The sequence below is a fragment of the Eucalyptus grandis genome, chromosome 11 (assembly GCF_016545825.1).
Source record: "Eucalyptus grandis isolate ANBG69807.140 chromosome 11, ASM1654582v1, whole genome shotgun sequence".
Lineage (NCBI taxonomy): Eukaryota > Viridiplantae > Streptophyta > Magnoliopsida > Myrtales > Myrtaceae > Eucalyptus > Eucalyptus grandis.
The window spans coordinates 33,662,486-33,806,664 of record NC_052622.1 but is presented as its reverse complement, the minus strand read 5'-3'; the positions used below and the strand labels follow the sequence as shown (position 1 = coordinate 33,806,664).

The 144,179-nt window shown below is 40.3% G+C and overlaps 10 protein-coding genes, 2 long non-coding RNA genes and 5 pseudogenes across 18 annotated transcripts; 5 read left to right on the top strand and 12 right to left on the bottom strand.

Annotated features, from left to right (window-relative positions):
* LOC120289896 overlaps nucleotides 1-89 on the bottom strand; it is a 2,323-nt pseudogene extending 2,234 nt beyond the window's left edge.
* Nucleotides 90-2,051: 1,962 nt separating this feature from the next.
* Nucleotides 2,052-3,726, bottom strand: LOC104427803 (GRAS family protein RAD1). Its single transcript, XM_039305288.1, is given in 12 exon segments — nucleotides 2,052-2,089; nucleotides 2,092-2,152; nucleotides 2,154-2,249; nucleotides 2,252-2,350; nucleotides 2,352-2,422; nucleotides 2,425-2,461; nucleotides 2,463-2,588; nucleotides 2,590-2,681; nucleotides 2,684-2,797; nucleotides 2,800-3,290; nucleotides 3,292-3,366; nucleotides 3,422-3,726. Coding segments are annotated over 12 exon segments (1,605 nt in total).
* Nucleotides 3,727-26,994: 23,268 nt separating this feature from the next.
* On the top strand, nucleotides 26,995-30,316 carry LOC120289895. The gene is made up of 9 exons (XM_039305287.1): nucleotides 26,995-27,419; nucleotides 27,473-27,561; nucleotides 27,959-28,126; nucleotides 28,302-28,400; nucleotides 28,483-28,584; nucleotides 28,707-28,823; nucleotides 29,060-29,197; nucleotides 29,300-29,622; nucleotides 29,856-30,316. Exons 1-9 carry the CDS (start codon nucleotides 27,065-27,067, stop codon nucleotides 29,926-29,928), a joined length of 1,464 nt encoding a protein of 487 aa, XP_039161221.1. The 5' UTR covers nucleotides 26,995-27,064; the 3' UTR covers nucleotides 29,929-30,316.
* Nucleotides 30,317-32,806: 2,490 nt separating this feature from the next.
* Nucleotides 32,807-35,263, top strand: LOC120289341 (annotated as a pseudogene).
* Nucleotides 35,264-35,625: 362 nt separating this feature from the next.
* On the bottom strand, nucleotides 35,626-39,575 carry LOC120289894. The gene is made up of 3 exons (XM_039305286.1): nucleotides 39,558-39,575; nucleotides 38,618-38,924; nucleotides 35,626-36,351 (listed from the first exon to the last, which is right to left on the bottom strand). The coding sequence occupies exons 1-3, from the start codon at nucleotides 39,573-39,575 to the stop codon at nucleotides 36,155-36,157; spliced, it is 522 nt and encodes a 173-aa protein (XP_039161220.1). The 3' UTR covers nucleotides 35,626-36,154.
* Nucleotides 39,576-46,653: 7,078 nt separating this feature from the next.
* LOC120289513 (malate synthase, glyoxysomal-like) lies at nucleotides 46,654-49,102 on the bottom strand. Its single transcript, XM_039304545.1, is given in 5 exon segments — nucleotides 46,654-47,186; nucleotides 47,189-47,435; nucleotides 47,519-47,849; nucleotides 48,192-48,517; nucleotides 48,704-49,102. Coding segments are annotated over 5 exon segments (1,710 nt in total). The 3' UTR covers nucleotides 46,654-46,779.
* A 2,618-nt stretch (nucleotides 49,103-51,720) lies between these two features.
* LOC120289649 (cyclin-dependent kinase G-2-like) lies at nucleotides 51,721-54,461 on the top strand. Its single transcript, XM_039304907.1, is given in 7 exon segments — nucleotides 51,721-52,940; nucleotides 52,943-53,111; nucleotides 53,536-53,636; nucleotides 53,639-53,670; nucleotides 53,759-53,847; nucleotides 53,949-54,060; nucleotides 54,136-54,461. Coding segments are annotated over 7 exon segments (1,758 nt in total). The 5' UTR covers nucleotides 51,721-51,796; the 3' UTR covers nucleotides 54,247-54,461.
* A 76-nt stretch (nucleotides 54,462-54,537) lies between these two features.
* LOC120289648 lies at nucleotides 54,538-56,581 on the top strand. 3 transcript variants are annotated; one of them, XR_005547758.1, is made up of 3 exons: nucleotides 54,538-54,942; nucleotides 55,201-55,637; nucleotides 55,755-56,581. It is a non-coding gene; the product is annotated as an uncharacterized LOC120289648 (long non-coding RNA). The 3 variants fall into 3 exon arrangements; XR_005547757.1 differs by having other exon boundaries at nucleotides 55,201-55,657; XR_005547756.1 differs by having other exon boundaries at nucleotides 55,201-56,581.
* A 6,218-nt stretch (nucleotides 56,582-62,799) lies between these two features.
* On the bottom strand, nucleotides 62,800-65,664 carry LOC120290048. 2 transcript variants are annotated; one of them, XR_005547923.1, is made up of 4 exons: nucleotides 65,419-65,664; nucleotides 64,765-64,832; nucleotides 64,202-64,298; nucleotides 62,800-62,961 (listed from the first exon to the last, which is right to left on the bottom strand). It is a non-coding gene; the product is annotated as an uncharacterized LOC120290048 (long non-coding RNA). The 2 variants fall into 2 exon arrangements; XR_005547924.1 differs by lacking the exon at nucleotides 65,419-65,664 and having other exon boundaries at nucleotides 64,765-65,099.
* Nucleotides 65,665-68,947: 3,283 nt separating this feature from the next.
* Nucleotides 68,948-72,719, bottom strand: LOC120289416 (annotated as a pseudogene).
* An 11,452-nt stretch (nucleotides 72,720-84,171) lies between these two features.
* On the bottom strand, nucleotides 84,172-89,177 carry LOC120289415 (annotated as a pseudogene).
* A 3,439-nt stretch (nucleotides 89,178-92,616) lies between these two features.
* On the bottom strand, nucleotides 92,617-103,720 carry LOC104426180 (4-coumarate--CoA ligase-like 9). Its single transcript, XM_018864956.2, is given in 8 exon segments — nucleotides 92,617-92,875; nucleotides 93,456-93,558; nucleotides 93,949-94,016; nucleotides 94,115-94,260; nucleotides 94,577-94,763; nucleotides 102,703-102,988; nucleotides 102,990-103,086; nucleotides 103,089-103,720. Coding segments are annotated over 8 exon segments (1,644 nt in total). The 5' UTR covers nucleotide 103,720; the 3' UTR covers nucleotides 92,617-92,749.
* A 4,927-nt stretch (nucleotides 103,721-108,647) lies between these two features.
* Nucleotides 108,648-112,258, bottom strand: LOC104426177 (mitochondrial pyruvate carrier 1). 4 transcript variants are annotated; one of them, XM_010039132.3, is made up of 6 exons: nucleotides 112,051-112,255; nucleotides 111,876-111,931; nucleotides 109,515-109,626; nucleotides 109,340-109,394; nucleotides 109,117-109,252; nucleotides 108,648-108,932 (listed from the first exon to the last, which is right to left on the bottom strand). In XM_010039132.3, the coding sequence occupies exons 3-6, from the start codon at nucleotides 109,605-109,607 to the stop codon at nucleotides 108,893-108,895; spliced, it is 324 nt and encodes a 107-aa protein (XP_010037434.1). In that variant the 5' UTR covers nucleotides 109,608-109,626; nucleotides 111,876-111,931; nucleotides 112,051-112,255; the 3' UTR covers nucleotides 108,648-108,892. The 4 variants fall into 4 exon arrangements, with proteins under 4 accessions (XP_010037434.1, XP_010037436.1, XP_010037435.1 ...); XM_010039134.3 differs by having other exon boundaries at nucleotides 109,515-109,623; XM_010039133.3 differs by lacking the exon at nucleotides 111,876-111,931.
* Nucleotides 112,259-113,702: 1,444 nt separating this feature from the next.
* LOC104427801 lies at nucleotides 113,703-118,416 on the top strand (annotated as a pseudogene).
* Nucleotides 118,417-119,072: 656 nt separating this feature from the next.
* LOC104426173 (adenylate kinase 4) lies at nucleotides 119,073-122,198 on the bottom strand. The gene is given in 7 exon segments (XM_010039130.3): nucleotides 119,073-119,402; nucleotides 119,404-119,421; nucleotides 119,616-119,705; nucleotides 119,901-120,068; nucleotides 120,173-120,292; nucleotides 120,398-120,543; nucleotides 121,717-122,198. Coding segments are annotated over 7 exon segments (741 nt in total). The 5' UTR covers nucleotides 121,832-122,198; the 3' UTR covers nucleotides 119,073-119,318.
* A 134-nt stretch (nucleotides 122,199-122,332) lies between these two features.
* LOC104426176 (nucleolar protein 56) lies at nucleotides 122,333-125,654 on the bottom strand. The gene is given in 9 exon segments (XM_010039131.3): nucleotides 122,333-122,898; nucleotides 123,146-123,211; nucleotides 123,214-123,279; nucleotides 123,367-123,515; nucleotides 123,764-124,016; nucleotides 124,095-124,282; nucleotides 124,494-124,651; nucleotides 124,748-124,962; nucleotides 125,331-125,654. Coding segments are annotated over 9 exon segments (1,662 nt in total). The 5' UTR covers nucleotides 125,536-125,654; the 3' UTR covers nucleotides 122,333-122,536.
* Nucleotides 125,655-130,046: 4,392 nt separating this feature from the next.
* On the bottom strand, nucleotides 130,047-134,457 carry LOC104426172 (argininosuccinate synthase, chloroplastic). The gene is given in 11 exon segments (XM_010039129.3): nucleotides 130,047-130,780; nucleotides 130,870-130,958; nucleotides 131,104-131,289; nucleotides 131,377-131,390; nucleotides 131,393-131,450; nucleotides 132,306-132,488; nucleotides 132,633-132,681; nucleotides 133,073-133,193; nucleotides 133,495-133,579; nucleotides 133,722-133,780; nucleotides 134,101-134,457. Coding segments are annotated over 11 exon segments (1,464 nt in total). The 5' UTR covers nucleotides 134,168-134,457; the 3' UTR covers nucleotides 130,047-130,227.
* Between the last annotated feature and the right edge of the window lie 9,722 nt (nucleotides 134,458-144,179).

Sequence of the window (144,179 nt, the reverse complement as noted above, 5' to 3'; positions counted from 1 at the left end):
CTCTCCCCTCGCGGCAGCTGGGGAAGGCGACGAGACGCAGCGACCAGCGGCTCCAATCCTCGCGGCAGCGACTCTACCACGCCCTCCATTCTCTCCTCTCTCTCTCTCTTACTCAGCTGAGACCGGTCATAAATAAATAGGCTTGAGCCTCAATTTTGTGGCGACTTTGCAGTACACGTCCTTGCTTTTTCCTTTTTGCTGTTTACTCACCTACCTACTTCTTACGAATATAAAATAAACATCCACGGCCGGGTTCATGGACTTCACCATGTCTATGATAAGTCATGGGTTCCTATTTTTGATACATCGACTATTCTTTGTCATCAAAACAACTGGATTGCATTTGATTGTCCAAAATTTCTAATCAAAGATAAATTTGATAAAATATGATATGAATTTTATCATATATATTTTTTTGGATTTTGGCCCACTACAATGAAGAACTTTTAGTTATTGAATATGATTCATGAACTTTAATATAATGTTGTATTGTGATTCTTCCAACTTTTTAATTTGTTTAATATTATCTCTAAATTTATGGTACATCTTCAATTTAATCTTTGAATATATAAAAATATTTATTTTGTCCTTAATCTTATATTAGAAGGACTATTTGGACTTTATATGGTTGGGGATTATATCAAATACGTAACAAAAGAGTTAAATTGACAGCATTGAATAAATTAGTAGTTAACACCGATCACATTGAACATTGGATGAAATTTAAGGGATCATATTATTCACATTAGATTAAAGTTCATTATTATTTTTCTTTGTAAATGGACTAAAGTTCATTGTCTTTTGTGTCATAATGATATTAATTATTTAATTGGTGAACTTTTATTTTATTTTTCTTGATTAGAATTGAGGACTAATAAAACATAATAAATAGAGTAGGATCGGCAAGGTATTTCCGAGGCACAACTCCCAAAAAGCAACCCGATAAAGGGGTGGAAACAAAAGTTAAATTTAGATTCGATCCAGTTCTGCGCAAATTATGGGTGGGGGTTTGTCTTAAAAAGAGAAATATGATTATATGATAATTTTTTAATCTAATGAATATAATAATTTATTCAAACTATAAACAATTAAATAACAAATAGTTATAAATTTCTAGAGATCATTCCTTTAAGAATTTGTGGTTCACAATATCTCAAAAACTGTTATTCTTGATTCATTGTAATAGAATTGTTACAGTCATGGAAACTGCACACTTGGATTTTCTCAATAGTATCGTCGAAGCACATATCCCTGCTGCAACAGGACAAACCTTCTTTTCAATTCTTGTTTCTGTTGTCCTTTTCGAAGAAACCAGACAAACTCAGTCTCTCGTACTGAAGGCCGAGGAGGATTCCAGAACTTCTGCTTGCCAAGCAAACAGGGACTCCGTGCGATGCCTTTTCTTGTCTGTTCGGTTCCTATCGACAAAGATCCAATGCACAAATGTGCCTCGCAATGACGTGACAGTTGCTAGAGAGGAGGAGGAGACTTGCGTGCCAACTAGAGAGACGAACTGCTCGAATCTGCAATGTCATCGGAACATATTCGATTTTCCTTCTGTAGAGGCGATGCCTTTCAGCATCAGAATGAGATGATCGGTGCGTGTCCTGCACGATCTTGTGCTGGATAGAACCGTGGATAGATGGTCGACAAAATCGGGCCTCGAGGAAACGCATGTGTTATAGCAGTGTTTCTATCGTTGCAAAAGGTTAACGAGTGTTACACAACTTCAAATTGCCAAACAATCGTTCCACCCCATGCATGAATCTTTTTATTGCATCTACAAAGCACTGGAAAAGGTCGCGCCTCAGCTCTCATACGCGAGCGCAAGTTATTTATATCCATTTCCAGTGTTCGCATCCACCGAGTCTCGACACAGCTACAAACCATGTAACGAGTACGCATCGATTATTGTCGTTATTGGAAAAGAGAGAAGCCGTATTCATATTCCATCAGAAAGCAAACCCAGGTACTTTGGGAACTGTTGCTTGAACTTCACTAGAAATTGCCAACTTATAGCAAGTGCATGGTTCAAGCTGGGGTCCCTGTTCTTAGCATTTCCAGCAAGAAGCAGCAACAATGGGCTTGAGTTCCACCCCAGAACAAGGCACCCTTTCTCTTCAACAAATGTGTAACCCTCACAGACCTTGTTCTCTGCCGAGCCACTGCTTGGCCTGAGCCATCATCTTGATTGGCGCCAACTGGAACCCGGCCCTGCTCATCCTCCGCCGCCACTGGTCCACCCTCTCACGTGCCGCTCCACCCTCGCCGGCCCCTCGCAGCTCACTATATTCTTGATCTCCTCGGCGAAGTAGAACTGCTCCACCTTGGCCCTCCGGGTGTCGCAATTTCTTGGGCAGCATCACGTCCAGGGAGTCAAAGATCGCGGAGTAGTAGTGCAGAGCCTCCATGAACCTCCCAAGAAAGGCCCATTGTGGCTGGAATCTTGCTCCACCAGGGACCAGAACTTTGGGTGATAAGTTATGAATCATTTGAAGCACAAGAATTCAGGCACCTCTGCTCTCTTTGACAACACAGTGCAGCTGAAGAATGCTGTTCACAGCGAGCACTTCACCTTCACAGATTTTTGATGTCTTCAGCCTGCAGATTCTCAGATTTTCTCCACCACAAAGAACTCAGATTAATCCTGAAGTTGAGCGTATAGGCGCTGAGCTCGTCCCGATGGAGCAGAACCCAGCACTGAGGCCGATGGCAGTGATGCGGAGGCGGCGCGGTAACTGGCCATGGCGGGCGAGGCTCTGGATCAGCCGCCGCCACAGGTGCTCACCTGGAAGCCAGACATGCCCAGGTCCACCACGTGGACGAAATTTTCTCCCTCAAAGGCTTCAATATGGAAGTGTTGGCCACAAGTGCCCGAACTGATGTACGGGCAGATCTTGTAGGCCAGCCGCAAGGCCTCCTCCTTCTCGTCAGGGCGGCGGCCTGGACATGCTGCTACCACTGCCGGCGAGATGAAGCCCAAAGTGCCGCCGCTGGAGCAGGGACAATCGCCACAGGCCCTGGGCGAAGCGACGAGGCCACTCTGGAACGAGGTACCGAACACCAGCGCCCGAGACCAGAGCTCCGACAGCAGTGACGACGCCTGCAACTTGTCGCGGCAGGCCACAGCCTCGGCGCACGCGACAAGGAGCTGGAGGAGCCTCATCCCGTCAGCGGTCCCGTCCTCCTTCTTCACCACCGACAGAGACCGCCGCTGCCGCCTCCTCGACAGCCTCACTGCGACGTACCGCTGCGAGTACGTCCATAAGTGGTCACGGAAGTGGAGCCTCGAAGGTGTCGAGGCTGCTCATGCTGCTGGGACCGGCTGATCCCCCACTGCCGAAACCGCCGTGAAAGCCTCTGGGGCTGTTGCTCCCAATTGATTCGGCGAAACTGTATGTCCTCTTGGGCCTCTTCTTGCCTCTGGCCTCTTGCTTCCTCCTCCGGGTCACAGTACACGAGCATGTCCTCGCTGATCGATCGAGCTCGGGAGAGGTAGTGAGTCAAGGACGACGAAGATGAAGATGAAGAAGAAGAAGAAGAAGAAGCAAGCTTGAGACAGCTCACGGAGTCGATGCAGGCAGGACTAAGGTCGTCGTTAATGCTTTGCACAACCATTAAACCTGATAAGGACCCGAAGCCATCTATCCCTATTACCGCCGCGCCGCTTCTTCTTCCTCTTGGAAGATATTCGATGAAGCTCTGAAAGAGTGCAACACCAGCCATGGACAACTTATATAGTTTGCATTCGACGTTTCCCATGTATTTCCTTGTTTCTGTTGAAATTCCACACACGAAGATATACAAGAAGAATGCGGCAAAAAAAAAAAAATAGTAATTCCACAAACCCAAAATAATATGGGGAAAAAAAATTGGTTTTTATTAGTTGTCTCCTCGTAAGTCGGCATCGCTGTGGAAACGGGGAATGCTTCGATCAATCATATTCAATTCGAGATTCCTCTGGTGTTTTTGGGATCGCATCCCTGTTTTCCCCATCTTTGCGGTGCCTATAGATTTGTTTCGGCACTGCCTCTCTTCTTCGACTTCTCGTTCCGTATCCTAAAGCGAATTCTCTCTTTCTGAAGTTTTAGATTTCGCCTGCGAAGTATAATGATCAGCACTTATTCGGTCGATGTTTGTATCCGAGCATCTGGTTCCGCGCCCGTGCACTTGTGCTGTGCTGGGTCGGAAGACAACATCAAGAAAGTACAGAGCTCGTGGAAGGCCGGCAACGAAATCTCTAACTGCAATAGCGGGAACGAGGGGAATACATCATTGCGCTATTTGCTAAGAGCTTTGTTTTTCACACCCTATGCGGCATATTCATTGGCACGAGTATCCGACAAGAACAGAAGTTGTTAAAAATTTTGAACTTGCTCACGAACCAAGTCAAGGAGAATTCTTGGACGTTGATCGCATGCTCTTGTTGCAGCCTGATACAAGTGTTGGGGTTTATTCCACATCAGCGGTGAAATGAGCTAACTTTTGGGGTGAGAAAGACTCAAGACCACTCAACACGTCAAGGCCTAGGTTACTGATAAGTCTAAGCCCAACAGTCTGACTTAAGCTCGATGTGTGAGTGGAGATTGTGGGGTTTATCCCACATTGGGTCAAAGCCTAGGTTACTAGTAAGTCTGATTCAACGGTCCGATTTAAGTGCGATGTGTGAGGAGAAGATTGTTGGGGGAGATTATGGAAGGTAAAAGGGACTAATGGTCAGCATAAGCATAAGGAAAAGTTTCATTTGGGGAGTAAGAAAGTCCAAGACTACTTTTAACTATAAGAAAGAAAACTAGGAGACTATGCATATTGATCAAGAAAAAAATTTCAATAGATTTGATATTTCGGGAGGGAAAATGAAATTGCAAGCGAATTCGTTCTTGAATTTTTAAGAATTTGCAACTTTATTTCGCAGCTTCTCCTAATATTTGCCTTGAGAATCGCTTTTAATTCACTCTCACTCACGTTTTAGTCGTCAGGTGAAGTTAGTTTTTCAGTTCTATTATCTTCATTCCCGTGTTGCGCATGAGGATTCGGGAAGGCGATTCACATGCGAATTATTTTGATGGGAACTCAGGGTTTTTCAATTATTAACGAGGTAATTCTTCAGATTGAAGAACTCAAAGGCGAGAATTCGGTTGCAGACAGAAAGGGCTCTCAGTTGCCGAAGCAAATGCAAGCAGCTCTTGGTTTCTTTAAAAAAACGCATATCTTTTTCTTCCATGGTCACCCAAGCTTCGATTCCATCGCCGTATCTCGATTCAATCAGGACAACAACATTCTTGAAGATCAGCCCGGCGCTGCTCACCCAGACCGGCTTCCCCAACCGAAATCAGCTTCGTATAACTGGAATTTCCCTAGGCTGGTGAATCTGTATATGTCCACGTTCGCCGAAACCAACTCTACTATCTGTTTGAGAGACTCAAATATTAGGGAAAATCTGCTTTCGCCTTGCATTTTTCCGAACATGTTCCCTTGTCAAATTTCTTTATCGACTTCCTGATCTCGTTCACCAAGTCGTGCGATCCTGTCTGATCACTACCAGGTGCCATTGCTAGCCAAAGGAGATTGCCAGCACAAGATTCTGAGAGTGGCGGATCGATCCTGGGTCTCAAATTCACAGACTCTGTCAAAACAGAGGAAAAAAAGGAACCCGATCTTGCTCTAGACGCATCCATAGCACACTTCCAGGTAAGCGTCGAAATCACCTCATTGTGACTAGGATGGTCCCCGCAAAAGTGGCTCGCAATTTTCACTCTCAGCAAAGCGAACTGGAGCCACTGAACACGAATAGTTTTGCAATGCACTTATCTTTTTGTATGTCTAGCGAGGCAATAAACCCGACAAGTCTTTTTGCGGAACAACTGCGGCCCGACAAAGGTAGGAGACATGTGTCACCAGAACCTCTAGACTTATTAGCCCAATTATTTACTAGTGAAGTGAATATGACCCCATCAATAAGCTTGTGCAATGTGCACAAGCCGATGGCCAATCCTCCACAGGTAAAAACATTTTACCCGGGAGTGCTACTTGGAATTCCGTGGATGATCTCGCGACGTGGTTATCACGAGGAAGTAGTTGATCTAATTACTCTACATTTGGCAGCCTTAAGATCTCCAACAGGTGACAGTTCACTTCGGCCTCAATGAACTGGGCCCCAAGGTCATTGCACTCAACGAATCGGTTCTCTCTGACTTTCCCCGCAAGCGGGGAGAACTCGGCCTAGGCCTCCGATAAGGATTTCTTGAGGCGACCGATCTTGGCTCGAGCTCCAAGTCTGGTGCTATCATCAATGTCAGCATTGTAAAAGATCATCGGGACATATTCTGGAGGCGAGAGCTGATATAGGAGAGATAGTTTTGATTTGATCTCCACCCTTATCGCATCCGTCCCTCGTAGTTTCAGAGCTCGACGAGGAAGGGGAAGGGGAAGCTTTGAAGCTTCAATATGCAGAGCTAATATAGGCACTGAATTGTTGATTATGGGTCATGAGAGCATTGGATTACGTGATGAACTAGGTCTCCATTCTGGATTCGACGGCATCAACTATGTCTTTTGCTCTCTTTTTGGTGTGTGATTTTCTTGGACTTCCTTCGTAGTCTCCGTCGATGATCCAATGATCATTCCATTTTTCGCGCAAGAGTTATGTTTGAAACTCCCGAAATTACACAAGAACAAGTACTAGACCCTGGATTTAATGTCTTGCTCCTTGGATGTGGCTACGGGAACACACCAAAACCGAAGAAAAGAACTAGTCGAAGGAACGCGACAATTTACAGAAGTAAAGCCAAACCAGTGTAAAAATATTAACGGATAAGCATGAGGAAAATGCATATTCCATTCTCAGAATGATATTAAAGGAACATTCCAATTGCGTTGACCCAATCTTTTTTCTCTCCTCTATCCCATTTTTTTTTCCTGGGCCATTTCAAATATCAAATGCAATATATTACAACTTGGCTGTCTCGTTCGTGATGGAACTTGTCGATTCGCATCTTGATACAAAATATGAACTATTTAGATACAAACTATGCATTTATTTAGACTTATCATGAGATTTGGTAAAAGGGATTATTTATTAGAAAAATTAAGAGGATCGCTGGCAGAATGCTGATCAATGCGTTGTCGATTGCTATGCTAAGTCCGGCCTGAGCCTGCTCTTCTTCCTCAGCATTTTGGCAGTGTCATTGTCATGGCCAAGATATAATTTTATATTGATTTTGCTCTGATGTAATTTACAGTGTAAAATTGGATGAATACTTCATACACAAATGAGAACCTCTGCCTGAGCAAAGCATGTTATGATTTCCTTACTTATGCATTTACTTTGGCGGTGAAATGTTGGTATTGCATCATCAATTCGGTCTCTTGATTACGATGCCGTGGCATTCCATTTGGGTTTGCGTTAAAAATCTTAATAAAAACGAACACAAGTGTGAGCCCATTGCATGTGAAGATGATTACTTGCGATCTGCTTGTCTGCAATAATGGACTGTTGAGCAATGACCTTTCTCCAGGAAGAAGAGTATCAACTATCTGGTTTTGTACAATGAAGAGAAGTGATCCGAAGGAAGGTGACCATAAAAGAATCAGTATCGACAGATGGCATCTCTTATGCAGAATTAATCAGGGAAAGAATGATGCTAACGGTATAAGAGCAATGAAAATTACTAAGTGAAGGACAAATAGTTATTTCCCACACTGGCTAACATAACGTGTATCACGTACTTGTACTAACAACCACAACAACAGAAGCAGCAGCAGCAGCAACATCTCTATATACATGTTAATCAAAAGGGAGGAGTACAGGCGATGCAAGCAAGCAAGAGAATGGCGGAGGAAGCCCCATCTTCTTCGAGATTGGAAGAGCTCCTCTTGAACTTGGAGGCCTTCCCTTTGTTACACTGCATCAGCTGCTGGTGCTGGTGCTGCTGATGACTACCGTCTCTGCCCTTGTGCTGCTGCTGTTTGCCTTCCCTTCATGGCCTCCTCCACTCTAGAAACCATCTTCCCTCTCCTGTTCTCACCTGAAGAGTATTCAGAACTCGCTCAAATACAATATGCTTTGAACAACTACATGTCTCCCGCTATTTATAGGGACATCTAGAGAGAGAGAGAGAGAGAGAGAGAGAGAGAGAGAGTTCCTGTGCATGGGGAACAGCCCTACATACATGCACCCGTATTTGTTTAATGACATCTTTTACCACACTTCAAGGCTTCTTGGATCTCCACGACCATTTTCCAAGCAAAAGACTCTCATTTATCAAGCAAAGCATGGACGGCTTCATGAATCGAGGGCACTAATTCCTTGTTCATGCACCTGTTCTTTTCTAAATAAATTTATCTGGTATGAATCATATGCGACATGTAAAATTGTCTACTGTACGTGCAAGATTGGTAATCATTGGCAATGCTAAGTCTGTATTTGCACGGATGGTGTCCGTAAACTTATATTATAGAAGAAGAATACCCGGAGTGTCAAAACTTGGTACGACGACATTTCTAAATACTAGAAGTAATGGAAGTGATGTTTAACTATCAATTTTTTCATTTTTTTGAAAAATGAGACATCTGAGTGTCAAGTTCGACAAAAGTGGCCGGAAATTCTATATGACAATTTTTAAATAATATAACTCCTTACATGGCACGCTGGAGAGTTAAGTTAGCAACGAAAGTTACTAAAATGGCGTTGTTTTATCTTTTTTGTCTTTTTTTTAATATTTTAATTTAATTTTAAATTTTATTCAATTAATATTTATATTAATTATCTATTCATGTCAATAGTAAAATGACATCGTTTTTACACTTGTCCAGCTACGTCAACATTCAAAACGATGTCATTTTGCATTTATCTCGTGGGAAAATCGCTACATCAGTGTTTTGGCTGAATTTTCTTTTTCGTTGGCATTTAACTGATCAATTTTACTTTAATTTTGCCACTTAAGTTTCACTTTAAATTTTGGCACTTATATCTCTTCGTGCCAAGTTTTTGCACTTTAGATGTTCTTTTTCCTTGTATTCTACATCAACTTGTACTCGTTTTCTTCTTCTTCTTCTTCTTTTGGCGATGGTTGCTGAAATGGAACTTGTATTGATTTTTTTCCACGGTACATATATTTGGACTTGATAAGTATCCGAAGAGGACAGTCCGTTGTAACATGGCACTCCATTTTCTTAAATTGACACCAGCACAGCACATGAGTTTCTGGTCTCGAAAACGACAAAATCCAAAACTCTGCCATAGGAAATGCACATGCGTCGCTGTTTTCTACATCTACCTATTTAATTGCAAACATACGTGTATGAAGGTGGCTCTCTTGACCGTCCTACTCATGCACATGTAACTAATCTCAATAATAGAGAGCCTAGGCAAATTCTTGCTTTATTGACCTTGCAGTAAAGTAATTAAAAAAACAAAATCTTACAGGCGCATGCGAGCATTTAAGTTTTGGCAAAACGGATACCGATAAAATATGCTGCAGATACTATAGGTTTTATAAGATACTAGAATATCAGTTATAATTAATTAGAATCAATAAAGAATATGCATAATCTTGGAAAATAAATAAAAACAAGGCTGATATGCATCATAAAAGAATCTCCTCTATCTCTGACAAGTACTCATCCTTTCCGGCTCTACCTCACATGAAATTCAGTTCCTCAACATAATAATAAAGGTATAGTAGTTGCCCAAAAAGAAGTATTGTTAAGTTATGCTACTAATATATTAGGCAGAATTGTTGCCTAATTGGTCCTAAACCTTATTTTATGTATGTCAATTCAGTCATGAATTTTTTAGCTTTGTTAATTTACTTTTAAACCTTTGTAAAAATTTTAATGCTGTCCTTTTGGTCAATGACGTAGCAACCCAATTATTACTAGCTGTTTTATTGTGGCATACTACCACGTCAATGATTTCCAGCGAAATTTGATCAGAAGGATTACGTTGGAATTTTGCACAAATGTTTAAGATTTAATTGGAAATATTGAAAACCTTAGGATTAACCTGACATATGTATATCGAACAAGTGACAAAGAGCAAAGGACACATGTCTTAAATGTAATCGAAATTGTCTAGAACGTGCATGCTACTGTCTTTCGGCATACCACTAATATTGTATGCAAGCCAATTGTTGCAACTCTAATGACCTATTAATCATTGGGATCAGATGAAAACTCAATCCAGCTGGAAGCTTAGGAGTTCGGCGCATTGATTCTCCTGGAACTAAAATATAGTACCCAATAAGAGATTTGCATCAACTCCTAGTAGTCTCTAACTTTGTCTTCGTCCGTCTGGCTGCATGTCTTCGCACTCCCATTGGTGCATAAGCACGCAAATGTAGCTTAGATCACAGCTAGTATCTTATGCCATGTATAACAGCGGAGAGAATCAGAACCATGGCAAAACCCATGATTGTTCATGATTGGTTTTGCGTGGAATAACGAGGAATCGGCGCCGATGGCAACAACATATTCACACTAGGGGTGGGTATGGTTTCAAGGTAAAACATTAAACTTGAGAATCAAACCGATAGGAATTTATCTCGTTCTAGGTTCCAAGATATGCAAGGTAAGTTTCGATTCCAAAAATCAAAACTTATTTCAACATATAAGTTTCCTATTCTAAGTTGGTGGAACTTGGCACCTAGAACTTATAACCTGGAATATATAACTTATAACCTAGAATCCGGAACAAGTTTTTGTATTTTTCTTGGTCTATTCTTCGTGTGATCATGAGTATATAATATGGAATACTAGTATGGAATTTCATTTTATAATTAAAACTTTTACTTCGTTAATGTTTCATATTTTCGTATGTCTAAATATAAGTTATGGTCAATAAATTGTAGTAACAAATGATGATCATTAGTGATAATTCATTTCAATCGTTGAATTAATAATACAGATAAAACATGGATAGAAATTAAAAACCGACCTTGGAACTCGTGACGAGGTAAATTTCAAGTGGAATCTATACAAAACCCAAAATCTGAAAGCGTTCACTCACTAATTCACATGCGTGTATCTCATAGATATACCATCCTCAGTTTTCAAATACGTCTTAGCATGAAATTTTAGGAAATGGGCGAGAAGGAGATTCAACCTCTCCCTCTCTCCCTCTCTACAGTGTTTCTGCTAGTGATTCAAGTTAGGTCTTCATCATTGCGACTGTTGAAGGAGAGAGGGTCCTCATGTGCAAGGGCCATGTGACCATGTGTCGATGTTCTTGTCCTCTTCACCAAGCTGACCCCATCCATGGGGCCCAGAGCTCTACTTCCGAGTCCTTTATCGCTATTTTCAGTTGCCACAGTTCCTTTTCTGTATTGAATGGTCTTCTTTGGTTTCCGGACCGTCCTTGAGTCCATATGCATGAACTAACGACCGTCGATACCCAATATCTGCACCATTGTCCCCTAGCAAGGCGCCTGAATGTCAGTCCCTCTTTCAACATTTATAACGAGGCAAGGCGTGGAAGACGAGAAAATGGTACCTGAATTCGTTCTAATAGAGCGAACCTGCAAATTTTCGAAAACACAAAGGGACCATGCCTGACCCTAAAAGTAGACATTTCTCTTCATCATTGATTAAGTAAATTGGTCACCATATCATGTCAACCGTCCTCTATATTACACTAATGAATTAAAATCTTCATAAATTTATAAGTTAGTTAATTTATTGTTGACACCTAATTTTGGAAAAATAAAATTGCATTTTGAAAAAAAAAAAGAAGGGGAAAATTGATTTGATTGATTATGCATGGAAGTTTGAAATTCGATGAGTATTTAGATTTTGATAAATGTGAAAGAATTGAAAAATCAAGCGAACAAAGGGCAAGATTTTGACAATATGGAAAGAATGGACACTCACTCCAATATTGGGCGTTCATGCGCAAGTGAATGAATCTGGACACGTTCACGAAAATATAAGTGAATCAGAAAAGGAAAAGATTGCGAAAGAAGATGAGGGACGCATACTTGAGAGATTTACGGTGACAAATCAGGGTTAAGATTTGGCAATCCCCATGATCAAAGGAGCACTGATTTTGACTTTCCAATGTTAAGTGGAAGTCTTATGCTATAAAAGAGACATGTCGAGTCATGAAAAAAAAAAGGGGGGGAGACACACCCTCAAACATCTCATGTCCACTATCCCGAGAATTCGCCGAATTGGACTATGGCGTTGGCAGTCCTCTCGACGTGCCGCGTTCATCTCGCTTTGTGGATATTGACGACAAGCATAAAGCTAAGTCAAGCATTTTTTTTTAGTTTGATCACGTGAAATTCCGTTTCGCTATTTAAATCTTTTAACTCATTTATTTTCGTGCTTTCATTTACTGTCTAGGTTCAATTTCTCGGTCACCGTGGGCTTTCACGCCTAATCTACATCAACATCTCACTGCCATTCCTTTTTACTCTGCGAGAAGAAAATACATAGAGGCCACACAGATAAAAGACACCGGAAGGAGAGAGAGAGAGCTTCAAAGAATACACGGCAGCCATAATTGAGAGCATTGAAGAGCGAACTTCACCCCCCCTTGGAGGTCCACCACTTTGCAGAAGATGCCAAAAGGAGTCTTCACCGTATGGAGAGATTGACGTAAAAATCCATCAACCTCGCGGTGTCCAGTCCTCGCCCGACGATCGGCAACAGCAGCTTGTTGCACCTATACATGTTCCGCTAGTTGACTCACAATTTAGCTTTGGCAAGTTTTGTTTATTTGTTTCTTTTGCAGGTTACGTAACTTTCACAATCGCAATCGGCGCCTCCCGGCTATTCACAAGCCTGCGATTAAGATATCGCCGGCAACGCACGTCCTGGATGCCCAGGGAGGATATGATGAGGTCTTCAAGAAATTGAGTGGGGTTGAAGACTCAGTCAAATAGAAAGATACCAGATTGCGAGTGAAAAGAATAAGTGGGCGCAACACACGTGACCTTGCGAAAGGGGGGAAGAAGACGGTGGATGTTGCTATCTTTTGGTCTTCGTCCACACTCGACGAAAGAAGACAGCAAAAGTTGCGGTTTTTGTGGCCTCGCTTAATGCAAGCAAAAAGAAAAAAAAAATATAGAAAAAGCATATTGCGAAGCCTTGATGCCAATACCTGCAGATTGAACAAACAAGCTCGCAAGCCCCTTAGCAAAACCAGCAAATTATTTTTACTTTGTTTCTCAGCGTACTTCAATTCAGAGAGTTCGTTATCGCTCTTCTTTGTGCAGGTTTTCCAGTGATTGTCCATGCACCAAAGAGCCCCAATAATCCCAAAGGTCTTCTGCGTTCGTTGTCGCCCAAGTCTGCCCACTGTCGCTTGTCCTTGCTGGCATCACCCTCAACGGCCGTGTCGCGAGTTTTGCCGGCTACTGGCTAGCTCGAGCCGAGAAGTCCACACCAACATGAGCAACTGCTGCTGTGAGCCAATCACCCACCGCCATTGCCAATTGCGACCCCGATCGCGTTAGGCTCGAATTCGGAAATTATCTTCAAATTTAGGTAAGATACTCGTGCCTGATTTATTCGCCGCCTAATATACGTCTATTAGAATATAACATGCACATTTATAAGTGATAGACGTATTTCTTGGTTAAGGTTATTTGCCTAATTCGCAACCGCACGCGATTTTTTATTCCATCTATAAAGCGCTTTAGATGAAATAATTAATCAGTTTTAATAAAATTGATATCTTGATCTTTTGGAAGGCTTAAGATCAATTTATCTATTTTATTAGCGAGATATTATCCCTTGATCCGAACAATATATGATACCTTTGGTAATTGCGAATGATTTGGTGTTTTATCATTTAATTGCTTTATTGATCCCAAAATACAAAAAAAATTGCATTTGCATATCATGTAGATTAGAATTGGTTTCCTAGATAGGATTGCATGATAGAGTAGTTAGATTCTTTTCTAATTATATTAAAACGCATGTTTAGATGATATCTAGATTAGATAATATCTTTGAATTAAATTGCATGTCGAGATAAAAATTGAAGTTAAGATAGGATTCAATTAGTCTATTTCCTAATTTAAAATAGATAATATCTCACTTTAGTTAGATTTTTATTGTTAGTTATTTTTAATTACGAATTTTTATAAAAATAAAAATAAATACAAAAAATCATGCACATGTCATATAGAATTAGGTTCATGAAATGCATGTCATTTAGTGATTATTGCTAGGTCCATTGCCTACCATTAGCTTAGGTCATTTAATAAACGTTGCGTGACATATAATTCACATGTTAAGTTGCATGTTGCATGTCATTGTAGTTAAAATTTTTGTACGTCATTGCATTGCATATTACATGATTTTCATTAATTAAGTGAAAACAAAAAAGAAATTGCGTGTTAATTAGAAACTATATTTAGGGTTATTGATGTGGTTTTAAACTTAACATTGCGATGCTTTCATTGTTTTGAGGTAAGTTTTTTACGCAATTTATTTATTGTTTATCTCGGGTGTTAAATTGGTGGATTGCACCTGCACGTATGATCACTTCACATGTTATAAAATAGATTTAAAATCAATTTTAGCTATCTCGCAAAACATTTTTGAAAATAAAAAATGGTACCGAAAGGGTATTAGAGAAATCTAATATAACCAAGTCCCCGTACTCCATAGGCCTTCGTAGGAGTAAAGAAAGCCGAAACTCCCATTACTTTACTTGGGTTTCTAATCGACCCACCAAAAATAGATTAGTGGCGACTCCGATTAAAAAAAATCAATCAGCATGTTAGAACTTGAACTTAAGTCGCGATTTGGTATGGGCTTGGGAGCCCGAATTAAGTCTCAGCTGTAATAATCCATTAGCCAAATTCTAGGTGGTTCACACTTGGTCGCGACATTTATTCTTCCCTATCTTGAAACCTTGACACATGCTACTAGAAATTGGAAAGATTTGAACTTCCTTTTTGTTGTTACTTGCGTATCAATTGCATATTTCCAGTTTGAGTGAAGAGTCCTATGATCGTAGATTAAAATGACTCCCACAATAAAACCCGTTGTTGCTGATACCTTCTTCTCGGTTCCTTCTTCTCCTTCTTCCAGACACCACATCCTATAGTAGTAGAACTAGGACAACAATTGACACAAGATTACTAAAACAGAAAAGTGCATGATTTCGTTCCATTGGAATCAATTTTTGCCGGCATAGCCAATGCATAAGGTCCCGTGTTTATGTAGATAGGATTCGCAGCAGTCAATCCATGAGTTAATCCTATTAACTTTAAGAAAACTACGGCAGGAGTCGTCCTGTTAGGATACTAAGCCATCTAGAGAACACAGAGCCAATGGAGACAAAGCATTGACAGCTGCTGCCTGCTGGCATTGAAAGGCTCTCTATGCAATGCAGATAAGGCCATACAAGCATGGTCGGGATTAGAACTCAACACAATCAGAGTTGAGCTGAGAGTGACAGTAGCGAGGAAAGTAGATGCTTCTGTTGGGACAAGAACAGGCAAAGGACAAGCAGTAACGCGGTGAGAGACAAGGAGCCCATAATCCTCAACGTCAGGAGGGGCCATGCTTTGGAAGATGGGGTGTTTGCCATTCTGCCTACAAGCCATTTTCTCTTGGTTTCAAATGCCATTCACTTCAAGGAGGACTTTGTTGACTCTTCCTCCCTTTTTTTTTTGTCTTTTTGCTGGCTGTTGACACAGAAATTACATTAACAACATGACTACATGAGAAGTATCATAGTACCCTGTGCCCCCACACATAAGTAGTTTAGTCAATGTCGATTACGCAATCATGGAAGAGACGACACAATTCAGACTGTACTGAGCATAGGAAAACCTTCCAAGAATTTTATGATCCAGCTGCCTAGTAAAATGGGTCGGGATAAATTATTTAGGTGGCTACTAACTTGAATAAGGCTCCTCTGGGGTATTAAGCTTTTGATATTATCTGTCCAAGATAACATATCTTTTCGGAGGACACCTAGATCCAATGTGGCACAGCAAAGGAACCTTGTCCTGTTACTTGTACTAGGATGACTGCTACAGGAAAAACAACCAAACTTCTCCAGCTAAATTTGGGGTCAAGCTGTGTTGAGTTGGTACGTTTAATTTATCGTCCTCTACGGTCTCTTTTATACATGACATTCTCGGCAACAGGAAGACAAGGTTGTCCTATGCTAGACACTAATTCATTTATATACTCACGAATATTAGACAACACTCACCGGTAGGGACCTTTACTGTGTATATCTTATTCCATGGCTATGTGACCATTATCATCCAGCAGCACAACTTTTGCAGCTTACTACCCAAGTGTCTAGTTCTCAAGCTTAGAAAGTTGAAAGCTAAAATCCGAATACCAGTGGAAATATAAGATGGGCTGTTAGCAGTTCGGTTTGATTTAGGTTTTCAGGATTTCAAAACCGATAGGTTGCGAATCCGACTTGAACCGAATACAAACCAAACTCAACGCGGTTTGATTCGCCTTTTCAGTTTTTCTATATTTGCCTTACTTATTATAACCGAATTGAATAAAAGGTGAGGAAGAGAAATTTTAAGTTGGCTGTTTAATTCTTGTTGAGAATTAACGAGTCGGACCAAAAACCAAACTAAATCAGAAAAAAAAAAAACGATTATTTCTCGGTTATCCGAATCAAAACCCAATTGAATCGAAAATGTACAAAATTTCGATTCAATTCTATTCGATTTTGCCACCCATAGATAGAGCTGTTTCAGCTGACTAGCTATTGATTACGGAACTGGAACTATTGCCTTGAATTATTGTAAGATGAGGTGCACTTCAGATCGGGCATTCATCAACATTCAGCCATACCGAGATTCATAGCTCGGTAGATCCCATAGTCCGTTCCTCGAAGTGCTCATCAAATGAGAGCATGCCGAACGCAGTCTAGCACGTACTATGGATATTATCAAAAACCATCGTTGCTGATCACGAATATTGCATAAATCTCAGTGGAACTTGATCTCTTCATGTCAAGTAGCAGCAACTCAAACTACGCATGTACAATCACCGGTGCGCAAACACAATTGAGATAAGCATTGACAAAATTGACTAGCAAAGTTTTTTAAAACGTCCTTAATAGGAAGTAAATCATCGCGACAATTTAACCTTAAATCAGCGGCATACCTAGGGACTGCCCAGGCTCTTGTTTAGGAAGTAGGATCAAATTGACTACAAACGATCAGTAAACACCCTCCTCTGCTGTTCATGGTTTAAAGAATCCAACCATGTTATCTATGTTGACATCTAAGTTTTGGCATTCCATTTAGTTATTTATCACATAAAAAATTAGAGATTAATTTTTAACTCCTTAATAAAAACATTAGAATTAAATTGCATATCATAACATTTGTCATTTAGTTTATATTTTTCATTGATGGCATTAGCATTGGACCAGCGGTAGACGGTTTTGAGCTTAAAAATTGAGCAGATTGAGCCCGCAAAGAGGCCGAAATTCGGCCAGCACTAGGAGAGTAGGTGGCCGAAAATTGCATTGGAAGACGGGCTGAACTGAGCTTAATTCAATCCATTCTTAGCCTGCATGATTCAATTAATAATAGATCTTAAGCTTAATTTAGCCCATTATCTTAAAAAGGCCTAAATCAAGCGCATGTAATCAAGTTAGACCTGGGTTTTGCACTATATAAACATGTTTATGCCTCACAAGGTAGAGGCCCGTAATTAGAATCTCAGAGCTACACATATGCGGCTGAAAAGAGTTCTCCCCTCTCGTGGGGAGCTCGTCATGTTCTTGTAGCCACCCATCATAGCCGCCCACACCTCCAGCGCTCTGAGAGAGAGATATGGCCATTGAACAATAGCCATGGTCGAGTGCTAAGTTTTGTCCTTGATTGGTCCAAGATGAAAGAGACAAAAGAGAGGAGATATCCACGAAGACAAGAAAGGCTCTACCGAGATCTGCTTGGTGTCCACGACGTTTCACGACTTGCGGGTGCTGCTGTTGCTTTGCGGTTCGCTGGTCCAACTTCGCATTGCGGCTCGCTGGTCCAACTTCGCATTGCGGCCGTCGCCGTGCCGGTCTCTGTTCCTTGCAGCGGTCCTGATATCTAGTTCGTTGGTGATCGTCCCGTGCTTGGCCGCCCCTCCGCAACTCGAAGAATTTTTCCTTTTTTTGGCAAGTCTCTGGCCGCATCGCAAGCATCATCGTGCACCAGCGATGACGAAGCTGTTCTGTACCGCAAGTCGATAGCCCGGGCTGCCGCCTGAGTTGCTAGTCGCGTCCCTGCCACAACGCCATCTACCGCCACGAGGCTGCTGCTCCCAAGCTCGCCGGCCTCCGTTACTGCTACTCCCTTGCAACGTTTGATTCAAATTCAAAAAGTAAATTTTCAAACTAGGTAAGATCCTTATCTTTATTTGATTTGAAATATTTACTTTCCCATTTTGCTTGATTGATATATTTTGTTAGATAAATCTAAGGAATCCTAAAAAATACTCTAACCGTCCAATCTCTAATTATAAGATACGGTGCCTGAGAGCATGAAAAATCTTCCATCCTATCTAACTTTTGTCAGTTCGATCTACTTTGCTGATCTACTTTTATAAAATATAGAAGTATTCTGTATGCCTTTTCTTGTGAGTAAGAAGTTCATAACCTCGATCGGTCGTTGCATGAAATAGTGGTGCCATGAAGAACATCATGCCCCCATTAAAGATAGCAGCACATCGATGAATATATAAAATTAAAGATGAATTGTTGGCAAGTGAAATTGACCCATCACTTTTATACCCAATATATTTCACATCTCTCTCTGCTCTGTTCTGTACAAGTAGATATATTCTCCTTATACAAATGTGCATGCTTGGCGTTATTCTATACCATAAGCAATGCAATCACTGTGTTTATCTTCATATTCAGCTTGAGCAATTTCTCCACCCTTGAGATGTGGTTGTCGGGGTTGATTGATCTTCAGTTTTACTTGGCCTACAACTCAGAAGCCACCTTTCTTCTTCGTTTGTTATGTTAAGGATCAACTCTTTGAGTTCCTTCCTCTATTTGACATTGGATCTTATAATATTTAAAGATAATAAGCATCCTAAAAATGTCTATCTTCATTTGATGGCTAACCATTTTAAGTGTTGACAGTGCGTTGCTTGATTCAGGTGATTCATTAACATATCAATGGAAGTAGAGGAATCTTATGATGCAATAACGCCAATAGTGGAATAAACACTGATGATGGCTTGAGTTCGAAAAAGGAGCTTCAGCTTTTGTGAACTAAGCTGATTTATGAGGGCTTGAGTTTGAAAAAGGGGCTTCGGCTTTTGCGAACTAAGAATTAGGAGGGCTTGATTTATGTACCCAAGGAGCAGAATCCAATGTTCAGCTTTTGCAAACTAAGTTGCTGACCTTAGTAAGGACGTTGCTTTAGCTAGCTTGGGAATTGAGTTTTTCAGGGACTTATATGGCCACATGAGAGTTTTGATTGTCCTCGATGATATGGAAAATGTTTGTCATGTCAAGAAACTTATCGGAGATATCTTTGGTTGCTTTGGATATGGAAGTACAATCCTTGTAACCTTGTCTAATTTACTTTACTTGATGAGTTTATTTCACGTACTTAAATTTGGTTTTTCTTTCTTCGGCTTGCTTTGATGTCATGTAGTCGTTTTATGTTGATTATTTTGCGTCAATATCAATTCCATGGATCCACTCGGGAACCGGACCGAACCGGCGGTCCGGTTCTCGGTGGATCCATGCAACGAATGGGTGGATCCTGCCCAATTTTTGGAACCGGTCCTTAGCGGGCGGTTCCCGATTCTAGGTCGGAACCGCCCGCCCGACCATGCACACCCCTACTAGTGTCTACCACTATGCGCAACGCACCCTTCCACTCGGTGGGTCCAGTCAAACCTCATATCACATGTACAAATTGCCAAATAGACCCCTGCCACCATCAAAGTCTCCCTTAGCGTCCCCCTCTTCACGCATCCCTCGCGAGGCTTGTAGGGAAAGCAACGAGACATTTTTCGTGTGCGCGCCCAAAAGACTTCACCTTTCGCCAACACGAGAGGATCGTGAGGCACGCAGTTGGATCGAAACCCGATTCGTATCCCAAACCCAAGGCGAGGTCGGAGAGGAGGAGTTGAGGATGGAATCCGTAGGAATGTCCAAAGCTTTTCGATAAGTTGCACGAGATTTGTGACATCCCGATTTTTCTCAATTTTATTTTCAGTCAATTGATTCGGGCAATTCATCTGTGCATGTAGTTCGTCTCTCAGAGTTGGCCACTCATGAGAGAACTAGTTTATTGAGTGAAGTAATTAAGGAATTTTACCGCGTCAGACTTGGGGACTGATCACCCTCGGGTCGGATGCAAGAAAACTTCCCCAAAAGCTACTCAGTGAATTAGGCGCGCTGAAATCGCACCAGAGTGAAATTAACCGAGAAATCGAAATTGAATTCTGAAATTGGAAGTCATGGGGTGTCGCAAATCTTACTAGGAACATTGGATTAATTCATGGACTTTAATTTGGACTCAATTGGAAGAGAATTGATGGAAATTGAAGCAATTGGATGTGCAAGGATATGGACCCCGACGGAAAATGAAATTGAACCTATTGGACTAAGGTTGTGGAAGGTTTGGAGTTAGTGGATGATGACATCACCTATGATGTCATGGATGAGGCAAGATGGGCTAGGGTGGTGACAAGTGGAAGGTGGAGATGAGGTCTTGGAAAGGTGGGATGTCACTTCCCTCTTGTCCCCATCATCTTCAACCTTTGAATTTGGAGGAGAGAGAGAGAAGGTGTGTGTGAGAAGCCAGCGGAAGCCGAAGCCCCCGTCCACTCCTTCGCCGCCGCCTCGCCCGCCATTCGCCGGAGCTCGCGTCGTCGTCGCCGCTCGCCCGATAAGGCCGTGAAATACCACCTACTAGAGGTCGTGCCCGATGAGGCCGTGAAATACCACCTACTAGAGGTCGTGCCCGATGAGGCCGTGAATTACCACATGATTGCAGGTCGTGCCGAGTGGGGCCGTGATTGCCACTGGTTATTAAATCTTCCTATCAGGTCGAGATGGGTAGTAGTAATTGAATTGCTAGAGTGACATGTAATCGGCCGGGCCGATTGATCGCTGAGACGATCCAAGTGGTTGATTTGTTATGATGATGTGATTGTGCCTTTGTTGTTGAGTTACTAAAATTGCACGTGGTTGAATTATATAAACTGTGCTAACCTGCAGATAAAGGCTAAGGCGAGGTAAGTTTTCTGGATGTTATGGCTAAGCTACTTTGGGGTGTATTTGCTTTCTAATAGGGGTTTAGGAGGGGTGAACTTGCTTTGAGACAAAGTCTCATTCCGGTTTGGGGAAAAATATTACAGACCGTAGATGGCGGTATCCCGGAGATGAATGGCATGCCGACGGAGGTGGACCAGACGATAGAGAGTGCTCCTGACCCTTTTTGATGCACATAAACTTTGACCCATTTTGGTGCCTATAGTCTCTGGATCCTGTTGGTATATGTAAACCTTGGTTTGATGAGGATGTATGAAAGTATGTTGTTTGATTCTGAATTGTTTCTCGCTTTTCTATCCCGTATTTTATTGTCAGGGGTTTTATAATTTATTCCGCTTGCGCAATAATAAATCAATGGGGTCGACGACACTACTTGGGAATGTCGTATTTACATGACCATGGCGGGTTGTTCACGTGTCTCGGGGCTCCGGGCGTGACAAGATTTGTGCGAGATCTGCACGCAATTCATTTTGAAATGAAACAGGTTCCAATTTTGCCCTAAATCTATCAATTGGTCAAATTTAGTCTTAAACATTTTGATGATTTGCACGAGATTTGCATGCATTTCATTTTGAAATGAAACTGGTTTAGATTTAGTAGTAAAATTTTCAATTGCTCCATTGGATACTATCGCCTTCTCCATAAGGCGGCACTTAGAGCGCTCAAAGATGATTGCATCGGCTTCTTCTCTTCTTCCGATGATCACATCCCTTTCCAGCTCGCCGATAAAACTCAAAACTTTAGCATCAATCACGCACTGGAGCTAGAGAAGGAGGGGCTTACGGAGAGAAGAAAGAGCAGAGACGAAGAGGCATGGAGAGGAATGAAGAGGAGGAAAAAAATCGAAGTTGAGGAGAGAAAAGCCACGAGGACGAAGAAGAGGAGGTCTGGAGCATAAGTGGAAGTGGATATAAGTGATTCCTTTAGACTGCGTTTGGTAGTCCGGATTTGAGTCAGGATAGGATAATTTGTTATCCTATCCGATGTTTGGGAATATCCACCGAAGTGGACAAACCTGGATATATCCGGATAAAACGCCGGATAAAAAATCCGGGGAGGGGTGGGATAAGCCCGGATTGGATAAGATTTTTTTTTTTTTAAGGAAAGAAAGAACTTAACAAAAAGAGAAGATATCACTTACCGTTTTCAACGGTGGCCACTGCAGAGGTGGCCACAATTCCTAGATCTAGGTTTTTCCATGGCCTTTAATTAATTGAATTTTCTATTTTTTAATTTTATAATTTAAATGAATATCATATTTATTTTTCATCTTATCCCCGAAGTGCACCAAACACTTGATAAGATTAGATATGTCCGCCTTTATTATCCAAAGAATTTAATATCCTACTTTATCCTATCCTATCCCGATTATTATCCGGACGACCAAACGTAGCCTTAGGGTTTTCGCTGAGGAATGCCTTCAAAGTACACTAAAAAAAACCTCGAGTGCTTGCGACGAACTAAGCACCCCAACAAGATGTAGGCTGATGGCTGACGGAGCACAAGATTTGCACGCAGTCCATTTAGAAACAAAATGGGTTCCAATTTAGCCTGAAATCTATCAATTGTTTCAATTCAATCCCTATCTAAAAAAGAAAAAAATGCAATTAGTTAATGAATATCAAGGCAATCTAAGTCAGTACTAGCTTTAAGTGATCTTAAATATACCACACTAGATTCTCAAGTTGAATGTTACTTTAAAAGGAGGAGTAAATGATCATGAGGCAAGGGAAATTTGAAGATAATGAGGCCAAATGTCTATATTGTCATTGCTACTAACCGAAGTAGAAAGGGAAAGGATTAGTTGGCCTATGCCACTTGTGTTTCATTATTATTTGTCTACGTGTGGATGTAAACCATCACGAGTCTTTCACAATATCTATTTGGCATATAGCTTGGTGCTTTGTTGCTTATCGCTAGATTTAGAAGGGGTTTTTGGCTTTCAGGGTACAATTCTAACTCTATTACACTCCTTCACGGAGACACCAAAAATGAGAACATTATGCTCCTTATCTTTCATATATTATATCATCTAATCGAACTTTACACCTCAAGAGATTTTTAGCAGTTAAATTTTTTTTCAACAAGAGACATAGTGAGACAGCCAAGAAGGTTTTAGCACCAAATGTTAGAGATAATGTTAACAAAACACATATTACGTCGAGGCTTGGCTCTTCCATTTCTATGATTTCATCTTCTGTCAAATCGGCATATATTTTTCTGGTACTTTCCTCTTCGGCGACCAATAAAGTTGTTATACCGACCAAATGAATGTCCAAAGCTTTTCGATAAGTTGCACGAGATCTGCACGCAATCCATTTTGAAATGAAACAGGTCCCAATTTTGCCCTAAATCTATCAATTGTTCCAATTGAGTCATAAACCTTTTAATTGTGTTATTTTAGTCCTAAACATTTTCAAGTGTATTTATTTAGTTCTAAATCTTTTGAAAGTTTGTCGAGCTAGTTCTAAACCTATTAATTATATAATTAGCTAAAAGAACTATATGTGCAAATTGTTAAAAGGTTTATAACTAAATTAGCAAATTTTTATAAGGTTTGAACTGAATTGGTATAATTGAAAAGTTCATGATTTAATTGGCTAGATTTTAACGTTTTTTTAAACAATATTCCTCTTACGTCTCCAAGAAAAATTAGACCGATGACATCCATCCTGCAATGGGCTGGTTCGAGCGATTAGTGACAAGTGGCTTCACCTCAATCCATCAATGCCGGCTCTTGCTTTACGAACAGAGAGATCAGCTTCACGGAGGGGGGCTAAAAGCCAAACCATCTCTGCCGTGCACCACACGGTGGACTAGTATGCAAATGCCGTCATGTACATGTTACTTCCGTACCTTGGGTGAGCCACTGTCGATCATCCAAAAGGAGGTTCTTTCCCAACCACCGATCACAAGCAGTTCATGAAATTGCTCAATTTGGCCATTTTGCATCACAGTTAGCATCCCCCGCAGAAAAGCAATAACCTGCAACAACTTAGGGCCCCTTTTTTTTGCCAAAAAAATTAATGATTTGAAAAACATATTTCGAAAAATTGCTCGACATATTTAGTTTATGGATAATATTTTCATTATCAACGGCATTGTAGGTTGATTGTTTTCATAGGCCATGTAAATATTTTATATTTATTCATTTACGTGAGGATACAAGCGATCATTTTTCATTTTCTAGGAAACAAATGGAGTTAAAGAAAATCAACCTCATTTTTGTTCTCCTCAAACGGTTGTAGTAGTACTACCCAAGAATTAGAACATGCTCCTGACTAAGTAACCGGCTAATTGACGAGTATCACTTATAGAATTTAGAAATAGTTGGTCATTTTCCTTTGAAGTTCGAGTGTAGTAAAGTTATTGTATTGATAAATTACTAACTAATATTCGGGTCACTTGAAATTTTTAAATCAGTTTGTATCCTGCTATTTGATTTGAGATTCATAAAATCATAATTTTGTTGGCACGATACTCTATGATGGGCAGGTCCAATTGTAAATTGGAAGACACTTGGCTCGAAACTCACAATTGGATTTGAGTGGGGTAAAATGTAAAAGCAATTTGGTAATCAACGATTGAATTTTGAGTGGTAAAACTCTTATGGCGGTAAGAAACTTCTTAATGAAGGATCCTGAATAAAATTTTAGAATAAATATATTGCAAATCCTAAACTTTATCATGAAAGTGCAATTTGAACCCTAACAAATTTCAAAAGTATAATTAAGTTATAGAACTTGTCGAATTAATCTAATTAAATCATTCTGTTAAAATCATTTTAAAAAAATTTTAGGACTCGATTGTACTTTTATGACATGACAATGTTTAGGATTTGATTATATTTTTTTAAAAAATTTAGGATTCAATCGTCATTTCGTGATAAATTTTAAGACTTCTAATATATTTAATAAGCCCTGTTTGTTTCGCAGAAAATATAGCATTTTTGGAAAATGTTTTCTAGGAAGCCAGAGGCTCACACTTGTTCTTTGGTTCATTGATTTGGCAAGCATGAGGGCGAGTTAGGCAAGGCCTGAGGCCGACCATGGTGAGCCTTGAGCTCGAGGCTCACTTGTGGTGGTTGTTGGTCGTAGTCATGGTTGGCAAACGACCGAAGAAGGATGTGAAAAATAATAAATAGAGAAAAAAAGAAAAAGAAGAGGTGTGGGATAAGAGAGGTTTGAATCCCCACATTCTTAGGAGGGTTGGGGTGCGGACGATTTAGTTTAGGAGTGGGTTTCGACTCTCACACCCCGCAAGGAAGCGGGGTAAAAGTCAGAGTGAGTGTTCGAGTAAGAAATGCAGTAGGGCCATGACAAAAAAAAAAAGGTATAGGATAAGAGAAAGTAAGGAAAATATTTTCCTCAACTCGAGAAGTGGAAAATATTTTTCCTTTTTTTTTAAAAATACTTTTTTCCTTAATGAAAAACGTTTTTTACGACAGGTTCATTTTTCGAGAAATGAACACTGGAAAATGAAAAAAAAGAAGAAGAGGTTTTTCTGAATGTTCTTTTCATGAAACCAAGGAACCTTATTTCTAAAATTTAATAGCGGTTGGCAATCTATCATTAAGCATGGTAAAATCACTTTGGTCCCTTAACCTTTCTAAACAGTCAACAAAACCGATAAGTTGCCATTCAGTTTTCACTTACCAACAATGTTTGAAGTATTCAGATGATCGTTTAAATTTACCGCCCCGAAACTCTGCTCCATTTTCTTCTTTGTGCACGGAACTTTTTAGACTTCGGGAATGAAAAGTAGTCATTTTTATTTTCACGGGTTTTACTTGTGATTTTGCGGGCGAATGCAAACCGGTTATAAATAATGAAGGGCGAGTCTACATGATGTTCCTTGAATTCGAAATTGTAAGTTCTGTCCTTAGATCACGACTGGCCAACTTTATGACCAATATGGGTGTGGTTGAGATTGAAGGAGGAGTCAGGATACGGGCAATTCAAATAAAAATGGTGTCGTAACCTTTGTCTCTCTCTAAATTAATTGCAAAGCTAGCCATTCGCCTTACCTACTCCACCAAAATTTTCATTTTACCTAATGATGGAGTGTCGATTGGTACTAAACGGAAGAATTTGGCTAACGACTTTTTATTTCTCTTTTTGTCACACTTATCAAGATATATCAAGTCAGATCGATTAATTTTACAAAGTTCTTTGAATTACGATAGACTTAAGCATAATATTTAAGACTCAACGGTTGGCTCGATCTACCAATTGATCGAGATTACCTTGACATTGGTAATTAACGGATTACCTTATTTTCATGATCCACGAAAATAAGTAAATATATAGGAGGCGCAAGCCTAAAACTAGGAATTACTTTGAAATAGATTTACTAACTCGACAAATAAAAAAGGCAGAAGAAGGACTGTAATTAGGAAAGAAAATGGGGTGGCCGGATTACGATATCTACCTACCACGCTTAACCAGCAATGATAGCTATAAAATCAACAAAATTTGACCCGTCGATTTCGGTTTAAATTAAATAATCTAGGGTGAAAATACTAATAACTCAACGGTCAACACAATTAAAAGCGTGGGAAATTCAACCCCTCGAGACCAGTTTAATGACCTTTCCATCTTCTCCGCGTCGCCTTCCTCCGAAATTTCAAAATTGCTTTCCCAGTTTCGACCTCTCCGCCAAACGCCTCTCCTCCAATTTTCTTCATCATTCGAATCAATGCCGACATCAATGAGCGATCCTAAACCCTAACGTCCCCCTCTCGCCTCGCCGCTCCGTCGCCGGCCGGGCGTCTATATATACATGCCGCTCCACCGGTGAGCTCGCGGCCGCGCCTGGGGGGGAGAGGAAATGGCGACGTCGGCCTTCCGGTCCACGACGAAGAGGACGCCGATCGGGGCCTCGCCGGCCTCCGCCGACGGCTCCGCAACCTCCAGCCGGAGCTCGGCTCACCGCCGGTCGCGGAGCCTGAGCCGGTTCTCGCGCCGGCTGGCGGAGCCCGAGGACCCGTTCGCCGAGGACGCCGCGCCGGCGGCTCCCAGGGGGAGGTTCGTGAACACCCTGAGAGGATCGGGGCTCCCGGAGATCAGCCTCGACGATCTCGCTGTTGAGTTCTTCAGCTCCGGAGATCGGGGTCGGTCGAGCTCGCGGAACACTGACGTCAGCCCTAAGAAAGGGAAAGCGCTTCGCAGAGGCGGGGAGGTCGGTTTCAGGCAGAGCTCGAGAGTTGGTGGCGGTGGTAAGGGTAATGTGCTTGAGGGTTCCGGTGCGGGAGGGTGGTTCCTGAAAGTAATTCGCGGCGGAGGCGGTCGGTTTCGGTTGTTCGCTGCCAGATTAGCGATTCCGAGGTGAACTCGATGTTCTTACCTCCGCATGTCTTGAGAAATTTAGTCGCGTTTTTTACTGTAGATCACAAGTTTTTAGAGGGCAAAGAAGCTACTTGCTTCTGAGCTACTTAATCTGTGAGAATTTTGGGTTTTGTTTTGTTCCTGAATCTAAGAAATGTTTCTTTGTATTCTCTAAATTTGATAGTGGTGACGATTGAAATGGGTATGGATTTGCTACTGGCTTTCTAGACACATAACTTTATGCTAATTCCCAGAGTATGTCAAGTACAAACAGAAATTGACTGGCTGTCATTCCATGTTCTGTCCTCCTGATATAAGTTGAATTCGATAGTCTTTCTGTGATATAGAATCAAATGGCGCATTATACTTATGCCTTTGCTTGCTTTGCACATGCTAGAGTGATGTAGACAATTCTCGCAGTTCTTTTGGTTATGCTAATAACAAGACTGTGGGCAATGGGAACATCCAAAAGCTACCATCACAGAAACCCTCTGCTTCAAGCAACAGACAAGCACTGAGAAGGACTTCGAGCCAAAAGGATCTCAAGTCCTATGACGGTTATTCTGTAAGTTCTCTCATTTTACCTGTTCGTAGCGTTCAAATTTTAATGGTAAGGGTCTGAGATGGCATGACAGCGGCCAACTTCCAGTCTGGTCTCACCTGCTGGCCAATTTATGTGCTCCCTTAGGACACCTTTTTGTATATAAATGATATTTAACGCTCTGTCTTATACTTATCAGAGCCATTCATCTGCACTGACTGATGACGAAGCGAAGGATGCTTATTCTGGGAAAAATGGAAGTGAGAGAACAATACGAGCAGTTTATGCCCAGAAGACTGTAAGTGTTTTGAAATTAAAACTATTGCATGTGGTAGCACACTGCAGTCCTTTGCCCTTTGCTCACAACATTCTTCCTTTAGACTGACCACCCCACTGGAGGGGATGTTAACAGTGGGTTGTGCAAAGCAATGCGTCAAGAATTCAGACATGCTATGGAAGAGATCAAGATGGAAATTGAACAGGTCTTAAGCATTTCTGTCTTGATGGAACTGTTTGCTAACTGGATTCATCCCCAGTGAGTCCACCATTTGATTTTTGAGGAGTCTCTCATTGGTACTTCTCTGTACTTTGGCAATGCTTGCAGGCTATGTTAAGAAGGAAGCCCTCTGTTGGAGCACATGACAATTATTTAGCTTTGGAAAATTCTGATGCTTGTAAGGCTGTCTCCACTATAAGAAATTATGCAACAAAGCTAGAACAGGTATGACAGGTTACCTCAGCATCCTGCTGATGCTGATATTTATCTTATTTATTCTACCATGCACTCTCCTGCTGAGCAATTCCATAAGGTGACAATTTGTGAACACTTACTGCACTGAGACATTGATCCTATGACTCGAACGTCTCTGGATATTTGAGCGAAGACTTCTTTAGTACTCTCTTAGAAGAACACCAGTCAGTTGATCTCATTGAAGGGTTTATTTTACTAATTGACAGTCAGAGAAGCGCAAAAAAGATTTATTAGCTGAAATTATGTTGGAAGAGCAGCGTGGGAAAGAGCTCAGTCAGATTGTAAATGAATTTCATCCTGATACAAAATCCCCTGTACCAGAGAAACCATCGCGAAACAGAAGGGTAACATTCTTTCTTTCTCTTGATTTTTATCTTCTGTGAATATTTACTGTTAAATTCTCCCACTTGGTGACTTTAGCTCTCTTTTTTTGATAAAAACACCAGAAGAGTAATGACAAAGGCAGGATGTCTAATCATCTGGCTTTTGAGGCTGAGAAGTATATTCAGGATTTCATTTCAAGTGTAGAAGATACAGATATATCATCGTTAGATGGAGAAAGAAGCGATACAAGCTCAACTTTAGGTGGAACGACTAAGATAGATACTTCTCAAACTCCAGCAAAGTCCATGCCTCCTCCCATTGAAATGGATGGGGTTGTATTGCCATGGTTACAATGGGAAACCAGTAATGATGTTTCTCCGCCATCGAGCAAGAAAAGATGCAGTCACCAATGGCTTCAAGAGCTGAAATGTTGGATGCAGCTCAGGTAATGGATAAATGCTGCCTGTCTTTTGTTTCTTTGCTAAGGGAGGGGGTCGCTAATTTGTTTTATTTACATATATACTGACAGTTGATTTTTGCTGGGTAGTTGTACTTAAATTTGTTGTCCACCATCTTTTTCAATAATCAGTGGAACTAATGTTGTTGTAGTTATTCCTCTGCCCATCCTTGTTATCTCCGTTTCATCTGATTTCATACTGACTCATCTTTGTGAAATAGGAAGCTAGTACTGCACGGGACCCGAGCTATTTTTCCTCAAGCAGTCATGGTAGTTGGAGTCCAGGAATTGTAGATAGCCCTATAGTGGTGGTCAGAGAATCCATTGGCAGTCAATCCAGAGAATCTAGAAGATATAGTGATAAACATCACTCAGGCTGCCATTTTGACCTGGATAAGTATTTGAATTTTCCAAGTGACGAGGATTTTCTATTAGAAAGGTGGAGACAACAGCGGAGAATCAATTCAGGTGGTCTGCTTCTCTGTCACCAAACATTCTTTTGACCATCCACTTGTTAACTACTCTTCCCTTTTATCAATTTATGTGCTGCGTCTCTGTATAGACAATCTGGACGCATTAATTGTCAAGTATTGTCAGAATAAAACTTCACTTCCCTACTTATTCTTCCAAAAGATCCTGATGATTTTATGGCTTCCGCTAATGTTTTCAGTTCAAAACTTCACTTGAAACTTCATGTTTCTTTATCCTGACATGGCTATTATGCAGAGGATGAAGAGTTGAAAGTACAGCCTTGAGCAAGCCTAAGTTGTTCTTTCATGACCCGATAACTATGAAATCTCTCGAACTGATTGAACCTGCGCTCTTCCATCCTCTCTAGTTGCGTTGGTAGATCCCACTTTGCATCTAAATCTTGACACTTTGATTGGGATACTTCATACTTCTAAATTTCATCACTAAGAGGAACAGCATTGTTATCCTTTTCAAATAGCCTGATAGACAGACTGATCTTGTCTTGAAAATGGCTGTTGTTTGTTATCCCTTATTTATTTCTTAGGGATTTGTTTAACTTGCTTGCTCCTTTCGCCTCTTTTGTCTTTTACTGTCGCTCCTAGGTCGGGTCCAGGCAAGAAAGAACAACACAAGTCTCGGCTAATTGGCGAGCTATACTCTGTGTAGAGATTATTCTTAAGAAAGAAAAATATTGGACTCGACATTGATCACAATGTAGAACCGAATTGCAGGGAAAGATGAAGATGTAGACGGAACTTGCCAGTCGATGATAAGTCCGACCTCAAAATATATTTTTTAAAAGAGTTCAAATTCCATTTTATACCCTATTGCCTTGTTTTTAAATCCAAGTCCAGAGAGTAATTTCTAATTACTTCATTTTATTAAAACGAAAATCACATTGAGTCCGATCTCCAGTGGGCGAAATTTGTCCTGAAATGTCCTACAGTCTGTCTACTTTTAATTGAAGCTAGCATGGCACACGTGATGATTCACGTTGCGGAAAAGACGACACTTTTTCCTGATCGCATGTTGCAAACACTGATTCCCTCGTAGTTCCGTGGAGAGCATTGTCTTTCCGCCTGTTGGTTGTATCCGGGAGAGAAACTAGATATTGTGGTACCCCAGACATGGCAAGCATGCAGTTGAGAAAACGCTCGACTTGAATGAAGTAGTAGGATCGACGAATCACAGCTGACGAGAGAGTAATTTCTAACTACTTCATTCTCTTAAAATGAAAATCACATCGAGTCCGGTCTCGGGTGGGCTAAATTTGTCCTGAAATCTACAGTCTCTTTTCTTTTAATCGAAGCTGGTAATGCACGCGTGATGCACGCTGCGGAAAAGACGTGATCATTTTGTATAATGATTAGGATGGGATCATGTCTATCGCGTGGACACTAACGGGTTCAAATGAAAAGTAGGAATTTGTAAAAGAGAATTTGATTAGAGACAGTTGGAGATCATCGATTAGAAACCGAAGATTAAAGGGTATTTTATGGATAACTTTCGGTAAGTTTCATAATCGCCAAGGAGTCCTTAAGTTACATCCTTTTATGTCAGCAAATGAAAAGGCTGTACGATTCAGATACATAATTTGAGCGCTGTAACTCAAATGATTAGGATATATCTACTAATTTGTCATCGAATCAAAATTGAAGTTATAATGACTTATCAAGATCAGTCAAATTCAAAATCGATTGTCATGTACTCTTATCATTCGTCTAGGAGCTAAAATTGTGAGGGTCTCATCTCTGTACATGTCATATATAGTCCTGTTAAAATGACATTGATAGAAATATAGCTTAGCAGTTTTCTTTAAAAAGAACACAATAGATAGAGACAGGAATCGATCGCGTTCATATATTCATATTCCAAGGAGGATCTGCCAAAAATAACAAAAAACAAAAAATCCCTTGGCAGGAAAAAGAAAAGCAAACACCAAATCAAGTCGAAGGCTCCCCTGTTTCCGTACTTTTTTTTTCAAATGACGTGTTCGCTAGCAAGTAACAATCGATAAATGAATCTACGATAATGGGATCAAGGGGTGGAATATGATTCCGATATAACTTTGTTAGGTCAATTGATTCAGATGCTAATTTTGAGCAAAAGATGCGGGAATAAATTAGACAAACGCACAGAAAGAGCTGAACAAGGGTAGTTTTAATATTCTTGGACTTGGTCTCAATCTCATATCAATCTGGAAGCTACATCAATTCCATATTAGCCTCAATCCGAAGCGGATTTAAGCCCTCCTCAGAGAGCTCTAGAGGATAGGATAGAATAGAATGCGCCAATTCCCATTAACTCAATACATCACGATCGTTAGATCGTGTGAATCTGACGTTGCATCCAACAAAATCAAGGGCTTTGGCGCATTGACTCGCATGAACTCAAACATATTCTAAAAAAATTTCTTGGTTGTTGGTGACGCATATCATTTGTTGCTAACAGAATAAAAGATCCTGAGATATTTCGAAACATTTAACCATCTTTTCTATCTCAACACACCTTACCTGTTCTCTAGCTTTTTCCATAGAACTTCGGGATGTGAAAAGAAAAAAAAAGGAAAAAGAAAGCGAGAGAGACAGAGATGGAAATCGAGGATCAATCGCTCAGCAACAAGAAAATGTCAGAGAAAGATCTCAATGACTGGCTTCCAATCACCAAGTCCAGGAACGCAAAGTGGTGGTACTCTGCCTTTCACAATGTCACTGCCATGGTCGGAGCTGGGGTACTAGGGCTTCCTTATGCCATATCTCAACTTGGATGGTCAGTTTTTCCTTCCTTTTCATACATCAACACATCATTAATCTCCTCGTCTAGGTCTAGGTTTTTGTCGCCTGTGACTTTGGTTAATGTTTTTACTTGTTTTATTTCGATGATCTGATTACAAGTACATGCTATTCTAGGGGACCTGGGGCCACTGTCATGATCCTGTCATGGATCATCACGCTATACACCCTGTGGCAAATGGTGGAGATGCATGAGATGGTGCCGGGGAAGAGATTCGACCGATACCACGAGCTTGGACAGCATGCCTTCGGCGACAAGATGGGGCTCTGGGTGGTGGTGCCGCAGCAGCTGATGGTCGAGGTCGGGGTGGACATCGTGTACATGATCACAGGCGGGAAATCGCTCCAGAAGTTCCATGACACGGTGTGCCCCGACTGCAAGCCGATCAAGATGACCTACTTCATCATGATCTTCGCGGCGGTCCACTTCGTCCTCTCTCACCTCCCTAGCTTCAATTCCATCACGGGCGTCTCTCTTGCCGCAGCCGTCATGTCTTTGAGGTATTAAATTCTTCAGATTGCCGAATAATTCTTTTTTGTCTTTTTATTGTAACTATAGGAAATTATATTTTCTAACAATTGATAGTCTAATCACTATGTTTTGGTTCTTTCTTATTGACACGTCCTAAAGTATGAAATCATAAAATTTGCAAATTGCACGCTTAATTTACTTATTTCAACGTAGTATCAGATAATATTTCCTGTTTAAACCTCTTAAACTGTAAATCCATTAGCGAATGTACCCACAACATGTTCCGTATTTCATCTATTTTCCCTTTAGTGACCTTCCAATGTAGCTTATAATCATGTCAACCATCCAAAGTTTCCCCTTCTGTATTTTGATGTGGACCTTTTCTTTGTGGGGACTGAAAATTGCGTCATGATAGCCAAGGCACCTCATGTCAAGTTAATAAGAAATTTGATAATCCTGCACTTCTACTTGTTTGTAGGATAATCTTCTGATGCAGAAAGGATGCTTTTTGTTTCACTTCGGATACACTTAGAATTATTCTGGTAGTTCATGTCAAGGTATATTCTAGGTAATTCCGTCTAATTTTTGCAACTGATCGAGCGCTTTTGTTGTGGATCCGACACTGTGTGAAATCTTCATCATTCAGCATGCGATCTTTTCAAGGTAATGTTCTCAAAATAGCAATCATAACATGTGACTCCGCAGTTACTCGACGATCGCATGGATAGCATCAGCGGACAGAGGGGTTCAACCAGACGTCCAATATGGAAGTAGGGCCTCGACAACCACGGGCCGAGTGTTCGGATTCTTCAGCGCACTGGGCGATATCGCGTTCGCATTTGCCGGTCATAATGTCGTGCTGGAAATTCAGGCCACGATCCCTTCGACGCCTGAAAAGCCGTCAAAGAAACCGATGTGGAAGGGCGTGGCTTTTGCTTATGTGATCGTCGCCTTATGTTACTTTCCAGTCGCATTCATTGGCTACTGGGTGTTCGGAAACTCGGTCCAGGATAACGTCCTCATATCCTCGAGAAGCCCCGGTGGCTAATCGCCGCGGCTAATATGTTTGTCGTGATTCATGTGATCGGGAGCTATCAGGTATAGATAGATAATTCAATCTCCTCTTCATTCGATTACCTATGTTTGTACGCCTTTCTTCCTTTTTCTTCGGTCGACGAGATGTCGTGTGGATGTCAGGTGTTCGCAATACCGGTATTTGATATGATAGAATCGTGCCTGGTGAAGAAAATGAAGTTCAAGCCGACTAGGATGCTCCGATTCATGACACGCAACTTATATGTTGGTGAGTTATCTAAACTTTTTCTGACCCTAAATCTTGTCTTATCATTTTATTGCATAGTTTTCTAAAGTTTATCTTTCATTACTTAATTAATGGGATACGATTTGTGCTTCACGATCAGCTTTGACAATGTTCCTGGCCATCACGTTCCCATTTTTCGGAGGGCTTCTCAGCTTCTTCGGAGGATTTGCTTTTGCTCCTACAACATATTATGTAAGCAATTTGTACTATATTCATTAACTTGTACAAAGTATATCATAATTTATGTGCTGACTATTTTATTTTATTTTTTTAACTTTTGTATGATATGATAAAACAGCTGCCTTGCATCATGTGGCTTGCTATCTACAAGCCGAAGAAATTCAGCTTATCTTGGTTCGCTAACTGGGTATGTTGGTAACACAATTTCTTTAATGCTGTGATATTTCACAAGTGATATTGATTTGGCACTTTATGCAGCTAAACCTAACACTTCTTGATGAAAATGCTTTTTCAGATCTGCATCATACTTGGCGTTTTGCTAATGGTATTAGCCCCATTGGTGCGTTGAGGGAGATAATAATTCAAGCCAAGGACTTCAAGTTTTATTCTTGATATATAGTTCTATTTGATGGATGACAAAAATGAAAACAAATCGTGTCTTAGGTCGATAGATTTTTATTTTATTCTTATAATCGATTAGGTATCGTATACTATTATGTCCCTATATTTTTTGCTTTGGAGATAGATGTATGGATTATTAATATTTTTCAAATTACGTACTGCATCGATCCATTGTTTTCCTTAGCTTACATTTCCTCTGCTCTTATCATCACATCTTCTCCCTCAAGAGTTGTCGAACAAAATTGACTTCTCAGGCGTACTTCAATTTGTTAATCATCAGAATCCAAAAAGACTTCAAAATTGGACAAGATGGAAGCACGAAGTTAGAAAGATGTGAGCAATATCTTGCTTTGAATTCATAGAAGAAAAAAAAAAAAAAAACCAACATTTCTATAGAGGGATAAGAACAACCACAATACAAAGATCTCGCGAAACAGCAGATATTATCACGTATTCACCACTTTTGGTGCGCCCGACAGTTTCTTGTTTTTCCATTATGTAATTATAGTCCCAAGCCGAGAGTTAGAGCGGCGTCGACGTCGAGCCTCCATGCAAAACCGCCGCCGTCCATCCTCCACACGTCGCACGGCAGCGTGAGCGAGCAGCTCCTCCCGTCGCCGCTGCCGGCGTACTCCACCCTCACCCGGCATGTGAACGCCGCCGCCGCCGCCTCGGGCGCTCCCTCCTTCGCCACCAGCCACACCTCGAGCCTGCTCCGGTCCTCCGCCGCCGCCGCCCCCACCATCCTCCTGAACGCCCCGTTCGTCCACGTGACCCTCCCCCACCCGTCGGACGTGAACCCCGGGCACGTGTCCCTCTCCAGATTGTTTTTCCTCTCGGCGTCCGTGCGCCCCAGGGCATCCGGGGCCACCCATGTGTCGGTCACCCACTGACGCTGACCGTTGACGCCACCACCGGGCCCCGTGGCGCCGCCTGGTCCTGGACCGCTGACGTCCGTTGCGCGGGGCCCGGCACACGTGGCGTCATCGACGGCTTCTCGGCGGTGCGGCGGAGGGCGTCGTCTCGATTGCTGAAGCAGAGCCACCTGAGGGTTTCAGGTCCTGGAGTCTCCCCTAAATCTGCACGAAGCCATCGAAATCGAAAGTGAAAAATTGCACTTGGGTCCTTGTTCGTATGCTAGGTATTTGCATTGTTTGGAAAAGAAAAAATGAAGGTGTGTTGAGGAATAAAAATAGCAGAATTTGAGAATTTTCCCCAATGGTAATTCTCATGGAAATTTGAATAATTTTCTCAATTTTCGACCACCACTTCCATTCCCTCCTTCTTCCTTGGTGTCTCCAACACAACATAAGGAGACATGGCATATATTCAAGCAATAGACTTTGATTTTTTCTTACACACTTGTCGAGTGTCGACCGTATGACAAAACCTAAGATTTCCACGAGCAGAAAGTAAATAAGATCGTCTGACAATGTTAATGAAACTAGCCTCAAAGGACTGCATCCCATCAGCAACTTCGACGATATATTAATCAGAAAGAAACTGGAAGAGAAAATGGAGTTGTACACTAATTGGCGAAAACGTCTTTTTGGTTTAAACATGCTTTTATATAGGACCTTTTCTTAGATTTTTGGCTATATTTTTTTCATGAAATTTTCCCTTTTTTATATCGCGTTAACACGTGAAAGACAGTGCGCATAATTAAAAGGGTTTTGTTAAAGAAACTCTCTAAGCACTTGTCAACTACCCAAAGGAAAATTTGTTGTTTCCAATGCACTAAATATCACACTTTATGTGCAATTAATTAATTATTTCTTATCAAACATGCTTTAACAAAAGGCGTAAGAAAGCTCATTTAACTATAATATACGAACCTCCCTTTCTCTCTCTCTCTCTCTCTCTCTTTTTACTTGGTATAATTATATACATGTTAACTATAATACACACGTATTGAAAACAGAACACATAACAGATCAAAGGAAATTCATTACTTACTATTCGGCTTCATTTTTATATAAAAATAACCAAAAAAGTCATAAACTTATTACACGCATTCCAATTCAATTCTAAACCTTTCAATTATGTCAATTGAATTATAAATATTTTCTATATTTTACTAATGCAATTCATCTGGTCATCATGTGGCACGGTCTACAATGTCATGAAATTTTTTTATATTTTATTTGATTTGCTTTTTCTTTTCTTTTCTTTTTATTTTTTCTTCTTCCTCCGTCGGTTGCCATCGTCAAGACCATAGGCTACAGCCGGCTAGACCGGCAAAGGTCGCCCTTGCTAGTCGGCCGTAGGTGAGGTCGCCCTCCCAGCCGCCGAGTGAGATCACCCTTGCCGCCGCCCCCTCACCAAAAGGAAAATATATGTGGAAGAATTTCTACCTAAGCCTGCTCCTCCCCTTGAAGAAGAAATTTTTGGAATAAATTCTTTAGATATAATTAAATTTTAGATATTGACCGTCTTATATGGTATGGCCAAATGGTATGAACAAACTTTATTAATGTTTTAAATTTTTTTGAATTTTTTTTTTTATATTTTCATTTCTTTGCTTTGCTTTTTCTTTTTTTCTTTTTTTTTTCCTTCTTTCTCCGCCATCGCCAAGACCATAGGCTACAACCGGCAAAGGTTGCCCTTGTTGGCTGGCAGTAGGCGAGGTCGCCCTCCCAGGCTAGTCACAAGTGAAATCACCCTTCCCGGCCGCTCGCTTTGCCAGAAGAAAAATATGTGCGGAAGAATTTCTACCTAACTCTGCTCCTCCCCTTGAAGAAGAATATTTGTGGAGGAAATTCTTTTACATATAATTAAATTGTGAAATGAAGCTATGGTCATCGTTAATTTTTAAAGTAAATTAATTATGCATCCTTGAAAGTATCTTGTTGAATAAGAGTAACAAAAGGCAAAGGACTTCTTTAACTAGTATTCTTAATTATTCATCATAACTTCATATATTAGGATAAAATTTATGCATCATCCTCATATATGTTTCTGATCTAGATGAATCGGTAAACTCTGTTCTTATTAATCATGAGATCGATCTTTGCATCAATATTGTTGGACAGAAACAAAATTCTTTGCATCAACTGTTGGCCAAAAAAAAATTACACAGAACCACGAGAAAGAGCAATTCATCAAAAGAACATGTATGTCTTAAAACATGAACCTATTTCATTGGATTATTAATTGGCGTGCTTTAAAAAAATAAAAATTAATGAACTCTAAAGCATAATCAGATAATTCAAGAAAACAAATTGCATAGAATTTAGAATAACTAGCACGTGCTGGATAATTGCACTCATAACGATCTGGGAAAAGAAAAGAAAATAAAGATTACCAAGATAATCCATTTCATTAAGCCAAGAGAATCTCTCTCACCTGGTGATCCATACACCATCTTTTCCTCACGACACGGCTTTCGTTTTCTGTGGCGCCGTGCGGCGGGCCTCTTGATGCTATTGTTCCCCCGCTTGCTGGATCTTCTTCTCTTTCTGATCACCGGCATGACGTCGTAGAGCCCGCTGCTCTCCAGCGAGGAACAAGATCCCCGGAACCCGACCCGCTGGCCGCCGGCTGGGCGATCGGCCGGAATCTGAGCAAGATCCGGTCCATCTCCAACGAGGACAGAGAATAATAATAGCCACTTCTCTTGGCTGCCATTTTCAACACCCCCTCCTCGCTCCTTCTACAGAGCAAGCACAAATAAAACTATTCTGCGTTGAACTCGCGCTCTTACGTATATTCCTTTAAGCTAGTTTGTGTTTGCTCGAGGTTTGAGTGGTCATCGGGAAAGAACAGAGAGGCTTTATTTGCATGGAGCTTTGGGGAGAAGACGGGGATGGCATGTGCCAATTTATATAGAAAGTGAGGGCACGACGACCACCGTGATTGCGGACGCGTGTCGTCTCAGTGTAGCGAGTGAACCATCCGATTGGGAAAGAGGGTTCAAAGTGGGACCGGCTTGGAGAGACGTGTCTCATTGGTAGAGGTAGACACCAAAATGGTATCATTGAAAATTATTGCCGGCACAGGTGAAGGGCTTTGTTCATTCTCTTTAATTTTGGATTTGAATTCCTGTAAGAAATGTTTAACGAGCGGAATGCTATAAGATGTAAGCATGATCCGCATGGGTGGTCCCAACCTAAAATCGGGAGTCACCCACTAAAGATTTTTTGGAATCGAAAATTGTTTCTTTGGATTCATGGATCCATTGAGGACATGATAACCAATCTAGTTTAGTTCTCCTGAGTTGGCTTGGTCTCCAATTCTTGCAAAATTCATGAGGGCCTCTGACGGTGAACATTATGATAGAACCTACCACGTCCACTAGCGTCATCATTGCCCCCCGTGCAAGAAGTTGCCCACATTTTGTGACCTGAACGATCATGAAAGATATTCCCAAGAACCCTAGATGAAGTACCAATGGGAAACTCCCATATACTTAGATAAGCAACAAAAGCAGAGGGGAGAGAGGGTACCAGCAAATGTTGGGGGGGTACATACATGGATACAATTCGACCAGGCTCAACGAGGTCAAGAGTCTCGAACTAAACTTCAACATGGTTAGAAGCACCCTAGGTTGAAAATCGAATTTGCCAATAACAGCGAAAAGCATGAGTACGCTTAAGTATAAAATTTCACTCGGTTGCAAGTCTGCGAAGCAGCGACAGAGTGGAATTCGTGGTTGCGTGAGACTCTCACGGTGAGAGTGAGATGAGGCTAGGGTTTCTTCCTTTTGTTTCTATATTGAGGACCGTGACGCATGAGTAGGACTGCAAGGTAAATGGCAAAAGGCATGCGAGAAGGACTCATTTTCACTAAAAAGGGGCTGGAATTATATATATATGTATATAGGTCTAGTCTAGGTAAGCAGTTCCATGCCTAGAATAAGAAATTAGACTGGTACTCACCAATTTCAATAAATTAGAATCGAGAACTAAACCGGTTTCCATGGGAACCATCAATTCTAGACCGGTCCGATTTCGAGCCATCCAAGCAGTTTTTGATTCATTTGCATACCCCTATCCTATATGCATCAAGCTAATGTAGCAAGTCCACCCTTAAGATCATTTGTCAAGGTGAACTAGTTAAGGTTCTTGGAAAATGAATCCAAATTCCATCTGAATTCTAAACAAGCCATACTAATACTAATAATAATAGTGGGGCGAGTAAGGGACTGGCCTCGGCCAAGATATTATACAATTCTTGGGAAGTTAGGCCTTGTGCGAGATATTATTTAATTTTCGAGAATTTATCTTATGAGGATTTATATCACAATCGAATATCACAAAACATAGCTCATTTTATGTATTTCATTTAGTACTATTTAGTTTGCAACAACACCATATTATTCAGATAATGAGTTTTCTCGACCTTTTATTGATGAAAAAATTTATAGCATTAGTGCGTGTTTTATATAAATGCCTATGTACTGGACTTTTTTTTCTTTTGTGCATTAATAATTTAAGAAATCCGTGCTTCACCAGTCTTTTCATAAAGTTGCCAGTATAAAAATAGAAAAGAAAAGAGAAAAAGAAGAAAAGAAATTAACACGAAATTACTAAGTTTTGTTGGTTTCCCGAAAATTAAATGATTTCAAAATATTTTTTAAAAATTGATTGCTTATATCGTTTACAAAAATGAATAAATAAATAAAAATTAGATGTTTTTCATTGAGTATTTATATTCAGCAATATAAACGGTCATATTTAGGAGAATATTTTCTTTAAATAATTCATTTTCTGTGAAATAAATAGTCCTAATTTATGTTAATGACAATACATCTGTCCAATGAAAGAGGACGAAGCAATGTAGCAACAAGTTGATTCATTTGCAGCGAAAACCAGTAAATAAGTGCCAGTATTGCTGGTGAATACACGTACACCTCTATCGTATCATGATTAGCGCATTATTCTTTTGCAACCCTTATTGCTTTTTGTTGAATTATTCCGTCATCTTGAAGCTGCTCCAAAGTTAGGTTTACTCTGTCAAAGAAAGAAGAAGAAGACACTCGATAAATCTCATCGGTTCTTAACGCGCTCTGCTTAAATCACAAGGGCAAGAGGCCTCTTGGACTGGTCTCGAGAAAGTTACTTTGGCACTATTCGGCTGCCAACCTGATGTCGCGTCTTAAATTAATCGGCTGAACTTTCGAGGATATATCGGCCGATCGTGTCATTGGAGAATCACAGATCTAAATTTGGGATTCACTCATTTCTTCTGGTTCGTGCACCAATTAAACAATAACTGAAGTGCTTCTGCTGAAGCACCAGGCAAGACATTTCATTGAATTCTCCTACAACGCACGGATCGAAATCGTTTTCGCTTGTGAGTTCTTTGAGTAGGTAAATAACTCTACGCTTCGAAGCAGTTAGCTTCGCAACGTAATAGCAAAGTCATAGCCAATGACTCTAGCACGCCATTATTTTTGCACCAATCTAATCGTGAATCATGAAAATATCTCAGGAAAGGATAGATAGGACCAAGATGGATGCATCTTCTCAAGATGGATGCGTCTCCTTTTTTTCCTTTTCAATGCCATCGATCCTCGAGAGACTTTTTGACGCGTTCTGAGCCATCACATCTCTTGTCATGGAATCATCAACTGCTCTCTCCAATGCTTTCAGGCCAAGTTTTTCGGCTCGATTCAACGTTTATCTAGAAGTTGAGATAGGCTTCTATTCCTGCGCCATGTGCCCCGAGTCAATTATTGTGAAATGGGCTACGATGACAAGGACGTAAACCTTCCTTCGTTCACACTCTAGGTAATAGTCAGTGGCTAGATAATAAATAAATAAAAAGAACAAATGGCCTGCAAAAATCTTCATGGTTCCATACATCCTTAGCCTGTCTTGTCGGGCGGTGATATGATAACGTGGCCGTTTACCAGAACAGGACCGAAATGGTTGGTATCAATCTAGAATGTTTTCCAAATGGAGAGGCAGAAATCAGTGGAGGCATGCTACAAGGCAGATCCTCTTATTTTGTTAAAAAAAAAAAAAAAAAAAAGTTTTTTGCCTGCTGATTTGAGTTAATCAGGCAGCTTCCTGCATAAATAAAAGTTTTAACTTTAAAATAGACCTCTTGTCATCCTCATTACGATTTAATCAATTCGATAATCGCGCCTCATCTTGTAAATGGTATGATAATGATCTGTATACATATGTTATCATACACTAATTTAGTATGGATAAGTCAAGGATGAAGTGACAAAGAAGGAAACTTCTGTTGTGTATGTCCCAGTCGGTGTAGATTATCACCTATGACATAAATTTTATGTTGTGTATGGAGTTTTTCTCATTAGTATCATGCTCATTACATTTCACACCAGAAGAGAAAACCATGCTTTGACTCTCGGGTTTCTTGTTTGAGTGAAAGAAACTACATCCTTTCCAAGAATGGCAGCTCCTGGATTTTGGTTGGTCCAACACGACCCAATTACGTGACCGAACATCTCTTGGAAAGAGATAAGTATGTCATGTTTTGTCTGATGTCGCGTACCTCTCAAACATATAATATCCTAAGAGATACATCATGCACGAAACTCGCAAAACCCAAGCCGAGCATTATTTGCTTCCTCACCTCCAATTACAAGAGCATTATATGTGCGTGATAGATATATATTATATTCATACCTATTTCTCACCACACTTCTCAAGGTCTTTTGAAGTCTAAGCGTAAGCATACTTTATTAGTGTTAATCATAAAATCGAGAGAGACATGCGATGTGAACGGTATACCTACATTTAACTGTAATAAGTCAAAAAAGAGAGGGTAAAGATAGCTCTAATTGGGGAAGTTAGGACCTATTCATTTGATATCACTAAAAATGCTTTGCCAAGATCATATGTCTGGCCAAAAGTTGCAGATGCTGCGGGACCTTTGATCTAGAGCCCTTGATTATTAAATTGCCCTAGAAGAACAAAAGTCACCAAGGTAACAGACTTCCCGCACATCTTGTAGATTTTGTTGTCGCTGTCTTTGGAAGGAAATCAGATCTGCCACCATGATTTGAGCCATGCCAACCAATGGTTCCAGAGCACATCAAACAAAGGAATCGCGAGTCATAAAGTAAATGACATCGATAATTTTGACATTTTACTAAGTAGGCAGATATACTCGGAGCACCGCCACGTGTCCGCGTGGGTACCAACTACACAACACTGAATATATATATACAGGGATTAGGTTTGTTTGGCTTTGGGACCATGATATTTTCCCATGAAGCGGCTAGAAGGATCGTCTCTCTAGGACGAAGAAAAAGAGGCATTCCCACCGGTTCAAATCAATCCTTATTGTTCCAAGATACTGATTACTGTGCGGGATTGTACTATGTTGAGTAAGACCTCGTGTTTTGGAATATACCATGGATCCTCCAAGGGCAAACCCTAAAAGGTAAGCCCACGGATGCCACATCGTAAGAATTCGTTTTTTTTATTCGAGTACGAAGATTCGAGAAGATAAAAAATGCTTACCTTCACTAAGAATGACTCTAAGAACGTCCAGTAATCACTTACAATCTTATGTGAATCGGAGAGAATTTTAGATATGCTCTTAAAGTACCAATATTCTTGTCTATCAAAATAAATTAGAGTGTAAGTTGAATTAAATGTAGAAGGAAAAAAAATCATGATGCTTACCATGTTTTGATTCACTTGGACAGAAAGGGATGGCATAGTTCATAAGCACCTTCCTATGGCCGACCGTCAGCTTTCGTCAAGGCCGAGGCCTAGATCCTGGCAAGGTTGGTCCTCTCTTGTGGCCAGTTGCCAAGGCCCAATGCAGCAAAAGAAGAAAGAAATAAAATAAAAATTAAAAATAAAATAAGAAAATTAAAAATAAAAATATTTAATTATCTATGTCAACATCGACCAACATCTGTGTCAACATTTCCGGGCCTAATGTCTCGAGTCTAGCCTTGATGGACTTGAGCACAATTCTTGAGGTCTCGGGTGTTGCTTAGATGGAGTCGGGCCGACCTCGATGGACTCAGCTTGAACCATTCGGGAATGCCTTACAGCCAAAGGCTTTAAAACAAGTTTTGGAGTTCTCATACCCAAACATAGAGTTTCTAATCCAAACATTGATTCCAAGTCCTATTTTATAAAATGATTTTCGATTTTCGAAAGAGAAAATTATTTTTCTAAATTTACGTTTCGGTAGAAAAATCACTTTCATTATCACAATGCCAGAAAATATTTTTGCAAAACAAATTAAACCTTAAGATAGACTGAGTTCGGTTGGTCTGCCAACATACATCTCTCAAAGAGTCTTCATTCCAAATGATATGGAATCATCTTCCCTCTTTGTTAAGCAAAAGCGACGGCAAATACAGAAGAAAAAAATGAGATAAAAGTACGAAATAGGAAGTTAACGTGGCTCAGCCATTGGACTCCATCCATGAGCGAAGGAGGAAGAGCAATTCACTAAGGCTCCATTTATTTCATAAAACATATTTTTTGAGCAAACATTTTTTAGTATTTGAATCACTTAAGAAAGTGAGTCAATAAATAATGTTTTTCTAGTCAATAAAAAATTTATACTTAAATTTGGAAAGATGATTTTCCTGTCTAAAGATTGAAAGCTATTTTCAAGAATATGACTCGATTTCAACGCTTAGACAAAAAATCCTTCACTTGAGTAAGAGAACCCCAATTGTAGTTCTTGGGCCCTTGGTAGCAGTTCTTGAGTCAACCGAGGGCAAGCTCAAGTCCAAAGAGACTAAGCATAGAACCCTGATGCTTGAGCTAGGTCAACAGAGGTTGGGTTTAGGACATTGGTGTCTATGATCGGATCCCAACGCCCAGGTTTGAGTCCATAGAGGCCAAACTTAGGACCCCGGCACCTTTGCCAAGCTCTATAGCACCCCACCTCTAGTAAACTGAGGCCGGGCCTGAGAAACTGGTGCTTGTGTTCAAGTCCTCAATGCTCGGGCTCAATCCATTGAGGTCAAACCCGAATCTACTAAAGCTAGGCTTGAGACCCCGATGACCTTGTCTTGGGTCCTCAATGCTCGCCCAGGTCCCTAGTGCTTGGGCCTTAGTGCATAGAGGTTAGGCTTTGTACCCCAAAAGCCTATGCTAGGGCATTAAGTTCAAGTCCAAGTCTATTGAGGCTGGACTCGAGACCCTAAAGCTTGGTTAGGGTCCTCGCACTTGGGCCGGAGACTTGAGTGCTCCTATGGCAAGGCCCTCCACTTCCACCACAGGCTTTTTGGGTCACAAAAGAATTCATGGAACCGGATCTAATCAAAGCTAAAAAGCTAGCAACACAAGTAACCTAACAATAGCATTCATTACTAATCGGGTATGTAGTATGGACATAAAATAAGAAAAACCAAGACATAATCATCATCTTGACGGGGGGAAACGACATCAATGTCTCGCTCAAAGTGTCATGTTACTATTATAGTCAAGTGATCGTGTTTGCAAATAATTTTTCAACGTGCACCAAAAACGAAAGTCAGTTGATTATTAGCGATACTTCGTCGACTTTCCTTCTTTCCCATAAAGACCACCTGTTTGACAACACTTTATTAAGTTGTTAAGATTGGACCTGAGCAGGTCCTTAAACTGCTCCTGGGTTTAAATAGGGAGGCAGAGAGAACCTGTTTATTCCCTTAGGTTCATTTCCCAGTAAAAAAAATAAAGGTAAACCCCACTGGGTTACCCCGGCCACTCCCGAAAGGGAAAGGGGGCCCAACTGTGATCCCCGCGATGATGCCGCCAGGTGAAACATCCTGGACGCATTACAAGATGGTCCACCTTGGGCCTATAGCTGACTTACGAGCACTCAAAGCGGGTCGAACCCATCAAGGATCTGTGGCATATCATGCGACTGTGTGGCTTTCCATGTCCGACTTCCAAATGGATCTTTCGTGACCCTCCCTCCCTCCCTCTCTCTCTCTCTCTCTCTCTCTCTCACACACACACACACACACACACAACACATAAACAAACAAAAGGGAATGACAGAGTAGAGTCCAACCATTTCGATATCAAAATGAAAAATGATTGGGCCTAGATGAAATGAAAGCATCTTTAAGAGTTACCCTCTGAGCCTTTGCTCAAATTAGGTCCACGGTTCAACGCTTTACCCAAGAACGTAGTATCATGACATGCTATCTTTATTTTATCGCCAAAGACTATACAAATTCTCACTATAGACGCCCATTCACTGTGATTGCACCCACTGAACTACGACTAGCCTTTGACACTCTTGACCTTACGATTTTCCAAAATCATATTCACTCTTTCAGCTACATGTTTCTTCTCTGCTTTCTAATCCACTAGGCTGAGTATAAACCCATTGATGCAAATTCCTTGTATGGTAAGGAAGAATATTGCTTAGTTTCAAGCGAACCACTGGTCTGTATTGTTCAATTACTCTACTATCTAATGGAAAAATCATCCTCAACTTGCAGAAACGGAACAACTGGTAATAGTCATAGAAACACAATTTATTCATCCATAGCAGCAGTGGAAATTGGTAAAGGCAAAGCAATACGTCCCTTAAGCCATTCATAGAAGACAAACAGGCTTTCAGAGCTTGGAAGACCCCCTAGGATGATGCACGACGATGTGATTGTAGGCATCGAGCGTCAGGAAATCGTCCAACACTGGCGCCGTGCATTGCCTCGTGAACATCTTGCCAGCCTCCTTGTACATCCCCTTCTTGAACTTGTCCTTCCCAACCTCTCTCTCAATCCTGGCCACCTCTTCCTCCACCACCCTCGCGAATAGATCCAAGCTCACTCTCACTCCAACCCCATCACCGTCCGGCTCCACACCATACTTCAGCCACTGCCAGTTCTGGACTCGGCTGATCTCGGCAGTTGCCGCATCCTCCATGAGATTGTAGAGTGGGACCGACCCTGTCCCTGTGAGCCAGGCTGCCAGGTATTGGATCCCAACCCGAGTGTTGAGCCGGAGGCCTTCCAAAGTTCGGGCCCTCTCGGCCTCTGGAGGAGGTCTTCCTCGGTTATGTTGGCTGCGTCCTCTCTCTTGACTGATTGGATCTGGTGTGGCGCATTGCCCATGTGATTCGTGAAGACTTCCATACAAACCGGGATTAACCCCGGGTGAGCAGCCCATGTCCCGTCATGCCCGGCCCTGACTTCTCTGATCTTGTCTTTCCTTACTAGTTCCAGCGCCGCCTCATTGGCCGCCGGATCATCTCTGATCGGGATTTGAGCCGCCTGTCAGAAAATTAGGACAACAGATATTGTTAGACCGCTGACAAAAGGCTCGACTCTACTTCAGTACTCAAAAAATTCCATACCATGCCTCCCATGGCATGAACCCCGCGCCGATGGCAAGTCCGGATGAGGAGATCAGAGTAAGACCTCATGAAGTGCTGGGTCATCCCGACCTGAAACCTGTCAGGCAGTAGGCGATCGGGATGAGCCTGGAAGGTCTTGACATAGCTGAAGATGTAGTCCCATCTTCCGCAGTTCAATCCGACCGAGTGATCCCTCAGCTCGTACAGTATCTCATCCATCTGGAACACTGCAGGTAGTGTCTCTATCAATACCGTTGCCCTTATGCTCCCTCTCTCGATGCCCGCCATTTTCTCTGCCCTCTCAAAGACGCTGTTCCATATCTTCGCTTCCCTGCCGATCCCAACGCAACAACCCTTTAGCTAATATTCGTGGAAAAGTTCACGGCGCACTCTGGCCTATTACATTACGATAAAATCTAGACGTCCTTTGTCAGTTGCTGATCTCTTAACTACAGTAAATATACTAACACAAGAAGGATATGGACCCTGCATTGATTATTGTAATGCTAATAGCATCCTAATGGACACAAGCCAGGACGTTTCATAGTCCACCAAGCGATCACAAACAAACTCATTCCAAACTCACTGACTGGAAATATCATCTAGCCGATGGATATATCACATAGTCGATATGTAAGAATGATCTGTCTGGTAAAGATTCCTAGTTGCGTACCTGGAATGCTCCATCTTAGGGAGATAGAAGAAGGGCCCGAACCCCTCACCCTGCATTTTCCTGAATGAAGCGTAGTTGTGGAAGAAGTAGAGGCCAAAGTCGACGAGGCAACCGGTTGCAGGCTCGCCGTCGATGAGGATGTGAGACTCGGGCAAGTGCCAACCTCGGGGCCGGACAAAGAGCTTGGCAATCTGGTCATTGAGCTTGTAGACCCTGTTTCGGGCCTTGTCGTGGAAGGTTATGGTCCCATCCACCGCATCCTTCAGGTTCACTTGCCCTCTCATCAGGTTCTCCCAGCTCGGGGATAGCGCATCTTCGAAGTCTGCCTATTTATACCAACGAAATATGTCATTATCATAATCATAATCATAATCGACTTCACACTCAAAGCATCAGTAAGTTCATGAAGATTCTCCTAAATAAGTTGGACATGTCAGACGTGCGTGGCAAGTTAGACACTAACAGAACTCAGTGTTTGTTCTCATGGACATAAAGATATAGAATTCGCTCACCATGAAAACTTTGGCGCCAGAGTTGAGCGCGTTGATGATCATCTTGCGCTCGACAGGGCCAGTGATCTCCACCCTCCGGTCGGCCACGGCTGGTGGGACCAGCGAGCACGTCCAGTCGCCTTCCCTCACGTACCTCGTAGCGGGGTCGAACCCGGGCAGCGCGCCAGCGTTGTAGCGCTGCTTGGCGTTGCGGCGACACTCCATGGCGTACTTGATGTGGCCCCTGAACTCCCTCTGCAGATCGGCGACGAACTGCAAGGCGTCCCGGGTGAGGATCCTGGCGAACTGGGCATCGTAACGCCCTCTGATGTCCACTCCCTCGGGGACGTCGTAGCCGGACGCGGGGTTGGCCTTGTTGGTTGCTGGTGCTTGATACGTGAACGACCCGAGATCCATCATCTTCTTCCTGGAGCGATGGTGCTACCTGGCAAGTTTTGAATGTTGGTGTAAGGAACTACTGGAGGTGATAGGGGGTGGTGGAATTATATAGCAACAAAACTGGGAGGCAAGTGGATAGGCACATCCTGCGTTATCGTTATGGTCTATCTTTGGAGTTTAATTGGCTTTATGTCAGTTTTCTCTCTCTCCTTTTTCCACGGAAAATACCAAAATCATATGTTCATTTTTGACTCAATTACCAATTCCGTTCACATGCCTACAGAGGAGCTCTTGAAAAAGAAAAAAAAGACAAATTACTCTCTTTGCAAATTCATTTCAGTATCTTGCTTAGAGTCTGAGTGGTTTGATTTTTAGTTGGTTCTGAATGTTTGGATGCCCGTAAGAATTATAAGAATAGGGAATCCTGAAAAAAATAAAACACAATGGCAATTTTTTAGGGTGAGGTTTAGCCGCAACCATGACTTTTCGCACTTGTCATTCATACAGTCATGTTCACCCAGAGCTCAGATTAACCTAAAAACTTAACGTCTTCACGTACCACCACAGCAGGAAATTGTAGGTTTGGGTACGTTCCTTTTTTCACTTTCATACAAAGAGACGGACCTTAAATCGAGTCAGGCAAGGCGCAAATAAAATTAGATTGACCTCGTTATTTACTTGGGATTGCGTAATTGGAAGTGGGGAGATGAGATGATAAGGGCTGATGCCTTGGAGTTTGTGCATGCCTTGGGAGGTGCACCTTGTTTGGATATGGTGGAAGTATGGGACATCTGACACGTGGCACGCATCAGGCCGTTTGATGTCCATCACGGTTCCAGGATATCGCCCTAGTTTCCGCACCCACCGATTTGATTCCGCGAGATAATAAAAACATTCACATCTTTTGGGTAGTGACCTATGTTCGTAGTCCCCACAGCAAGAAGACCACGGTCGAACTTCGAATACAATGGTTTTGATTTTGCAAACTTTCAGAATTTAGTTCGATTAGGATTAATTTGACCTATAATAACCTAATAGGGACGAGAATTGTTATGCAATAGAATTTGGAATTGAAGAATTAAATCGATGGAAACCTATCCAATTTTAAGTTTCAAGGTATACACGATAAATTTTATGTTTCAAAAATTGGGAAATTTACTTCGACGGACGGATTTTCAAGTTTTATGTAGGTGGAACTTTGAACCTAAAATTTGAAACTAATTTTGTATTTTTTATTTTTTGGTATCTATACTATCTAATGACGAATATATAATTTAGAATTACCAATCTAAGCTTCTATTTTATGATTGAGACTTTTATATTATTGATATTTTATATTTTCCGTATATCTAAAAATAAGTTGAATCAATAAATAGTGATGATCATTAAGATCATTCAATTAATAATACAAGTGAAATTCGGGTAAAACCTAAAATTGATCTTGAGATCTATGATAAGATAGATTTCAAATTTTAGGGTATGCAGAATAGATTCATGTTCCAAAAAATAAGAAACCTTTTTAGTTAGTAGGTTTCAAGTTTAAAAAATAATGGACCTATTTTATTGGGTAGATTTTAGGTTTCAAGTGAATTCTAAATGAAACCTAAAACTATTCACCCCTAGCTTAAACCAAAAACTAAAAAAAAAAAAGTTGTCCTAGTGAAACCACCACTGAAGGAGCACAATCCGCGAAGGGAAGTGACACTGGGCCTACCGTGCTGGGCCTACCGTGCTGCGATCTTGTTCATTTGGCCCATCTATCCGAGGAACAGCACAATTCATAGTCTGGCCCGTCATGCCAGTTGAGGCCCTGAAGCCCAGGGACGACCGAAAAGAAGGCCCCAGCCCATGTCCTCACGTCGGCCGAGGGGCTAAAAACATAAATATCACATTATCTAGGGACCAAAACGAAAGACGACAAAGTAGGAGCCGCCGGCCTTGACTTGACGCGTAGCGATAAGAAAGCAGTGCCGTCCATCGAAGGAAAGCAAATCATCAAACGCGCTGAGTCGACGAAGATTCGCTAGGGTTTCGTCCTCCTCTCGAAGCATCCTCCTCGCGATCTGCCGATTCCTCCATCGTCGCGACGCCTCCCCACGCGTCTCTCTCTCTCTCTTCATCCTCCGGTAAGGCTTTCAGTACCTGCGGATTTCGAAGGAGCGACGTCCGAAAGCCCCTCTCGTTTCGTCGCGTCTAGGGTTTTCAGATTTCCTTCCCGGTTCCGTTCGCGATCCGTCTGAGTCGGGTTCTCCGGTGTCTGTCGTCGCCGATTGACGTCCGATCTGCAACTTTCATTTCGTGTTCTCTCTCTCATTTACTTTAGGGTTGCGACTAGGTTCCTAGACGATCTGCTGTTGACCGGAAAGTGATCGTGGTCGGGCTGTTGGTTAGGTTTCCTGTCGTAGGATTGCGTGATTTTTCTGGTTCTGATTCGATTGGGTTTTGAAAGGGTGATCCGTTCGATTGCTTCGTTCCTACTGTCGTTTTGGGGATCGCGGGGGTTGTTTTTTTTGTGTATTGAGACGTCAGCTGTGGGTTTTTGATAAAGGGAGTTGTGGTTGCAAACAATATGGCAACAGGGAAATATCGTGTTTCTAGGAGATTGATTGTAACTCTTCCTCCAGAAGGGATGGTCGCGACGAGATTCGCTCTACTTGTTGCGGCGAATTTAGCCAGTATCGTGGCCATGCGGATAAGCGGAGTGATGGGCGCAAGATGGAGTCCAAGAATCGAGATAAGGAGCATCAGCTTGTTGAGGTGCAGAGGGGTGCCAAGTTGTACCAAGATGGTGTGCAGCATCCCCCTGAGAAGAAGAGGAAGTTCTCCCCGATGTTATGGGATGTGGAGGACAGGGAAATCAGGATATCATCCAAGAACCGAGTGGTTTCAGCCACCACTATTTTAAGTCCTCCTGTGGCTCCATCTACAATGTCATCGAATGATGAGTCGGGTGGCTGTGTTTTGAACTCCTCTATCTCGTTGGAGCTGGTACATGGATCTGATCTTCCTATGGCTGATCAATCTATATCTCTCAGTGCATCTGGATGCAAGGCCCAGGCATTGCATCAGGAGCAAAGCGAGGCTGGTGATCAAGATGACAGTATGGTCGAGGATGGAGAATTTGTTCATGAGAGGACCATCTCTATGTCACGATGGGCATTTGATAGTGATTCACCAAGTCTTATCTGTGCATCCGATGATGAAGAAATCATACTGGAGAATAGAGCATTGGTCACAAAGAGGTCAAGTCCAGAGAGTGGGGAGTTTCTTCCAGGAGGCTCAGGTCATCGAACAAGGTCTTCTGGATCTGATGAGATTGGGCTGGCTGGTGGAGCGAGTGTAGGGGAATCTGAAGATGGTGACCAAGCTGTCGTCATGGATGGGGATCGCACTTATCTTAGCGATGCAGACAACAACCATGATGACACGCATGTTGAGAACAATAGAGAACATCAAGAGTTTGAAGTGTCCTCATTGCCTGCAAGACAAAGTATAAACATGCTTCATTCTTGCAGAAGCGTCTTTGAATATGAAAGACTGAACAAGATTAATGAAGGCACTTATGGTGTTGTCTACCGTGCAAGGGATACGAAAACAGGGGAAATAGTGGCTTTGAAGAAGGTGAAGATGAACAAACAGGACTCTGATGGTGGTTTTCCCCTAACATCTTTGAGGGAGATAAACATTTTACTGTCCTTAAATCACACTTCTGTTGTAGGTGTTAAAGAAGTCGTTATGGATGATGATAATAGTATATTTATGGTCATGGAGTACATGGAACACGATCTCAAGGGGCTGATGGAAGCAAGGAAGCGTCCTTTCAGTACAAGTGAAGTCAAATGCCTGATGCTTCAGCTATTGAGGGCGTCAAGTATCTTCATGATAATTGGATACTTCATCGTGATTTGAAGACATCGAATCTTCTTTTTAACAACAAGGGTGAGCTAAAAATATGCGACTTTGGGTTGTCAAGGCAGTATGGGAGCCCATTGAAGCCGTATACTCCTCTCGTTGTTACCCTGTGGTACAGGTGAGCTGCATACTTTTTCTAATGATAAAAACATGCGACATGTATGGGAAATTGGGCCATTCTTACTTTGAGGATGACGAGAAGCCAAGTATGTTACAAATTAGCTGTTAATAATGCTTTGGAATTCGTGAGCATCTATTATTCCACATCACTTAATTTAGTCTTCTTTTTGGGAATTTCTATATGCTTTAAAGATTGTATTTTCCAAAGTACCAGCCCAGAGAATCCTGCACTCTTTTATTTTACGCTCTATCTTCTTGGGACTCTACTTGGGCACATAAAGATGGCTCAGTCATGTTATGTTTCCTTTTATGTACAGTGTGGTTGCCTTTTCTTTTCCTTTTTCATGCAGTGCACATTGGTATTTCCGAACTTTGCAGTATATAATTGTGGTTGAGCCTTGACAGTATAATCTGATGTGCAGAGCACCTGAACTTTTATTGGGAGCAAAACAGTACTCAACAGCAATTGATATGTGGTCAATAGGGTGTATTATGGCTGAAATGTTGGCCAATGAACCGCTTTTCAGGGAAATAGTGAAGTCAATCAGCTTGACAAGGTAGGAACTTTGACATAATAGGTCCTTTGTCTTGTTTTTTCATACTCTTCATTCAGTGATTTTCTTATTTGAAAACTGTGCTGTGCAGATTTTCAGGACTCTTGGCACACCCAGTGAGAAAATATGGCATGGATTCTCTGAATTGCCTGGTTCAAAAGCGAACTTTGTTAAACAACCGTAAGTGTTCTGTAGTGACGGTATTCTATCTTAGTTCTGGGTGCAGCTTTTTTCAAGACATTATGTTTTCTCATTGTTTGAGTATAATTTTTTTTCTTCAGGTATAATTTGTTGCGAAAGAAGTTTCCTGCTGTATCTTTTACTGGAACTACTGTTCTTTCTGAATTGGGGTTTGACTTGCTGAACAGGCTTCTGACATATGACCCAGAGATGGTAATTCTCACGAAGCTTGTGCTTTACAAATACGTCCTTGTTGTCCGTATTTATCAATGTCTTTTCCACGTGCAGAGAATAACAGCAGATGAAGCCCTTGAACATGATTGGTTTCGTGAAGTTCCACTGCCTACTTCTAAGGATTTCATGCCAACATTTCCCCCTCTGCATACTGTTGTCAGATGATTGCCTGCAGCCAGATTGGATTTTTGGACAAAGAATTTAACCTGCAGTTCTCCCTGGAACAATTTGATTTGTTTGAGATGGATGTCTTTCTAAACCTCCTGCTTTGATTTCTAGGCATCTGGAAGATTGTCTTGCTGGAGGAAGAGTAACTGCAGGGTGCATAATTGCATTTTCTGTCCTTGGCAGGAACCTAGAAGAATCATTGATGATAGTAACAGTGGAAACTGCTCCGGTCAAACAATTTACTACTATTAACATCTTCGCACTTTCCCTTGAGTTTGCAAGGTGTGCAAACTGGTTCCTGACTTCTTCTTGTCTTCTCTTTTGGTTGAACCACAACAGGTTCCATTTTTGTAAATATGTGAATGTAAATAGTCAAATTAAGTTGATAAATGATGTTCACATCATGATTTCTTGACATTACATCCAGTACTCAAGAGTTTACTAACAAACGAAGAGATGCAAGCGATACTGGGTAGTCGTGCCTATGAGGATCAAATCCCTTGAGGTATTGAATATGCAATGATCCGACAAAAGTTTTCGATTCCTTTTGTATAACGCATGCTTCTGTTGTTGTGAGAAGGTGGATTGCATCGAGTTTCTTCGCTCAGTATTGGTGAATTTATCTAACAGAAGTTGAGATGGCCATGTAGATTTCTTAGGGATGAGCAGAAGCCCTGAAAGTCCTTGTTAATTGTAAGACAAATAAGTTATTAGGCTTTGATTTGAATGATGATATCATACCTTTTTTTCCTTCTTGGTATCAATTGATGGAGAGTATCTTCTATTTTTGAGTTGACTTCTTCCTTTGGAACCATGCAACTTTAGAAGGAAGGGTTGAAGTACTGAGTGATTCAATTGAAAATGCCTTTCCCTCTCTTTCTAGTTGAGTTGTAACATCCCTCGTCTTGTATTTATCTTTTGAATGGGGCTCTTTTGTACTTATGCTTGTAGAAGATCCACTGGATGGTGGCATTGGGAGTGCAGGGATGCTTCAATTTGATGCCTCCGAAAGAGTGGAAAGATTTTTATTTTGGATGCGTTCTTGTTATACCGTTAGTTTCTTTTTTTGGCATTGTTTACGATATCTTTTTTATTGCTGTGATGAAGGTTAGTCAATTGGCCTGCAATTGATGGAGCAGTTTCATCTTTGACAGCACTGGTTGGATGGCGTGCTTCTTTTCTCAAATCTGCATTTATCAGGGGGTCTTAAGTCTTTAATTCTTTTGGCAATGCTTGCTTCAATAGGTTTATATGTTAGCAAATGTCATTTCTGCTGCAAAATTCTTTGAATAGATCTTTTATTGTCCTCTGTGTATTGTTCAACGATGACAGATGAATTTCGGTAGATCAGCCTTTCCAGAACAACAGCCATGCAGTATCACCTCCATGTGAATATTCCAATTCACCTGTCTGTTCTGCTTCATGTGAATTGATCACTTTAGCACCGCATTTTTCTTGCGTATGATGATTCTCTTCACGTTAAGTCTTCTGGGTTGTATTAACAGATGCATATGTTTAAGAAAGGCATCTTATGGAGCTGGTGCAGTTGCTGTAGTGCGAGGCGAGTGCTTCAATCTCGACTTCCTTTCATTCTCATTGGTCACATTATTTGATAGCTAGCAATGTTTTTTTTCATATCATAAACGACAGATAACAAGGAGAGCTGTAAATTCCGTTATTAGTAGTTTCTCTGGTACTCTTTCCCAGACAGATAACAAGGGGAAATGTAAATCACATGTTGCCAAGCAGTGCGGAGCAGGGGGATTGCCTAATATGCTTTGCTGAATTTGGGGATTCAGGCGTGTTGGTGTCGGATGGTTGAGGCCGTCTGCATGGTCTTGTGTATCTAGACGGAATGCTTGTCTAATTCGCGTTGCACGCTCATTGTTTGGTCCTCGGAAAATTTCTTAGTTAAGGGTGATAATTGGTTGGCTGGAAAAGCTATTATATATGAGTTGGATGTTTCCGTGTAGAAGGATCATAGGTAGTACTTGTTGGAGATAGCGTGATTAGGTTGGCGCAGATGCTTTTGATTGATGATTGTGAGGGTTGTCTGTACGAACTGCTACTTCTAGCCTCGTCGCAAGCTACGGTGTCGTTACTTTTATGACCTAAGTTCCTGAGATTTTAATTAAGCGTCTGATCAGGAGGTTGACGCTAGATTTTAGATTAGCAGCCTGAACCGATGCTTTGCTGTCTAACTCATTGTTTTTTTTTTTTTGGTCAGAGTCTAACTTATTGTTGGATTGTCGGTATTTGACCCTTTTTTTTGGAGCATACTCGACTATGTAAGTATGTTTTGTAATTCGCTCGATTAAAGCTTGGGCTTACATAACTGCTTAATCTAACGAGCCGCTGATTAATAAAAAGTTTCATCAGCAATCTACGGGTTCTCTCAATCTAGCAGTTGGCTCAATGGGCCTCGGCCGTAAGTCAACTAGGGGCCTTCATTGTCGGCGCTTAAAGCCGAAATATTGGACCTTTGGAGCTCACGATAAGGCCCATCACATTAGGAAATCCTAATTTGAGGGGCTTCTCGAGCCCATTAGCTAATTGGGGGGCTCTTAAAGCCCATTGTCAGCCCGTATTAAGCTGAAAGTAAAATATCCTGGTCCGTTTCATCTGCCGGACCCACCGAGCCTTGGAGGCCCAATTACAATGACGCTTGTTTCTCGGCGCAGGCTTCATTTTGTTCGGCCGAGCCCAATAGGCCTTGTAAACTACGTGTCGGGCTATATGGGCCCACGAGTAGAATAATGTGCCTTTACTAGGCTACAGTCAAAGGCCCAGTTGGGCCCAAAGTAAGCCTAGTCAGGCCAGATATTCCCCTGGACCAGTCCCTGTGGGCTTTACTAAGGCCGACTTGTTGGTCGATAAGATTGGGCTCTAAGAGGTCCATTATCAGTCCAGGATTAGTAATTGAGCCTTCATAGACCTCTTGTCGGTGCCCAATATATGCCTTAAGGGCACATAGCGAGGCCCTCACAGACCCATTTCTTCTTTCTAATTTTTAATACGATCTAGGTGCCTTGACATTATTCAGATTCATCGATATATTTGCCTAATTTAAGGTATAATTTCAGGATTTTCCCTGAAGTAACCCCTCGACAGAGCTGAAAAAATAATCAAAACCATTCTCGTGGGAATGGATGGATAACGCCAGCGCATGTAAATTCTAAGCAAGAAATAATAGCCTCTCGTGTTCTCAAAATAGAAGGCAGACTCCCACATTTACAAGAAACGGAGCACGCTATAGAAACATAGAGACTAAAGGAAAAAGAGGATGGACCAACGCACAGCTCTATCCTCACAAGCTTACCGTACTATGCACGTCACCCTAACTACTATACGAAAGCTTTGTAAGCACTGTTGAACTCAGATCATGGAAGAATTCCCTCTCCAATGAATGGAAAGTCACTCTTCTCCTGCTCCTCGTTCTGGGCAATCCATTGGGTAACTCATGGCATCGTTGAGGGCCTCGCAATTTGAAACTGCCATTGTCTCGCTACCTTAATTGTTTCCATACCTTGCGGGACAAGAAACAATTCACTGTAGTACCATCGATAATCCCAAAGGAGAGAGTTTGGACAAAACAAAGCAAACAAGTTCCAAATAGAACCAATCTTTGACTAGATAAAACAAAGACGAGCATGAAAAGTCGCTCTTGTTCTAAGGAAATTTTTTCTAGTGAAACTTGGAGTACATTCAAACCATCTTGAATAGGTACGTAGCAAAAAGGAAACTTCTTAATCTTCACATGCAGCTGGCAGACAAGTAACATTGTCTTCAAATTTCATGCCCAACTGATTCACAATGTTGCCAACCTTAGATGGAAGACTTACCAAATGCATAAAAGATCTTACACTACTGCTAGCTCTTTGTTTTGTCAAAGGAGTTATGTGAGGTCACAAATCAATAAAAGCCATTATTTTCCTAATAGGTTTGTTCCCACTGATAACTAGACATCAGGAATCCTATAATTCTATTTAAGAGACTCTCAGAAGCTTGGCTCAAAAGGTTTCATGGACCCTTAGACAAGTTAATGAAGAAGACAATTCCAAATAAATTAGTGACATTTTACCGGCGGATACAGAGAATGTGTACGTAGAACGGGCTGCACAGATTCTACCTCTTGAGTCTTCTGATCTTCAGCACTTTCCATCCATTTAAACTGGAATAGTGAACTGTACTTAAACTTTTAAGTGTTCTATTCTGCTTATAGTCCGTGTCCATATAATTAAACCTCTTATGGGATGATAGAAAACATGGACACTTGCACATCCATATGAGCAAGCCAACACACATTAAAATTATTTTAATAAAATTTCAGTTTGTGCATGGATAATTGAAAGTTAGACTAGAACTGACCAGGATACATTCCTGACCGGGATTTCACTAAAGCTGAAGTGAAGGGCATTTTTAATGCTGTTCAGGATGGCTGATGTAGTCACGGAGTGACACGGTATTAAAACATTTCGATGCACAAAATGGCTCTGATAGCATCCAGATGCATAACCTCATTTATAAAATGTGCTAAAATTGGCACTAAAACGTTTCTAAGGGCACAAAAGAGTATATTCTAGTAACATTCAACTTTGAGTGTCATAAGCCTCTTTTTTGTGCAATGTAAAATAGTAATTATCCTTACCTCGAGCCAGGCGGATTAAACTTTCCAACATGCGCATAGTTGTCCTTGCTGCATTGTTATGGATTTGACGATACTATTAATGGAACAAATAATACATAAACTAAGAGAGGCGGTTGATCTAATGTGCATACTGAGTAGCAGATCTTCGTGGAAGTTGATAATAGCTCAGTATAACTTTTTGGCCTCCTTAGAAAGGGATGGTCTATAGTAATCCTTTAGAAAGTGAATGTCCCTACTAGAAAAGCACAAATTCCATGTGCTAATACCTTTTCAAGGAAATGTTGTGCAGATCAAAACAAATTACACACACACACCACACACTATAGATAAAATTATTAAGTTCCTCTCATGTTCCTTACATGAAACAACAAGAAGAACCAATATATCCATAGACTGTTGAAGCATCAAGCGTAGTTTTCTTGGTTAGAAGAGGTTTAAATGATAAGACATGCTGAATACACCAACCTTATATTCCTCAAAAAGTTGAAAAGTTGTTGAAAATCCATGATTCTGTACATGTACATTCTGTAAATATTGCCCTTCTGAGAAACATCAGGACGGATTATTATTCAAGTGTCCTCCTTGCAATATCATTTTAACTTGAAAAACTTGCGGCTGAATATAAGATTCTGTCGACTAGAACTCAGTTGAACCAATTAAACAAGAGAACTTCTCTCGTGCCTCCTGAAATACAACAACCAGAATGTCTGACTTTAAAGTAGGACTAGGCATTTCAAGTGTCAGAAGCTCTCCAGGACTTCAGATCAAAGCCAAAAAGTACGACAAGAAAAATCACGTCTTCATGGATTAGCTAAAAAGATTCAGAACTCAGGCAGCTTACCTAGAGCAACTTGTAAGACTAGAGACTTGCCGCTTAAGATAAATTCCAGTATATGTAAGATGCCTATGACGCTCAGACAGGAATACAACTGATTTCAACCTTTGTCACCTGTACCCTGAAGGTAAATATCATGCTTCAACCTACAGTTCCAGAAAGGAAGTCACTGATGTTCTTGCACTTTGCTCTTGTCTTGCATCATTTGATGAGAAAAACGAATGAGCTCTGCTAAAGTTCAATTAAAATGCTGAAAGAAAATTGCAAAAGAGACTAGAACCAGCCCATTTGAAGAGTTATTTATCTCTCCACCATCCTCAGTTAGTGCAAATATTTCTAAGTGGCACACAAATTACACTGAACAACAGCGCTGACCAGTTTCAGAAGTCATAGTGAAAACACCCCTATATTTGTCAGCTAAGATTTTGAAATTATGTGGAGATACAATGACCTATCCAAGAGAATTTACCTTCTCAACAATTCCGGTGCCCAAATTTTGTTAGATCTTCTTCACCACCAACAGTATCTGACTTCCCCATTTCGTTAATTCCACAACCATTCTAATATGGATTAGTTCGTTCTGAAAAGGGAGTCTATTAGTTCAATTGATGGCATCACCTCACTGAGGATGTGAGAACAAACAACTGCATCCCATTCTGGATTTTTGTATCCGAGCAGTACCAGAACTATGTCAAATCTGCTTCACAAGCGACTGGCATTGACAGAAAGACCTAACAATTTGTATTTATGTAAATTGAACTATGATCTTTTACACTGTTTTAGTTCGAGATGATATTGAGACATCACTGCACCAAAAACAGTTTTATTTGTGCTCTTGCTAGAATATGTTATAGGGACTACTTGGTCCTGAAATCATTTATTTCGGACTTTTAATCTCCAATTTTAGCTGTATCTTGATGGATACAAATGAAGTGAGCATGCCTCAAGTTGAAAGTTAGAAAAATCGTTGATCAAGAAGCAAAATTTCCTCATGAAGCAGGCCAATATTGAGTATCTTTAGTCAGATACCCATGAAAGGTTGTGCACTGATGCATCAGTCGTCTAGCTTTGATACCCCTCTTTTTCTAAAGACTAAGGAGCCTTGCCCATAACTAAATCCACCTTGAATGAAGTATAAAATTATCAACACACCATTAAAGATGGAGCTGGATGGAGTAGACCAAACAATTAAAAAGATGCAGAGAATTAATAGAAAAAGCTTCAGTGGAAGTAAGACATATTCAACGGGGATAAGGGACCCCCCAGGTAGAGTAAAAAGGAGAAGGCTTATTGTACTTAGAAGGTTGTTCAATGATTTGGTAAAGAGGGTGGGTGTGATCGCAATCAACTAAAAGGGAAGTTCCTTGATGGGGGAGATCTTGGTCAAACCAGGACAGGGACATTGCTTTGGTATCATACTGCTCCTTCGGGTTGTTGCACCAAACACAATTGTTTTACTGCTGAGAGTAGTTAGAAGACCAGTGTGCAAAAATAAATCTCAAAAGTGCATTCCAGTAATAACTTATTGCAGCACAACATGATTTAGAAACTTGCATAACAAAGACACAGAGTTGCACCAGTTTTACAATGAAATGAAAATAAAAATGCTGATATAAGCATAGGTCAGTTAACTAGCTGACAGAAGATTAAAAGATGGCTCTTTCAAGCATTTTTATACAGGACTCTGCAGACAAGCCCTTATCCAACTTCCTTTTCATTTCTAATTTCAATGTCACAGGAAAATTCTTTCTATTATACAGTCACTGTTAATCTATATGGACAAAGGGTCATTGAAATCTGATAAATAAGCTGGATCAAGCTCTAGTTATTTGGTTGTTCTTTACAGTATGGCTGCTCCTATGCTTAATTCCAAATATACCTTTTGGAACAATATATTATGTGAAGAAAATATTCAACTCAGGCACTTATTGTCTGTTGGTATGTGGCCTTTCGTATGGTAGCCCTATCATGCTCCATCAGGCCATCATTGAAAATGTATAGTACCTTTGGTATTACAGGTCTCTTCATTGCCAGCAAAAGCCTTACAATGCAGCTAAAACATATCGTTTTCATAAATAGCATAGCCAAAACTACCATAAAACTCTAACTTTGAATCCGACAAGCACTGCTACCTAAGTGTGCAGGACTACATAGCGCCTTGCAAGATCCAGCGAAAAGGCTTCCATTACAATGACATGAAGATCCAAAAGCGCCCAGTTACAGTTCTAGATGTGACAATCATCATGCTTCAAAGTGTAAACACTTTCTCCAGGTGCAAGGAACTTCCCCAGCTGCAGCAGTAGGGAAGGCCTTTCGAGCAATTTTATGTGGACACTCCACTTGGTTTGAGCATTTGAATATCCTCCCCACCAGAATATTAACACTCATTAGCTGATGCTCATACTAGCAAACTCCACCATCCATATAGCATCAGTACGTATCTTTTCAATTTCAGTAAAAGAATGATCGCACTACAAAAGCCTGTACTTTAGAAAGGCAACATGAGTTATAAGCAGTAAGAGTTTTCCATTTCCCACCATTGATTGATAGTGACTAACTAGTGAGGGAGATGATCTTCCGATGCCCCTTCCTCCGTTCATTATAATTAAATTCTCTATAATTGAGCCTTGTTACAACATTACAAATTAGGTGGAAAATTACCAAAGGAGGTGGAATAAGCTACTATCGCTTGCAAATCATAGAATGTAATTCTCTTCTAAATATTCAATCTTACAATTCTGCTATCAAAATAAGGCTAACACCTGGAGTTCAATCTCACAAAACAAGGGTCTTCTAAGCTTAAGTAAGTCACTTTAGCTTCTAAAGCCTCCTTACATGTCCTAAGTAGTAACTTTGGAAACCATGAGACTCCTATTTGGGAAAACACGTTGGATATAACATCAACTTTATTGGTTTCACTGTGCAATTTATTCCTCATCTGGCAAAGCACATAGAGTTCATCAATTTTCATTATTATCTGCAAGCTTTAAACTTGACATAAGGTTTATTCTATTGACAAGTAAGATCGAAGTCTATTGGTCAAGAAAATTAATAAGGTGAGGAGTGAGGACTAGAAGGATAGAACCATCCACATTTGTAAGCAGTAATCAATCTGAAGGTTCTCTCATTAACTCATCGAATCTTACCTCCAATCTTAACTGCAGTTACAGTCAATCCAGCACTCCTGCTCCCAAGCTAGTGGTTATGACTGGTCGATTACTGCATTTGCCTAGAAGTTGTTCCATGTTCCACATATTCGAAGTATACAGTGAACAAGAATGAGATGGAAATGACATGTTATGAAGGAAAAGTGCAGTGTTGTCTCTTAAAGAACAAGAAACAATAAGGCACAGGTCAAAAGAAACCACTATGAAGTTTCATGTGCGTCAAACTTAAGCTTCAAAGTGTAATATCGATAATAACACTTATACAGAGATCACATATCCTTTGATTAACTACTAGTTTAACTCGAATTTTAAATTAAATATGTGTGTGTGTGTGTGTGTGTGTGTGTGTGCTCGCATTTCCCAACAAGAAGCAAATGACTTCTTGAATCTTTGTATGCATCAACATGTCGATACCTCCAACAAGCATCAAAGCAACTAAAGTTGACAACGGATACACAGATTCTATCAAAGAAGTGGGTGAATTCTATTACATAATGAAGGGACATCAGGTACAAACAAGGAGGATTGAGCATATTCCTGCAATTGGTTATCGATTGTCACTGAAGATATGTTTATGAAATATCTGTCACTCAGACAATAGCTAAAAGAACTTTAAGAACAAGAACATATTTGCCAACATATCACAGAAAAGTAATGGATGGGTTCCTGCTTTATTTGAAATTGCTAATGGCAATATGATGCTACTGTCTTTGGTGACTTCAAGCAGATCTCCAAGAGAAAAGGTAAACTCGTTAAGATCAAACCAAATTGCCTTCCAGTGCATCCTGACTTTTGCTAAATAAAGATCATGCCCACTCTATTCTTTAGTAAATTCACTGCCATTCCTAATTTAGTGGCATCATGTTTTCAATTGGTTAGGCATGCCAACTTATTCCAAGGAGGTGGAAGCGAGATCTCCGAACCCTTCCCTCACAAATTAGTTCTTCGAAAAAAGCTACCAGTCAAATTAGGTCAACCAGTTGAACTAAGTCACCACCAACCTTCAACATTCTTTTTCCCAGACGGCATATATAGAAAAACCAAACTCCCTCGCAAATTCATTCTTTGAAAAAAGCTATATCCAGTCAAATTAGGTCGACAGTTGAACTAGGGCACTACCAACCTTCAACATTATGTTTCCAAGATGGCTTATATAGAAAAACCAAACCCCTGGTCCAGTTTTGAAACGACCGTTGAGAATTCAACTTGAAGATCAGAACCAAGTGAGGGAAAACATTATCTGAAATCTCTATAGAACTCAACCAAGAGAACAAGCCATTGACAACTGATTCAGCTCAATACCTCACAAGATTGGCAACTAGCAGTGGCTCGAGATCACACCACACATCCTTCAGATCAGGAGACCACTTCACAGTCAAAATTCCTGGGACAATTATATCTGCAGAAAAGAAAATGCCATCCATAGTAAGAGCAAACCTAGGCCAGGAAAATTTGAAGGCAATGTGAGGTAGAGAAGCAAGAAATTCATCATGGCAGATAGATTAGAAAATCAACTTTTGTCTGTACCTTGATAATAGAAGGGACAAGAAACTGATGGTTATGTCCAAATCTTTTATATTCTCCCATTTATAAATATATGAAAATATTTAATCTAAGTGTGATTCTGGAGATTATGCGATATCCTGCTTTAAATGTCAACCAGTTCATCCTTCAAAATAACAGGAATTGAACAAGAGATGGCCTCAACACCCAACAATTTTGTGCTTTCTTGAACTTTCATTTCCCCATAATCATGGCATGATGCCGTCTCTACAAATTGGAAACCTACACAAATTTCCTATTATTGACATTGCAAGCCAAACACAGAGCTGTAAATGGACATCAGAGTAAAGATGGATAAAAACCTGAAATGGGCAAATGGCTTTGCAGAACTATGCAGTTTCTCGTTTCCAGCTCACAATAAACTGGGAAGCTACATAAGCAAACAGGAAAATCAAAAGGTTGATTTTAAAAAACAATCGTTGATGTGTGAGAATTGACTTAAGAAGAACGAGAAGATATTATTCTCAATTCTCAAGTTCCATCAAATGCTCATTCCCTTCCAAAATGTAAATTGTTAAAAATGCACTCTGAGGAGGTTCGACATAAAAGAAGGTAGATAAGACAAACTCATAAGGATTTATTGGCTTGCTAGCCAAAATAGCAAAGAAAACGAATGGTCCACTGTGCGCTAGTGCCTTGCAATAAATGAAGTGTGCGGAGAAGGACCTCCTGTAATTACATCTTTGACATTTATACCATTTAATACTACATTTTTACTGCTCCAGGCCTTATCAGTTATTATAGTCCCCTTGAGTGTAACAAGGATACCTCGATGCTTCACATTCACATGGCCAATGCTTGTAGAAGTATCTTGATACAGCATAAAGCAACCCACCATATAGAACATGGAAGGTGGAAGTAAATGGTAAACATCCAGAAATTTCTCAAAAGAAAGTACACCATTGTGTTACTTGTTGTAAAGAGAAGTAAACCAGGGTTTCAAGTGGGGATCCTACCATGTGAATGAAACCCTCCTTCACTCCATCTGTTTCCCAATACCACTCTCTGCACACGCTGTCATATCAGTTGAACATCTCATTCATGTAAATCCCCAGCTTTCCCACTTTAAGCACGGATGAATATTCTTATGTATAATGAAACCAACAGCAATAATAAGAATCTTCTAAATTCCAATTAACAGAAGCTTCAGAAATTAGTATATGATTACAATTGCATGCTCACAACTTGGCGGAAGATATGTCTCTCAAATATACTGCTCAACGCAGGGTAAAAAGAAAGGTAAAATTTATTTACCCTCAGAAAAAGAAGAATTAATAAAGAAGAAAAAATCCTGTCACTCTTGTCACAACAGTATTCGGTATGGGATCAAATTCATGTATATTAACTGCTTTTCGTACCATGGGTAAGTCATGATTTGCACACTACCTACGGAATCAGGGAGAAGCTCTTACAAGGGACAGAAACAAACTAGAGGCTTTATGTCAAGCAGAACGAGAGGAATTTGGTGATAGATCGTAGGAATGGAGTTTAATGGAATCCGTCTGCACATATCATGAACAACCAAACACGAATTAAATTCATCAATTAAAAGCATGTAAGACAAACCATAAGCTTCGTGAGGATACAGTCCGACAGTCATGTGGACAACATCCCAAGGAACGTTAAAGCGTCGTCTTTTGGGAATGGCTCTCTACCCAACACTACACTTCACATCTTTCATACCCTATATAGCACTTGCCATCACATTTACTTTCTAGAGCAAATACGGTCACAATTTACTTTGCAGTAAATCTGGCTCCACAAATAAATTACTACATACGCATAATCTCCACTAAACCAACTGGACTGGACAGCCATTCCCTCCATTGAAAAAGGAACGCCGTCAGTGAAAGCTCAGATTACATGCAAGCTTAGACAACAAACAAGGAGCAACCCAGGGCAACTTTCTCGAAAACATTGAAAAATATCCGTACCACGTTTCAGTCGCTTCAGTTAGATCACTTCTTTCACCCGTGTTATCGAACACCTTGCCAATTAGGGAAACGAAGCAAATCCATCCACGAATCAGGGGATCAGAAAGGGGTAATGCTGCGCGGCCTCGTCGTCGAAATGCTTCGGGTACGAGAGAAGACGAGGCGCGCGAGAGAGGAGGATCGCAATCCGAAAGCTCTGCAAATCCGAAAAAAGAGAACGAGAAAAGGACAGATTCAAAACATTTTTCAGCATCGATATGTCATCGTCAAATCGAAGAAAAAAGCGAGGGGAAGTACTCGACGCAGAGAGAAAGAGAGAGAGATCGAATGAAGATTGATCCGAGTAGAAGCGTTACCAGAAATGCGGCCCTTTGATTTCACGCGAGGGCTAGGGTTCTCCTCCATCTGCATCGACGCCATTGATGAATGCGGAGAAAGCACGAACGGAGAGAGAGAAAGAGAGTCGGAGCAAAGGACAGGAGGTTCTAGGCGGGAAAACGTGCATACTCATGCCGATTGATGTGCCTAACGACTGTGTGTTTTTTCTTTTGTTGAGATAATTGCCCTATACTTTGACTCGATATATAACTTTATCTCTGAACTTCTAATTGATTCAACGCAGTCCATAAACTTTAATTAAATGTGTAATATTATCCCTAAATTTTTTATTTCTTCAATGTGATCCAATTTTTCTTTTTTTTATAAATGTTCAATAGTAAAAGAATAATATTGAACATTTTTATATAATTTAAGAACTAAATTGAACATATATCAAAACTTTAATGATCACATTAAGTAAATTAAATGTTCGACATTGCATATTAGCCTAAAATTCAAGAATCATATTAAATAAATTAAAAGTTTATAGATGATATTATACATTAGGCTATAATAAATTAAAAGTTTATAGATGATATTATACATTAGGCTATAGTTCTAAGATAATTCATGTTGTTTTCCCTTTATTATGAAAAGATTTTAATTGATGTGCCAAGCAACTCAAGTATTAATTTTGTAAATCAACCTTATTATATTCAATGCCACTCATTTATTAGATCCTTCCAATGTAGACAAGTAAAACAATCCGATATTATTGATTATCGAGTATTATCAGTGTTGTTGAAATATTCCATGTGACTTGGTACGGAGAGCTATACACTTCTTACATACACATGATCTAAAAGCCATATTTATGAATGTCTCTCTTACCATAAAATCACATTTCAATTAGGGGTGAGCAGTAGTCTAGAGTCGACCCTGGACCGGCCCAACCTTGTCCGTCCTAGTCCAATTCCCAAGGAGACTGGGTCGGTCCTTGGTCCTAAAATCCCAGGACCAACACTGTGCGGGTTGGTCCTCGGTCATAAGAGTTTTGGGTCGGTCCAACCCTGGACCAACCCAGTATATTATATTATATTCTATTATTTATAATTCTTTTATATATTTAAACCTAAGTAAAATGTCTCGTTATATTATATTATATTATATTGAGATGTTCTATTAATAGCACTAATAGTAATTTCAATTTAAAACTTTTGTTGAGTATTAATTAAATGTCATTCGTTTTGTTTTCAGGTGTTTAAAAGTTCAAGTGAATTAAGAAGATGTGGAGTTATATATTCATGGTTTATATTAAGTATTTTGAACTTTTTATGGTTTAATTGTATTAATTCCAGCTGCATTTTGCTTTTTAATTTGTGTCAAATGGTAGAAGTTTTTGAAGAGTAGAGTAGTACTGTAGTTGCTACAATGATTTGCTAGTCGAGTGGTATGAAGCTCGTTTTTTGGTTGAGTGGACTCTACATGATCAAATGCAGAATTTTGGTTGAGTGGACTCTACATGATCAAATGCAGAAAAACGCTTTTGCATATGGTGTTATGAATATTAAAGATAGATGATTACAATAATTTTCCACCTTGTCCCATATCTCGATGAGTGGTTAGCAAGTACGGAATTTTTATTATTGTGTCATCTTAAATTTGCTAAATATGTATCGGTATTCATAGTTTAGTTACACAATGCCACATTGTCAATGAATGTGTAATGAATGTGTAATTTGAATTTATAGGTTTGCTTTTTTTAGGGAGTATAAAAAATAAGACGAAAAAAATTATCGATCGGTCTCAGGTTGACCTTGGAACCGGACCAAACACATTAGGTCGGTCCGGTCCTTGGTCCCAGGCTCAATAGGATTGGTCCTTGATCCTAAAAATTGAGGACCGACTCGAGGACCGACACTGTACGGGTTGGTCCTAGGATTAGGGGGTGGCCCGGACCAACTCGCACCATGCTCACCCCTAATTTCAATACAAGGGAATGAGCAAAATAAATTCAGAGCCACGGGCAAGAGAGACTAGACACTTACACAGCAATGTAGACAATCCCAAGAGGCTACCCTGTGTTTCGGATTTATATCATATCTTCTGTTAGAGATGAACAATCATATCCAACAACTGGTACTGCATAGTGCATCCCATGGAGCACCAAACACAGGGTGATGATAATGGCATATTTCATCCAAAAACAATGACAAAACACAACACAAGAATATAAGGACTCAAGTGGGGAATTGAACTCAACCACTTCAGACCAGTATTAACAAGCACAGCTTCTCCAAAGAGCCGGTATAAGATTCGCTTGGGGTTACACATTTCGCCTGGTTTATGTTTGTCTTGGTAAGGAATAGTGAATCACTTCCAAATACAAGTACAACATACATACCATGGAGCAGCAAATTGACAAATACAGAGGAGAACTGATAATAATGGCCTCTTTTACTAAAAGAAAAATGGGACTTCTTTTCCTGGTCAAAGATTTTACAATTTAGTTGAACCAGCAGATAAAGCATGATTGATGAGCTCCCTTCTCAATATCTTTCCTGCGGGATTCTTGGGGATGCTACTGATAAAAGCAAGACGCCTTATCTTCTTGTATGGAGCAACCTGCAAACCCAGTTTAATGAAATTAGAGAAAAGGGTTGGGTTGTCTATGGGTTTGGACCGGGCAAAACACCCTGCAAATTTGCTATGTGCTACTCAAATGGAACAAGTCATCTGATTGAGCTATGTTATCCAAGTAAGCTTTAGCAAGTGAAACAAAGGTATTGTACAAAAGAGCACGCCCAATTTTTGGATAGACCTAGTAGCATTGACTGCTCACCAAAAAGTTACGTGACAAACTGGGGTTTAAGGGGAGAAAAGAAAAACATTAGCAGCATGGAATACAAGGGTTGGAGCAGATGCTTTCTAAGGCGGTGTTAAAACTGGTTGGGGTACTCGACTAATTGCCCCGCATACTGTTGAGAACACCAGGTGCCCAGCAAGTCAGTGATTGGGAATCTGATAGTGTCCCCTATGATATTGGGAAAAATTAAGAGTCCCAGTTGTTCTCATAAACAATGTATAGATGCCTCAGCGTTTTCATTTAGCATCTTCAGGGCATCAACACCTCTACTTCCCTGGGAAAATCCCAAAAACTGAAGAAGAGTCTTCCAAAACAGATGAATCCAGGAGGACCATACCCGTTCAGCAATGAAATCCATGATTTCAGATTCTGTAACAGATGCACCAGGCTTCCTCACCACAAAAGCCATTGGAACCTGACCTGCCTCTTCATCAGGATACCTGATCCCAAGCAATACACTTGGATTAGTCTTGTTGGTTACTTAAGCAATGAGCCACTTAGCCAGAAAGAAAGCACATTTATGGATCTCACAACACACCAAAGTTCGACAAGTACATTTTAAGCAGATAAAGATTTGCCTCAAAAGTAAATGCGATCGCAATCATTTGGCACAATGGTAGGACAACTCTCAACCTTTTAAACATCGACTCACCAATACCTTGCATGTCCTCCAAGTAATGAAAAGAATAGCCAATGTTGAATAAAAATAAGATAGACTTTGGCTCATGCAAACTCAATGCATCTATGTTTGACCAAAAAGAAAAAAAGAAGAAGAAACAAACACTCAACGCATCTATGAAGGTCATAATACAAGCACTGGAGCATACGGTATCACCGCGGCTTCTGCAATTTGTTGATGAGATTGAAGTAAATGCTCCAATTCAGCAGGTGGAACCTGTAGGATGGGATGAGATTGAGATGACAATTTCTGATTACAGAAAAATGGGAAGCATCACATTTCCTCAGTGAAAGATTCCTTATGACAGCAGCTACCTGATATGCCTTGTATTTTATCAATTCCTTTAGCCTATCTACAATGTAGAGGAACCCCTCTGAGTCAAAGTAACAAAGATCGCCAGTTTTTAGCCAACCGTCAGGGTCCAATGTCTCAGCCGTCGCCTTGTCATCTCCAACGTAACCTACATGGAATCAGGAAAGATTCAGAACATCAGAGTTTCACAAGTGATACGTGAAGCTCAAAGAGGAGGTCAAGCAGTGAAATGAGAAATGCTTATGCCAGAAGCAGCATAGTAATTGTCGATGTCTGAGGAAACCAGGATATCTAATTTTGTACTGCAATTTTTTGTAAGCAAGTCAGTGTTCCAATAGAAAGAAGATAATTTTCTAACTTGATGGTGATTGAACAAAATGTGTGCAACAGATCTCAACACGGGTTTTGTTCGCAGATTCCAGGAGGAAAGCAATCCAGGATGAGAGATTGTGGTATGACTATTGACCTTTCATGATGGCTGGGCCACGCAGCCACAATTCGCCTTTGCAGCCGGGAGGTAGAGCTTCTCGAGTAACAGGATCGACTATTTTGGCTTCCATATGCCCAGAGAGGCGACCGACGGAGCCGTATTGCTTGGTCTCATCAGGCCCCATCAATTTACTTCCTAAGAGGCTCTCTGTCAATGCATAACCCTGAAAAATTCATTCGGACATGTTGATGTAGACACAGCCCTTAGTCACTTACATCTATTGATCTTTCGTATCCATCAACACAAAACTTTGTGCCTGTATCTACTTCCTCATATTCTACAACTCTTTCGCGTCATCTTCATCCAAAATTCTAGTACAGCACTGTCATGGTACGAGCGCCGTTCCTATTGGGGTAAGCTTACTAGTACGAAGTTAGTATTTGGTGGTTAAAAAATCGCATTTCAATACAAGGTACTGGTTTAGGATTTTTGTCACAAGAATACCAGTTCAGAATTTTCTGTAGTTAAAATATTAATTTGGGATAAATTTACTATATGTGCACCGGTTTGAGGTTTTCCTTATACTAAACCTAAAATTAAAGGGCTAACTATCTTTTTGGCCAAATAAATTACAAAATATGAAAGCTATGTTAGTTTTAATATCTTTAGCACTACTAGCATTTTACCTGCACCAGCTCCACGTTAGTGAATTGCTGCTGGAACCGCTCGCAAACCTCCTTCCCGAGCGGCGCTCCGCCACAGATGACGGTGTGGAGCGAGCTGAGGTCATACTTCCTGATCAGCTCCGACTTCACCAGCGCCAGCACGACCGGCGGCGAAACTGGCAACGAGCCGACTCTATACTTCTCCACGGCCTTCAGCATGGCCTCAAGCTCGAACTTCCCCGTCAGAACCACGGTCGCCCCTATCCCAAAGGCGTTCAATATCCCCGCAAAGCCATACACGTGGAACAGGGGAAGTGGAAACAGCAAAACGGGCTTCGCGCCTGGCTCGGCTTGGCGAGCGCTGGCAAGCCCCGCGATCATGTTTCCGTGGGTCATGAGTACGCCCTTGACCCGGCCCGTCGTGCCCGAAGAGTAGAGAATCGTCGCGGGGTCCGCCTGCGTGACCCGGTTGACATTGCGGAGAACGGGATCGGTCTCCTTCAGTCCGGTCCGGGACAAAGCGGACTGGAACTCGGGCGAGTCGATGAGGATGATGCCGTGCCCGAGCGTAGGCAGCTTGTGAGCTGCTTGGGAGGTGACGAAAGCGAGGACGGGCTTGCTGAGCCCGACCAGGTGGCGGATCTCGGAGGCGGAGCTCAGGGGTTCGCGGGGGACACGACGATGCCGAGGGAGAGGAGAGTGAAGTAGATGACGGAACGTAGAGGGAAGGAGGCGGGAGGACGAGGGCGACGTCGTTCTTGGAGAGCGAAGGGAAGCGGCTGGCGAGGAAGGCAGAGAGAACGCGGCATTGCGAGAGGAAGCGCGGGTAGGTGACCCGGTGGCCGGTGGCGGCGTCGACGAGGAACGGCAAGGAGGAGGAGGAGGAGGGGAGGATGGAGAGCAGGAAGTCGGTGAGAGAAATCCGGAGGGAAGGAGGAGGGAGAGGGACGGAGGGCCTGAGGCTGTGGAAGGTCCTGGTTTCCGCGCAGAAGCCATTCATGGGTTCGAGTTTTTGGTGCGATGAATAGTTTCAGCCATCCTGAAGGGATGATAATGGCGTCGGCCATGGCGACGAGTGCCCACTATTTCCCGTCTTGTCAGAGAATTAAAAGCACGAGATGATATGACGCATGAACAAACTACAAAGTGTAATTCAAGATGACTAACCACCATTCCCCACTTTTTTAACTTACGGTGTTCATAGCAGAAAAGCTGACAGGTGATGTTAATGCGCACTACCTATAATAACACTTGGCTTAAAAATAGCGATGACACCTTCGCACTCACATGCCCAATCATTGTAAAAGTATCTTAATATGGTATAAATAGGGCGTTTGACTAGACTTTTGAAAAAGATAAAGAATTTTAGGTTAACGAGATTTTTGAAAATATAAATTATGTTTATTAAATTATAATCTGAAATTTTATGAAGTACAAAATAATGTTTGAAAAACATTATATTTACGTAGGACTTTATAATTAGAAAAATAAAAATTCAATCAAAGAAAAAAAAAGTTGGTCAGTGAAAGGCAAGCGACCACCAGCATCAAAATCTATTGTTAACGGTCAACACTAAAATTGTAAGACCTCAAGCGACCCTCTATGGTCAACATTCAAAAATACCAAGATAGTAATATCTCTAACTTAGCTTAGCTACCTTCCTTAAAGGATCCTACGGATTTGAGAAGAAGTGTTTAGAGAGTCATAGAGAAAATTTGGATAAGCGCACACTTTATTTCAAGAGATTCTACCCAAAACATTACATCTTCTTTGCCTTTTATTGGTATTAAGAGGTCATAAAATAAAAAAAACAAAGACCAAACTCACAAGTCCTAAAACACACAAAGGCTCTGGAATTCCCAATCAAGAATTATTCTAGGTGATATAAACAATGACTGTGAACAGTAATTTTCGTAGTCTATCACTGCAATACTTCACTACGGTAACCTGTGCTATAGTAACTTTTGCTATAGGTCTATTTATCATCCCAAGAATTATAATTATAGTCTAAACCATCAGAGCTATATCTTGCAAGCCGTTTTTCCTCATAGAATTGTTCCATTCCAATGTCATCAAAGGATTCCATTTGTGAGATCAGAACATCTCACAAACTTTGACTACTTAAGGCACGTTCTTCTTCATGAATCTCGAAGAGTCCTGGAGTGTCGACAAACATGATTGGTTGGGGCCAGTTTGATATTTGAGCATAATGGGAGACTATGCTGAGGTCCATTTCAAGATATAAGGAAAAAAGTCATTGATCATGAGGATTTTGAGAGAGAGGATTTTTCCATTTGGCATAGGATGCTTGAGCATAGGATTCCTGAGAGGACTATACGAGATCGTTTATGTCTGTCATTTTTTGTTCTTGTAATGGAGGTGTCCTTACTTGATTATGTGCTTACTTGAATTGCTCAAGTGCTTGTCTAGCTTCAAGTACAAGACCATAGTGGTCCCACGTGATAGGTATAAAGTTGTCCTATACTTCTTAAAGAATGGTATGATTTTCTTAGCATAGGACTCTCTCCAATTCTCTATAACTATATTAGATAGATTCGATGCAATCAATAAATGATTTGTAGATATGAGTTTGTTGAAGATGTGATTGAGACTTATAGGCAGTGGTTCTTACTCCTTCCAGTGCATTGGTGAGAGTACCATTATGTCGCACAAAAGTTGGGCAACCTCGGATGAGGGTAGTGCAACCCAGGTGACCTCGACGAGGGCCACCTAGTTGTGCAACTTGGATATAGGTCGTGCGTACCTTCGTGAAGAGCTACCCGAGGTCGCATGACTAGGCGACCCTTGCCGAAGGTCGCTGCAACTTGCAGAGGTCACGCGACTAGCCGGTAATGGTTGCTGGGGATTGTTGTGACCATATTGGCCTCTCTCCAACCTATCAACTCCTCGCAGCCACACACAATCATGCCAATTAACTCAATGGAAAAGAAGATGAACAGTGAAATCACAAAGGGCAAAAACGGAAACAAAATTAAGTGAGGAAAATTTTGGAACAAATTTTTAGACTAAACGCTGGATGGGCATACAGAGAATGTTGAAAGCTCAAAAGTAAGACCTGTCTTGGGCTTTCAGCCTTCTAAAGGCTAGCCTTTGCAAAATGGGGTTTCAAAAAATTTATGCCAAACACTTGTTGTTTGGCCCAAGGCTTTTGGACCTTTCCCAAACACATCCTAATACATCTCACCATATAGAATATGTAGGGTAGAATTTGATGGTAGACATCCAGAAATTTATCAAAAGAAAGTACGCTATTGTGTTAATTGTTGTCAAGAGAAGTAAACCACGGTGTCAAGCAGGGATCTTACAATACTGATCCTCATGTGAATGAAACCCTCCTTCACTCCATCTATTTCCCAGTACAACTATCTACACACACTGTCATATCAATTGAACATCTCGGTCATGTTAATACCTAGCCTTCCAATGCGAATGAATATTTTTATGTATAATGAAACCAACAATAATTAATAATAAACTTTTAAACTCCAATTAACAAAAGCTTTAGAAATTAGTATGTGATTACAATTGCATGCCCACGACTTGGAGGAAGATGTCTCTCAGATACATTTGCTCAACACGGTCAAAAAGAAAGGCGAAAATAGGAAGAAGAATTAATAAATAAAAAAAAATCCCGTCACTCACGTCACAACAGTATAAGGTATGGGATTCATGTATGTTAACTGGTCTTCAAAGGGTGTGAATGGTAATATTTTTATTTCATGGAATAACTTTTTTTAAAATAATCATTTTCTATTTTTACTCCATGGAATAATTTCTGAGTAAACTAACATATTTGATAACTATATAAATTTTTTATTTTTGAAATAGAAAAAGAATATGAATATGTTTGGTACCATCTACAAAAAGAATAAGAATTGCTGCCTTTGACTGTTCATGGTCGTCGCTGTTGTTGCCTGCTGTTCCCAACCGTTGACCGCCTGGCGGCCACGGCAGGTGGCAGTAGTTAATGAGCTGTCGGCGGCGGTTAGTGGCAATTAGCAATGAGTGGGTGGCGGTGGTCGCGGTCGGCAAATCAACTAGTAGCGATCGGCAAATAGTAGCCCGCGAGGAGCGGCAAGGAAGAAAAAAAGAAAAAGAATATTTCTAGAAATTGTTTCTAGAAATAAAAAGTTACTTTTTTCTACTTCTTGTTTTTATTTCAAATCTATTTCTTGATTACTTTTCTATTCTGGAGAATAGAAAAATTAGTTGACATTACTAAATGAATTGATGTTCTTTTTTTTTATTCCGGGGAGCATAAGAACAAAAGAATAGAAAAACATAAATGTTTTCATTCGCAACCTTCATGATATGGGTGAGTCATGGTTTGTACATTATTTACCGAATCAGGAAGAAGCTCCAACAAGGGACAAAAACAAACTAGAGGCTTTCTGTCAAACAAAATGAGAGGAATTTGGTTATTGTTCCTAGGAATGGAGTTTAATGGAATCCATCCGCGCATATCATGAACAAACAAATTCGAATGACATTCATTAAAAAAAAAAAAAAAAAGCATGTAAGCCAAACCATAAGCTTCGTGAGTATACAATCCGACAATCATATGAACAACATCCAAAAATGCTAAAGCATCATCTTTTGGGAATGACTCTCTACCCACACTCCACTTCTCAGCAACTTCCATACCCGGATGTAGGACTCACCATCACATTTACTTTTTAGAGCATATATGGTCGCAATATACTTTGCAGCAAATCTGGCTCCATGGATGCATAAACTCCACTAAACCAACTAGATTGGATAGCCATCCCCTCACTTAAAAGGAATGCCGTCGGTGAACGCACATATTACATGCATGTTTAGACAACAAACAAGGAACTCTCGGAACATTGGAAAATATCCATACCACGTTTCAGTGGCTTCAGTTAGATCACATTTTGACCCGTGTTCTCAAATGCCATGCCAGCTAGGGCAACGAAGCAAATCCATCCCCGAATCAGGGGATCAGAAAGGGGTAATATGTAGTCGTCGAAACGCTTTGAGTGTGAGAGAAGACGAGGTGCGTGAGAGGGGGGTCGCTATAATATATGGGCCATAAATCCAGCCCAAGATATTAATTAGTTAAGCCCAAAGCCGGGCCATGTCTCTTGCAAGCCCACAGGCCATCTTCAATCACCTTCTTCATTTGTTGCCACTCAAGTCAGCGGACAGAACGAAGACAAAACAGGGAGCTCGCGGAAGAGAAAGGAAAAAGGGGAAAAGGGGAAAATTTTGGCATGCTCACAATCCGAATGACTCACCAAACTAACTCAACTTCGTTTTGCAACGCTGGTAAGTGATCGAAGCCTCTAATTGTCTATTCGAAGGAGTCGTTGCAATTAGGGTTTGAAATTCTGAATTCTTGGAGATTTGTGCAACAAAGTTTGATTTTTGAGTTACTGAAGTGCGTATTTTTATAAAAATGATAGTTTAGGTTATTGTGAAGCTGTAAGATTTTACAAATCTTAATTTGAGCTTACGGTTTGCCTGGAACAAAATTTTCAAGTTTGGCGCACGTTCTAGACTGAATAGTAACTTTGGGCCTGAATTTTAGCTATTTTCAGTGAATTTTGGGGCAACTTAGTTGGTTTGATGTAATACATCAAGAGAGCTTTTAAAGGATTATAAGATGGCTCGAAACGGAATTTTGTAGAGGAAGCTATGAAGAAACGAAATTCAACACGCAGGCCACACCTAGCGGACAATAATAGATTGCTACCAGAGACGAGCTTTTCATTGGTGTGTAGATATCATTTTATCAACAAATAAGCATATTATAGTCAAATTGTTCATTAGAATATCGTTTTATTCAATATTTTGATAATGTTTTCATTGATTATTAGAAATTCGAGTGCGTCGGCTCGACTAAGTACCGTAGTTGGTTTTTGACTTTTCCCAGGTGAGTGATACTACTTCTTCTTTGTATTTTAAACTTATGTTTTGAAAAACATTATGGATTATATATATGCTATGATTTAATAAATACTATCTTTTGTTGTATAAAACAAAATTGAGCTTTCACTGCCATTTTGTTGTTTGAAAGAGTTAATTGTCCTTTGATTTTGGTTTGAATGATTGTTTGGAAATGGTTTGCAGAAACCTTTATAAAAGAATCTAGAAAATTGTGGTTCTTGAAGAATACTTTTATATTTATATATTAAATGCCTGAGTTATAAGATGACTCTCATTCTGATGTTGGATTACTGAATATTTGTGATTAATAATTGATACTTAGTGTCTTTGTGAACCTTGAGAGGTGTATGAGTATGCACATATTAATCTAGGATATCCTTGTAGGCTAAGCCATCATCTAATAATAGGTAGAGACCTAATCAAGGGGGAATCTTGGTCGTCTTATTATGAGCATTACAAGTCACCATAGTTAGATGTCTGAGCATGAATTGGTCAGTGGAGTGAACCATTGACATATGATTTGAGCTTAGTTGATGGAATGAACCATCGATATGTGGTTTGATGAGATTAATCAATGGACTAGATCATTTACACATGCTTTTATGAGATTGACTAATGGACTAAACCATTGGTGTTTTGAGTAGTTGTTTTATAAATATATTTTGGTAAAGAAAATTATGGTTGTGTTTTAAAAATGTATAGTGATTTCTTGATCTGCTTAGCAGAAATGTGTTACTCACCAATTGCTTACTTCTCTCATCTATTGCTTTTCAAGTTATTTAGCAAGCCATAAGTAGGTATGAGACTTTTTTGTGGTGGGGATTGTTGGTATGAGTTGTAAATAGTTGATAAATTTGCGAGTTAGTTTTTAATGAAGGCGTATATATTGATTCTATGGTTTATAGTAAACTATGATATAGTAACCAAATACCCTTTTTGTCAAATATATAGTTGATATGAGGTTAAATTTTGGTTATGTTGAGACCGCGTCCTTTGATGAAATGATGATCGTGTCATGCCCTTATTCTTATTAAGTTGGGGTATGACAATTGCAATCCTAAAGCTCTGCAAATATGAAAAAGAGAATGAGAAAATGAGAGATTCAAAACCTTTTTCAAGCATCAATATGTCATCATCAAATCGAAGAAAAAAGTGAACGAGAATTACTTGACGTAGAGAGAGAGAGAGAGAGAGAGAGAGAGATCGAATGAAGCTTGATCCAAGTAGAAGCGTATTAGGAATGTGGCCCCTGATTTCACACGAGGGCTAGGGTTCTCCTCCATCTACATCGACGCCATTGATGAATGCAAAGAAAGCACAAACGAGGAGAGAGAGAGAAAGTCAAAGTGCTTCTAGGTGGGAAAACGTGCATATGCTAATTGATGTTCCTAATGATTTGAGTTTTCATCAGGATAATTACACAAACAATCTAATGTCAATGCTAAATTTTGAATTTATTTAATATAATTTCTAAACATTAGTCAAATGTGCAATATCGTCCTAATTTTTTAATTTGTTTAATGTGATTCAAATTTTTAGTAAATGTTTAATATAATCCCTGAATATTTCCATATAGTTTAAAGACAATATTAAATATTTTCATATAATTCAAGGAATAAATTGAACATGTACAAAAAGTTCAAGTAGCACATTACATAAATTAAATGTTCGGGGACATTGTACATTAGATTAAAGTTTGGTGATCATGTTGAACAAATTAAAAATTTAGAGGTAACATTACGCATTGAGTCCGTCGCGACCAATTTTTTTCGGGTGTGCACCACCTAGGGTTTGGCTAATGGATTGTTAAGCCTAGACTTAACTCGAGCTCTCCCAAGCCCATACCAATTCGCGACTTTCGGTTCAAGTTCTTAACATGCGATTTTTTAATCGGGAGTCGCCACTAATCTATTTTATAGTAGGTCGATTAGACACCTAAATAAAATAATGGGAGAATTACTTTACTCCTACGAACCAGAGACTAAGGGTACGGGGACTTGATTACATTAGATTTCTCTAATGCCCCTTCGGTACCATTCTTTTTATTTTAAAAAATATTTGGTAATTGAATTGATTTTAAACTAACTTCCTAACATGTGAGGTGATCATACATGTGCGCATACCACCAATTTAACACTCAAGAAAGCAATTAAATATTGCAAAACATACCTAGGAGCAACGAAAGATCTGCATTGTTAAATCGGAATTCACATCGCGGACCCTAGATATGATTTCTAATTAACACGCAATTTCAATTTTTGTTTTCATTTTATTTAATGAAAATCATGACTTATGCAATGCATGTTAATAATCTAATATGACATGGCAGCATGACCTAAACTATATGACATGAAGAAATGCAATAATTAAATGCAATCTAAATGACCTAATTCTAATGGCATGCAATGCGATGCAATGACATGCAAAATTATTTGAACTAAGATGTCATGCCGCATATAATTTAGCAAGACGCGAGTTATATGTCATGCGACATTTATTAAATGATTTAGTCTAATGACGAGGAAGTTCTAATTAGAAATGAACCTAACAATAATCACTAAAATGACGTGCATTTCATGGACTTAATTCCATATGACATGGACATTTTTATTTTCTTAACAAAACATGCAATTTATCTAGGAGAGATTATTTACCTATAATTGATAAACATGCAATCCTAACACGCAATGACGTGCAAAGAATGCCCTAATTGAACATGATATATGGATGATGATTTTTAGTTTTTATATTAATTTCGAAATTAAAATTTCATATGCAATTCAAATAATGATAAAACTAACAACCTAAATGAATGCATTTTTTGTTGTTGTTTTTCTTATATTTTTTTAGATTTTTTTAGTGATTCTCTAAAACAAGCCATTATCAACTAAACAAGTAAATCTAAACAATCAAGATATGCAATCATATAAAGGATCAAAATAACCGAAAAAATAACCCGTCACATTGTCTCATAGGTCAAATTAACGATTATCCTAACCCTAATTATCACAACAAAGAGTTCAAAATAACTAAAATCGATCCGAATTCTTACATCAAATTAATAGTTATATTGATTCAACACTTAAAATATTATCGACAAATCCCAGAAATTATTATAATAAAAAAATGATCCGAGATCTTACGGATCAAATTAGTAATTACAATAATTCTAGGGAATATCCTGTGGATAATGCCTACAAAATCCATAAAATAAAGATTACTCCTGAACTTAAAAGAAATAAATAAAATAAAGTAAATAGAAAAAGAATAAAAGTACCTAATTTCCCTTTCCTTTTCTTTTTTTGTTTTTTCTTTTACTGCTTGCTTCACCTACGGTTGAGCAGCTTCGGTGGATCACCGGAGGTTGGGTCGTCGGCGTTCAGAGCTCCGGCGAAGACCAGCAACGGACTGATCGGCGGTGCTGGCGGAAGACTCCGAGTGCGGGTGTCGCGATGGAAGGCAGGCCCAGCTGGTCACGGGTCAGGCGAGACAGGGGCGGCACGGGCGAAGGAGACAGCCGGCGTCGGAGTATTGGCGCGGACTGGGCGGCAGCAGCAACAGGGAGGCGCGGCGTCGGTGGCCGGCGAACAGCGGGGTTGCGGGTCGCAGCGGTGTTGTCCCACGGGTGTGTAGCGGCTCGGCGTTCAGTTCCGGCGTCGTGGGTCAGCAAGCAGAGCAGCAACGGCGACGGGGCACGGGCTGAGGCGCGGCGGCGGAGCTGCGGACGTCGTAGGCGCGGGCGAGGCGCGGCGTGGCAGAGGCAAGCGAACCAGTGGCGGTGCGGAGGCGCGGCGGAGCTAGGAGATCGACAGGCGGCGTTGCGGGCGGAGCGGGGGTGTTGCAGCGGCGCGGCGTCGCCGAGGGCGAGAGCGCGGTCGTCGGGGGCGCGGTGCGAGGTCAGGAGCGGCGGTGGTGCAGTGACGGGTGGCGCTCGGCAAGGTCAGGAGCGGCGGGCTTCGTCGGAGCTCCGGCGTCGGGTCTCCGCGAGTTGCAGCGGATTTGGGGAAGGTGATGAACAGTAAAGGTCAAATCAACCTTTACTGTTTTTTACTTTTCTCCTTTCTCTCTCACTCTCTCTCTCTCTCTCACGTTCTGACTTTTTTCTTTCCTTTTTTTCTGCAGTTTTTTCCTTTTGTACTTTCTGCAGAAAAATTTTCTTCTCCTTCTCTTTTCTGAATTTTTCTCCCCAGAGAAGGCCCCCACGATTGATCCGTACGTATCCTTTTATAGGCGACGCAAAACAGGATCTTTTTTAAAATATTTTCATCAGCCGAATATTGCTTATAACCTCTTGATCACAAAAATCCTTATCTAAAAATATTATCCCCGATTTCATCATCTATTAATAAAAATTAAGATTATAATGCGATTTTTTTTTAATTTTCAAAAACCATAATATCACATCAAATCTTAATTTTTTCGCAAGATAATCAATTAAAAATAACGACGGGCTTGGGTTAATTTTATTCTTTCATGGGCCTAGCCCGGCCTATTAATTTAAAATTCAAAAACACCAATTCGACCCATCCGCCACCTATCAATAAATAAAATGCAAAATATGTAAACTAAATGTAGCTATGCAATTAAATTTTTTAAGGATAAAATTAACCCCTAATTTTTATGCAATAAATGACTAAATGGATCACCAAAATATAGGTGTCAACAGAGTCAAAGTTGAAGGATAATTTACGTTGTTTTTCCTTTTCATTATGAAAGGATTTTAATTGATGTGCCAAACATCTCAAGCATTTATTATGAAAGAAATGCTACGTGGTATTGATATTACACATGACCTAATTATCTAAACGACTATTTACATTTCATATCATTTAACATATTAATTTTATAAATCAATCTTATTCTATTCAACATCGCTCGATTATTAGATCCTTCCTTTGATGCATTTTAAACATTGAATCAGGAGAAAAAATTCAACGATAGTGCTAAATAAGACTTTTGATTAATCTATATAGAGCGACTAATAATAAGATAGATCAAGTATGCATTCAACCATCAGGAAGTCTACGCAATATTTTGAATTTTCTCTCATTTTCTCATTCTCTTTTTCAATACATGAAAATGTCAGTTTCACTTTATGTTAATAATTTTACTTCTATAAATCGCAATTTCTCCGAACATGCAATGAATCAATAGCACTTAGTACTTTTACGAGTAGCTATTAGGCTACTGATTTCATAACTAAAATTGCTACGAATAATTAATCTGAAATTGTCTCAACCATCCTCAACAATTGTAGTAGTAATTTCCCTATAAGTTTTCGTAAATGAAAAGTAGTAACATGTTTTCTAAGTGCGACTAATTTTATTTAAAAGTAGTAAGTTTGCTCCATTGGTCTCCTTCGTGGGGTATAATTTTCTCAAATTCCTCATAGTTTAGTTGCAGTTATAGTTAGCAATTATAGTCGAGGATAGTAATTTGACCGCAGATCACATGAGGTGAAAATTCTAATCACTTAACCATAAACCTAAATTTTCGTAAACGTCATAGGGATAATTTTCTTGTAAGTCATAAAGAATGAAAGTAAATGTGCCTTCCGAGGGAAGTAATTTTCCTCAGAAACAATAGTTTACCAAAGACGAAGTCATTTTCCTTAAAACAGTACGTTTTCCTTTACGGGTCTGTAATTGCCATTGTCATTAGTAAATAAAGCAAGCGCTACTTTTTGACGATTGTAATTTGTAATCATCCTTACTTTTTGTAACTTGCAAACAGAGTCCTATTGCAGCAATTTGACTTGTCATAATAAAATACAAAGTAAAGTTCTCAGAAGATTTAATATAGGTTGCTAATTACTATGTAAATTCAAAATATTTAGAACATGATTGAATAAATTTGAACATTTAGAATTTGATTGAACATTGAGCCAAATATTTCAGGACTCTACAATTTGAAAATGAGTCAAGTTCACATAGAGGACCGCCTACAATCAGTTTTGACTTCAGAGTCGTGACATGAATGCTTGTGTGTATGCTCCTGCCTTGTCCAAGCACAAGGAAATTTAGTACCCATTTAGCTGAACGCTGTGGTGGCAGGTTGGGCCGAGGAAACTGATTATTTAACTCGGAAACACAATATGACCAACCTTTGCATCTAAAGCGACTCGAGCTCGACCATTTAGACAACTAAAATCATTAGGTATTATTGCTTATCAAGTGTTACCAGCGTTGTTGAAATATTCCACATCACTTGATGTGATCTAAAACTCAACTCGCATTTATAAACATCAAGTTTCCTAGATCAACATCGCATTTCAGTAGGAGGAAATGAGCGAAATAAAATCAGAGCCAGGGGCAAGAGAGACTAGACACTTACACAGCCATGTACACATATCACAAGGGGCTGCCCTGAATTTTGGATTTGTAACGTGTCTTCTGCTAGGAATGATCAATCATTTCCAACAACTGTTGCTAAATCTTGCATCCCATGGAGCACCAAACGCAGAGGGTGATGATAATGGCATATTTCATCAAAAAAACAATGACTAAACACGACACAAGAATATAAGGACCCAAGTGGGGAATCGAACTCAACCACTTTAGACCAGTATTAACAAGCACAGTTTCTCTAAAGAACTGGTATAAGATTCAGTTGGGATTACACATTTCGCCGGGTTTATCTTTGTCTTTGGTAAGGAATGGTGAATCACTTCCAAAAACAAGTACAACATTCATACCATGGAGCAGCAAATTGCCAAATACAGAGAACTGATAACAATGGCCTGTTTTACTTAAAAGTAAAATCGGACTTCTTTTCCTGGTCAAAGATTTACAATCTAGCTGAACCAGCAGATAAAGCATGATTGATGAGCTCCCTTCTCAAGATCTTTCCCGCAGGATTTTTGGGGATGCTACTGATAAAAGCGACACGCCTTATCTTCTTGTATGGAGCAACCTGCGAATCCAGTTTAACGTAATCAGAGAATAGAGTAGGGTTGTCTATGGGTTCGGACCAGGCTGAACACCCTGCAAATTCGCTCTGTGCTGCTTAGATGGAACAAGTTTTCTGATTGAGCTATGTTACCCAAGTAAGCTATAGCAAGTGAAACAAAGGTATAGTACAAACGACCACGCCCATTTTGTTGGATAGATCTAGTAGCACTGACAGCTCGCCGAAATGTTAAGTGACAAATTGGGGTTAAAGGGGAGAAAGGAAGAACATTAGCAGCATGGACTAGAACAAGGGTTGGAGCAGATGCTTTCTTAGGCGATATTCAGACTCGTTGGGGTACTCGACCAATTGCCCTGCATGCTGTTAAGAACACCAGGTGCCCAGCAAGTCAGTGATTGGGAATCAAATAGTGTCCCCTATGATATCGAGAAATATAAAGTCATAGTTGTTCTCATAGCCAATGAATAGGTGCCTCAGCGTTTGCATTTAGTATCTTCAGGTCATCAGCTCCTCTATTTCCCTGGGAAAATCTAAAAACTGAAGAAGAGTCTTCCAAAACAGATGAATCCAGGAGGACCATACCTGTTCAGCAATGAAATCCATGATTTCAGATTCTGTAACGCATGCACCAGGCTTCCTCACCACGAAAGCCATTGGAACCTGCCCTGCCTCTTCATCAGGATACCTGATCCCAAGCAATACACTTGGATTAGTCTCGTTGGTTTCTTACGCAATGAGCCACTTAGCCAAAAAGAAAGCACATTTATGGATCTCACAACATGCCAAAGTTCGACAAGTCCATTATAAGCAGATAAAGATTTGCCTCAAAAGTAAATGCAATCGCAATAGTACATCTTCTGTCAATCATTATTCTGCACAATGGTAGGATAACTCTCGACCTTTTAAACATCGACTCACCAATACTTTGCATGTCCTCCAAGTAATTAAAAGGTCAGTGAATGGTAAATAAAAATAAAATGAGACTTTTTGCTCATGAAAACTCTATGCGTCCATGTTTGACCCCAAAAAAAACTCTCAATGCATCTATGAAGGTCATAAGACAAGCACTGGAGCATACGGTATCACTGCAGCTTCCGCAATTTGTTGATGAGATTGAAGTAAATGCTCCAATTCAGCAGGTGGAACCTGAAGGATGGGATGAGATTGAGATGACAAAATCTGATTATGGAAAAATGCGAAGCATCAGATTTCACCAGCAAAAGATTCCTTATGATAGCAGCTACCTGATACGCCTTGTATTTTATCAATTCCTTTAGCCTATCTACAATGTAGAGGAACCCCTCTGAGTCAAAGTAACAAAGATCGCCAGTTTTTAGCCAACCGTCAGGATCCAATGTCTCAGCCGTCGCCTTTTCATCTCCAACATAACCTAAATGGAATCAGGAGAGATTCAGAACATCTGAGTTTCACAAGTGACACGTGAAGCTCAAAGAGGAGTTCCAGCAGTGAAATGAGAAATCCTTATGCAGGAAGCAGCATAGTAATTGACGATGTCTAAGGAAACCAGGATATCTAATTTTGTACTGCAATTTTTGTAAGCGAGTCAGTGTTTCAATAGAAAGACGGGCATTTCCTAACTTGATGGTGCTTGAACAAAATGTGCAACAGATCTCCAGATAGGTTTTCTTCACTGATTCCAGAAGGAAAGCAATTCAGGATGAGAGATTGTGGTATGACTATCAACCTTTCATGATGGCTGGGCCACGCAGCCACAATTCGCCTTTGCAGCCAGGAGGTAGAGCTTCTCCAGTAACAGGATCGACTATTTTGGCTTCCATATACTCGGCGAGGCGACCAATGGAGCCGTATTGCTTGGTCTCATCAGGCCCCGTCATCCTACTTCCTAAGAGGCTCTCTGTCAATGCATAACCCTGAAAAATTCATTTGGACATGTCAATGTAGAAAAAGCCATTATTCATTTACATCTATTGATCTTTTGCATCCATCAACTCAAAACTATGTGCCCGTATCTACTTCCTCATGTTCTTCAATTCTTTCATGCCGTCGTCATCCAAATTTCTAGCACAGCACTGTCATGGTACGCATGCGGTACCTATGGGGGTAAGCCTACGAGTAACAAATTGAGTTATAGTGTAATTCAATGAACGTAATGCACCTTTTGATTGATTGTTGATTTAATATATCCAATGCAACAATTTTATCTTAAGATCCATCGTCGGGTAATTTCAGATTGAGGTCATAAAATGCAATCAGTTAGGCAGTGCTCATCACTCATTGGCAGGATAAGAACACTATAAAGATCCATCGTTGGGTAATTTCAGATTGAGGTCATATAATGCAATCAGTTAGGCAGTGCTCGTCACTCATTGGCACACTATAAGTGCCATAACTTTCATATAAGACTCACTTAAGCACCGTAACTTTTTTTTCAACCACTCAAGTGTGATAACTTCAAAAAAGAAAAACATTCACTTACGTACTGTAACTTTCATTTGATCACTACCAAAACTTCTTAAAAACATTCACCCAAATTCTAGAAATCTAACATGGCATAACACTGTGGTGAACGTTTTTAATAATTTTTTGCACTCAAATGATCAATTGAAAAGCAATATGACACTCAAGTAATTGGAAAAAAAAAAAGAGAGAGAGAGAAGGTTATTGAGTGCCATATAGTTAAAAAGTCCTACTTAAATAAATAAAGAAATCATGCCCAAGCATTTTGGCATGTAAGTAATTGGTCCAAGTACTAAACGATCGGGGCTTAAGACTTTAGTTTGATTTTTACCTGTACATTAAAAATACCGGTAATTCCTTGCATATCCCACGAGTTTTGCCATAGGGATTTCACCTTTGGACTGGATTGAAACCAATTTAGTAAATATGCAAAAACTAACCTTTGTCACCTTGACATAGCATGAAATAGAGGAAAACAAGTATCGTTCTCTATATGGATAACCAATGATGTCCAAAGCCAACAGTGATTTTAGGTCGGTTTTTATTTTCATTGAAGTCAGCCATTTCTTTTTTGGGATTAAAATTAAGAATTAATATCACGAAAAATCTCAAACTTGTATGTTTGTGACAAATTTACTAAAAACTAATTTTTTACCTACCAAAAATTCAAACTGGTTATTTGTGACAAATTTACTATTTATTAATTTCCATTAAATTAAATTAATATCACAAAAAATCATAAACTGGTACATTATGACAATCAAAAGGCAAAACCCAAAATTGATACATCTGTTAATTATTACGAGTCATATAACTTAACAATTTGAAAATAAAATTTAAAAACTAATGAACGATATATTTTTCAAAAGTGTACTATTTGAAATTTTTTATGGTCAAAAAATTATTTTACAATAAATGTATTACAACTGTGTCAATTTAAGGGTTTTTTTTTTTTGTATTAATCCTAAAATTAAAGAGATAACTATTTTTTTGGCCAAATAGATTACAAAATACGGAAGTTATGCTTATTTTAATATCTTTTAACACTAATGGCATTTTACCTGCACCAGCTCCACGTTAGGGAATTGCTGCTGGAACCGCTGGGAAACCTCCTTCCCAAGCGGCGCTCCGCCGCACATGACGGTGCGGAGTGAGCTGAGGTCATACTTCCCGATCAGCTCCGACTTCACCAACGCTAGCACGACCGGCGGCGACACCGGCAACAAGCCGACTCTATACTTCTCCACGGCCTTCAGCATGGCCTGGAGCTCGAACTTGCCCATCAAAACCACGGTCGCCCCCATCCCAAAGGCTCTCAATATCGACGCAAAACCATACACGTGGAACAGGGGAAGTGGAAACAGCCAAACGGGCTTTGGGCCTGGCTCGGGTTGGCGAGCGCCGGCGACCCCGCGATCATGTTTCCGTGGGTCATGAGTACGCCCTTGACCCGGCCCGTCGTGCCCGAAGAGTAGAGAATCGTCGCGGGGTCGGCCTGCGTGACCCGGTTGACATTGCGGAGAACGGGATCGGTCTCCTTCAGGCCGGTCCGGGACAAAACGGACTCGAACTCGGGCGAGTCGATGAGGATGGTGCCGTGCCTGAGCGTAGGCAGCTTGTGAGCTGCTTGGTAGGTGACGAAAGCGAGGACGGGCTTGCTGAGCCCGACCAGGTGGCGGATCTCGGAGGCGGAGCTCAGGGGGTTCGCCGGGGACACGACGATGCCGAGGGAGAGGAGAGTGAAGTAGATGACGGGGACGTGGAGGGAAAATGACGGGAGGACGAGGACGACGTCGTTCTTGGAGAGGGAAGGGAAGCGGCTGACGAGGAAGGACGAGAGAGCCCGGCATTGCGAGATGAAGCGCGGGTAGGTGACCCGGTGGCCGGTGGCGGCGTCGACGAGGAACGGCGAGGAGGAGGAGGAGGAGGAGGAGGGGAGGATGGAGAAGAGGAAGTCGGTGAGCGAAATGGGGAGGGAAGGAGGAGGGAGAGGGACGGAGGGCTTGAGGCTGCGGAAGGTCCTGCTTTCGGCGCAGAAGCCATTGATGGGTTGGAGTTCTTTGGTGCGGTGACTAGTTTCAGACATCGTGAAATGATGAAGATGAAGATGGCGACGGCGACGGCGACTGCAGTGCTCGGTATCTCCCGTCTTTTCAGAGACTTAAAAAGCACGAGATGATATGACTAATGAACAAAGCGCAATTCTCGATGACTAACTACCATTCCTCACTTTTCTTACGGCGTTCATAGCAGAGAAGCTGACAGGTGACGACCATGCGCTCTCCCTGTGATAACGCTTGGCATTAAAAGCGTGGAAAGCTTTCCTTTCATTAAAAAGTACCGACATTTTTCGAAAATTTTCGTATCACGTCCAATATTTTGACATGCTCCGACTTGCAATTAAAGGATGTCAAACAATTCGGTACGTAATTAATTTTCTTTATACGTTCTGGCGTGCAAATTCGAAATTTCAATACGCAATTCCAACATGCACAAATGAATTTAAAAATTTTCAATAAATAAAATATCAAAATGTAAATTTGTAAAGAAAAATAAAATAAAATAAAAGACTTATTGTTATATTTGATGGTAGAATGTTGATTATTTTCTTTTCAACTAATTGTAGTAAATTGTGAATTGTTTATCTTTTTCTTCCTCCAAATTTTATGAATTATAGAAATGAAATGTAATTGAATTTATTAAATTGAAATAATGAATAATATTAACATTAATATTTTTAGTGTAAATCCATTATAGTCTCTTTTATTATTATTTATATATAAAAATATATTTAATATATAACGTATCCAATATGTTGAAATTCTCCATTTTTTTAAATGACGTATCGACATATCATATCAGTATATCGATGTTGGTGCTACTTAGCACTTCACACAAAATGCTTGAGGAATCCCGTCATAGGCAAAGTGAAATGAAAATGGGTAAAAAATAATACGATTTTACTAGCACAACAGTTTTTGAGCTATTGTGAAAATAAGAAATTGTTAAAAACGACAAATTCTTTAAAGGCTTGCAATAATTTATAATTATTTATTATTCAATTTTTCGTAATCCAAATTGTTATTGTCATAATAAATCAAATATTGTCATCCAATCATTTCTTAAAATAATAATTCAGATAAAAGAAATTTTCTTTCGTGGAATCGAAAGTCGTCAAGTCATAAGTAAAAGTCTTGCCTCGAATGGGCTCTATTCGCTCTTTAACATCGATTATGAAGCTCGAGGGGCTAATGTTTGAAACAAAAATTGGTGGGGGCATTCTAGGCCAACCGACGACTCTCCACGTTAGCAACATTTGCATGTTTTCTGTACCTTTCAACGCGATTGCTTCTGTTCTTGGATGGTCTGAAAGTTGGATCCACACGAAGCACGCCAGCAAAGACGGGGCCAATTTTGTTTTAGCCAGAAACGGGAGGGAAAGAAAAGGACATTGGGTTTCGTAGAGTTCATTAAACAATCGAGTGGCCAACCAGATTTTTTTTTTTTTTTTTTTTGGGTCGAAAGGGGACTGCTGGGTTTGGTAGACATGGAGTAACGTAACCTTTACTCCCGTCCCATCCACGTGAAGCACGACCTTCTTTAGTTGCTCGACTAGGCTCCTCTATGACTTAGGAGAACCCCTAATATGCATAGGATTGTATCTCACGTGGGAAAGCGAGGAGTTCAAGAAAAGCTCAAGATCAATAACTTAAAACTAGTAATAACACTAATAAAAATCGAATGTTAATTTAGTGAACTGATTTGATCGATTCGCATTGGGTTTTGACTCTACGTGAGTTTTGACTCGACTTGCCTTGACCAAAACCGACGATATTCATCATCGGATTATTTGCCTTATGTAAACATACTTACATAATCACTTGCTTAGATTATGTATTGTACTTTCTGTGAATGGAAAATCTTAACGAGGGATGAAGGTTTTGAACCTTGTATTCGCTCTTTAAATTTTTTCAATTTGGGAACACGAGAATATTCTTTAACTTGAGATTGAAATTAGATCTGAGCCTAATCGAATATACATGCCCTTAACATGAAGTTTAGTCAACCCGATTCTTTTAGTTAGTTCCAAATCACCTCTAGAAGCCAATTCCAATGCATTACAAGCCTAAATCTATGAAAATACCAATATTGTTCACCGATGAGAAAAGTACCAAAAAAATCATAAATCAATTACATTAATATCAATTCGGTTCCGAATCTTTCAATTTGACCAATTTAATTTTAAATATTTTTCATATTTTGTCAATTAAGTCAATCGACTAATTTTAAACGAGGAAATTGCGATATTAATGTCGACTTTCTCCTGCTACATAAAATAGGCGGCGTCCACCTCAATAAACTTCAACTTAAATTGATCGAATGGACTTAATTAATAGAATATGAAAGATTTTAAAACTAAATTAATCTAATTAAAAATTTCTAGTGAGAATTGGTACCGATGTTTATTTTTTACGTATATTTCTCGATTGCAGAAGATCTATTTTATGATCCACAGAATCGCTTGAATCCCGAAGCAAAAGCACCTCACTGCACTGAAAACGACAGAAAACAAGGTGACTAGACGGACATCAATGTGGGACCCCGAGAATGATCCGTTTGATTTCCTGTCAATAGATATCGATTAAATAACTTGGTTCACCTCTCGCGGGACAGAAAGCATGCATTATTGAATCTTCCCCGAGCCCACAACCAATTATATGACAGGGACCCGAAAACCCAGCAAACCACCTAACTTAAAATCGCTATATTAAAGTTAAATGTGCAATATTATCCTTAAAATTTTAATTTATTTAATGTGATCCGATTTTTTTTTTTTAATAAATGTACAATACAATTTTTGAATATTTTCATATAATTCAATAATAGTATTGAATATTTTCATATACCAAAAATTTAATGATCACGTTGAACAAATTTAATGTTCAAAGAAGACATTGCATATTAGACTAAAATTCAATGATCATATTGAATAAATTAAAATTTATGGATGACATTATATATTGGGCTATAGTTAAGAGATAATTCATGTTGCTTTCCCTTCATTATGAAAAGATTTTAATTGATGTGCCAAACAACTCATGTATTAATTTTGTAAATCATACTCATTATATTCAATATCACTCATTTATTAGATCCTTCCAATGTAGACAAGTAAAATAATATGGTATTATTGATTATCAAGTATTATCAGTGTTGTTGAAATATCCCATGTCACTTGGCATGGACAGCTATACACTCCTTACATACAGGTGATCCAAAAGCCATCGCATTTTTAAGCATGTCTCTCTTACCGCAAAAGTACATTTCGATACAAGGGAATGAGCAAAATAAATTCAGAGCCACGGGCAAGAGAGACTAGACAATTACACAGCAATGTACACATTCCCAAGAGGCTGCCCCGTATTTCGGATTCAGGTCGTCTTCCGCTAGGAATGATCAACCATATCCAACAACTGGTACTGCATAGTGCATCCCATGGAGCACCAAACACAGGGTGATGATAATGGCATATTTCATCCAAAAAAAATGACAAAACACAACACAAGAATATAAGGACTCAAGTGGGGAATCGAAGTCAACCACTTCAGACCAGTATTAACAAGCACAGCTTCTCCAAAGAGCCAGTATAAGATTCGGTCAGAATTACACATTTCGCCTGGTTTATGTTTGTCTTCGGTAAGGAATGGTGAATCACTTCCAAATACAAGTACAACATATATCAGAGGAGAACTGATAATAATTTACTAAATGAAAAATGGGACTTCTTTTCCTGGTCAAAGATTTTATAATTTAGCTGAACCAGCAGATAAAGCATGATTGATGAGCTCCCTTCTCAATATCTTTCCTGCGGGATTCTTGGGGATGCTACTGATAAAAGTGACACGCCTTATCTTCTTGTGTGGAGCAACCTGCAAATCCAGTTTAATGAAATTAGAGAAAAGGGTTGGGTTGTCTATGGGTTTGGACCGGGCAAAACACCCTGCCAATTCGCTATGTGCTACTCAACTGGAACAAGTCATCTGATTGAGCTATGTTATCCAAGTAAGCTTTAGCAAGTGAAACAAAGGTATCGTACAAAAGACCACGCCCATTTTGTTGGATAGATCTACTAGCATTGACTGCTCGCCAAAAAGTTACGTGACAAATTGGGGTTAAATGGGAGAAAAGAAAAACCTTAGCAGAATGGAATAGAACAAGGGTTGGAGCAGATGCTTTCTTATGTGATATTAAAACTCGTTGAGGTACTCAACTAATCGCCCTGCAAACTGTTAAGAACACCAGGTGCCCAGCAAGTCGGTGATTGGGAATCTAATAGTGTCCCCTATGATATCGAGAAAAATAGAGTCCTAGTTGTTCTCATAGCCAATGAATAGATGCCTCAGCGTTTTCATTTAGCATCTTCAGGACATCAACTCCTCTACTTCCCCGGGAAAATCCCAAAAACTGAAGAAGAGTCTTCCAAAACAGATGAATCCAGGAGGACCATACCCGTTCAGCAATGAAATCCATGATTTCAGATTCTGTAACATATGCACCAGGCTTCCTCACCACAAAAGCCATTGGAACCTGCCCTGCCTCTTCATCAGGATACCTGATTCCAGGCAATACACTTGGATTAGTCTCATTGGTTACTTATGCAATGAGCCACTTAGCCAAAAAGAAAGCACATTTATGGATCTCACAACACACCAAAGTTCAACGAGTACATTTTAAGCAGATAAAGATTTGCCTCAAAAGTAAATGGGATCACAACAGTACATCTTCTGTCAATCATCATTTGGCACAATGGTAGGACAACTCTTGACCTTTTAAACATCGACTCACCAATACTTTGCATGTCCTCCAAGTAATGAAAAGAATAGCGAATGGTGAATAAAAATAAGATTGACTTTGGCTCATGCAAACTCAATACATCTATGTTTGACAAAAAAAAAAAAAAACACTCAATGCATCTATGAAGGTCATAAGCACTGGAGCGTACAGTATCACTGCGGCTTCCGCAATTTGTTGATGAGATTGAAGTAAATGCTCCAATTCAGCAGGTGGAACCTGTAGGATGGGATGAGATTGAGATGACAATTTCTGATTACAGAAAAATGGGAAGCATCAGATTTCCTCAGCAAAAGATTCCTAATGATAGCAACTACCTGATACGCCTTGTATTTGATCAATTCCTTTAGCCTATCTACGATGTAGAGGAACCCCTCTGAGTCAAAGTAACAAAGATCGCCAGTTTTTAGCCAACAGTCAGGGTCCAATGTCTCAGCCGTCGCCTTGTCATCTCCAACACAACCTACATGGAATCAGGAAAAATTCAGAACATCAGAGTTTCACGAGTGATACGTGAAGCTTAAAGAGGAGTTCAAGTAGTGAAATGAGAAATCCTTATGCCAGAAGCAGCATAGTAATTGTCGATGTCCAAGGAAACCAGGATATCTAATTTTGTACTGCAATTTTTTGTGAGCAAGTCAGTGTTTTAATAGAAAGACGATCATTTCCTAACTTGATGGTGCTTGAACAAAATGTGCAACAGATCTCCAGATGGGTTTTGTTCACAGATTCCAGGAGGAAAGCAATCCAGGATGAGAGATTGTGGTATGACTATAGACCTTTCATGATGGCTGGGCCGCGCAGCCACAATTCACCTTTGCAGCCGGGAGGTAGAGCTTCTCGAGTAACAGGATCGACTATTTTGGCTTCCATATGCTCAGAGAGGCGACCGACGGAGCCGTATTGCTTGGTCTCATCAGGCCCCATCAATCTACTTCCTAAGAGGCTCTCTGTCAATGCATAACCCTGAAAAATTCATTCGGACATGTTGATGTAGACACAGCCCTTAGTCATTTACATCTATTGATCTTTCGTATCCATCAACTCAAAACTATGTGCCTGTATCTACTTCTTCATATTCTACAACTCTTTCGTGTCGTCTTCATCCAAAATTCTAGTACAGCACTGTCATGGTACAAATGCGGTTCCTATTGGGGTAAGCTTACTAGTACGAAGTTAGTGTTTGGTGGTTAAAAAATCGCATTTTAATACAAAGTACTGATTTAGGATTTTTGTCATAAGTATATCAGTTTAGGATTTTTTTAATAGTTAAAAGATTAATTTGGGATAAATTTATTAAAGGGCTATCTTTTTGGCCAAATAAATTACAAAATATGAAAGCTATGTTAGTTTTAGTATCTTTAGCACTACTAGCATTTTACCTGCACCAGCTACACGTTAGGGAATTGCTGCTGGAACCGCTCGCAAACCTCCTTCCCAAGCGGCGCTCCGCCACACATGACAGTGCGGAGCGAGCTGAGGCCATACTTCCTGATCAGCTCCGACTTCACCAGCGCCAGCACGACAAGCGGCGAAACCGGCAACGAGCCGACTCTATACTTCTCCACGGCCTTCAGCATGGCCTCAAGCTCGAACTTCCCCATCAAAACCACGGTCGCCCCTATCCCAAAGGCCTTCAATATCCCCGCAAAGCCATACACGTGGAACAGGGGAAGTGGAAACAGCAAAACGGGCTTCGCGCCTGGCTCGGCTTGGCGAGCGCTGGCAAGCCCCGCGATCATGTTTCCGTGGGTCATGAGGACGCCCTTGACCCGGCCTGTCGTGCCCGAAGAGTAGAGAATCGTCGCGGGTCGGCCTGCGTGACCCGGTTGACATTGCGGAGAACGGGATCGGTCTCCTTCAGTCCGGTCCGGGACAAAACGGACTCGAACTGGGGCGAGTCGATGAGGATGGTGCCGTGCCTGAGCGTAGGCAGCTTGTGAGCTGCTTGGGAGGTGACGAAAGCGAGGACGGGCTGGCTGAGCCCGACCAGGTGGTGGATCTCGGAGGCGGAGCTCAGGGGGGTTCGCGGGGGACGCGACGATGCGGAGGGAGAGGAGAGTGAAGTAGATGACGGGGACGTGGAGGGAAGGAGAAGGGAGGACGAGGGCGACGTCGTTCTTGGAGAGGGAAGGGAAGCGGCTCGCGAGGAAGGCAGAGAGGGCGCGGCATTGCGAGAGGAAGCGCGGGTAGGTGATCCGGTGGCCGGTGGCGGCGTCGATGAGGAACGGCAAGGAGGAGGAGGAGGAGTGTATATTGATTGTGCGGTTTATAGTTGACTTTTTTGTGGTGGGGATTTTTGGCATGAGTATATAATTGATAGGTTTGCGAGTTAATTTTTGATGAAGGCGTGTATATATTGATTATGCAGTTTATAGTTGATAAGTTTACTATATCAGAGTTTGCTTTTGATGAGGGCATTATATATTGATTCTGCAGTTTATAGTTGATAAGTTTACTATATCAGAGTTTGCAAGTAAACTCTAGTAACCAAATGTCGTTTTTGTTATATATATATTAATATCAAATTAAATTTTGGTTATGTTGATACCGTATTCATCGATGAAAGAATGATCGTGTCATGCCTTTATTTTTATTAAGTTGGGATATGACGATGGCAATCCAAAAGCTCTGTAAATCTGAAAAGAGAACGAGGAAAGTAGAGATTCAAAACTTTTTCGAATTATCAAATCGAAAAAAAGTGACGAGAATTACTCGATGTAGAGAGAGAGATTGAATGAAGCTTGATCCAAGTAGAAGCGTATCAGGAATGTGGCCCTTGATTTCACATGATGGCTAGGGTTCTCCTCCATCTGCATCGACGCCATTGATGAATGCAAAGAAAGCACAAAGGGGAAGAGAGAGAGAGAGAAAGAGAGAGTCAAAGTGAAGCACAGGAGCTTCTAGGTGGGAAAACGTGCACATGCTTAATTGATGTTCCTAATGATTTGAGTTTTCGTCAGGCATAATAATTACACAAATAATTTCACGTCGATGCTAAATTTTGAATTTATTCAATATAATCTCTAAATATTAGTCAAATGTGCAATATTATCCTGATCTTTTAATTTGTTCAATGTAGTCCGAATTTTAATAAATGTTCAATATAATCCCTGAATATTTTCATATGATTTAAAGACAACACTAAATATTTTCATATAATTCAAGGAGTAAATTGAACATATACAAAAATTTCAAGTAGCACATTACATAATTTAAATGTTTAGGGATGACATTGCACGTTAGATTAGAGTTTGGCAATCATGTTGAACAAATTAAAAATTTAGAGATAACATTACGCATTGAGTCAAAGTTCAAAGATAATTTATGTTGTTTTTGCTTTCATTATGAAAGGATTTTAATTGATGTGCCAAACAACTCAAGCATTTATTGTGAAAGAAATGCTACGTGGTATTGATATTATACATGACCTAATTATCTAAACGACTATTTACATTTCATATCATTTAACATATTAATTTTGTAAATCAATCTTATTTTATTCAACATCGCTCGATTATTAGGTCCTTCCTTTGATGCATTTCAAACATTGAATCATGAGAAAAAAATTCAACGATAGTGCTAAATAAGACTTTTGATTAATCCATATAGATGATAATAAGATAGATCGGGTATGCGTTCAACCCTCAAGAAGTCTACACGATATTTTGAATTTTCTCTCATTTTCTCATTCTCTTTTTTAATACATGAAAATGTCAGTTTCACTTTATGTTAGTAATTTTACTTCTATAAATCGCAATTTCTCCGAACATGCAATGAATCAATAGCACTTAGAACTTTTACGAGTAGCTATTAGGCTACTGATTTCATAACTTAAAATTGCTACGAGTACTTAATCTGAAATTGTCTCAACCATCCTCAACAATTGTAATAGTAATTTCCCTATAAGTTTTCGTAAATGAAAATTAGTAACATGTTTTCTAAGTGCAACTAATTTTATTTAAAAGTAGTAAGTTTGCTCCATCGGTCTCCTTCGTGGGGTATAATTTTTCTCAAATTCCTCATAGTTTAGTTACACTTGTAGTTAGAAATTACAGTCGAGGATAGTAATTTGACTACGGATCGCGTGAGGTCAAAATTCTAATCACTTAACCATTAACCTAAATTTTTAAAGTAAACATCATGGGGATAATTTTCCTGTAAGTCATAAAGAATGAAAGTAAATGTGCCTTCCGAAGGAAGTAATTTTCCTCAGAAACAATAGTTTACCAAAGACGAAGTCATTTTCCTTAAAAATAGTACTATTCCTTTACGGGTCTGTAATTGCCATTGTCGTTAGTAAATAAAGCAAGCACTACTTTTTGACGATTGTAATTTGTAATCATCCTTACTTTTTGTAACTTGCAAACAGAGTCTTGTTGCAGCAATTTGACTTGTCATAATAAAATTCAAAGTAAAGTTCTCAGAAGATTTAATATAGGTTGCTAATTACTATGTAAATTCAAAATATTTAGAACATGATTGAATAAATTTGAACATTTAGAATTTGATTGAACATTGAGCCAAATATTTTAGGACTCTACAATTTGAAAATGAGTCAAGTTCACATAGAGGACCGCCTACAATTAGTTTTGACTTCAGAGTCGTGACATGAATGCTTGTGTGTATGCTCCTGCCTTGTCCAAGCACAAGGAAATTTAGTACCCATTTAGCTGAACGCTGTGGTGGCAGGTTGGGCCGAGGAAACTGATTATTTAACTCGGAAACACAATATGACCAACCTTTGCATCTAAAGCGACTCGAGCTCGACCATTTAGACAACTAAAATCATTAGGTATTATTGTTTATCAGCGTTGTTGAAATATTCCACTATCGCTTGATGTGATCTAAAACTCAACTCGCATTTATAAACGACAAGTTTCCTAGATCAACATCGCATTTCAATAGGAGGGAATGAGCAAAATAAAATCAGAGCCAGGGGCAAGAGAGACTAGACACTTACACAGCCATGTACACATATCACAAGGGGCTGCCCTGAATTTTGGATTTGTAACGTGTCTTCTGCTAGGAATGATCAATCATTTCCAACCACTGGTACTAAATCTTGCATCCCATGGAGCACCAAACGCAGAGGGTGATGATAATGGCATATTTCATCAAAAAAACAATGACAAAACACGACACAAGAATATAAGGACCCAAGTGGGGAATTGAACTCAACCACTTTAGACCAGTATTAACAAGCACGGTTTCTCTAAAGAACTGGTATAAGATTCAGTTGGGATTACACATTTCGCCGGGTTTATCTGTCTTTGGTAAGGAATGGTGAATCACTTCCAAAAACAAGTACAACATTAATACCATAGAGCAGCAAATTGCCAAATACAGAGAACTGATAACAATGGCCTGTTTTACTTAAAAGTAAAATCGGACTTCTTTTCCTGGTCAAAGATTTACAATCTAGCTGAACCAGCAGATAAAGCATGATTGATGAGCTCCCTTCTCAAGATCTTTCCCGCAGAATTTGTGGGGATGCTACTGATAAAAGCGACACGCCTTATCTTCTTGTATGGAGCGACCTGCCAATCCAGTTTAACGTAATCAGAGAATAGAGTAGGGTTGTCTATGGGTTTGGACCAGGCTGAACACACTGCAAATTCGCTCTGTGCTACTTAAATGGAACAAGTTTTCTGATTGAGCTATGTTACCCAAGTAAGCTATAGCAAGTGAAACAAAGGTATAGTACAAACGACCACGCCCATTTTGTTGGATAGATCTAGTAGCACTGACAGCTCGCCGAAATGTTAAGTGACAAATTGGGGTTAAAGGGGAGGAAAGAAGAACATTAGCAGCATGGACTAGAACAAGGGTTGGAGCAGATGCTTTCATAGGCGATATTAAGACTCGTTGGGGTACTCGACCAATCGCCCTGCATGCTGTTAAGAACACCAGGTGCCTAGCAAGTCAGTGATTGGGAATCAAATAGTGTCCCCTATAAAATCGAGAAAAATAAAGTCAGTTTTTCTCATAGCCAATGAATAGGTGCCTCAGCGTTTGCATTTAGTATCTTCAGGACATCAACTCCTCTATTTCCCTGGGAAAATCTAAAAACTGAAGAAGAGTCTTCCAAAACAGATGAATCCAGGAGGACCATACCTGTTCAGCAATGAAATCCATGATTTCAGATTCTGTAACGCATGCACCAGGCTTCCTCACCACGAAAGCCATTGGAACCTGCCCTGCCTCTTCATCAGGATACCTGATCCCAAACAATACACTTGGATTAGTCTCGTTGGTTTCTTACGCAATGAGCCACTTAGCCAAAAAGAAAGCACATTTATGGATTTCACAACACACCAAAGTTCGACGAGTCCATTATAAGCAGATAAAGATTTGCCTCAAAAGTAAATGCGATCGCAATAGTACATCTTCTGTCAATCATCATTCCACACAATGGTAGGATAACTCTCGACCTTTTAAACATCGACTCACCAATACTTTGCATGTCCTCCAAGTAATTAAAAGGTCAGTGAATGGTAAATAAAAATAAAATGAGACTTTTTGCTCATGAAAACTCTATGCATCCATGTTTGACCCCAAAAAAAAACTCTCAATGCATCTATAAAGGTCATAAGACAAGCACTGGAGCATACGGTATAACTGCAGCTTCTGCAATTTGTTGATAAGATTGAAGTAAATGCTCCGATTCAGCAGGTGGAACCTGTAGGAATGAGATTGAGATGACAAAATCTGATTAGGGAAAAATGCAAAGCATCAGATTTCACCAGCAAAAGATTCCTTACGACAGAAGCTACCTGATATGCCTTGTATTTTATCAATTCCTTTAGCCTATCTACAATGTAGAGGAACCCCTCCGAGTCAAAGTAACAAAGATCGCCAGTTTTTAGCCAACCGTCAGGATCAATGTCTCAGCCGTCGCCTTTTCATCTCCAACATAACCTAAATGGAATCAGAGAGATTCAGAACATCTGAGTTTCACAAGTGATACGTGAAGCTCAAAGAGGAGTTCCAGCAGTGAAATGAGAAATCCTTATGCAGGAAGCAGCGTAGTAATTGACGATGTCCGAGGAAACCGGGATATCTAATTTTGTGCTGCAATTTTTGTAAGCGAGTCAGTGTTTCAATAGAAAGACTGGGCATTTCCTAACTTTATGGTGCTTGAACAAAATGTGCAACAGATCTCCAGATAGGTTTTATTCACAGATTCCAGAAGGAAAGCAATCCAGGATGAGAGATTGTGGTATGACTATCGACCTTTCATGACTATCGACCTTTCATGATGGCTGGGCCACGCAGCCACAATTCGCCTTTGCAGCCAGGAGGTAGAGCTTCTCCAGTAACAGGATCGACTATTTTGGCTTCCATATACTTGGCAAGGCGACCAATGGAGCCGTATTGCTTGGTCTCATCAGGCCCCATCATCCTACTTCCTAAGAGGCTCTCTGTCAATGCATAACTCTGAAAAGTTCATTTGGACATGTCGATGTAGAAAAAGCCATTAGTCATTTACATCTATTGATCTTTTGCATCCATCAACTCAAAACTATGTGCCCGTATCTACTTCCTCATGTTCTTCAATTCTTTCATGTCGTCGTCATCCAAATTTCTAGCACAGCACTGTCATGGTACGGATGCGGTACCTATGGGGGTAAGCCTATGAATACCAAATTGAGTTATAGTGTAATTCAATGAACGTAATGCATTGAGTGATTGTTGATTTAATATATCTGATGCAACAATTTTATCTTAAGATCCGTCGTTGGTAATTTCAAATTGAGGTCATATAATGCAATCGGTTAGGTAGTGCTCATCACTCATTGGCGGGATAAGAACACTATAAGTACCATAATTTTCAAATGAGACTCACTTAAGTGTCATAACTTTTTTTTCGACCACTCAAGTGTGATAACTTTAAAAAGAAAAACATTCACTTATGTACCATAACTTTCATTTGATCACTACCAAAACTTCTTAAAAACATTCACCCAAATTCTAGAAATCTAACATGGCATAACACTTGTGGTGAACGTTTTTAAGAATTTTTTGCACTCAAATAATCAATTGAAAAGTAATATTACACTCAAGTAATTGGAAAAAAAAAGTTATTGAGTGCCACATAGTTAAAAAGTCGTACTTAAATAAATAAAGAAATCATGCCCAAGCATTTTGGCATGTAAGTAATTGGTCTAGTACTAAATGATTTGGGGCTTAAGACTTTAGTTTGGTTTTTACCTGTACATTAATAATACCGGTAATTCCTTACATATCTCATGAGTTTTGGCATAGGGATTTCACCTTTGGACTGAATTGAAACCAATTTAGTAAATATGCAAAAACTAATCTTTGTCACCTTGACATAGCATGAAATGGAGGAAAACAAGTATCGTGTTCTATATGGATTACCAATGATGTCCAAAGCCAGCAGTGATTTTAGGTCAGTTTTTATTTTCATCGAAGTCAGCCATTTCTTTTTCGGGATTAAAATTAAGAATTAATATCACGAAAAATTTCAAACTTATATGTCTGTGACAAAATTTGCCAAATAATAATTTTTTACCTACAAAAATTTGTGACAAATTTGTTATCTATTAATTTCCGTTAAATTAAATTAATATAACTAAACACCACAAACTAGGATCGGAGGAAAAATCCAAAACCGACATACTCGTCAATTGTTACATGTCATCTAACTCAATAATTTGACAATAAAATATAATGAAAATTAATATCACAAATATACCAATTTCGGATTTTTTGTGGTCAAAAAATTATTTTATGGTAAATTTGTAACAGATGCATTACTTTAAAGTTTTTTTTTTGTATTAATCCTAAAATTAAAGGGCTAACTATTTTTGGCCAAATAAATTACAAAATATGGAAGTTATGCTTATTTTAATATCTTTTAACACTAATGGCATTTTACCTGCACCAGCTCCACGTTAGGGAATTGCTGCTGGAACCGCTGGGAAACCTCCTTCCCAAGCGGCGCTCCGCCGCACATGACGGTGTGGAGTGAGCTGAGGTCATACTTCCCGATCAGCTCCGACTTCACCAACGCTAGCACGACCGGCGGCGACACCGGCAACAAGCCGACTCTATACTTCTCCACGGCCTTCAGCATGGCCTCAAACTCGAACTTGCCCATCAAAACCACGGTCGCCCCCATCCCAAAGGCTCTCAATATCGACGCAAAACCATACACGTGGAACAGGGAAGCGGAAACAGCCAAACGGGCTTTGGGCCTGGCTCGGGTTGGCGAGCGCCGGCGACCCCGCGATCATGTTTCCGTGGGTCATGAGTACGCCCTGACCCGGCCCGTCGTGCCCGAAGAGTAGAGAATCGTCGCGGGGTCGGCCTGCGTGACCCGGTTGACATTGCGGAGAACGGGATCGGTCTCCTTCAGGCCGCTCCGGGTCAAAACGGACTCGAACTCGGGCGAGTCGATGAGGATGGTGCCGTGCCTGAGCGTAGGCAGCTTGTGAGCTGCTTGGGAGGTGACGAAAGCGAGGACGGGCTTGCTGAGCCCGACCAGGTGGCGGGTCTCGGAGGCGGAGCTCAGGGGGTTCGCCGGGGACACGACGATGCCGAGGGAGAGGAGAGTGAAGTAGATGACGGGGACGTGGAGGGAAAATGACGGGAGGACGAGGACGACGTCGTTCTTGGAGAGGGAAGGGAAGCGGCTGACGAGGAAGGACGAGAGAGCCCGGCATTGCGAGATGAAGCGCGGGTAGGTGATCCGGTGGCCGCAGGCGGCGTCGACGAGGAACGGCGAAGAGGAGGAGGAGGAGGGGAGGATGGAGAAGAGGAAGTCGGTGAGCGAAATGGGGAGGGAAGGAGGAGGGAGAGGGACGGAGGGCCTGAGGCTGCGGAAGGTCCTGGTTTCGGCGCAGAAGCCATTGATGGGTTCGAGTTCTTTGGTGCGGTGACTAGTTTTAGCCATCGTGAAATGATGAAGATGAAGATGGCGACGGCGGCGACTGCTCGCGGTCTTTACAGAGACTTAAAAACACGAGATGATATGACTATTGAACAAAGTGCAATTCTCGATGACTAACCACCATTCCCCACTTTTCTTACCGTGTGTTGGCATATCACGTTATGTATCAATGTTATTTATTTTATTTTTTTTATGACCAGGAACCCGTACAACCAGTAACCGATGAGTAAGGTGGCAAAATGAGTCACCCATAATTTTTACAAATGGGTCGAATGTGGGTTATGAAGTTGTAATGGGTCATAACCCACATTCGACCCATTTGAAGTTCAGTTTTATATGAGTCGAAAATGAGTTATAAGTTTTGACCCATTTTCGACCCATTTCTAAAACCTAAAAAACATGAACTTCACATTCTTCAGCCCTTCGACGACCCTCCGCCACTCGCCTCCGAGCCGCCTTCGCCACTCGCCTCTGCCGCCCGCCTCTAAGGCTCGCCTCCGCCACTCCCTCAAAGGTCATCGACGATTGAGCCTTGCCGGATCTCTCGGCCTCGCCGACAACTAGTGAGGCTCGAGCTCGCTGGCGTTGGGCCTGGCGAGACACAAGCTCGCCGGCGTCGGGCGAGGCTCAATCTCACTGATCTGATGAGGCCGAGCCTTGCTCGACACCGGCAAGCTCGAGTCTAGACAGATTCGGCGAGGCTCGACCTCGCCGACGACTAGCAAGGCTCAAGACTCGCTGGATCTAGCGAGACTTGAGCTTGTCAGTGTCGGGCGGGGCCTTGGCTTTGCTGGATCGGCGAGATCAAACCCTGCCCGATGCCGGAGAGCTCGATCTCGCCTATGGCCGGTCGCCAACCGTCATTATGGTCGGCGGTTGGTCGAAGAAAAAGAAAATAAAATAAAATAAAAGAGAAAAAGAGAAAATAATCATTAAAATTAAAAATTATATTTAAAAAAATTATATTTTTAAAAAATTATATTTTTAAAAAATTAATAATTATATTTTTAAAAATTAAAAATTCGATTTTTTAAAAAATATTTTAAAAAGAATTATAAAAAAATTTCATTAAATTTGTATTGCATAAAAATTGTTAAAAAATTTGTATTGCATAAAAATATTTTAACAATAAGTAGGTTTTAACAATACGTGTCGGGTTGAGTATGGGTCACTAAATTTACATTATAAAAATATAGGTCAAAATGGATTAAATGGGTCTAATATGGGTCAACCCATTTTCGACCCGACCCATACACAACCAGACCCACCCATTTGCCACTCCTACCAGCGAGTAAACTTGGGGGGACACGTAAGCGGGAGGATCCACCACTCCTCTGACGTCCCACTTAAGACCCCAAGCGGGCCGTGAGGGGATTCGAACTCCTCCCCCGTGAGGCAGCCCACTTAAGACCCTAAGCGACCGTGATGAGATTCGAACTCCTTCCCTTCATGAGGCGGCCACCAAGGCGGTGGTGTTATGTATCAATGTTTTTTTTTTTTTTGACCCAGGAACCGTACAGCCAGCAGCCGGTGAGTAAACCTGGGGAGATTCGAACTTCTCTCTTTCGTGAGGGAAAGAAAGCCCAAACCATCATGGCCACCAAGGCGGCAGTATGTATCAATGTTATTGCTTAACATTTCACACAAAATGCTTGAGAAATCCTCTCATGAGAAGCGAAAGTAAATTGGGTAAAAAATAATACGGTTTTGCTAACACAACAATTTTTGAGCTATTATGAAAATAAGAAATTATTATGACCAATAAATTCTTTAAAAGCCTGTAATAATTTATAATTTTTTATTATTTAGTTTTTTGTAGTCCAAACAGTTATTTTCATAATAAATCAAATATTTTATACAATCATTTCTTGAAATAATAATTGAGATAAAAGAAATTTTCTTGCATGGAATTGAAAGTCGTCAAATCATAAGTAAAAGTCTTGCCTCGAATGTGCTCCACTTGCTCTTTAACATTGATTATGAAGCTCGAACGGCTAATGTTTGAAATAAAAATTGGTGAGGCATATTAGGCCAACCGACAGCTCTCCCACGTTAGAAACATGTGCATATTTTCTGTACCTTTTAACACGTTGCTTCTGTTCTTGATTGGTCTGAAAGCTGGATCCACGTGAAGCACGCCAGCAAGACGGGGGCGATTTGGTTTTAGCCAAAAACGGGAGGAAAGAAAAGGACATTGCCTCGATCGTAGAGTTCCTTAAACAATCGAGTGGACTACTAGTTTTTCCTTTTTTGGGTCGAAAGGGGACTACTGGGTTTGGTAGACATGGAGTAACGTCACATTTACTCCCATCCACGTGAAGCACCACCTTCTTTAGTTGCTCGACTAGGCTCCTCTATGACTTAGGAGAACCCTTAATATGCATAGGATTGATATCTCCCGTGGGAAAACGAGGAGTTCAAGAAAAGCTCAAGATCAATAACTTAAAACTAGTAATAACACAAATAAAAATAGAATGTTATCTTTAGTTTAGTGAATTGATTCGATTGATTTACATTGGGTTTTGACTGGAGGTGGGTTTTGACTCGACTTACCTCAACCAAAGCCGACAATATCCATCACCAGATTATTTGCTTTACGTCAACACACTTGCATAATCACTTGCTTAGATTATGTATTGTACTTTCTATGAGTGGAAGATCATAATGAGGGGTGAAGGCTTCGAACTCCATACTTGCTCTTTAAATTTTATTCAATTAGGCAACATGAAAGCATCCTTTAACTTGACTACCGGGCGTGATGGCTCCAATGGATAGGCTTCGTGATCCTTTGAGGGAGAGGTGAGAGGTTTGAAGCCTTTGCAACGCAAGGGGGCTAATGGAGTTACTTGGTGACTTACCCGGTGGCATGAGATGGTGGTTTCTTCATGTTGCTACAGGTTCTTCCCGCCGGCTGTTGGCTTTCAGGGTTTATCACCCAAAAAAAAAAACATTCTTTAACTTGAGATTGGAATTAGATCTAAACCTAATCGAATATACATGCTCTTAACATGAAGTTTAGTCAACTTTATTATTTTAGTTAGTTCCAAATCACCTCTAGAAACCAATTCAAATGCATTACAAAACTAAATCTGTGAAAATACCAATATTGCTCACCGATTGGAAAGTACCAAAAAAGTCATAAATCAATTGCATTAACATTAATTCAGTCATGAATCTTTAAATTTGGCTAATTTAATTTTAAATATTTTCATATTTTGTCAATTGAATCAATTTGGCTAATTTAAACTAGAAATTATTGACATTAACGTCGACCCTATGTTACATAGAATAGCCAGGGTCCACCTCAGTAAACTCCAACCTAAATTGATCGAATGGACTTAATTGATTAAATATGAAAAATTTAAAAATTAAATTAATCCAATTAAAAATTTCAAGACCGAATTAATTGATAAAATATGAAAAATTTAAAAATTAAATTAATCCAATTAAAAATTTCAAGACCCAATTGGCACCGATGTAATGGGTTTAAAATATTTTATGTGCATTCCTCGCTTGCTTATCCACAGAATTATTTGAATCCCGAAGCAAAAGCACTAGGGGTGAGCAGCGGTCTGGACATTTGGACCAACCTTGGACCGGCCCAACCTGCTTGGTCCCTGGGCCGGTTCTCAAGGGGATTAGGTCGGTCCTTGGTCCCGAAATTCCAGGATCAACACCGTCTGAGTTGGTCATCGGTTACAGAGTTTTGGGTCGGTCAACCCTCAGACCAACCATATATATTATATTATATTATTTATAATTCTTTTTATATATTCAAACCTAAGTAAAATATCCGTTATATTATATTATATTGAGATGTTCTACCAATAGTACTAATAATAATTTCAATTTAAAACTTTTGTTAAGTATTAATTATGTGTTGTTTGTTTTGTTTTCAAGTGTTTAAAAGTTCAAGTGAATTAACAAGATGTGAAGTTATATATTCATGGTTTATATTAAGTATTTTGAACTTTTTATGGTTTAATTGTATTTTACTAATAAATTTCAGCTACATTTTGCTTTTCAATTTGTGTCAAATGGTAGAAGTTTTTGAAGAGTAGAGTATCTTTGCCGATTCTTCACGGTGATTTGCTTTAGTCAAGTGGTGTGAAGCTCATTTTTTGGTTGAGTGGACTCTACATGATCGAATGCGGGAAAACACTTTTACATATGATGTTATGAATATTAAAGATAGATGATTACAAGAACTTTCCATCTTGTCTCATATCTCGATGAACGGTTACCAGGTACAAAATTTCTATTATTGTGTCATCTTAAATTTGCTAAATATGTATTGGTATTTATAGTTTAGTTGTACAATGTCGTATTATCGATGGATGTATAATTTGAATTTGTAGGTTTGCTTTTTTAGGGAGTATAAAAAATAAGACGAAAAAAATTATCGATCGGTCCCTGATTGGCCAGACCCGGGAACCCCGGTGGATCGATCCTGGTCGCTGGTCCTAGGCTCATAGAGTCGGTCTTCGGTCACAAAATTGAGGGCCCGAACCGACATTTGTCTAGTTAGTCACAGGGTTAGGGGTGGTCCGGACCAACCCGGACCATGCTCACCCCTAAAAAGCACCAGCCACGCCCTCACTGCACTGAAAACGACATACAACAAGATGACTAGACGGACATCAATGTGGGACCCCGAGAATCCATCCGTTTGATTTCCTGTTAATAGATATGACAGGGACCCGAAAACCCAGCAGACCACCAAACTTAAAATCGCTAGAGGAAAGTGTCCCCATTGAAACCACATGAAATGCTTCCTCTAACGTCTCCTCACAAACGTGCACAACACTTTCACAGATCCTAATATCTGATCTCCACTTAGACCGCAGCAGACAGTGTAGTCCTATGTGACGATACCGACCTGTCCTCATGAACCATGCCAACAAAAGCCATGCTTGGTGTGCACAACCAAGGAAATGCGACGGTTCGAGGGATATATCATTGGGCATCCAAGTCCAACAGGAGGTTAAGTTTCCATGCAAGCATCACTTGCTGAAAGTAAATCGTCAACAATGATGCGAAAAATACGAATCAAGTTGCGATCACACAAGACCTGCCAATTATGGTTTGGATAGCATGAAAGCAAACTTCTCAGGAACTCCTGGGAAGAAATCACCACAAGACCAGTGAAATGGGGAAAGAAAGACCCAGCAACATATTATTGTGACGAGGCTTTGTCTTTCTTCTGGGACAAGTACCTATAACAAAGAAAAGAGCAAGTCACACAATGTTTACCTGCTTATGCATCTCCCAGTCAAAGCCACAACCACAACTAAAATCATATGATACACATCAAACCTAAGAAACTAAACAGATCTTTATGTGTATACTTGAGGTGATGTGTAGAGAGTGTATTAAACCAGTGTTGCAATTGGAACTTACCCTTGAGCCGTTGCCCAACGGGATAGTTGATAGAGCTGGACAGATTCATTTGAGGCATGGCATGCAAGGAGTAGGTAGTTCCGTGGCTGCACCATCCATGCAAACCTCATAAACAATGCAGAATATATACACATAGCTGCAATCAAGACGCAAAGGTGAGCTGGCTTGACATGATAAGAAGATAATAAAATTAGTTGCTTTTTTTGGAACAGAAATTGCTAACCTGCTGTCATGTTGCCTGATATCATCTCTGGTGGTTTCTGCATGTCAACCAATCCCTATTGGAAGCAACAAATAAGTTGAACATTAGTGAAAAAGTTGAAAATCCAGGCTTCAAGATGTTTCATTAGTCACTAATGAAGGCATTTGGAAATAGACATTATGGAGAAGAAGCATACAGCAACCACGAATCCCCAGTTTGCAACTGGTCCCCAGAAATGAGTAGTTTTGGGGCCAACGGGACTGTTCAAGAAAGCTCGGAAAGAAGCCATTTGTAGCAAGTAATTCCTGCTGAAAATTCACACCAGACATATCAGAAGCTTGCCTCCCAATAATATGTAAAAATAAATCTCATGCAAACTTGGAGAATGGTCAACCACAAAGGTTATAATGGAACAATTTTCTTGCAAAAAATAGCTTAAATTTTTTAATTATGGGATAGCAATAGATCTAGAAGTAGTCTGTTCTGCGTAAATCACCATCTATTGCCCACCAGGTGCTTATACTAGGGCATCCTTCATTAGTAGAACTATGGCATACTGAGTGTGCATAAGCCCACTATATTTTCGATGAAATTCAAACAAAAGCTACAATGATGGCCACCAGACAGGCAGCAATTGAAACACAGATTTCTCATGAAGAATCTAACCTCTTACAAGGGAAATAACTAGCAAGGACTAAGGGCAAGCATAGATACTGGCCCAAAAAATAAAGGAGGGGAAGCTAATTGTTCAAGACATGTCGATTCACTAGCCTTTCTTGTGCATTGTTGAGTTGAGCTGCAACACCCCAAACCCCATGATAACGCCATGTGTGAATGCCAAGGAGGCTACTATAAACCCGCGGAGCATATACATAAAAGTATAATTTTATTGAAAAGAGGACGGAGTCCCCCCTACATAGCTGATATATCAATCAACCTGTAAAGCAAAATCTTATTTTTCTTATAGCATGCATATATAATATGTACACAGCAGGCCATTTCATAAACATACCCAAGGCTCAGGTCACACTTGGCCAGTGTACAAGTGTCAACAATAGAGAAGCCTGGGAGGTACACAATTGGCTGATCAACAACATAACTTTAACACATTTACAGGACATGAACAATGGAGGCTCACTGTTGGCCATAATGGAACTAGGACTATTTGCCCACGCAGACCACAAATCAATTTTATACATAAATAGGCAAGGGGACACGCTAAGCATTTGTTGCTCAACTCTAACTCTAACTAAGTCCACTTTGACTTTTAGTGCCTGAGAATTTCCCAGTTATATCTCCAAAAGTGATGAAGACACCCTCTCAGTTAATTCTGAAAATGTTAAACAAGGGGCGAACAGCACCACCTCAGTCAGTGAAATTTCAAGGTCTGTAAGACATCACTTGATACAAGTAGTCACCTTCACAATCACACGCAATGTACGTGGGTATGCAACATGCAGGTGAAACGAGTTTAACATGAATGCTGCAAACAACACATTAATCAAATGAAGTACATATAAGTGGGTTTGCATAGAGAATTTTATGGTCTGGCCAGAGACTCATCCTGAGAGCAGGACATTGCTCTCATGGCTATTGAGAATGAATCAAATCAGATGGTTCTATTCCTCAATCTGTCAGTCATCCACAACCACTGATGAAGGATTCCTCGAAAGAGTGGCACTTATCCACCAGCCATGAGTCCAGTCATATAACACATAACACAGGTTCCCATTAACACACATAGAAAGTCGTTCAATGACCTTGCTCCTAAGAGTGGCAAATAAAAGTGACACTGAGCTAATAGCTAGGACCCACATAGACCAAAAGGCACACAATGTGACGCACATCAGTGCACAAAAGCATATACCATCAGCCAGTCATATTGCCACAATTCATCAAACACGTGTAGTGCCATATACTGACCCATCATATATTACATGTATCACACACTCACTTGAGGATAGACACAATTCACCATAGTAATATTTTACTCCAGCACTAAATCACTAGTGCCAGGGGGATCAAACAATTTCACACCAAGAGAGTTAAAATACACAAGGTCCGAGAACTTGACTTCAAGATGGCCCAGCAAATATTCCCTTAATCCAATTCGCCTAAAATCACCATTCTAATCATCCATTGTCAACTAATAACTTCTTTCTTTCTTAACTTCAGTAAGAAACTTAAAATTTAGTCTTTTTTTATTTCATGGATTAAGTTCAAAAACCACATGTAAACACATCAGTCCAGCTTTGGACAGATTTCATATCATTTAAATTCTTCAAACTTCTTAACTCCAAACTCATTACCTTGAACTGTAACTACCCAATTACTTCAACAACTCAAAGGTGTAAAAGTTGAGTGCATTTTCCATTCAAATTGAAGCTTCAGAAGTCTATTTCAGTGAAAATGAAGCACAAAAGCTTAGCCTTAAGGCTGGACAACCTAAACCAAAATCATCCTTTCAAACATTCAATCAAAAATCTACCCGCTCAACAGCAAGATCAATAGTTTAAGCTCATCTCACCAAAAAAAGAAAAACCCCTTTGAAACCAAACTTAATGAAATCAGGGTTCAAATGATCTCGCCCAATCCAAGCCTCCCCTTTTACAGCTTACATCCCAGTTTGCAACCATCAAATCACAGAAGCAAAACCAAAATTTAGCACGAAATCTACAAGGACTCCATAAAATCTTCAAAAAAAAAAAAAAAAAACACTTGTCCAGCGTTACCTCAAAGAAGATATTCTTCGATATGGTTAATCATAGATTTCGCATCACGACCTTCAATTTGTCACCAGTCGTGCAACAAGATTCGGGTTTGAAATGTCGAAGGTAAGGCCTCCCTCCCTGCCCTGTTTTTCTTTCTTCGACTTTTTCTGGCCTGTAGAATCTCCTCTTTCACCTAAATGGGTTGGCCACTTGGCCGTGAATCCCCCTCCCGTAACTTCATTTCTTTATTATCTTCTCAAAAGTCAAAATTTCACTAAACCTATTACAACTTGGGATCCAAAAACATTATGATATATTGATGCAGGGATGATAATACAAATTATCTCTGAATTTTGATTTAATATGCAATATCATTTTCAACTTTTCAATTTTTACAATATAAACCTCAAGTTTTAATTCACTTTGCAATATCGTCTCCAGATTTTTGATTTGTTCAATGCGGATCCTTGAATTGTTAATAGATATTCAATATAGTTCCAAAACTATACAAAAAGAATTAAGATTCAAGAATCATATTGAACATTAGACTAAAGTTTAAAAGATTGGATTAAATGAATTAACGGTTTAAGGAGCATATTAAATGTTGGACCAAAATTCATAGACCATATTACATAATGAACTAAAGTTCATAGACAAATTGTGTCATTTTTCTATCGCTTTAAGAAAGAATCCACATCGCTAGCCCTCTATATGGCTTAAAAGCTCTATATTTCACTTACTTATAAAATCGGATAATTACATAAACACACTTGAAAATGGTTTTATTTTTTGTTTATCCAAATATATTTGGTTTATATACCACACTAAATCTCTATTATTAATAATCGCTCAAATAAAACTATTTACAATTTGTTTGGATTGACTTTTCTGTTTTTACTTTTTTTTAATTAGAAATTTGTGATATAAGCATTTACCCTTTTTTTTTTCCTGAATTAGAAACACTTGATATTTTCACAACGTAAAAATATTAATGAGTACATTCACGTATATTGGCATGTAAATAAAGGAAGATACTTTTTACTTATGTTAAATATCAAACAAAGCCTTTTTGGCTTAACTAATACATAGTGATTACATGTTTTTTTTTTTTTTTTACCTTACAAATGGAAATGGGTTTCCTTCAACGATGCTTTTTCTATGTGAGGCCCTATTGTTAGATTAAAGAAAATATATTAAGCCTTCTAGAATCGGAGCGGTAACTAGAAAACTACTAGAGAGTCAGTTTAAATAGTTGTTTGAGACAAAATGATATGGTTAGAGGTCAAGAGTTGTCAAATGAACAAGTTTTTACCAGGTTAGGAATGTGGCGTTTGAAGTTGGCTGTTCCGCTTCGCATCCTTCCTATTCAAAGGAGTTTATTAGATTAAAGAAAATATATTATACCTTCTAGAATCGGGGTGGGAACTAGAAAACTACTAGAGAGTTAGTTTAAAGAGTTGTTTGAGACGAAAGGATATGGTTGGAGGTCAAGAGTTGTCAAATGAACAAGTTTTTACCAGGTTAGGAATGTGGCGTTTGAAGTTGGTTTTTCCGCTTCGCATCCTTCCTATTCAAAGAAGTTTGCTTTCCGCTATTTAATTCTTCACGCGAGCCAGTTTATTTTCAATTCGATCGCTTCATTGATCGGGTCATCTTCTTCACCATCACCAACAATGGCCCTTTTACTCGCACTGTGCTACGTCGTCTTTTCATTTGTTTCAATCTTGTCGGCGTCGTCGACGGACGTGGCCAACGGTTGGTTGCCTTTGGTCTCTCTTTTTCGTTATTTTCTGGGTGCATTCCTTTGTGAATTTTCCCTTCTCCGACCTCAAATTTGGGTGCATTCCTTCCACGGTCTTCTTCTTTCTCTCTCCACTCCGCGATGGCCCATTTTCCCTTCTCCGACCTCAACTGGAGATGGAGGAGGAGGGCAAAACCATCCAGGAAAGGAAGGGATAGGGATGGAGCAGCAGTGGAGGGGAGTGACGGACCCCATCTCGATGTCAAAGGAAAAAGTTTCGTTTTGCGATTCGCAGCAAATCCAAGTTCAGCGACATGTGGTCGCTGATAATGCTTTCATCCCTTCCCCGATCCCTCCATAATGCTTGCAATTTACTCTCCCGTCTGTGTGGTCTCTCCATATATTTTAACTCTCTTTTCTGAAATATCAAATGGGTCCTAGCGCAGAGGGGCCCGGGCGACACGTGTCGCCTAGTGAATTGAGTAAAATTTTGACAAGGTGGAATTTAAGCGATATCTAATATTTTCTCGATTCGGAGTGGAAATTAAAAGACTACTAGAGAGTTGATTTGAAGAGTTATTTGAGATGGAAGGATATAATTGGAGTCGAGAGTTGTCAAACAAACAAGCTTTTACCATGTTAGGAATATGTGGTGTTTGAAGTTGGTTGATCCGCTTCACATTCTTACTATTCAAAGGAGAATGCTTTCTAGTGTTTAATTCTTCACCCAACCCAATTTTTTTTCTATTCGATTGCTTCATTGATCGTGTCATCTTCTTCACCATCACCAACAATGGTCCTTTTACTCGCACTCTACCGCGTCTGTTCTGCATGCGACATGCATGTTCTGAGACGTCCTCGTCATGTCCCTAATCATTTTGGAAACGACTTGGATCTTCTTCTTCTTCTTCTTCTTCTTCTTCTTCGTCTTTTTCTCCTTAGTAAAAGATAATATTTTGACCAGCAGCTCAACCTTGTTCTAAGTCTTTCGGAGGTATTAACGTTACGTCTTTGTGCAGTGACGATAGATGAACCAACGGTCAAGAGGTCGGACTTCCCATGTGATTTCTTGTTTGGAATTGCCACTTCTGCTCAGCAGGTGAATACCCGTTTCAGCATGATAAATATATGATGACAACCTTGCATATCAGTATTTGTTCAAGCTAAAAATATGCATGTCTTGAAAATGGGAGTTCATGTTATTATGCAGATCGAAGGATCTGCAGCAGGTGGTAGGGGACCAAGCATTTGGGATGACTTTGCTGCTCGAGGTTCTCGCTTTCTTTCTTTTTTAACGTCGACTATTTATTATTATATATCTATACGCCTTACCATTTGATTTTCCTACGATATGTAAAAAGCTTTCTGATTAAAGCTGAACACACCAATTTGGTTTAGTTCTTCCTCATCTTGTTCCCTGAATTTCACTGGTCCAGGCAAGATCCAGGATAAGAGTAATGCATCGGTTGCTATAGACTCATATAATCGTTACAAGGTGAGTCCAATTCTGTAATTTTTTTCAACCATAGACAACAACAAATTCTTTGTAGAACCTGTGACAAATCCATCATCTGTATATGATAAATATATCATCATGGGTACAGGAAGATGTAGGAATCTTGAAGGAACTCGGGGTAAACACATACAGATTCTCCATCTCCTGGAGCAGAATTCTTCCGCGTAAGTACCGTACCGGTAGCATTTGCTCTTCCAACCGTCTGTTTATTACATGTGAAGATGTGAAGTATTAGCCGATGAAGAGATTCTAATGCTGATCTGCTTGCCACTCTAAATTCCAATGCAGAAGGATCAGTCAGTGGTGGAATAAACCAACAGGGTATTGATTATTACAACAATTTGATAAATGAATTGGTAGCATCCGGTAAGCCAATGACAATGACACCGAGAGATACTGTTGTATTGGGAAGAAGCTTTGTCCTAATCTTACTCTTTGATTACTTGCAGGCATCAAACCTTTTGTCACACTGATGCACAATGACTGCCCCAAGCCTTGCAGGACAAGTATGGCGGATTCTTAAGCCATAATATATTGTAAGCACGAGGTACTCTGTAAATTAAATGGTTTGAGTATTAGTTCTTGACAATGAAGCACAAGTTTGGGTCTGGTGTTTCCCTGGATATGCAGGAATGATTTTAGGGACTATTGCGAGATTTGCTTCAAGACATATGGAGATAGGGTAAAGAACTGGATTACCACAAATGAGCCACTAGCTACGGCTCTATTTGGGTATGACCTTGGATTCTCTGCACCGGGTCGGTGTTCAACTCCAAACTGTGATGCCGGTAACTCTTCTACAGAGCCTTACATCGTAGCCCACACTCATTTGCTTGCACATGCAACTGCTGTTAAGCTCTACAGAGGAAAATTTAAGGTGAGGTGATGCACGATTTTAGTTCCTGTATGCATGCCATTAAGCACACTTCAAATTAATGCTGGCTTTTTGCCTTCATTCTGTCTGATCATCACTCTGCGCAAATATCAGACTTGTGTGCTTCTGTTCTCTCAGAAAGGTATTTACCCGACGGTTATATACTACTGTAGGCTGACCAAAAAGGAGAAATTGGAATTAGCCTCGTGGGAAAAAATTATTTGCCATACTCGAATAGTTCAGATGACAAAGCTGCAACAGAGAGAGCTATGGACTTCGCTGTGGGTTGGTGAGTGAATCTTCCATCTGCATACATGGACGTGATCAGATTTATATACCTTCTTTTTATGTAGCTACACACACATGAGCTTTCAGATGCCTAATCACAATAGTTGCACCTCGATAAGTTCATATCCTTGGTTCTAAGACAGTTTAAATTACCTGTCTATTCATGGTTTTCCACATTAGCCTTGCTAAAGTCGAGTACCAAAATCATCTTATGGCATTTAAATGACATTTCAGAGATGTTAACTCCCTCTCATCCGAGAGAACTAATTTTGACGCTCGCCTCTGCCGATAGTAGAGTTGACCCTGTTAGTCTTAGTCAAGACAATTATTGATGCCGCCACTCAGGGATTACTCAATAGAGGAGGGGCTGTGTATCAATTTTTCCACCCGTGTTAGGGAGAACGGAGAGGTCCTTACTCTTGCCTGATGAATTGCCTTTGCAAATTGAATCGATGCAGGGTTAGCACTACTTCTGATCTTGCTAGCAAGGGGATTCGTTATTTTCATTCCTGTCAATTCCTTTTGAAAAAGGAGGAATGCGAGAAGGGATTACCTGCCAACATTTTTTCTACTTCTTTTAGTCCTATTCTGGGCATCCATGTCGACCATAGAACTTAAATATATACGTTGAACACTCAGCGGCCTTTCAGAAAATAGATGCCACATAAATTTCGTGCTAGTTCATTCCCCATGCGATAGTTCATTTTTGAAGAAGCTCAACAAGAAGTCATTATTTATTGATAGGTTCCTTGATCCGTTGGTGAATGGAGATTATCCAAGCATAATGAGAAGCGTGGTGAAAGACAGATTACCCACTTTCACTGCAGAGGAGAAGGAGATGGTGAAGGGGTCTCTCGACTTCATTGGTATCAACTACTATTCAACACAGTATGCTCGAAACACCCCAGAAAATGAACGCAAAGTGGGAACTAGCTACTCTTATGACTCGTTCGTGAACGAAACTGGTAATGACGAGCCATATCTTTACCATTCCAAGATCATGAAAGATGTATTAAGATGATTAGGAATGATAATCGATAATTTTCTAACCCACTCCTGTAAATTTCAGCAACGAGGGACGGCGTAATGATCGGTCCAAAGGTAGTTATGCTTTTACAACCTCATAGCAGCACGACAGATGAACCTTATTACCACAATAACGGATCTTTGTTTTCAGGCTTCAGGGATTGAGTGGATATATAGGTATCCAGATGGTCTGGTGCAAATTTTGGGCCATGTAAAGCAGAAGTACCAAAACCCAAAGATTTACATTACTGAGAATGGTAGGAGTGGCATTTCTAGTGATATATCATCCAGATTATCATCGTACATATCTGGACCTCCCATATAAAAGTAACATATCTTACTCAGTAAATATGTTTTATCACAGGTGTCACTGAAGAAAATGTAGGGGGCCGTCTAGTGCCCGAAAAGCTGAACGATCCTCACAGGATTGATTGCTTGAAGCAGCATCTCGCACGTGTCCTTCAATCGAGGAAGTAAGTCCTCAATTCCATCACATTTGCAATCCTCACTACTTTGGTTATCTGCCACTGCAATGCAAGCATCTTGTTAACCGCATGTCTAATTTGCCGCATGTGTCAAAAGAGGATGATATGCATGTTTCTTTGCATTCACACCAAGTTATCGCTAATTCGTGATTGCATGTGTGTGGCAAGTCATGGCTTGATCCAGTTTTACTAGGACGACCAGTTTAAACTCTTAATGTTAGCTCTGCCCCGAGGCCAACGCCCGGTAACAACTTCTGAAGCTGATCAATTTGGGCAATGCAGGAACGGAGTGAATGTGCAAGGATACATCCACTGGTCACTCGCTGACAACTGGGAATGGGGCTCGGGCTTCAAACCGAGGTTCGGGCTTTACTACACTGACTATGAGGACAACCTCAAACGCCATGCTAAAAAATCTGCCGAATGGTACAAGGCTTTTCTGCAAGGTGGCCACTAACCAATCCTAGCAGGCTGCTCTCAACTGTTGCACGTTAGTCTGAAGATTTTATCTTGTTATCATATAGAGAGACGTGCTATTGTTTATCAGAGTGATATTTCCTTGTTGAAAGTATACGTTACCATGAGGATTGTATTTTGTCAGACCAAGGCTATAATGGTCCGAAAAGTTTCAATATTTCACCATCGTCACTTTAACCGATTTCCCCCGAATTGTCTATAAGTATAATGTGGCACTGGGGCTGCGCGGATGAGATGATCTTTAGAGGGAATGAGCTGCAAAATTATACGCAAGTCGATGCAATTTAATTATCATTTCATTCCAGGGGATGACCCCAAAAATCTCAGAATGAATAAGGATACTTTATATTCATCAGTATGGCAAACATATATATTCAGATAACAAGCTAGACCACCATCAGCTAATATATTCTTCTCAAAGTCAACGGTGGTATTTTGTTAAATAGGGTCTCCAGGAATCAAGAATATATTAGCTACACGAACTCGTGATTCACTCTATGTTTCATCCAAAACTATCCCAGCCCCAAAAAGTGAATATTAATTAAGTCAAATTGCACAGACCGGAAAAAGAATATATATATCGGTAGAGTTCGTGAAGTATGGAGTCTATATTCTGAGGGAAGGAAGGCATAATCAAGCAAATCAAGCCCTACTCCATTGTCATCAGTGCTTATCCGTTCTCGCATTTCCAGAAGAAATGACCAAAGACAAGCAATTCTGTCCTCAACTTTATTTTAGGACGATAAGGAAAATCCCTCAACAATTTGAAAACAGCCGCCACATTCAATTATACAACAATGGAACAGAAACTCAAAGGTTCCGATATCTATCCTGTAAAACTCAACTAGTTGTTGGAATTCTCAGGTGGGAACACCATCTTTTTCAAGAAGACAAAACCTTCTCAACCTCGCCCATCACATCCTTAGGAGGTTTTTCCGCATGAAGATTTGCAACTATTCCCTTTTTTGGAGTAATAATCAATCACCTGTATGCAAAGTACACCAACCAATCAGACAAGCTAACTAAACTAAAATAGAAACATTGCTGGCTTCAAACAAGCAGGAAGAAAAAGGGAAAAAAGCAACAAACGCGAGCCTGTGGAATGGATTTAATTATAATTCATCCAACGTCTAACACATGAAATTGTTGAAGGCACTAGAAGGAAGTCGTATAGGGTACCGGTTCAGTTTGCTTATGGAATGTCTCAAGTCGAGATTTGAGGACAGCTGCAGTATCATCCTTGCGCTGAATCAAAGGTTCTCCGGTAACCTTCAACAGAATAAACAAGCAGTGAGATACAGGTGGAGTTAAAAATGGATCAACTTTAACTTGAAACAGTCTAATAACTGAAGCAAAACAACTGATGAAGGAAAAGACCCTCTCTTAGACCATCCTGCACAGGAATTTACAGGTTCCTAAACTTTTTAAACCAAGCAGAGTAAAATGAGCATCCAAAATGCTTACATCATCAACCCCCGGAACCTTCGGAGGAGCAAATTTTGTATGGTAGGTCCTGCCACTGGAAGGATGTATCCACCGACCAGTTATCCTCTCCTCCAAGATTGCATCATCAATTGCAAAATTCAGAACTTTATCAATTTTGGCACCACGCTTTTCTAGCATCTCATCAAGCTGGCGGGGAAAGAAACAGAGCAGCCTGTGAGAAAACGAGACTACACAGGAGTTGATGTACAAAAAGAAAATATATTTGATCAACCAAAGTACTTGTACAAAACCTTCTGCGCTTGCATGATGGTTCTTGGAAATCCATCAAGAATGAAACCTTTATGGCATGAAGGCTTTTTCATTGCTTCATCTATAATGCCAACAACCAAGTCATCAGAAACGAGTTCTCCCTGGAAAGCAGTTTTGCACACATAAATTACTTGCTGTAAGACAGTCATTGAAACAAAAAGAGGACTCCAACGGGAGAGCCAAAAATAATGTAAAAGAAGTCATACCTTGTCCATGGTTTCTTTGGCTTTGAGACCAAGAGGGGTCTTTGCAGCAACAGCAGCTCTTAACATATCACCAGTAGCCAAGTGGCACAAGCAGTATTCATCCTTAATGAAAGGTGATTGGGTGCCTTTTCCAGATCCTGGAGGGCCTGCATTTTCACAAGAAAGCATACGCCATTGCCTATCAATACAATACCTTGACAATTGCTTGCATACTGACAACCACTAAAATGAACTTCAGCACAAGTGAAACAAGAGACGCCAATGTCTAAGAAGAACAACATTTGAGATTAATAAAAAAGGATTGAAGGGTTGAAGCTTATAACTTGTGCTTCAGTCCATCTTTTCTTTTTCTTTTTTGTTAGTGTCTAGTGGCTATCTCATAGCAAATCTCAGAAGCAGTCGCAGATATACACGGCATTATCTTTGAAAATGGAAGAGTGAATACAGCAAAGTAGACGAATATACACAATACATGAAATCAATGCATGAAGACATGTACAAAGTACATTTGGCTTATAATCTCAAAAGCCCTATTATACATTCAACCAACATGTCAAGAAGAGAGGAAGCTTTAACAAACGCTAGGATTCAGCGAGTGAGAATCAATCAACATCATCATATAATAACTAGCTTTGAAGGCCTGACTCTTTGTAAAAACCAACATACTCGCTACCCCTGAACTGATCTTTCTGGATGTGAAGTCTAAATTTGTAGAGAAACTATCGAATTTCAGGTTCCCTTTCAGATTGGTAAAATATAAAAGAAAGATCAAGGTACATGTAGTTTGAGTTCAATCAAGGTACATTTAAGCCAGTGGACAAAAACAAGAACCCTCTTACGTCCCTCAGAAAGCCTTACTAGAATGCTGTATCAGATAACGGTAGAAATTGATTCCAAGTATAGGTAAAGCTCAAATACGATATAGGCTAGAGTCTTGTAGAACGGAACCGATGGAGAAAATATGGCCATCAATTTCCCAATGACCTCTGTTTTTCTTCAATAGAGAAGCAAGAACCCTTGAACAATCATTCCAATAAATTCACTATAATTTGGGATAAGTTCCCTGGACAGAACATGTATGCCAGGGGGAAATAACAAAAGCCCAATCCCTTATTCATGAGCGCTACAAATACGGTGGCGACTTCAGCCCACAAGGCCATGAAGCACGAAAATCTTTCTCCTTCTTCCCGCTTACCAAGTTCGACTTCAAAAGAAAATGAGATTGCACTTGGAGAAGACCATGACATTGGACAATCATGCAGCCGGCCACACAACTATCGACCGGTTAAAGAGCGAGGCAGGGACGGAAAGCAAACTACCGATGAGGATGACGCGCTTGTCGGGCTTAGTGGAGCACTTCAAACGACGGAGGAGCTCAGTCATGAGATTGACGGAAGGCACATCTTCCAGATTCACAGCACTCGTGCTCCCCATCCTTGCAGTCGCTTCTCGCACGCAGGACACGAGCAGAGAGACAGGGAGTCGATAGAGACAATAAAAGAGAGATTCTTTCCTGTCCTGGAGAGTCGTAGAAAAGCTAGAATACAAAACGACAGGAATCTAAGAACATCTCCCAAAAAGCCACCAACCATACCGAACCACGTATCAACGGAAAACCGACCGTGTCGCTTTCTACATTTGCTTTTACCGCCTCCCATTTTCTGAAGTCGGATCTAACCATGGCTTTGGGAAGAAATTGGGAGTTTGGACTAGGGTACGGTTCCACCTCTCCAGGAACTCGTCGGGCAGAAAATAACGTTACCAATTTATGCTTTTCAGCATGGACAATAAGCAGCGGATAGAAAGGAACTCCATGAATCTGGGCACGTAACAATGATACTGCGAATGCCCTTGCTATCTGCTCTGGATTCAGAGCTCATGGCGTTGGCATTCCTTGAGTACTAAGCCGACCACGCCGCCTCATGAACTAGATAGCAAGAAGTAGAACTAGAACTGCCATACAAATGCCGCAATACCTCACATCATCACAAAATTGAAAAGAAAAGTTTCTTAGATACAGAGGTTCCAACGAAAACAATTCAAAAGGCAGCCAACTTGCTAGCTACTATGCCGCTACTACCACTTCACAGCAGTCGGTCTTTATGACCGAGAATCATCCCCGGAAAAACCCTTCAAACATCACTCATCCCCGCTTTTCGACTTTTTCTTCTTTTTCTTCTTCATATCACTTGCAGCCTGCAAATCTTCACCATCTTCAGCTTTGCTCTTCTTCTTCTTCTTAGTTGTCCCATCCTGGTCAGCATCAACGCCATTCGTTCCATTAGATTTGCCATCTGCTGCTCCTTCCTCCAGCTCATTTTCCGATTTCCGCTTCTCCTTTTTCTTTTTCTTTTTCTCTGATTTAGGTTCCTCAGGAGCTTCTCCATTTGTAACAGGCTCGGCCATGGTCTCGTCATCCTCTGCAGCAGACTTTGATTTCTTTTTCTTGCTCTTTTTGGTTTGAACTTCAGAGGGCACTTCCTCAGATTCCATCTCCACATCTACAAAAAGCAACAGGAGGCATGAGCAAGAAACTCAATCTCTGGATATTGACCAATTCTACTTCCAAACAATTTAAACCAAACAAATTGATCATATCTCAGATTGTAGCAGGAAAAAGTCATGTAAGATACAAAATGAGGTGAAATAGTCTTTCGATAGTAATTGTTTGGAATACTTTTTTTCTCACTTTTCCTTTTCATTTAGAAAGGGGGTCGCTACTAAAAACCTGGCAAACTCCAAAAGTACCTTTGTTTTGAGTACTCTCCAGGGCAGCTTTCATCACATCAATATTCTTACGAGGGGCAACTCCTTGTCATAAAAGTCAAGTCGCTCCTCGACTTGTTCACGAAGTTTCTCACCAAAAGCAGTTGTTCCACTCTCTACATATCATCATGCAAATTCATCAAAACCTGTTGTACATATAGAAGTGAAACGGGAGAAAGTGCCAAAAAGAAATAAAATTTCACCAGAAAAGCAGTCAATCCTGGAAGCAATTGAACATTTGTTTGCCAGATAGCGAGCCATGCGGCCCTTATTACGTGCAGATGCACGGCCAATGAAAGAAGAATGGAAAATGAGACCATACTTTGGTGTGTTTCCTTTGGTCTTCAATGCCCTGAATAAAGACGGAAATTAGAAAATGCATCCAAATCATGATGGTGAGATTTTTGTTCCTCAAAATCATTTGAAAGTCACACAACCAAAAGGAGAGGAGGGAAAAGCTCCACTTGAAAGCATAGCTTCCTGCTGTTTACACTAGATCCTATTAAAACTCGAGAGCAAACAAAGCAAAATCGATTCAATTCATAAATCCAGCTCCAAATGATAGATAGTTGGACAAAAGTCTTTGGACAACAAACAAACCTGAATAGAGCTTTTTCAGCACCAAGGATCTGAAGGGTTGAAGAAGGGCACTTAGCCAAGTTAGTCAGACTACCCGCATGAGAAATCAAACGAGCACCGACAACTTCACCGATCAAAGATGCGAGATTGGGAGCTATGTCATTCATCTTTGTTACAAGATAGTCGTAAAGCTTCTTCCTGTATTCAGAGAGGTCCATAACCCTCTGTGCAAACTGCTGGACATTAATTAAGTCAATGGGCGACAACTCCTGTCCTGCAGGAATTATAGACAAGAAGTAAGCAAAAACTTAATAAGGGCTAAGCAAGTACAAAGCGCGTATGAGGAATCTACCCATGGATGCCTTGGCAGCTTCTACAATTTCCTTTGCTTTGTCTTCGTCCCCAATAATGTCCGTTAAACCAGGGATTTTGTCGTCAGACAACTTTGACCTCTCCTCTATAAACTTAGCAACTTTGGCATATAGATAATTGTCATTAACAATCTTCACCAGTTCTGGAAAATGCCATGAATACCATTCTCTGGAAGAAGGTAATTAACAAAAAAAACTTTCAAGAGAGTGCAGGAAGTACCACAAAACTTATACGAAGAAAGAATTCTCACATATCTTCATATTGCAGACAACATTAGATCTGTAAAATAACAGGCTTTTTTGCCGCCGATCGCAAGCAACCAAGATGAGCAATACAAGTTACAAAAAGAATTTTCTATGCATAAATTTGAGGGACAGACCTGACTCTCATGGAGAACGAATTGATATCCTTGTCGAGAGTGTCCAAAAGAAAAATCGCTTGTATAACCATATTGTCGACTCTGTTGACATTGAATTTGACCTTTGCCCTGCTATAACTGTGCCCTAGACCAAGTTGTGCTTTTTCCAGGTCCCCTTGCTACAGATATGAAAAAGGGGCCAGATGCATTTTATCAAGAATGTAAGAATTTACATCATTTGCCAGGAAAGACCAAATACCGGTGCAAAATCAAACCTTCAAGTCCTTGATAAATCTGTCGAAATGAAGCCGGACACCACGGAGAAGCTCGAGAACGAACTCGTTACTCTGGCAGGGGATTTTCGTCTCCTCAAAGATGTGAGACCCTATCTTAGGCTCAGCAAGTCCTAAACTAAACTTGGGCTTCTTACCATCCTTGACTTTCGGTAGATTAAGCTCCAAAAAGTTCCTCAATTCATCAGTCATAAGCCCTGACATGCAATCATATGAGCGCGTCATATCACCAGTTAATAGTCAACCAACTGCTATGCTATCAAGAGTTTAGCATCACACCCACGACCATTTCGCCTTCTTCTACTAGCAATGTGAAGAAACATGACAAAACCAAGTGAAAGATTCAATCTTTCGAAGCAGGACTAACTGGGCACTAACAATGTTCGATGCCCAATACCGCATTCTTAAAGTTCAGCTCAACCGACAAACCAATATCTAGACTTCCAAAAAGAAAAGTCATTCTTGCGACAGGCATACCAAAACCAGAGTCCGACAGCCAAGCGACGCATACAAACGAAGCAGACCGACTATAACAAAACCACGCGAGAGGGGGTCCCCGGCTCACCTTCGGACACGGAGTTGCACTGGTTGAGGGCATCGAGGGCGGACTCGAAGGGGCTGAAGGCGACGAGCTTGACGACCTTCCCGAACCGGTTGAGGTCGGAGACGGAGCTCCGGACGGCCTCCGTGTTCTGGCCGATCTCGTCGAGGCCGTGCGCCTCGAGGAGGGCGTAGCCGGAAGCCGACTCGTACAGCAGGTACAGCGCCATGAGCGAAGGTCCCGGGCTTCGCTCTCTGGCGTCGGTGGGGGAGCGAAAATGGAGGGAGACGGAGGGAGGAGGAGGAGAGATGGGGAGAGGACTAGGGTTTATGGTTTTTGCGGGAGGGACGGAAGAGTAATATTTATTTTCGTTCGCTGTTACGTGGCGACTGCCAGCATTAAACCAAGGTATTGACGATTTTGTCCCCCATCGGAGATTAGGTTTATATGGGCACACCTCCGCCCTCTTTTGAATTCGGGCCCAAATTCTTTGCTGTGGAAGCCCATTTACTGGAAGTCTCCTGATTTGGTCTCCTGATTTGGTCGCGGGTTTACTCTCTTTTTTCTTTTATAGCGCTCACTTAAGAATCATAATTTTTTTCAATCACTTGAATATTATAATATTATTAAAAGCGTTTATTACGGATATTATGTTAACACTTGAGTGAATAAAAAAAATTGACATTTAAATGATCATTGATAATTATGGCATTTAAATAAAAAAATTTAGAAGTCATGACGGTTAAATGATAAAAAAGAAAAAAAGTTATGACACTTAAATGAGTGTCATATGAAAGTTGCAGTACTTGTAACATTCTTATTTTTATTTTTATTAGTGCATATGACATGTGGGATTAGTGGCTTCACCTTCGTTCTCTCTTCCTAAAATCACTCGGCATGTGATTTATGACTTGCATACATTATTTTCAATAGAAATTATCTTCTATGTTTTCTAGGATCATCGTCGAATACAAAAGCTCTTCGTCAACGTAACAAATTGCACATGTTACTTTCGATACACCATATTTAAAACTTACTTTGATTTTTAGATCATTTTCAATACATTCTTGCTAACACAGTCATGTGATGCATTGATTTTGCACTTCACACAGAAGTCCTATTATTTTCTTATTGCAAAAAAAAAAAATTACAAAATAAACAAAAATCCATGGATCTCAATTAGCAAAAGGAAGAATTAATAGAAATTCAATTGCTAATTCAATTATCAGAAGGACGATTCAATGGGAATTCAACTGCTAATAGAACGTTATGACCAATGAAAAATAGTTACAAGCTATTCAATTTCAAAGAAAGTAAGCCGTTTTCTGATATTTGTTTGTGCTGAATTAAGTTAAAAAGAATTGTTTTTACGGTGTTTGATAATACATGGATCCACCAAGTATATTGTTAAAAATTGGCATGTAATGACTAAAAACTGGAATCGATTACAATAACAAGAATCAAAAGAAATTAAGAAATATCAGTAAAATATTATACATGATGGTTTTCTTTCGGAAATTTAGAAGGTATAGATACAGCACAATCCATTGCTCTTCTGATGAATAGTGAAGGGACATTCAAATAACTAAGTGATCCAACATCGATTTATATTACGGTTTGGATGCAACAAAGAACATTACTAAATCCATAAAGTTCATGTTCATCATCATGTGGTGGAAATTAACCCCGATACATGTGAATGGAGCTTTTCATACACCATGGAGACTAATAAGTCCAAGTGAAAGTTGGAACGTCTCGGGCTGTCCAAAAAATTGTATGATTGAGTGCATGACGAGAGATGGAGAGAAGAACTTGTATAAATAATTTAAAACGTAGCATTTCCCTCTCTCTTTTTTTTATTAACAATTAATTATTAGACATCATGAGCAATCATTTCCCAGATAATAAAGGAAAGAGAAGGTGGGTGCGTGCGTGTGAACTGAAGATATATATAGAGAGTGAGAGAATAAAGATCGACAGATGTGTTAAAACAAAACTCTGCAGGAATTTGTTGTTCATGGCTGCAGGAGTTGCTATGAGCAACGTTGTGCTTCGACCTCTCTCCGTCATTTATTGATGAGGAGTCTCTCTGCATTCAAAACTCGTTATCTCTATGGTTCAATTGCAACCTGAATCATATTCTCTTACCGTCTCCTTGTCTGTACGAACACTCAAAGAAAAATCAATATTTTTTACTCCATCTTTTTGTCCCTCCCGTTTTTGCTAGAAAATGAAAGAGGATAACTGTTAGTTGACTGCAATATAATTCAACTTCTACTTAGTGGAAGCACTCGACGTGATGGAGCGAACATTGGGTACTTCCCTGGAGTAAAATCTTATGGTACTCCGAGAACAATCGTAGTTATCAATTTCAGAAGGAAAAGAACATCAAGACCAACACAAAATCAAAAATTATTTCGGAGTACCTGAAACCTTTTTTGGGACACTACATGAGACCATGGGTGCATGCAATCCTCTCGCACCACACAATCTTAGCGCAAGCCAGCTTGTTCCTACTTTGGATATTGAGCTAAATTTTGTTCTTCACTTTCTTTGGTGTATCACTAGCGGCGACTGTGCATTGGCCTATGGGCTTTTAGCTCTTGGACCAGTCAGAACAGGCTGGCCTAAATGTGATTTGCAGTTTCACTAGTGGCCTAAATGTGATTAGGTTTGTGGTATAGTTAGAATTTTGAATGTCTCGTGCATTTAATTGACACATCGCAGAATGAAGATGTGGAATCCATTTTATAAATTGACAGCCTACATGAATGATGGATAAAAATGCACAACTGGAAAGTTAGAAGATAAAAGATGCCCTTATCCACCATTAATAAAGCCTAAATACTTGCTCACGAGTTTATTGATATTTTCACTCGATCTTTTCACTGTCATGCATGATATGAATGAATAATGGCTTCATCTTCAATCTCTCTTCCTAAAATCACTTGGCATGGGACCTATGACTTGCATTCTCAATGTAAAAATCTCCTGTGCTTTCTCAAAATCATAGAAGAGTACATGGCTCTTCATCATTCAACTCTATTCACACTTGGATAATCACGTGACGTCTCAATTTTGCATTACAAACACAATTCATTAACTATATAATCACATTTTATGAATACTGGCAATCATCAATCTTTTAATAAATAGTAAGAAGAATCAATAGAAATTCAAGTACAACAAATAATTCATTTGTTTCATCGAAAACTTCTTGTCACTAAAAAGAATTTTCAAACAATTTAATTCTAGAGAATACCGACCAAAAAAAAAAAAACAATTTAATTTTAGAGAATGTAAACATTTTTGTATTAGTTGGTGCTGAAAACAAGTTTAAAACATTGATTTTACGGTGCTTGATAATAATTGAATCCACTAAAGGCAATTCGTATCGTGAGAAAATGACTTGTAATTATAACACGCTAAAATCAAATCTTCTTTATTTATTCTAATACCCATCAAAATAGCAAAAATTATAAACAAATTAGGGAAGAATCATGAAAACATATCTGTAGAATATTATATACATTGTTGTTTTTTGGAAATGTAGAAGGACGTGAGAATTAACGGGTGTATTCAAGAGATTGTGGACCAAAGGAGACTTATCAAGCAATAATAAATAAATAAATAAAAGAATAAAATTAACGAAAGATAGGAAATAAACGTATAAAAGAACATATTTTTCTCACATTGGCGCACAGCTAGAAGGAAAATCATTTCCTCCTAATCCAACTTTTTGACCTCTTCTCTTTGCATCCATCGATTACTTTGGCCCCGTTTAGTTCAGCATTCCAAAGGGCTTTCAGCCCTGAAAGTCACTTGGGAAAAAATTTAAATGTTTGGTTCAACATTTGAATGTGTTCTTGGCTAAATGCTGGCCTTTGAAATGCTAAAAGCCCAAAGCAAAGCCTGCAAGTCCATCTCTACTATTCATCCGTTGACTTCTTCTTCTTCTTCTTTTTAAACATCTTCCCCACACCTCAACCGCCGTCGATTGGCGATGGAGTTTAATCGGATTTTATTTTATTTATAAAAACCCTTTGCAAATGTTAAGTTCACCTTTTTTTTGTCATTTTTATCTTTTGACAATCAATAACCTAACTTTTTATCAATACACTAGAATAATCATTAATTAATGAAAATGATTAATATTACAATAATTAAAAAAATATTCAAAGTTGAAAACAAACCTAAAAGAACCTAGACCAAAAGTTGAGCTTTACATCTAATTTATAATCAAATTATTTTAATATAATTTTTAAATAAATTTACTAATATATATTTTTACATTACTCTCAACATGAAAATGTAAAAGGTTATATAGTCATTATTTCTTTTTATAATTTTAAAAATACTAAAACTAAAAAACTTAATTTAATCACACTAAAAGACTTTTCAATTATAATTTACCAAACAGTCTAACATTTTGATAAACCCCTTTATCTCTAAAGTATTTGCATTCTCCCGAGGGCATTTTTCCAAAGCCGAACTAAATGGGCCATTTTTCATCATCCAAACGCTTAAAAATCTGAAATCAATTTCAAACTGACTCGAAATGTTTACTCTCTCTCAAATTTATGACCCGTGATCTGTTAGTAACATCTTTTAAATTTTCTACCAGGTAATAGGTCATCTCCTGATCAAGTTGCTTCAAAAATAGCAGCGAACGTTCTTGAAATCTCAAAGTCACTTTCCTTTCTACCGAATCTAAAAATGAACTGTGCCGATGGAGAGAGAGAGCCAAGCAATATGCTAAGAGTTTACTCCGAAATCATAATCACCGCACATGCAGTAAATCCGCACATGCACTAAATCGAAAACCATAACCTCAAAAATTCTACATCAAAGGTCAAGCAAGACAAAGCCTATCCAACATCACAGCCAAAATAAGCCAGTCATGGGTAGCTGTCAAAGCCAATCAAATGCCTTTGTTAAGCATTGCTCGCACCCTAATTGGAAGACCATAAAGCCGGATGAAACCGGCAGCATCAGCTTGGTCGTATATCTGGCTACTCTCGAACGATGAAATGTCTTGCCTGTAAAGGCTGAAGGGGCTTTTTCGACTGGTAACCATGACGGATCCTTTGTACAGCTTGAGGACCACTGAACCGGTCGTAGTCTCCGTGATCTTCTCCATGAAAGAGTCCATCGACTCGCGAAGAGGATCGAACCATCGGCCCGCATACACCAGCTCTGCATACTTGAGGGCCAGAGAATCCTTGAGTTGCACAGATTCCCGATCCAGGGTCAGAGACTCTAGCTCACGCACAGCAGTGAAAAGGATGGTCCCACCAGGAGTTTCATAGACCCCGCGACTTTTCATCCCAACTAGTCGGTTCTCAACCAAGTCAATGCGACCAATACCGTGCCTCCCCCCGATCTCATTTAGCTCAGAAAGCAAAGATGCAGGAGAGAGCTTCCTCCCGTTGATGGAAACGGGAAGCCCTGACACTATTCCAATTTCAAGATACCTGTAAAATGCAGGTCATCGCAATCTATTAAGTGATTAATTCATTTTGAAAGAAAGAAACATGGCAGCGATTTCAATCAGGAGACTCACTCAGGTTGATTAGGAGCATCTTCAGGGTCGACAGTCATCATGTACATATCTGACTTTGGCTCATTTGCAGGGTCTTCCAGAATATCCCCCTTCAGTAAGAAAGTTGATTCAGCATCTCAGAAAGTGCACGGCAAGAACCAAAAAACACAGCTTCAAAAGTAATGCCACTCAAACCATTAAACACCAAGAACTTAATAAATCCATAATGACTTCTTAAATAGGAGTGAGGAATACCTCATGGCTTAAGTGCCACAAGTTTCTGTCCCTGCTATAGATGGACTTCTTTGTCACAGGGACCGGCACATTATGCTTCTTAGCATACTCTATGGCATCTTCTCTCCCTGTGATGTCCCATTCCCTCCAAGGGGCCACAACATTGAGATCAGGGTTCAAGGCAAAGAAAGTAAGCTCAAACCGAACCTACACAAAAGATTTCAGATTGTCAGGTTATATTGTAGCTGAATCTCAACACACACCCACAAAATTTATGTTAACTCTCAAAGAGACCTGATCATTTCCTTTCCAGTGCATCCATGAGATACAGCATCTGCTCCAACTTCTTTTGCAACGTCTACCATGGCCTATTAAATAATAGATGTATCAATACATAGTAAAATCTTACTAAGACAAAAAGATTAGTACGGAGTTGAAAGTGACTAGAAGAAAACAGTGCTTAAAACAGATAATCTCCATAACAAAAACTATGCCCACTTGCACGTTGGTGTTGATTGGAAAATTCATAGACAGTTTTCACTACCTTAATGTCTTAAATTGATTGCAAAAACAATACATCTCTACAAGGCATATAGAAAAGCAATGCACCTGGACCACAAACATTACCCTGTTTTTCATGCTATCAGAGATAAAGTAATTGAAAATATAGCATAAACCATTACTCTTCTGATGAAAAGTGAAGGAACATTCAAATTACTCATTCACAGGCTTATCAAAGTTTCTTAACAAGGAAAGTCCAGCATCCTTTCACCAACATAGTGTTCATTCAGTCAAGTTTATCTTCTTGATTACCTGTCATAAGGTACTGTAATTAATCCTTCCATTTTTTCATAAATAATCTTAACTTGAATACTGCCAACATAATGAACTTGGATTTTTTTGAAAAATTTCTGGTAGGAATGCAGTCAGTAAAGATTAAACTTATGAAGGAGTAGACATAAACATTTTAAATCCACCACAGAACTTGCAAAACTACCAAAGGGTTTACTAAAGCCTAATGCAGGATTATAATAGCAAAGGATAAATCTACAAAGGCATAAAATTACAAAAATTGCAATCTGAGCAACTTAGTGAACCATATGCTTAAGTGAGCGGTGAGATATCACCACCCTCACATTTTACTCTCAGATGCAATGAAGGGATAGGGGAAATACATATCACAATCCTCCACCTTCTTGAAAACAGTTAAAAAAAGACATTACCTTAGCAATGACTGGTCGGGCCATAGAGGTCCCCAATAAGTACTTCCTTTCGTAGATGGCACCAGCTCGCAGGCAAGGATATATGTAATCCTTCACAAATTCTTCCTTGAGGTCCTTCACTACCAACTGACATGCACCGCTGGCCTTCGCCTTTTCTTCCAAACCTTCAAGCTCCTTCAAACCCTACAAATCAAGCACAAAATCATCCAGGTTTGAAAAAGAAACATGGGAAAAATCTATTGAAATGATGGTCATATGGTACACAAACTATTTTCTGTGAAACTATATCTTCTTTGAAATAATTCAATAATGCATTAAAGAACATACTTGGCCAACGTCGGCAGTGAAGCATACAACCTCACAGCCATAGTTCTCCCTGCAAGTCATGTAATTCAAATTTCAAGCCAAAAGCATGTGAAAGTTACATAATACCATGATCCTATAAAAACTTGTGAAATAAAAAATAGTGCTAAAAATGTACATTGTGGTATCCATGAAATTTATTGCCCTATTAAATCTTGCTGAGAAAGATAGATTTCACTGCCCCCTCTACTCTACCCAAATCCCAGAAAAAAGGAAGGGCTAACGGGACTATCATACCTTACTCTGCACGTCAAGAAAGCATTATAACAAAGTATGAGGAACATTTGATGCAAACTGAATCTAAAAACTTTTATCTTGCAATATACATCATGTATTTCAAATTATTATGGATGTGACTACTGCATGTTGCATAAGCACAGACTGAGTGGAGAAGAGAGAATTACCTCAGCCATGGAACAATAACTGAGGTATCTAAGCCGCCACTATAGGCCAGAACCACTTTGTTCAACTTTCCACGCAGACCTCCACCCTTTTCTGCATCACTGGTCAAAACTGCTTGAATTCCTGCAGTCAAGAGTCAACACCCATTAAATTGCAGAGCAAATATCAAAAGATGCAGGCCATAGGATTCTGGCCAAGGCTTGGCAGCAAAATCCATAATCAGCTCTCCTAAACCGACTTATTTTGTTTGAACAGATTAGTAATATGTAGGTGGAAATAACTTCCCTTGTTTTTCGTACATGTTCCGCACAACTAAACTGACAGATGATGTGAGCACATAACCAAGTATCAAGTTTGTAAAAAGTTAAAAAAACTCATCTTTAGTAGTATGAATGTCAAAATGACTAGGGAAAACAAACCTCACCTTTTCTAACACGAGATTCGGCAGTGATACTGCCATGGGTCAAACCAATCGGATATCCCCCAAAGCAACCCAACCGAGCACCAAACTGCGATAAGAAAATGTTGAAATCGATCTCATCAGCTCAACTATTTTGCTTCAGAAGAAGCATTACTAATAGAAGGAAAACGGCATTCCCTTCATGAAAATAAACAAAGTCCATTGAATAGAGTAAGTTGTAAAGGGCATACCTTTTGTGATACAAATGAACTTCTCAGGCAGCTTATCTTGTCATGGATAAGAAGTGTCTCTGGAAGTTCAATCAGACATGCATAAGGAAGAGTCAGCTAAAGCAAGAACAAATTTCGTCGGTCAAAATGCGTTCTTTCACTCCCTTTCAAAAAATCTACTCTGCTCATAGCCAGTCGGACCATCACAAAAACTTGCGTCTAAATCAAAACTCTATCTACGCGTCAAGAGCAAATTAAGTACAACTAAAGCTTCGATCTTTATGCTAGACAAATGCATGCACTTATGTCCACAAAGCAAAAGATTGGAACTTTCGCATGCGGCAAGGAAATTCAGCAACTGGGTATCAACAGAAACGGCAAAAAAAATAAAAAAGATTACCTTTGTTCGATGCACAGACCGTGGCGCCGTTGCCAGAGTAGGGCATTGTCGCGTGCCACCGAGCCATGTCCGCAAACTCTCCCTCCTCCTGAGGCCACAGTCAAATGAATCGCAGAAGCGAATCGGGTGCTCCGGGTAAGCGTGCGACTCGGTTGGGAATCGGATCTTAGAACTGCAGAATTGTGTCCTCGAAAGCGTGTCGAAAAGAAGCTGCCTTTCCAAACAGGAAGATTGAGAGAGGAGGAGACAGCGTCGTAGTCAGCGGAGGGTTTTGAGGGTTTTCTTGGGGGGTTTTAGGCGGGTGCGCGTTTAGTCTTGTCACGAGCTGATCCAACGTTTTCTCACCCGGTTTATGAATTACCTTAACCCACCACATAACTTCGAGAGAGAATCTGTTTATATACTATGAGGCTGCGTTTGGTAGTCCGGATTTGAGTCCGGATAGGATAATTTGTTATCCATGTTTGGGAATGTCCACCGGATCGGACAAACCGGATACATCCGGATAAAACAGCCGGATAAAAAAAAATCTGGGGAGGGGGTGGGATAAGCCCGGATTGGATAAGAATTTTTTTTTTAAGGAAAGAAATAACTTAACAAAAAGAAGATATCATAAGCATTTATGTCAAATGGATGCCTCCGTTTCTCCGATTCATTGTCAGCCCTCTTCTTCCACTTCTTCTCCCATCTTCGCATCTCGCCGTTTTCAATGGTGGCCACAATTCCTAGATCTAGGGCTTTTCCATGGCATTTAATTAATTGAATTTTCTATTTTTTAATTTTATAATTTAATTGAATATCATATTTATTTTTTAATCTCATCCTGAAGTGCACCAAACACTTGATAGGATTAGATATGTCCGTGTTTATTATCCGAGGGATTTAATATCCTACTTTATCTTATCATATCCCGATTATTATCCCGACGACCAAACGTAGCCTGAAATTATAGGAGCGAGGATAGGGGCCTATACATACAAATGCCTCTCTAATCACAGCCATAGATCTATTTACAATCTAACGATAGAGATTCTATCTCCAAATTTATCAAATATTCGGTAGATACAAAATTTTCCATAATAGTATAACGTGAGAATAACAGTTTATTATAAATTATAAATTCTTGAAAAAGTAAGCCCTATAATAATTTATAATGATTTGTTATTTGACTTTTTTATGGTTTAAAATAAACTATTATTCTAAAAGTAGATTAAAAATTATCACGTAATCATTTCTCATTTCCACATTACTTGCTTGTAGGAATATTTAAGAATATATAAGAAATCTAGATTTTTAAGGCTTGCTCGGTCTTATTAGTTCGTGGTTCGTTGAAAACCTCTTAATTGTGACATTCTCACTCACGTTATCTAGTGATGCCCCCATCGCATCTTCAGCATAAAAGGTATCAATTTACTTCTCGAACTACCAAAGAGCTTCATGGGTTCCCAACTTACTTCGCTCTCTAGTAGACCTTTCCATCGAATCAAATATTCTCGCTTTGACACATGATACCACTCTCGTGCAACTCGTTCCACCATGATGAAATCCATGTCTTAATCTTGTTTTTGCTCCAAGAGGTGCCCTTTGCAACTCTCCTCGTCTACATTTCAACATGCTCATAAGAAACACCAAATATAATTATAAATTTGAATGCAGCTCCAGCTTGTATATCACCTTCCTGACTCATTGTAATCCTTGAAATAGACCTTCATAGCGACAAATTAATCTCGTGCATATCCCGACATCAAAGAACCAAATGTAGCTTAAACAACACTAGGATTTCGACTTGGTATTTCACATGCCGCTAATTTGTTGGCCCATTTCTTCATACGCTTTGTAGTTTTGTGTAGGCAAGTTTGCGCAGAGTTGTTTATGCCACTCCTTATCAAACTTGTATGCAAATGAGCTACTCCCTCGATAGCTCGTAGCAACCATACTTGGAGTGACCAATCATTGCCTTGTCATGATCTCGAAAGGACTTTAGCGTGTGGAATCACTTTGCTGCAAATTATAGGAGAACCGGCCTACATTGATTAGCTTCACTCAATACTTGCGTTTATGGTTACAAAATGGCAGAGGTATAACTCCAAGGACACATTCACCTTCTCCATCTTATAGTCCATTTGGGGATGTAGACTTGCAAAGAATTGAGGTTTGACACTAGCAGTTTGAAAAGCCAATGAAATGAGGATCACGATCACTCACAATCGTTTGCGATATAACCCGATACTTAAATATGTGCTTTAGGAATAGCCAAACTGCCTTCTCAGCTGAGCAATCATTCATAGCTAGCACCAATGTTGCTACTTGGAGAACTGATCCACCATGATCATGAGAGTCTAACACCCTTCAAACTTAGGCAAATTCACAATGAAATCCATGAAAACATCTCCGGGATAGAAGGTGTTTTAAGAAGTCTCGATAGCGATCATTGCTTCAATTCGTCTTGTTGGCATAGAAGACACATACTCACATAGGCCTCAACATCATCACGCAAGTGTGGTAAAAAATACCAATCTTCTACAAGTGCCATCGTGCGGTAGGTCCTGGATGGCCTGCCCACTTGAAATCTAGGCACTCACATAACACCTCCTTCCGTAACTTCCCATGGAGAGGGACATACAATGTTGCCCCTTGGTGTAAAGTAGGTTGCCTTCGCATCAGAATTGTTGAGTCTTGCCCTCTCTTGCATGGGCCCTAGTGCTAGGATCATGTTGTAACTCCTCCTTGATTCGCTTGGTCCATGGCAAATAATTGCCAACTCCATCTTTTGGCTAAGTGCTTTGGCCACGGAATTAGCCTTCCGAGGCTTGTACTCCAATACGTAATCAAATTCCGCAAGAAAGTCTTGCTAACAAGTTTGCTTTGAGCTCAGCTTCTTCTGCTAGAAATAACTTGTGACTACAGTATTAGCCATTATGACAAATTGCGATCCCAAGAAGTAGTGTTGCCACGCATGAAGACAGTGCACCGCCACCATCATCTACTTCTCTTGGATCTTATATTGCCATTTGGTCTCATTCAACTTCTTTGATTTGAACACCACTGGGTGTCCTCTATGCATTAGCGTACCATCAATAGCATAATTCGAGACATCGATTTCTACCTCATTGAGTTTGGAAGAAAATATTGCGTTAGATTAGCCCCTAGACATCAAAAAAGTTCACTCTATTCATTAATCGCCACATGTGCAAATAGGTCCCACTTTTCAAATTTTTCAAAATTCCCTTAGTTTTCTCTCCGTTACCTTCTCAGTCCCCTTGCTTCGTCTCTATTTGTGAGACACACTCTCTTCCTCTTCCACTCTTTTTCTCTCTCTTTCTTCGCCTTCGTTCAAAGAAGGAAGGTCTTCTCCCCAAAAGGTGTCTCTCTTCGTTCCAACCTCCGTCATCGCCTCTTTGATTCATTATTTTTCCCTCTCTGTCACAAAAGGAGATGTAGCAAAGAAGACGCAGCCTCTTGGATTCGTGAGGAACCGAGAGACGAGAAGGAAGAAATTGTTTCTTCATTCAAATTGAATTTAATTTCTGTACAAATCGTGTATTTAATTACAAAGAGAGAATCAATAAAGGAAAAGTAATATTCTCTTATCTTTTCCTATCTCTCTAATCCTAAAATAAACTAGATTCAATATCATACAAAATTACATAATCATATCTTCCAACACTCCCCCTCAAGCTGGTGGCTTGTATATGTCCAAGACGCCTAGCTTGTTCAGAAGATATGCATGTTGTCTTTGACAAAGAGGCTTAGTGAATATATCTGCGGCTGCTCGAGGTTTTGATCCCTCTTGTCTCAACAACTCCTTCCTGAATCTTTTCTCGAGTAAAATGACAATCGACTTCTATATGCTTTGTCCTCTCATGAAGTATAGGATTCGCTGCAAGTTTGAGTGCTGAATCGTTGTCACAGAAGAGTAAAGTTGGTCCTTTAACTTGTGCTCCGAGATCTAGTAGAAGACCCCTTAACCAGACTACTTCACAAACAGTCTTGGCCATAGATCGGTATTCACTTCAGGCTGAAGATAAGGACACACGATGGATTGTTTCTTTGTCTTCCGGAAAGTAATGATTCCCCAAATTTGATGCGAAAACCAGTGATAGACCTCCCGCTCATAGGACATGTGGCATAATCTGCATCGCAATGGGCCGTCATTTCCATGTTGCACTTTTGAGAGAGAAGTATTCCTAAGCCTGGACATGTCTTCAAGTATCTCACAATCTTCAAGGCTGCATTCATGTGAGATTGCTTCGGACTGTGCATAAATTGACTAAGAGTTTGCCTTTGCATAACGGATGTCCGGCCTAGTCATGGTGAGGTATATTAGTTTCCCTACGAGCCTCGATATCCCGAGGGATCTTTTAATAATGGATCATCGAAGGAGAAGATATGCCATTATCATAGTCGATGGATGTCGGTTTGGCATTTTGCTCAATAGGGATAATCGATGGTCTGACGGCCGACAGTCCACCGCCTCGATATGATCTCCATTACGAATTTCCGGCCGACTTAATGAGATCCCTTGATCTCGAACGAGCTATCTCAATTCCAAGAAAATACTTAGGTGGCCCTAAGTCTTTGATATGAAAAGTGGAATGCAAATACTCTTTGAGTTTCTTTATAGCAGAATCATCATTTCCCATGATAAGGATGTCATCAACATAGATCATCAAATAAATAGATGACATACCTTTTGTCCAGGTGAATAAGGCATAGTCGTACTTGGACTGCTTGAAATCAGCAGCCATAAGTGCATTGGTGAACTTGGCGTACCATTGTCGAGAAGCTTGCTTTAATCCATAAAGAGATTTGCGGAGACGACATACCTTCGACTCCCCCTGTCTCCGTAATCCGGGTGGAAGCTCCATATATATTTCCTCATCGAGGTCACCATGCAAGAAGGCATTATGGACATCCATTTGATGTAGTGGCCAGTCACGAAAAGCAGCAACAGATAGAAAGGCACGAACTGTGACATCCTTTGCGACAGGCGAGAAGGTTTCATGGTAGTCAAAACCTTCTCGTTGTGTGAAGCCTTTAGCTACCAATCGGGCTTTGTATCTTTCTACAGATCCATCTGCTCTGTATTTAATCTTATATACCCACTTGCAGCCAATTGATTTGTGAGTAGCAGGTAATGACACAACATCCCAAGTACGATTCTCCATCAAGGCATGCAATTCTAATTCCATGGCATTCGCAACGAGGATCATCTTTGGCCTCATTATAACCGAAAGGTTCTCGATCTTCAGAAATGCGGCTTATGCAACAGAGATGTTCTGATGATAACCGATCAAAGGAAATATAAGACGAGATAGGATAACGAGTACCTGATGATCTTGAAGAGCCACATACATAATCTTTCGTCCAAGTAGGTGGACGAGTAGCTCGACTTGAGCGTCGCTGTGGTTCATGTGTTGTCAAGGATGATTCATCAGTGATTCTGGTTTCTGAAATATCCCCCAATTGTGCTGGTTCTGCTGGTGCTGGCTCTTCTATAGGACTATCAGGAGGCATTGGAGACAAGATTTCAGTTGGTTTTGGAGGAGAAGTAATAATCAATGTTCCTCCGGGAGATAAATCCTCCTCCAATAAGAATTGCTTATGCACTGTCTTCTCATCTTCAAATAAGGAAGTAATTTTTGAAAAAGGAAAAACATCTTCATGAAAGACAACATCCCTGCTTACAAAGAAGTCTCCTGTAGATGGTGCATAAAGCCGATATCCCTTTTGCAATGTTGGATAACCCATGAATATGCATTGTCTAGCACGAGGTGCCATCTTATCTCTATGTCCCATTGTAGTCACATAACATAAGCACCCAAAAACTCGGAGATGACTCGAACCGGTTTCCTCCCATATAATAACTCAAAAGGTGCCTTCCCTTTTAGAATGCGTGATGGCATGCGATTGATTAGATATGCTTTTTGTGACCACACAATCTCCCCAAAAATTTTCAGGAATAGAAGCTTGGAATTTAAGTGCTCGTGCTACTTCTAAGAGATGACGATGCTTTCTTTCAACAACTCCATTTTGCTGTGGTGTATATGTGCAGGAACTCTCATGCAAGATTCCATTTTGAGAAAATAAGGATGCACACTCAGCATTAAAAATTCTCTCCCATTATCGGTGCGTATTCGACGGATTGTTTTTCGAAATGGATCTTGGATAAGGAAAGAAAAGTCTTTAAGTGAGAAAAGACTTGATTTTTGGATTGCATGAGAAATATCCAAGTTGCACGAGAGTAATCATCTACGATTGTAAGAAAGAATCGGGACCCATCATGATTCAAGGTGTGATAAGGCCCCCATACATCAGCATGAATTAAAGAGAAAATGTCATCTGCTCGGGAAGTGCTATTTTGGAAAGGAGCACGTGTTTGTTTTGCCAAGGGGCAAATGGGACATTCAGGACAAGGAAAGGATGCACCGTGACCCAATCTTTTATGATTAAGGAAATTCATATCATTGATAGTAGCATTACACAATGATTCAACAGGAGATAATGTAAAAGAATATGGAAATTCCATCCAAAAATACAATCCTTGAATGACTCTACCCAAGCCCATCGGTTGCCGGTCGAAGGGGCCTGAAAGAAACATTTATCGAGTGGAAAAGGATTTGACATGAATTTTCTTGACAAGCTCGGGCAACCGAGATTAAATTGAATTGGAAATCGGGAACATAAAGCACATTTCGAAGGATGATGAAGGAGCTAAGTTTCACAAGATGCCGATCATGGTGACCCTAGTGGTGTGTCCATTAGGAAGTTGTATTGATGTGGGGAAAGACAGCTTAGTGATATCGGAAAAGAAAGTTTTGTCACAGACTATGTGGTCACTGGCACCCGAATCAATAATCCATGCACTCTTTGATATTGAATTCATTAGACAATAGGACGCACCTGTGAAACTGCCACCCTTATCTGTAGCATCCAATTTCTTCAAGGCTTCCATTAGCTCGTGATATTGCTCATGGGTAATTGACTTTCCCATGGGTTGACCCGACACCTGAAAGACCGAGGAAAATTTCCCTTTTTCTTTTTCTCTGGTTTTCCATGTAATTTCCAGCGGTTTTCAATTGTATGATGCGGTCGTTTACGGTAATCACAATACATTTTACCTTTCCCTTTTGGCCCATTAATTTTTGCACCAAATGAAGGCACAGTCGGTGGGTGAAGAGCTTGGGCCAAAACGGGCCCATACGCACCATCCGATCCGTGAAGAAATTTCCGCGCGAAATAGGCCCATCTGGCCCATGGAAGTACGCTGATCATGAGCCATCCGATCCAGCAAGGTTGAAGCTACGCGAACCGTCGGATCCTATCGCTCCCAGGAAGAGATGATGGCCGTTCGATTGCTGGAAATAATCTCCACCGTCCGCCATCTTCCTTATAAACGATCTAGGGTTTTCGCTTAACCCTAGATCCGCCTCTTCCTCTCCCCGTGTTCTTCGAGTGACGGATCGGCTCCTTCTTTGCTAGAGCGATTCCGTCTCCTCCCTTGCCATGGTCCGCCGATCTTTGTTGGCTTTCCTCCGTATGGCGGCCGATAGATTCGGCCGAGACTCGGCATGGGCTCCATGGTGAGTATTTGAGATTGGAAAGCCAGGTATGTTTCGTTGAGGATGAGGAGAAACCGCGTTGTCTTCTCTCTTTCTCGCATTTTCTTATACTGTTGCTGGACGTAATCGGGCCAGTCGAACTTTTCTTCGGCTGCTTCCAATTCGTTCCACAGAGCCGAAAGTTTGTTGAATACCGTCGCGACGGTCATATTTCCCTGTTTCAGATCTGAAATCTGTTGGGTAAGCGAGAAAAGTTTAATCTGATCAAGTTTTCCAAACATCTCTTGTATATTTTCCCACATTTTCTTTGAATCCTCCGTCGGGGGAAGCGCGGCCGCGACTTCGGGTGCGATGCGATTACAATCCGGTTCGACCAACCGGTTGCATCGCCTCCAAAGCCGTGCCATTCGCTCGTCGGACGGAGTCGGAACGTTCCATCGATAAAAACCTCTTTATCCTTTGTTACTAGTGCTCGCCGGAATTCGCGCGACCAACTCGAATAGTTGTCGGCACCCGTTAGGCTGCCGGTGATGATCTTTAACTCGGTCCGTCGCCATTTGTTGTATAAAGAGGATCGCCGAGTTCCGACCGCCACCGGCAAGAAGGATTTGATATGGAAGGAAATTGGGCGTAGGGTTCGGGTAGGGATTTGTTCCGACCCGGACCGCCGAACCCAAATCCGTGACCCGCATTGTGAAAACCCGGGTAGGGATTCGTTCCCATACCCGGTCCGGTCGCTCCGCCCGTCTCGCTCCGGCCGATGGTTGAATTTGCCCCTTCATCGGTTGGTAGACTTCCATCGGCTCGCGCGCGCTTTGATAACCAGGCGATGATGCATTGGGGATCGGCCCATGAAACCATGGATATGGCATCCATTGGTAAGGGTAGCTGCGAAAGGTTGCCCGGATTAGCTGAGCCTGTTGTTGCCATTGCGCGTGGAGTGCGGATCTGCATTGTTCTGTTGTTCGATGCGGGAATTACAAGTGGATGAGTCTTGGTTTCCTCGGCTTGCAACGAAGCTTCATTGCGGATTGGTCGACCGGAGTTGAGGTAGAGTCTTGCGGCTTTGTCATGTTGAAAAAAATCCTCCGGTAACTCTTTCGCAGATGTGGTTCCTCAATTAGGCAATCAAAAGATTGATTCCTACGGCAACACTTCTCCGGAATTTGGAGTTCCTTCGCGAGGTAATTGGAGCGGAAGCAAAATCGTTCGAACCACGGATGGCTCGATACCATGTCACAAAAGGAGATGTAGCAAAGAAGACGCAGCTACTGGATTCGTGAGGAACCGAGACGAGAAGGAAGAAATTGTTTCTTCATTCAAATTGAATTTAATTTCGTACAAAGTATCGTGTATTTAATTACAAAGAGAGAATCAATAAAGGAAAAGTAATATTCTCTTATCTTTTCCTATCTCTCTAATCCTAAAATAAACTAGATTCAATATCATACAAAATTACATAATCATATCTTCCAACACTCTCCGTTACTTGTCTTAGCTCCAACTGGTGGAGTGGACTATGGCTGATAGGGCCACAGCAACCTCACGCGGTACTTTGAATCTGATGTATCGCAGTGATCTCTCCTTACGTTCAAGCTCTTCATCCTCCTTCGACAGAGGCAGCCGTGCCCGTAATTGATGACTTGAAGCTCTTCATCTCTTGCTCGGTGAAGTTCCCATGGACGATCAAGTGCATTGCACAAGAAAGGGGCCGCGGCACCAAGAACAGCCGTGACTCCAAAGGCCGAGGCTCGACGTCAAGATTAATGGCAACCAAGTCGTGAAGCCTAGGGCTATTATCATCCAGCAAGATGGTGGAAGAAATACCAAAAAAATCATAAACCTATTGCAATTGTGCCAATCAAATCCTAAACTTTTTTTTGGTTAATTTAGTCATAAACATTTTACAATTGTGTCAATTCAGTCCATTCAATCAAATTTGACTGGTCAACGATAACGTGGATGCCAGCCGACGCTGTCCATGTGGCAAATACTAAAGTGGCAATTTTTAAATAATATTTTTTATTTTTCGAATTTCTTAATTAATTTTTTTTTTTTTTCTTTCTTCCTTTTTGACATCCTTATCCTGCAGTGGCCAACGAGGCTCCGTGAGACTTGCCAGCCACTAGATGATGACTGCAAAGCCCTCGTTGATTGTCGACGAGGGTCACAATCCTCATCCATCCTCGTCAGCGGCCTCGCCTAGATCTAGGTTAGGCCTAGGGCTGTGGCCAAGGCCAATCTCCTTCTCTCTGACCTCTTGAGGTCTCTAGCGACGGCAATTTTGATTTGGTGTGTTTGGAGGAAAGAGAGGACCTGTAGATGGGTAGATATGGATATGTTTGTTTGTTGGGTTTTCGATTTGTGGTTTTCACAACCTGCAGCTCAAGGAGTAGCGGTTGTCCAATGCCAAGCTTGCTTTCAAGCAAACCCTGACCCCTTCATCGTCGCCCTCCTCCTCGTCCTCAATCCTCGAGCCATCCACCGAATCGGCTTCGTCACATCGACCGCCATGGC

Excerpts from the sequence above, each read along its gene's own strand:
- LOC104426177 (XM_010039132.3), bottom strand. The coding sequence starts at position 109,607 with ATGGCTTCTTTCCGAGCTTTCTTGAACAGTCCCGTTGGCCCCAAAACT. Across the intron at positions 109,395-109,514 it reads ACTGGGGATTCGTGGTTGCT|GGATTGGTTGACATGCAGAA; the intron begins GTATGCTTCTTC and ends TGCTTCCAATAG. Across the intron at positions 109,253-109,339 it reads ATCAGGCAACATGACAGCAG|CTATGTGTATATATTCTGCA; the intron begins GTTAGCAATTTC and ends TCTTGATTGCAG.
- LOC120289894 (XM_039305286.1), bottom strand. Across the intron at positions 36,352-38,617 it reads GATGGTGTATGGATCACCAG|ATTTAGGGGAGACTCCAGGA; the intron begins GTGAGAGAGATT and ends GGCTTCGTGCAG.
- LOC120289895 (XM_039305287.1), top strand. The coding sequence starts at position 27,065 with ATGGCGACGTCGGCCTTCCGGTCCACGACGAAGAGGACGCCGATCGGG. Across the intron at positions 27,420-27,472 it reads TCGCAGAGGCGGGGAGGTCG|GGTTCCGGTGCGGGAGGGTG; the intron begins GTTTCAGGCAGA and ends AATGTGCTTGAG. Across the intron at positions 28,585-28,706 it reads TCAAGATGGAAATTGAACAG|GCTATGTTAAGAAGGAAGCC; the intron begins GTCTTAAGCATT and ends CAATGCTTGCAG.